This window comes from Leucopleurus acutus (assembly GCF_964270905.1).
Source record: "Leucopleurus acutus genome assembly, chromosome: 12".
NCBI classification, from domain to species: Eukaryota; Metazoa; Chordata; class Mammalia; order Artiodactyla; family Delphinidae; genus Leucopleurus; species Leucopleurus acutus.
The window spans coordinates 73,067,660-73,211,838 of record NC_139154.1 but is presented as its reverse complement, the minus strand read 5'-3'; the positions used below and the strand labels follow the sequence as shown (position 1 = coordinate 73,211,838).

Here is a 144,179-nt window from a genome sequence, read left to right as displayed (position 1 = left end):
ATGAAAAAGAGGAAAAGAAATAATGACAACTTACAATACCTACTATAGCATCAATCTCAGTTGAGATTATATTACAAAAAGAATCAAAGTCCTCAATAATCCATTAGCTTGCATCCACCTCTAATCCTTACATCCACCTCTAATCAGAACCATAAACATGCAAGCTAAGATTTCCTTTCCTAATCTGAGCTTGGATGGGTACTGACAGTTTTGCCTGTCTGTTTTTTTTAAATCTAGAGATTGAAGGCTAATCAATCCTTTATTGACTGATATCTTTAGATATATTAAAATATCTTCAATTAGGTTATTGACGTTTTATTGAGAGCTGGCCCAAGTGTGTCTCTTTCAGGTAATTATATGTTTTTCTGCCATGATGCTACAGTTTATTCTCAGAGGGCAGTTTTATTTCCTCTTTTACAAGTCCTTAGAAGATACTTCTCCATGTCCCCAAAGGATGATAGAAAATTATAAAGGGGAAACATCTGGCATTGGGTTAAAGCCTGGTGCCAACAGACAAGTTTCACTCTCTCATGGCTGCTAATCATGGTCAGCCATTCCAATCTTAGAATTGTCTGAAATTTGTTCCAATATGGAACAAAAATGTGACCATGTAGATAGTTAAGTCCAATACAACTGCTTGAAAGATAACTATGCAGTTTGCCTCTGAAATTCTTTTTAGCTAGAGTCAGGGCTGGTCTAATAAGTAGGTGAAGTGAATACTGATGCTCATGGAATTACAACATGGCAGGCATAATTAATATCCCCATTTTGCTAACGAAGAAACTGAGGCCTAGAGAAGTTAAGCAATTTGCCCAAGGCTAAGGTTATTCAATGTCACAGTGAGGACTCAGACTTCTTAACCAGAGTCTGACTCCAAATTATTACACTATTGATATGATTCAAGAAATTTGAGGAATATCTCTGCTGCAAAGTATTTCCCCATTTTTTTTTTTTTTTTTTTTTGGCGGTACGCGGGCCTCTCACTGTTGTGGCCTCTCCCGTTGCGGAGCACAGGCTCCGGACGCGCAGACTCAGCGGCCATGGCTCACGGGCTCAGCCGCTCCGTGGCATGTGGGATCTTCCCGGACCGGGGCACGAACCCGTGTCCCCTGCATCGGCAGGTGGACTGTCAACCACTGCGCCACCAGGGAAGCCCCCATTATTTTTTAAAATACCTGAAATTTCAAATATTCTTTTGGTCTTGAAAGCAAATATAATGGCAAAAGTAAAGCTAACCCTTTAGGGAATCCAGGCGAAAACATCATCATGTTCTTTCTATCTCCATGACCAATACCTTATTTCAGGCCACCATCGTCTCTCACCTGGATACCACAATAGCCATCCCACTGGCCTACACTCTCCCAAAATGGCCCTTTCCAATCTGTTCTCCACATTATAGCCAGAATGATCTTACCCAAATGTACATCTGATCATGTCATTCCCCTACTTAAACCCTTTCAGGGACTCTTCATTGTCTTCAGCATGGTCTATACCAGTGGCTCTCAACCTATTAGGAAAAATTTTATATAACACATAATTTTCATCAAATTTACTATCCCTCCCCTTACTATCCTGAAAGGAAACTCATAGAGAAAGTAACCTATCTATATACACAATTCTAAAATAATTTTAATCTAACACTCTAACTTTAATATAAAGAGGAAATAAAAATAATTAACATAAGCAACATTAGTTCAATTTTTAAATGCTTGGCCATGATGACTTTAGAAGCAAGAAATCCTATAAATTGCGGGGGAGTGGAGACAGTACTGCCCTCCTCCTATCCCCCACCCGTGCTGGTCTAAGCTCTTTAATGTGATTTGTAAAGTATTTGCATTCTGGACTTTCCTCACTCTCCAGCCAATACTGTCACTGGTCAGTTTGCCTTGGACTTTAATCCTCATAAACTACCTGAATATCCAATACACACAATGGTCTATGTAGCTTACTGGTCTGTAGAAGCCACTTTCTCTAACTGGAACTCTTCCTCATCCTCTCTCCAGCTTTATCTGGCTAATTCCTTCTCATTCAGGTCTCTGCCTAGAAATAATTTCCTCCATAAAGCCTCCGCTTGATACACCAATGAGACATGGCATCCTCCACAGCATCCCGAAATTTCCTCTATTATAGCACATGTCAGTCCCATAGCATTGCAATGATTTCTTTACTTCTCTAGCCACTCCCTGAACAATGAGTTTCTTGGGGGCACAGACTGTGCTGTGGTCGCTGTTACAGCTTGTTAGACTTGTTAGAGGAAAAGGAAGTTGGAGAGCATCGGAGACTAAATTAGCTGAACTGTCATGTTTATACTGAAGGACACTTTTGAGAAAGAAATAATGAGGTTGGGAGTATTATGGTCAGCTATTATTTTGGAAATGTATAAAAATGAAAAATACAAAACACATTCTGAGAAAAAAAATGTAAGAAACCTGACAAACGTCACCTCAGCCAGGTTGTTAAGGTCAACATCAACAGTAATGTCATATTGATAGTATGTATCCTTGTTACATTGTGATAAAAATGGCACTTTACCTCTGCAGTATTCCTACGCAAAACCATAATCCCAGTCTAATCAAAAGAAAAATATAAGACAAATCCCAATGGAGGGGCATTCCACATTCTACAAAATACCTAATGAGTACTCCTCAAAATTATTAAGGTCATCAAAAACAAGGAAAGTCTGAGAAACTGTCATAGCCAAGAAGAACCTAAAGGACATGATGACTAATGTAATCTGATATCCTAGATCGGATTCTGAAACAGAAAAAGGTAAAACCTAAGGAAATATGAATAATGTATGTACATTCATTAATAATAATGTATAAATATTGATTCATTCATTGTAACAAATGTTACCATGCTAATGTAAGATGTTAATAATAGAGGGAACTGGGCACAGAGCATATGGGAACTCTTGGTACAATCTTTGCAATTTTTCTGTAAATCTAAAACTGTTCTAAATTAAAAGTTTATTTCTTTTATTTTTTTTGTTTGTTTGTTTTTTGCGGTACACGGGCCTGTCACTGTCGTGGCCTCTCCCATTGCGGAGCACAGGCTCCGGACGCGCAGGCCCAGCGGCCATGGCTCACGGGGCCAGCCGCTCCGCGGCATGTGGGATCTTCCCGGACTGGGGCACGAACCCGTGTCCCCTGCATCGGCAGGCGGACTCTCAACCACTGCGCCACCAGGGAAGCCCCAAAAGTTTATTTCTTTTAATGGGAAAAATATTTAAATAGACACCATATGCCCCCAAAATGGTGTATAAATGCAATATGAAAAAATTCAACATGTTTAGTCATAAGAAAAATGCAAATTCTCATAATGCAATACCACTACAAACACATTAGAAGAGTTAAAATGCAAAAGACTGGCAAAATCAAGTGTTCTTGTGGATACAGAGCAACTGAAATTCTCCAACATTGTTATGGGAATGCAAAAATGATAGTTAATCTTTAAAAAAGTGTGGTGATTTTTTGTAAAGTTAAATACACTTTTCACTAGATCCAGCAATTCCACTCCTAGATATTTACTCAAGAATAATAAAATACATATTCACACCTACATACATAAGATGTAAAATGATATCATCAACCACAAAAATAACAACACAACAAAAAAGGATAATCACTTGGAAATTCATGAAAACTTTTTTGAAATAACCATAGGTTTATATTCTTAGGTTACGCATGCTAAAATATTTAAGGGTAAAATGTTATGTCTGCATCTTATTCTCAAATGATTCAGCAAAAGAAAAAAGGAAGGGAGGAAGGAAGGAAGGAAAGGAGAGAGAGAAGCAAATTGACAAAATATTAAAAATTGGTGAATCAAGAAAAAGAGTATATGAGTCCTGTTATTCTTGTAACTTTTCTATAGATTTGAAATTTTTCAGAATAAAAAGTTGTGGGGAAAAGCAAACTCAGTAATAGCACTGGTAAGATGATAGGAATTTCTCTAGGGGTCAATTGTTATTTTTTACTTTGCTCACTGGCTAAAGACTAGCCAAAGTATTTATGTAGCCTGAGCACTTAAAATGTGACTGTCTTCACAGAATAGTCTGTGAACCACGAACTGTTTATTAAACTGTGAACTGTTTATTAAAATTTGCTCAGATGGTTCAACTAAATTTAGGGTTATATGCTTAACACCAGTACAACCCAGATGTAAAATAAAAAGTTCCATACTACAACTTTTGTACTCTAGATAATGTGCAACTTATTTGTCCAGTTGTTTTGGAATCATGTAGACATTTTTATTCAGGATTGATTTTTTAAAAAGAAAGCAAAATAGGCAATAAAGATAAGCCAACTAATTTTTAATTTAAAAGGATAATCCCCTTGGGAACCTATTGTTTATTTCAATAATGCTACTGTTGTTCAAACATTCTAGGAATCCCACTTTGGTTCTTCAGAGCCTACTTACAAACCTGCTAATGAAATCAGTGTGGTTATTTTAAATATATCCTCATTATATTTTGGACAAAATGGCATCAGAACATGTGATCACTGAAGTTATTTGCCTTTCTTTAACTCAAATGACTAATGGTATTTTTGAAATATCAAGTCTACCTTAACAAATCAAAAATTGCCATCATAAATGCTATTCAAAAAAACTTTCCATGTCTCTAAAATAAAAAACAAAATAAGGGCTCCAAAACTACATGGTAGGCCAGGAGTTGGTAAACATTTTCTGTAAAGGTTCAGATAGTAAACAACTACTAAAATGAATGAACTTACCTGTATCACAATAAAGTTTATTTACAAAAACAGTTGGTGGAACACATTTGGTCCACAGGCCCTAGTTTGTTGATCTTGGTTTTAGGTAATGACAGAATAACTGAAATAATTATATTGCCTTCTAAATTGATGGCAATTACTGGGATATATAGTTTTTGGCTTAAAATTTTTTTTCACCTACTGTTTTATAGTCACTAGTAAGGTATTTTAAAATCTTGTTTAAAAGCAATATTTTTATTTACCATCACATCAAAAAGAATAAAATACGCAGGAATAAATCTAACAAAGGACATAAAAAGCATGTACTCAGAAAACTATAAGGCACTGATGAAAGAAACTGAAGACAACACAAACAAATGGAAAGATATACTATGCTCATGGATTGTAAGAATTAATATTGTTAAAATGACCATACTATCCAAGGCAATCTACAGATTCAATGCAATTCCTATCAAAATACTAATGGCATTTTTCACAGAACTAGAACAAATAATTCCAAAATTTGTATGGAACCACAAAAGATCCCAAATAGCCAAAACAATCTTGAGAAGGAAGAACAGAGCTGGAGGGATTACACTGTCTGACTTCAGAGTATACTACAAAGCTACAGTCATCAGAACAGTGTGGTATTGGCACAAAAACAGACAGATAAATCAGTGGAACAGAATAGAGAACCCAGAAATAAACCAACACCCTTATGGTCAATTAATCTATGACAAAGGAGGCAAGAATATACAATGGAGAAAAGACAGCCTCTTCAACAACAAATGGTGCTGGTAAAACTGGATAGCTACATGGAAAAGAATCAAACTGGACTACTCTCTCACACCATGCACAAAAATAAATTTAAAATAGATTAAAGAGTTAAATGTAAGACCTTAAACCATAAAATTCCTATAAGAAAACATAGGCAGAACACTCTTTAACATAAATCATAGCAATATTTTTTCAGATCTGTTTCCTAAGGCAAAGGAAACAAAAGCAAAAATAAACAAATGGGACCTAATTAAACTTTAAAGCTTTGGCACAGCAAAGGAAACCATCAACAAAACAAAAAGACAACCTACTGAATGGGAGAAAATATTTGCAAATGATATGACCAATAAGGAGTTAATATCCAAAATATATAAATAGCTCATGCAATTCAATGTAAAAAAAACAACCTTATTTAAAAATGGGCAAAAGATCTGAATACACATTTTTCCAAAGAAGACATACAAATGGCCAACAGGCACATGAAAAGACACTCAACATTGTTAATCATCAGAGAAATGCAAATTAAAAATCATAATGAGATATCATCTCACTCCTGTGAGAAAGGCTATCATCAAAAAGACCACAAATAACAAATATTGGCAAGGATATGGAGAAAAGGGAATCCTTGTACACTGTTGGTGGGAATGTAAATTGGTGCAGTCACTATGGAAAACAGTATGGAGATTCCTCAAAACATTAAAAATAGAACTATCATGCAATCCAGCAATACCACTCCTGGGTATTTATCTGAAGAAAACAAAAATACTAATTAAAAAAGATATATACACCCCTATGTTCATTGAAGCGTTATTTACAATAGCCAAAACATGGAAGCAACGTCAACAGGTGCCCATAAATAGGTGAACTGATAAAGATCTGTGTGTGTGTGTGTGCGTGTGTGTGTGGGGGGTGTGTGTGTATACAATGGAATATTACTCAGCCACAAAAAAGAATTAAATCTTGCCATTTTTGACATCATGGAGGGAGCCAGAGGGTTATTATGCTAAGTGAAATAAGTCAGACAAAGACAAATACCATATGACTTCACTTATGTGTGGAATCTCAAAAAACAAAACAAATGAACAAACATAACAAAATATAAACAGAGTTACAGATACAGAGAACAAACAGGTGTTTGCCAAAGGGGAGGGTCAGGAAAGAAATATGTGAGGGAGATTATCAGGTACAAACTTCCAGTTGCAAAATAAATGAGTAATGGGTATGAAATGTACAGTGTGGGGAATATAGTCAATAATTATGTAATATCTTTGTACAGTAACATATTGTAACTAGACATTGTGGTGATGAGTTTGAAATGTAGAAATATCTAATCATTCTGTTGCATAACAGGAACTAATATAGTGTTGTAGGTCAATCATATTTCAAAAATTAACTAACAAACTCATAAAAAAGGAGATCAGATTTATGGTTAGCAGAGGTGGAGGGTAGGGAAGGCGGAATTGGATGAAGGAAGGAAGGCAGTAAAAAGGTACAAAATTCCAGTTATAAGACAAATAAGTACTAGGGATGTAATGTACAATGATAATTAACACTGCTGCCTCTTACATATGAAAATTGTTAAAAACTAAATCCTGAGTTCTCATCATGAGAAAAAAATTTTTTTCTATTTTTAAAATTTTGTACCAAATGAGACGATGGATGTTCACTAAACTTACTGCGATAATAACTTCATGATGTATTATATGTAAATCAAATCATTATGCTGAATACCTTAAGCTTATACAGTGCTATATGTCAATTATATCTCTATAAAACTGGAAAGAAAAAAAATAAAAGCAATATTTTTAAACTGTATTTGAGGAAAGTATTGTATTGATATTTCCTCTCCCAGAGGGGAAGCAATCACAAAACAAGTACAGTTTTATCATTAATCATCAGGAGCTGTATTTTGATTTTTAAGATGATCATTAAAAATAAAACACAATGCATCATCCCACTGCTCTAAGAGCATTGTTGTAGATTCCATTCTTCAGGAAGTAATCTGAGGGCAACTCACTTAGTATCAATATAATCTTTGTAAAAAGGAAAAAAAACAGTAAAGATAAAACACAGCAAGCACAAAAAATTCAATGGCAGAATGATAACATGACCAATAATTAGTGGGTAAAAAATCAGTTTATCCAAAACATCCGGGAGAACACAAGGGGCTTCCCTGGTGGCGCAGTGGTTGAGAATCTGCCTGCCAATGCAGGGGACACGGGTTCAAGCCCTGGTTTGGGAAGATCCCACATGCCGCGGAGCGGCTAGGCCCGTGAGCCACAATTACTGAGCCTGTGCGTCTGGAGCCTGTGCTCCGCAACAAGAGAGGCCATAATAGTGAAAGGCCCGCGCACCGCGATGAAGAGTGGCCCCCACTTGCCGCAACTAGAGAAAGCCCTCGCACAGTAATGAAGACCCAACACAGCCAAAAATAAATAAATAAATAACACAAGATGAAAGCAATCTGCAGACTACTTATATCATTGTTTACTAATTTCACTGTCATATGAAATCAAAACATATTTCCTTCACATTCACAAATTTTAATAAATAAAACTAAACTCTTTTTTCAGATAGAGATTGATGTTTGCAAATGTTTGATATAAAGAGCAAAAACCATAACTAGCTCTATTTAAACAAACTATGCCTTTTCTCTTTGTTAAATTAAATGCTGTTATTTGAATTAATGTTACAATTTTCACACCTTCAAAAAATAGATATTAAGAGGGACCTGGACTAACAAATCATACTAATTTGGCTTTTTCCCTTTTGGTATTTTTCTCCCCACTACACTAGTGATTCTCAAATGCAGTCTTGCATTTGGAGTCCTGCATTCTCAAATGCAGTCTCAAATGCAGTCCTAGTGATTCCTGATGCAGTAGCATCAGCTAGGAATCATCTAGGATTCTGTTAGAAAGGAAAACCCTTGCTGTTTCCCTGACACCACTGTGGAGGCAGAGGCTCGGGTGCATTCAAGATTGGCAGCACCCATAACCCACCACCATGGTCAAGGAAGGTATTGCTGCTGGAGGTGTAATGGACATTAATACTGCTTTACAAGAGGTGTTGAAGACCATCTACATCCACGATGGCCTAGCACATGGAACTCACAAAGCTGCCAAAGCCTTAGACAAGTGCCAAGTCCATCTCTGTGTGCTTGCATCCAACTGTGTTGAGCCTATGTGTGTCAAGTTGGTGGAGGCCCTTTGTGCTTAACACCAAACCAACTTAATTGAGGTTGATGACAACAAGAAACTAGAGGAATGAGTAGGCCTCTGTAAAACTCACTGAGAGGGAAAACCTAATAAAGTGGTTGGTTGAAGTTGTATGTTGGTTAAGGACTATGGCAAAGAGTCTCAGGCTAAGGATGCCATTGAGGAGTACTCCAAATGCAAGAAATGAACAAATGAAAAACTTAGCTAAGAAAGAAAGGAAGGAAGGAAGGAAGGAAGGAAGGAAGAAAGAAAGGCAAATTTGGGGACCTTATCTCAAGACCTCCTGAATCAGAATCACTTGGGTTAGGGCCCAGTAACAACTTTCCAAGTGGTATTGATGCACACAAAGGTTTGAGAACCATACTCTCGGTTGTTGGATCCGAGTACAGGTCCATCTCAAGTCTCCTCAGCTTTTCCATGTTCTACTAGTTTAGATCTAAAGGAGGGGAGAGTGAAAATGGCTTGCAAATGGAATCCTATAACCACTCATATCTGCTACTCCTCCGGCTCACGACCAACTGCCTAACCCATATGTAGACTTAACGTAGTAGCACGTGAGGCATCTACTTATGTAGTCCTCACTCAGCTAAAGCTCAAGGACTGGTATTGCAGGATGAGGATGGAGAGGGATACTATTTTTCACAAGAAGAATTACAGAGCAATTGACTCCTAAACTATGTGTATGTATAATATCAGTTGCAATAATATCTTGAATATATTTTAAAAAGAGATCCATTAGAACATTCACTTATAGAACATTTGCTTATATATCAATAGAACACGTCTTTGTATAATGATGGGGAATAAAATGTCACGGAAGTAAGTGCACTCTCAGAGTGTGATGAAAATTCACCTACAAATACTGAAGCACATGAGCACACTGCTTTCAGTTTCTTTCTGTTTGGACTTAACCCCTGCTTGGTCAAAGAAATTAGAAAAATTAGAGCTGTATAAAGTAACAAGTCTCTTCCCAATTAAAAACCATTTTAAATAATAAAGATGAAACCAACGAATCAAAACGCTGCTATATGCACTGCACTGTGATAAGCACTGATGAGGAGAGGCTATAAATTAAAAAAGCAAAAACAAAAAACCCCACAACCCTAGAATAGCCACTGTAGATTTAGATATTCAGAGGATGAAACAACAGTGTGAGCTGAGCTGAGATGTAGAAACTGAACTGGTCTTTGAAGGAGGGATGTGTAGGGAGATGGGAATGAAAATTCCAGACAGGCAAATGCCATGAGCAAAGACCTTGAATACACTTGGCACATTTGGAGAATAATTGAATAGACTGATTTAGCTGGAGTGGGACATCCATATAAGAAAGATTGGAGAGATAGATTAGGTCCATTTTACTGTGGCCTTAAGTGTCAGGCCGGGGCACCTGACTTTTCTGAGAGCAATGGGGAACCATTTAAAATTCTAGGGACATGATGAAAGCAGTATTTTAGGAAGACTGATTTGACTAAATGTGTAGAGTAAATTACAGTTGGGCTTCTCAAGCTATCAAATGAATATGAAATCACCGGGATCCTCTGATTCAGTAGGTCTGGGAAGGCTGAGATCCTGCATTTCTAACACACTCCTAGTGATGCCTAGACGGCTGGTCCTCAGACAGTACTTTGAGTAGTGGGGGATCATGATATGGTTTTAAATTCAAGATATCCATTGAGGCATAATATTGAAATAGGGAGAGAAAGCATGCCATAAAGAAAAAAATAATTTTTTACAAGTTTATTATTCTAATCTGTTCAATTTGTTTGCAAGGAGCAGTCATTTCTCACTCAACCAGCTGACGTAAAAAGGGAGACTATAAAAAAAGAACATAGGAGAAATTCATAGAAACAAATGCAGACAGTATGGTAGAATGTCTCCAGGAAATGGAAAGGGAATAGACACTGCTCTCTCCATGTCTCTGGCTATATGCTTTCCTGTCTCCTTCTGCTTCCTTCTCCTGCTTACTCAGCAGTTTGCCCATTAGGACTCTCAGTCCTGACTCTAAATAACTTTAAGTTCAAGCATGCAACACCATCTTACTGCAGGCTGTTAAATCTCAGTATATATTCTCAGGAGAGAACCAGATTGGACCAGTCTTTGGATTGGTCCCAGGGTCAGGAGTCTGTCTCTAGTTCAGTCATCTGTTACCTGGACAGAGAGAGAGAGTCTTTCATGTAATATATCAGGGACTGTGAGTGAAATGAAGAGGGAGAGTTGGGGATGGCAGGCAAATTGATCAACAGATCTAAAATGATTGGTGGGAGAGAATCTCGGGTTCAGCTGAGGCCTCTATTGTTTGCACAAGATGTCAAGTATTTTCCATGTTTTTCTGAACATGTTAAAAACATTGAAAAACCAGTCTTATCAGCCTTAAGTTATGACCCACCTCCAGACTACATGAGTTGGTGAAAAATTCACTGAGGCTGAATAAGCAGGTGGTGAAAAATTCACTGAGGCTGCATAAGCAGAATGTTTTTCTGTTCCCAGCATCTGTGCATTCCTCCCCCAACCCTCCCTACAAGAGACTGGAGAGGGGAGTTCCTACCCCTCAAATGAGGAAGCTTTCCAGAGACTCATTTGGAGAACTTGACTTGTGTCTCCTAGAATTTGGGGGTACATGGGAATTGCAGTTGCACTTTGGAAAGTCTAAAAGTGAAAGACTGTGGCTGTATCATCTAGAGATGGCAGAGCAGAGGAAGGGAGGGAAGGACAGAAGGAGAGAGATGCAGTCCCAGGAGTAAATTACATTCATACTGATGTGGAGCGGGGAGTGGGACTTGAACAAAGTGGGATCCTGCAGGAGGAAACTGCCCTATATTTAAAAGATCCCCACCCCTTTTAAGAGTAATGCTATCCAAATATGAATCTCTAATATGGACTAGACTTTTTACTATCCAAGAATTACCTAAAAGGTATGGGACCCAAGGTATGAAGAAGGGTGAATCTTCAGAGCTGGTTTAAATGGAGGATTGGGGGGAAGGGTCCTGCCTGCACCCTACTAAGTACAACATGTTCTTTGAAACAACTACACTTGCAAAATCATGTCATCCAAATGATGGCTGCAGATTCCAGGCACTGATTAACTGGAGAACAGTCTAGCAGCCTAAAAACAGAACTTGGAGTTAAACATTTGTTCATTTTTCAACTTCTATTCTTTTCTTAAGATAAAACTGTGCTTCATTTGGAGTATAAAACCCAACAAAAAGCTCTTTAGATGCTCCAATGAATTAGATCTTTAGGGAAGGGAATATGAATCAAGAAAAAATGACAGGAGGTGAGGGAGAGATATAAATATTCGCACTTCCGTAAAAGCCACACAAGATTTCTTACTGAAAGTTTATGACAGACTGGATGATGGAGAAGCTAGCTGAATAGTATCACATACTTTGATATAATCATGTAAAATGCAATACCTGCAGCCTCAATTTACCTAAGCTAAACTTAGTAAAGATGAACATGACACCAGCCCCACCCTTATCTTCAACAAAGGAGTCCAAAAGCTGAGGAGGGAAGCCAGCCACAGCCACACAAACCAAAGGTTTGCGTTCCCCAGCGTGTCCCACCTGCCTGGATTCCACTAAGCTTCTTAAAGGTTCCACTGTAAGCACAACCACAGATTCTTATCCAGTGTCCCAGATGTTACTTTGTTTAGTAAACAATTCTCATTTCTCATGTTAACTGCTAAATTAATTCATTCTTTTTTTTTTCTTGTAGAGCCTTCCCTGTGTCTGGCACTGTTCAATCAATAAACTCAAACTCCTCATGAAACTTATATTTGAGCATGTGGCAGTGCAGGTAATAAATAATATATCAGATGATGGTAAATGTTATATTAACAAAACAATTGCAGGGGAAAGGAACAGAGAGTGCTTGGGGGGGATTTAAAATAAGGGGTCAGGGAATTCCCTGGTGGTCCAGTGATTAGGACTCTGTGCTTTCACTGCAGGGGGCATGGGTTCTAAGATCCCGCAAGCTGCACAGTGCGGCCAAAAAAAAAAAAAAAAAAAAGAAATTTAACAAAAGAAATAAAATAGGGGGTCAGAGAAGGCCTCCTAAAAGTGACATTTCGAGCAAAGATGTGAAGGAGTTGAGGGCCCATGCCATGCAGACATATTTGGGGAAAGCTTTCCAAAGACAGCACAAGTCTTGAGGTAGGAGCAAATTGACATAGTCAAGGGACAGTAAGGAGTTAATGTAGCTGGAGCAGAGGGAGAAAGAGAGAGGTGAGGTCTGAGAGGGAAGAAGGACCAGATCACTTCAGGCCTTGTAGGCTACTGTGAGGACTTTGGCTTTTACTCTGAATGAGATGGGAAGCCATTCAAGGCCCAAGGTGTGACATGACCTGACATATTTCAACAGGATCATTCTGGCTGCTGGTTAAGAAAGATGATAAGGGATGGAGTGCCAGAGCAGTCTACTAGCTGGGAGCCTCTTGAAACAGTCCAGGCCAGAGATGATGGAGGCAAATGTTAGAGGAACCATGACTGAAACCGCCTGCCCTGGCCAGGCACCATAGTAACCACTTTCATGAGTTGTCTTAAACAGGAGGTCTTGGTAAGGAATGAGGAACTAACAAGCTACCACCAACCGGAAGAATTCGGGAAAGTTCAAAAGGAGAGAGGAGATGCCAGTCCATATGTCAAATCAAGAATCCTTCTCGCTGGAATCCATCTTGGCTGAGTGATGCTCACACCACCAGGGAAGACCCTGAGTCAGAGTGATTGGCCAGAGACAACCCGGAAATCAACCCATTTACCATAAAACCTGAGAATGCAAGCCACGAGGCAGAGCAGTTCTCCTGGGTTCCATTACCCTGCTGCTCTCCACCGGGGCGCCCCTTGCCAATAAAGTCTCTTGCTTTGTCAGCACATGTGTCTCCTTGGACTTTTCATTTCCAAGTGTTAGACAAGAGCCCACTCTTGGGCCCTGGAGGGGGTCCCCATTCCTGCAACACACGGACTGTGGGTCAGGGTGGCAGCAGAGGAAATGAGTGTAAGCAGATAGGGTAGGGGGTCCCCGGAGAAAGAGAAACGGGCATGGCTTTCTTGACATAACAGAAACCATTTTTGACCTAAGCTAATTTGTGATCTAAGCCTGGCCACAATGCTTGCCCTTGAACAGGTCTCAATAATTAATGATCCTAAGGGAACAAAAGAATACAGAAACAAATGACCGTTATCAGGCAAGAGAACTAACAACAGCAAAGATAAAATACCAAGTTGTAAAGACTCCCAGTTCTGTTTCAATGGTAAAGATTAGCCTGAAGCACTCAACAACCAGATCCATTGGAACCTAGGGATAATGATGTTGATCTTTTCTGACTCTCCAGACTTCAATCAACTAAAGCTTGGACTCTGTCTGACTTCCCAAGCCCCTTCATAAATATGCATGTACCCTTAGCTTAAAACTTCCCCAGTTTTGCAGTTTGGGGATATACTGCTTTAGGAAAGATTCCTGGTGTTCTCCTTACTTGCTGCAAGTAATAAATCCTTCCTTCTCCTGATCTTTGGCTTGGTTATGTCCTTTGGCTCAACCCCACCAAGAGACCAATCCAGTTTTAGGGTAACATGAGAATAGGAGGAGTAACCAGATTCTGAAAACTCTCTGAATACTATAGTAAGAGGTACAGTGTTATGCTTTAATTTGGCATAGGAAAAACAGAAAGGCAAATGCAAAACAAATTTAAATTCAACAAACTAATCTATTAAGGGGAATTGGACTATTTATTTCAGGAGTATTTTAAATCAGTAAAGCCTTTTAGGTACTTTTTAAGTACAAAAACTTTCAGGAGTAGATATTCTGAAAACCAGAAGAGCCTTGAAAGCATTTAAAACTCAGATCAAATTCTCTGAAAGTGTTTACAAATTTGACACAGTATCTTACTCAAAGAGAAAATGCCCCAGAATTTAGAGACTAGATTAAAAAAAAAAAAACACATCAAAGCAGATACACACAGAAAAGAGCTGAAAATACAGCTAGATGTCACAATGTGTCAGATTATCATCTGATGTTTCCAATAAAGATCTAGTACCAAAAGTATAAAAGCTCATAAGCTAGCTCATTGTTAAATGACACAGACCATTTCCAATGAGAAAAGGAGAATCAGCAGAAATAAAGAGGGACACAGAAAAGCAAACTACAGCATTAAACGTTTGTGACTTTAAAAGAGATTAAGAACTTCATAGCAGAGGTCTTCCCATTATTATTATTATTATTACTATGAGAGAGAGAGAGAGAGCATGCCAGAGGGAAACTACAAAAAATGCTATGTATTCATGAAGGATAAGATTATACAAATCTGAGAATGGAAAAGAAGGAGACATTTTTGAAATGTCATCCAACAGTGCCAATGAATATTATTTCTGCCAGGGAACAGCACAAGAATGTTTTATTCAAAAATATCCAAGCAGGGACTTCCCTGGTGGTCCAGTGGGTAAGACTCTGCGCTCCCACTGCAGGGGGCACCGGTTTGGTCCCTGGTGGGGGAACTAAGATCCCACATGGCACGCAGCTTGGCCAAAAAAAAAAAAGAATATCCAAGGAAATAAAAATTACATTTAAATGGCACTTGTGTCAGATACATCCAAAAATTTTAATGAAAAACAGAAAAGCAGCTTGTGGGAATAAAAGTGTTATATTTCTATTCTGGGAATAAAATGTTATACTCTGTATATTCTCATAATAAATGACCACTTAGGTATTTAATAGCTTGATTCTCCATGTTAAAATGAGACAAGCCAAACAACAAAGATTTAACAATTTATCGAGATCTTATATTTGACTTTGTCATCAACTAACCATAATTATTAGCAATGCAACACATCTTTTAGCCTTTGTTTGTTCCTCACTTTTCTCCAAAGTAAAATAAAGGGGGTTTCCTCCCCAATTTGAGAGGGAGAAAGAGAGACTGAGAGAGAGAGAATGAACAATACATTACATACTTTCCTTTGAAATGTTTATGTACCCTCTTCCCTGTCAAATTTGTTTACCAGCCTTGAGGCTATGCCTTATGTTCCTCGATAGCTTTAGAAACTTCCCTCTTTCTCTTCAATGATATTATCCTTGACAACGTCAACACTTCTGTCCCTGACTTTTTCACAGCCTGACCTCACATTTTCTCAGCCTTATTGACTTCTTTCCCCCTACCTTCCTTGGATATGGAATCTGCTCAGCCTCCAAGATTTTAAACTGAAATGCCCATCCCCAGCCATCACCTCTTGCCTTGTTACTTCTCCCATTCTATTGAACTTGGTATTTGTAATCAGAGTAACATATGTTCCATCAACCCTCAACTAGTAGTTGTGGTTATGTCTATAGATTTAATTGTTTGTTTATTATTTTTATTTATATTCAAGGCTACAGATTTTAGAGTCAAACTGCCTACGTTTAAATCCTGACTCTGCCGTTCACTACTTGAGTGATAAGGGATGAGTTACTTAATCCCTCTATGCCCTAAATTTCTCACAGGATTCCTGTGAAGGTTAAATGAGATAATCCACATAAACCTGGCACATATTAAATATGTGATGAACATTAACCAGTAGTATCAGTATTTCATTTGGCTTCACTGTCCTCTGTAGAGCCTGGTCACCATAGTCATCCTGGCTATCTCTCCTCCATTATTCACCTTTTTTCATCTCAGTTCCTTGATTCAAACTTTGATTACTTCTGGGATCTTGTTGGACCATCAGGGATACTCAGGAATTTTTTAAATAATTAATCTCTCCTGAGTCCTTATTCCACTCCTCACAATAGTTATTCTAAACCACCCCTACTTTCCTCAAGTCCCCATATCATCCCCTGCCTGAAATATTTTTATGACATGAGGTTGTCTCCTAATTCACTGAGAAGAAAGAGGCCACCCTTTCAGCAGAAAATGCTTCTCCTATACTTTTGTTTCTTCCCATGCAGAGAGAACCCAAAGAATCTAACTCTTGGCTTCTCTGCCTCTGAACTCACTCTATCTTAGGGAAAGTGCAATGACTTAGCTGATTGGCAAATTTGCGCAAAATAAACCAGCATTCTCTAACCAGCCTTTAGATCACTAGGTAGCCAGCCAGCCCACACAGCCTGAACCAATTGCTCTCTCCCTGGATACAAGGTGCTCAGGAGATCAGCTCTACGCCTGTAGGGCTTGGGCAAATCTGCAGTTTAAAAGGGAGTATAACCCTAAAGTTTGAAGACCTCCAATCAGACAGACGTTGAGGAATACTGAAAAATCAAGACCCAAACTGGGAATAAAGAAGAGCTATATAAAGTTAGTGGTATGAGTGGACTTTAGTGTGTGGGCAGACTGTTTTGACCTTGGCGGTTGTATGAGCTGTTAACAGCTGTAGTCTGGGAAAGAGGCTGTAAGTCTCAGAGCATGTAGTACTCTAACCATAGGAAGGGACTGTAGTTTACGGAGGCTTGGTCCATAGGTGAGTGGGTATTTTTGTATTTAAAATTTTTTATTTATTTTATTTTATTGGGGGGGTGAAGTAGAAAAGAATAGCTTTATTTCTTTGCCAGGCAAAGGGGGAGACAGAGGGCTCCTGCCCTTGAAAACCGTGTGTCCCCAAGTGGGTATTTTTTTTATTAGTTTATTTTATTTTTTATAAATTTATTTATTTTTGACTGCATTGGGTCTTCCTTGCTGCACGTGGACTTTCTCTAGTTGTGGTGAGTAGGGACTTCTCTTGTTGCGGAGCATGGGCTCTAGGCATGCAGGCTTCAATAGTTGTGGTATGCGGGCTCAGTAGTTGTGGCTCACGGGCTCTAGAGCGCAGGGTCAGTGGTTGTGGTACAAGGGCTTAGTTGCTCTGCGGCATGTGGGATCTTCCCAGACCAGGGCTTGAACCCATGTCCCCTGCATTGGCAGGCAGATTCTCAACACTGCGCTGCCAGGGAAGTCCAACCCAGTGGGTACTTTTTTAAAGGCAGGCCTGAGCAAAGGCTCAGGCAGGACACACCTTTAAAAGAATGACATAGCCCAAGGCCATGACATAAAATGATTAGAACCAAATAGGTCCAAGAGTGGACTTCCACTAGACCTTGAGCCTCAGTATATATTCATTGTAACACATCAGCAAGCTAAATGACACACCCACAGGTACCATGACAGTTCCAAGGCCGACCATAAAGGTCAAAAAGTGGGCAGTGGCCCAGTTCCTGGAAATCCCCATCCCTTCCCCAAAATAGCTGTAATATTCCTCCCATTCATTAGCCTATGAAATTATCCACCCCTATAAAAACTGACAACCCCATACCCTGGTGCCACTCTTGCCTTCTGAGATGGCCCACGCTGTGTCTGTGGAGTGTGTTTCTCTCTAAATAAATCCACTTTGTCTCCACTGAATCCTTTCTGTGATGAGACATCAAGAACCCGAGCTTCATTAAGTCCTGAGACCAGGTGTGTGATCTCAGTTAAAAGACCATGGGTTCAAGTCCCAGTTTGGGTTTTGGCTGGGTTTGAGTCCCAGCGTGTGGGTTCAAGTCCCAATCTGGGTTCCACAGTTTCAGAACCTCAAGACCCTTGTCTTGGGCACATGATCTGTAAGTGGTCTCTGCACCCTCTGAAAGGTGAGGCCACACAGGTAAACACTGTGAACTTGCAAATGCTAGATGGTGGCAGGATTAGATCCTTTTAGGCTTTTGTTGTTTTTTAAACTATTGATATAAGCCAAGTTCTGGATGCCCTTCAGAGAACAAAACACGTTCTAACTTTCAGTTGTTAGTGGCATTCAGGGCAAAGGACAAAATTAAAGGGACTAAACTTTATGAACTTGGCTTGTCCACACTCAGGAGTAGAAAATACAAAAGAATTACTGGCAACTTGGTAGGTATAGATGGGCATGCAGGAATTTCTGTGCCTGGTGGGAACACACCTGACAAGTTTATGAAATTCAAAAACAGAAGAAACAGAGTGTCTCACAGAGCACCTGGCAAAGGTATTGACCCTCACTAGAGTCTAGAGTCCTAGGGGTACAGGTTTTAGAAACATGAAGAGCAATTTTGGAGTCTACTATTGCTGATTATTCAACTGAATAAGACAAAAACCTATGCTACTCTCAGCAAACTATGAATAGAGGTGAACTTCCTCAACTTGATAAAGAACATCTACAAAAAACCTACAGGTAACATCATACTTAAAAGTGAGAAACTAGGGACTTCCCTGGTGGTCCAATGGTTAAAAATCCACCTTCCAATGCAGGGACGTGGGTTCAATCCCTGGTCAGGGAACTAAGATCCCACGTGCCGCAGGGCAACAAAGCCTGCGCACCACAGCTAAAGATCCCACATGCTGCAACTAAGACATGATGCAGCCAAAGAATAAATAATAAAATAAAAAATTTAAAAAAATAAAATAAAAGTGAGAAACTAGAAGCTTTCCCACTAAGATTAGGAGCAAGTCAAGGATGTGCCTTCTTACTACTCCTTTTCAACATCATACTGGAAGTCCTAGCTAATGTAATAAAACAAGAAAAGGAAATAAAAAGTATACAGATTGGGAAGGAAGAAATAAAATATTCTTGGTTCACAAATGACATGAGTATCTATGTAGAAAATCCAAAAGAGTCAATAAAATAGGTCCTGGAACTGATAAGCAATTATAGCAAGGTTGTAGGATACAAGGTTAATATATAAAAGTCAATTGCTTTCCGATTTACCAGCAAAGAAAAAGTGAAATTTGAAATTAAAAACACAATATTATTTACATTAACATCCAAAAGATATAAAATACTTATATAAAGCTAACAAAATATGTACAATACCTGTGTAAGTAAAACTACAGAATTCTGATGAAATAAAACAAAGAAATAAATGAGATATACCATGATCATAGGTAGGAAGACTCAATATTGTCAAGACATCAGTTCTTCCCTACTTGATTTATATATTCAACACAGTCCTAATGAAAACCCCAGCAAGTTATTTTGTGGATATTGACAAGCTGATTCTGGAGTTCATATGGAGGCAAAAGACCCAGAATAGCCAATTCAATATTGAAGGAGAAGAACAAAGTCAGAGGACTGATACTACCTGATTTCAAGACTTACTATAAAGCTAGAATAATCAAGACAGTGTGGTTATATGTCAATTAAAAAGAATTTTCTTTGGCTGCCCTGCACAGCATGTGGGATCTTAGTTCCCTGACCAGGGATCGAACCCGCACTCCCTGCATTGGAAGCGCAGTCTTAACCACTGGACCACCAGGGAAGTCCCAGGTTATATGTCAATTATATCTCAACAAAACTAGAAGGAAAAAAAGTGTGGTAATGGCGAAAGAATTTTAAAAACAGATCAATGAAACAGAATAGAGAAAACAGAAATAGACCACATAAATAAAGTCAATTGATCTTTGACAAAAGGGCAAAGACAACACAATAGAGAAAAGATAGCCTTTTCAACAAATGGTGCTGGAACAACTTAATAGCCACATCTAAAACAGTGAATCTAGACACAGATTTTACACCTCTCACAAAAATTAACTCAAAATGGATTATAAACTTAAATGTAAAATATAAAATTATAAAACTCCTAGAAGATAACCTAGGGAAAAACCTAGGTGACCTTGGATATGGTGATGACTTCTTAGATACAGTATCAAAGGCATGATCCATGAATGAAATAATTGATAAGCTGTACCTCATTAAAATTAAAAACTTCTACTCTATGAAAGACACTGTAAGAGAATGAGAAGGCAAGCCCCAGACCAGGAGAAAATACTTGCAAAAGACACCTCTGATAAAAGATCAGTATCCAAAATACACAAAGAACTCTAAAAACTCAAAAATAAGAAAGTAAACAACCTGATTAAAAATGGGTGGGCTTCCCTGGTGGCGCAGTGGTTGAGGGTCCGCCTGTCGATGCAGGGGACACGGGTTCGTGCCCCAGTCCAGGAAGATCCCACATGCCACAGAGCGGCTGGGACCGTGAGCCATGGCCACTGAGCCTGCGCGTCCGGAGCCTGTGCTCCGCAACGGGAGAGGCCACAGTAGTGAGAGGCCCGCGTATCGCAAAAAAAAAAAAAGGGTAAAAGAGTGAATTCCCTGGCGTCCAGTGGTTAGGACTCTGCGCTTTCACTGCTGAGGGCGCGGATTCAATCCCTGGTTGGGGAAATAAGATCCCACAAGCCGCACTATGCAGCCAAAAAAATAGGTAAAGGACCTGAAAGGACACCTCGCAAAGAAAATATACAGATGGCAAAAAAGCTTATGAAAAACCGTTCAACATAATACATCATTAGGGTACTATAAATTAAAACAACAATGACATCCACTACACACCTATTAGAAAGGCCAAAATCTAGGACACTGACAACACAAAATGCTGGCAAGGATGTGGAGAAACAGAAACCTCTTTCATTGCTGTTGGGAATGCAAGATGATCTCTCCATTTTGGAAGACTATTTGGTAGTTTCTTACAAAACTAAGCATACTCTTATTATATGATCCAGCAGTCATACTTGGTATTAGTATTTACCCAAAGGAGTTGAAAGCTTTATGTTCACACAAAAACCTGTACACAGATGTTTAGAGCAGCTTTATTCATAATTACCAAAACTTGAAAGCAAGCAGGATATCCTTCAGTAGGTGAATGGATAAACAAACTATGGTCCGGTCAATGGAATATTATTCAGCACTAAAAATAAATGTTATTAAGCCATGAAAAGACATATAGGTATCTTAAATGCATAATACTAAGTGAAAGAAGCCCATCTAAAAAGGGTACATATTGTATGATATCAACTATGACATTCTGGAAGAGGCAAAACTACAGAGACAACGAAAAGATCAATGGTTGCTGCGAGTTAGGGAGAAGAAAGGAATGAATAGGCAGAGCACGGAGGATTTTTAGAGAAGTGAAGCAATTCTGTATGATACTATAATGGTGGATAAACCTATACAAAGTACAACACTCAAAAGTGAACCCTAAGGTAAACTACGGACTTTGGGTGGGAATGATGTGTCAGCATGAGTTCATGCATTATAACGAATGTATCACTCTGGTGTAGGATGTTGACAGTGGGGCAAGTTGTGCATGTGTGGGGTTAGGGGGTATATGGTAACTCTCTGTACTTTCCACTCAATTTTTCTGTGAACTTAAAACTACTCCAAAAATAAAATCTATTAAAAGCACCTATGCTAGGAAGAAGGTTTCCTTGCCTAACAGAGGGTATTTTTTAAAATTCTTAGGCTTCATTCCAAATCTACTGAACCATTTCTGCAGGAATAGGACATAGGAATCAGTATTTTTAATAACTGTACCCAGTTATTAAATAATTATAAGCAACCAGGTGATTATTTTGGTCAGACAAGTTTGGGAAACATTGGTTTAAACTATTCTATAGTTAGAAGCAGTCACAGCAACTGATGGGCAAGGACTTAACTTTTCAGCTCACAAGGAGTATTAGTAAACAGAGTTCACTCTCAATGTGGCAATGAAGGGGCAAGAACTTGGAGTTCAAAGGCACGATTATCTTTCCATGTTCCAATATGCTTTGGCCAATGGTATGTGAATGGAAGACTGAGTCAGAAAGATGTGTGCTACTTCTGGGCAGGAATTTTAAGAGCCAGGGGACAACGATTTGTCACATTTCCTTGTCCCTGTTGTGGAGATCATGGAAAAACTTGTGGCGATTGTGTCATCCTAGTCCCTTAAGTGAATACAATATGAACAGAACTCCCTGCCAATTCATGATGGACACATAGTATGAGTGAAAAATAAACTGTTGTCTCAAGCCACTAAAATTTTGAGCTTCTTTGTCATTGCAGCATAATCCAGCCTATCATGACTAATACAGTCTTCAAGCTACACAAATTCCTAAGCTTCACAAGAAGACAACAGTATCAATCTCAAATATTACTCTCTGAAAGAAGAGTTAATACGGATAGCAAATTATCCCCCTAGAAATGGAAAATTCCAAGTGCCAAATTTAACATCTCCAAATTCAGTTTATGTTCACAGGACATGGATTCCAGAAACTTATATCAGATCAACCATCTTGGTAAAGCTAAAAGTCAGAATTTCTCTTCCTCTCATCCTTGACCCCTCTGACCTGGTATTTGACAACACTGATTAATGGGCTTTGGGAATACAAATTTGCCTGGAATAACTACACCAGAGACTGAGGAATAGCTCTTTTTAAATTTGATGGGTGTTGGGCCTGTGCTGTAATAATTTTGTCTCACTGACTTTTTTGACTCTCTGGAAACTCAGTGTAAGACAATGTTAAACTAATACAATTTCTGTACAAGCTACAACTGCTTACAAAAAATTCCAAACCTATTTAAGCCTTAAGTACTCTTCTAATTAAGATTGAGTAAAATATGAAGTGAAAAGAATGAATTCTGGACATTAATTTCTTTGAAGTTTAAATCTCAAAGGCAAGAGAATTTGACTTCCGGCATTAATTTCTTCGGGCTTTAATGTGTAAGGAATTTTCATCTTCAGACTTTAATTTTTCCTGGACATTTGATAATGGGAGAGAATTTATGATCAAATTTGGAGGGTCGCTGTGATGACTGCATTTTATTATTGAAGTATCTTAATGGTACCATGTATCTCATTGCAAGCCCTCTTATATGTAAGACTGGATAATATTACTGAATATAATTGGTATGGAAATAGATGAAGGGATGAATTTTCAGATTTGGAGTTTCTATAATTAATACTATTTGCGGTAGTTATAAAATGTGGCCTGTTTTATGTCCTGTCCTAGCAGCTTCTCTCTCATGCGGTCTTGGTCCTGGAAGGAAGCTCAGTTTGGTTTTGAGTGTGTATAGCCTAGACCATTCTCGTACCATCCCATAGGGCCTAGACCATTCTAGCACCATCTGATCTTCTCATGGTTCCCTTTGTCACCTGAGAAATGGAGTCCACAAAGCTTCTGATCAGTTTTGACTTCTACCCTCAAATGAACTCTCTAAGCTTTATACACCAAGTGGGACTCCTTCTTTCAGGGCATCTTTTGGTAATTTGATGTTTTGTTTTGTTTTGGCTCCTGCTTCCTCCCTCATGTGAATCTTGTTGCTATCATGATGTGTATATGCGGGAGCTTATAGCTTTTTGCTACATAAACTTGTTATTGATGTTTGTGGGGTTTAGGTTTTGCTACCCAGCTTGGCCTGTTTTTGTAGGAAGATATGGGGATATTAAAAAACTATGCCATTTCCAACTTCCCAGAATTCCATTTGCTTTTTTCTTGATCCCTTCATGTAGCAAAGATAATTATATGCCCACCAAATCCCTTTTCATATTTCTTCTACATTCCCGCCCGCCCCCCCCCCCCCCCCCCCCCGCCGGCCCCCAGCATTACGTGTGACCATGCAACTAGTTCCGGCTAGTGAAACATGAGTAGAAGTAACAGGTGTCACTTCGCAGTAGTGGTAGCGAGATCCCTCTGTATCACTCTCTTGCCTTTCTCTTCTCCTCTGGTCATGGGCATGCAGCCCAAAGATTGAAGCAACCTGGATCAGTGGGTCTCGGCATAGAGGACAGCAACCTACAGTAGAGTTTGCATTAGCAAGAAATAAACTTTTATGTTTTGAGTAACTATTCTTTTGGGACTACTGTCCAGCATAAACCCAGACTACCAAGACACTTCCTCACCTACTTGCTCTAATATTTATTCCCTTTTCACCTCTTCCTCTGTAGATATGCTCAAGTATCTCCTATCCCCTTCAAAAACACCTTCCCCTGATCCTCCTGTCCCTCAAATTATCATAGATCTCCCTTCTCATTCGCTGATATATTTCTGTAAGGAAAAGTTATGTATGCTACCTCCACTTGCTCACCACCCACTCACTCAATTCCAGGGAATCTGGCTTTTGCCTTCTTCACTCTTTAGAAACTTTTTTTTTAAGATTACCAATGATCTACTTGCCAAATCACACTCAATCCTGTTTGACCTCTCTCCTACCATGGCCCCAAACCCTAGTCAAGTGGTTTTAAATCTTTTCATGACCCCTTTGAAAATCAAATCAGATAAAAGCTGTGGATCCTACTCCCAGAAAAGTTACATACACATGTATACAAATTTTTATAAATTTCAGAGTTTTTGATCAGCAAACTCCCCCAAAGCCCTTCCACAATAGCCTAAAGATCTCTGTATCTTGGGTAAAGAATTCTGCCCTGGTTTATACCTAAGAAAGAGGGTCATCCATTCCCACAAAACAGTCACACAGAGTATTCTTTCACTTGCCAGTGTATTTTTCTATATCACTCTAAAGTTCTGTCTCACTTCTATTGTTCGCATTTCTGTAGTGGCTTCTTACCATTTATCTATATTCCCTCATTCGTCTCTCTCTTCATTCAATCACGAACTACTTGCAGAGTAAAAAACAACATTATGCTCCTCTTATCCCAAAGGAAATGACAGTATAGGTGGAAAGAGACATACTAACATTAAAACATAAGTAATAAAATAAGGAAGAATATGAATAAGTGGGAGACATATTGAACTGTTTCCAAGGAAGGGTCAGACACTGCTTTCTGTTGGACAGGGGGTGTAAACTGGGCCTTGAAAGATGAGCTGGGTTTTGATAGGCAGATAGAAGGGAGAATGGTATGTCAAATGGAATAGAAAGTATTATGTGAGCAACAAGAAATATGTAAATATAAGTGAAATTCTGGGGAGATCACAAGTAGGCTCCACATGGAATGACTAGAGAGGACACAAAGTTAGATAAAAACAGAATGGTAGGTTGGGGCCAATCCTGTGTTAGCCTTGAGTACCAGGCTAAAGAGTCTGGGCTTAGTTTTGTTAAAAGTAGAGAGACACTGAATATTTCTGAGCAAAAGACTGATAGGATAAAAATGGTCTCTTAGGAAGATTAATCTGCTAAGAGTGCTTAATTGAGAGATGAGGGACTGGCCAAAAGGAGGAGGGTGGGAGACTGTGCAACAACCCATGATCTGAGCTTTTGAACTACAGAACTGAACTGTTTGAGGAGAGCAACATTAGCAAAAGGGGTGCAGCTGGTGTAGTGGGCATGAAGATGCATTGCTTGGATCTCCCTTCAGCTGAAAGAAAGCAGTTAGCTAATAGCTTTCAGCTGCAGCACCTTTGGGACCTACCACAGCAACATTCAAGCTGAGGTCATCATCTTCTCAGTGCAGCAACCCACCAATGACTGAGCATAGCAGTGTTACTAGACCTCGCCATTTCTACCAAGTGCAGAACTTCTCTATCAGGCGATCTTTGCTCTGGAGCTCCCCATTGGGTTGACTGAGACTTTGCTAGATCTGCATCAAAGTCTGTTGCTCTCCCTGTCCAACGCTGTTTCCTCCCCCACTTTTCTTTCAAAAGTGTCAGATCAGCATCCAGCTCTGATGGCTTTCCCTACTCAATTCTCCTTCCCCCTTTATCTCTCAAAGTGTTACACCCCACTCCCCAATTAATATAAAAATACTTTGGAAATAAATGCAGAGTTACACATTATAAAATTCATACAAGTAAAAATTATAGCCCTGAATTAATTGTGTCTAGGAAAGGCAGATTCTGAGTTTAATTATTTTATGAGCTATAAAAATGAGAAACGTGATAATAATGATTTATGTATTGAGAAAAACACCAAGGTCACTGCAGGCTTAAATGAGTTTTTTACATACTGAAATATTTTTTCTGATTTAACCTGAGATTAAATGAGTGACTAAAGTAGCTATTTGGACATTTCTTTATTTAGAGAAGCCAATTTATTTTAAAGAGAAAATTTTCATCTCACAACTGTAAGTAACAATAGGATAAATGGGAGGAGCAGAGTAGTTCTCTGAGACAAGTGCAGCAGCTGGGGTTCAGCAAATATGAGTCAGTATATGCACTATAACATGTCCTTAAAGGACATATTATAGCAAAGATTCTTGAAACTTCTTTTTTTTAATTTTTATTGGAGTATAGTTGATTTATAATGTTGTGTTAGTTTCTGCTCTACAGCAAAGTAAATCAGTTATACATACACATATATCCACTCTCTTTTAGATTCTATTCCCATATAGGTCATTACAGAGTACTGAGTAGAGTTCCCTGTGCTATACAGTAGATTCTTATTAGTTATCTATTTTATATATAGTAGTGTGTATATGTCAATCCTCTTGAAGCTTCTTATGAATATACTTTATGTCTTGTGTTCATGACACACTTCTATGAAAGTGAAAAGACACTCCTGTAATGGCAGTGTTGAAAAATACATATATATATATATATATATATATATAAATAACTTCCACGTAATTCACCAACTTGATATTCAGAATGTAATGGAAACTCTACATGACAGACCATCTAACACTATCAGCTAAACATAACCATTCTTCCTGTTTTGTTTGATGGGGGAAGTCATAGAGCATTATGTTAGAGGTATACTTTGTGTGAGCCTGGGGGAGATTAGTTAGTTATTGAGTTTTAGTTCACTGGTAATTTAGGAATGAAACTTACACTAAAGTAGTTTTAGCCTAATAAATAAGAACTATTTGGTTGAAGGCCTGATCATTTCATTCTTATTTTTAACTGCCACCTAATACAATAGTTTCCTTTTGAAGTAGATCTTGGTAGAGATTGAAACATTTCAATGATATAAATTCAATTTATTGCTTTTCATTAATAAAACATTTAAAATATAATTCTAGAGTCCTCCTTAACCCCTAGCATGACCTCTCTCCTGCCAGCTTCCCAACTTCTACATTCTTTCCCAAATTGTTTCCTCCTTCCTCTACAAATCCCCAACTTTCTACTTTAACCTCACACCTTTCATATCTTTTCCACAAGCCTGTACTTTCAAATGAGGACATTGCCTCATACTTCTCTGAGAAAATAGAAGCCATCAGAAGCTGCTCATCTTCTGATTCTCAATCTATTATTCTACCTGCACCTGTATGAAATTTTCTCCTCCTTCCCTCCCGTTTCACTGAAGGATCTCCTCCCATCATTTCACTCCTGCTCTGGACCTAATCCCTCTCTCTCCATATCATCATCTCTCCCTTTCTAATGAATTATTTTGATCCCAAACAAACATGTACGAGTACCTTTCATCTGTGAAAAAACTTTTTTGACTTGTGTCTTCTTTTTTTTTTTTTTTTGCGGTACTTGGGCCTCTCATTGTTGTGGCCTCTCCCGTTGCTGAGCACAGGCTCCGGACGCGCAGGCTCAGCGGCCATGGCTCATGGGCCTAACTGCTCCGTGGCATGTGGGATTTTCCCGGACCGGGGCATGCCCGCATCCCCTGCATCGGCAGGCAGACTCTCAACCACTGCGCCACCAGGGAAGCCCAACTTGTGTCTTCTTTAAGCTTTCTTTCTTTTGCTTCCCCTCACGGAAAACTTTTTGAAATATCTTGTCTCTACATGCTGTTTCCACTCCTTCACTAAAAAGTCACTCTTGAATCCTCCCCCCTCCAGCTTCCCTGTCCTAGCATGCCTCCGAAATTGTGTGTGTCAAGGTCAAAAATGACCTCTATATTGCCAGCTCCACTGGCCACTTTGGTCCTTATCTTACTGGAGCCTTTAGCAGCGTCTCTCCCTAGAAACATTCTCCTCTCTTAGCTTCTGTTATGCCGTTCTGTACAGAAAAAAGTTAACATAGCAGCCCTGAGACTGCTAGCTTTTGAACAGGCTTGCAAGGTTGGCCCTTTGCTAGCAATTGGGAGCTTCATTTTGAGGAGTGTTCCCATTGTTCTCTAAGTGAAAAATGATGGCTCACTGTGCCTACACTGTATAAACAACGTGGTTTATGCTGAACACCTGCTTTCCTTCTGGGACTGTGGAGTAGAGGGTGCCTATATGACCAGACCCCAATAAAAATCTTGGATACTGACTCTCTAATGGGCTTTCCTGGGCAGAAATATCACACATGGGTTTTTCCTTTCCTCAGGCTCAACTGGTTTCTCTTGCTTTGTCCCACTTGGAGCCACAAGGTTTTACTCTCTTTTCTATCTATACTATTTTCTAGGTGATCTTATTTGGTCTCTTAACATTAAGTATAATATCATGTATATGCTAACTACTTCCAAATTTATATCTCCAGCCTAGTTCCTGCCACTAACTCTAGAAACTGATATCCAAAAGCCTCCTTGAATCTTCATATAGGATCTTGGAGGCAAACTTAAATGGCCAGCATGGAACTCATGATTGATTTTTCTCAAACCTGGTCCTATCCTCTGTTTTTCCCATCTTAATGAATGACCCTACCATACATGCTATTACCAAAGGCAGAAATTTTGGAGTCATCTGTGACTCTTTCCTTTCTCTCACACCACATTCTATCACCAAATCTCATTAGCTCTACCTCCAAGATATTGATATTTCTCAAATCTGACCATTTCTCATTTTCTCTCCCTGATACAAGCCATCATCATCTCTCACTGGACTGCTGAAATAGGCTCCTAATTCATCTCCTTATTCCCATTCTTATCTGTGAATAATCTGACTCTATTCAGAGTCAGAGACATCCTTGGAAAGTTTAAATCAAATGATGTTATTTTCCTGATTAAAAACTTGTCTATTGATTTCTACTGCACTTAGAGTAAATCTAAATTCTTGGCCCACTTATTAGATTAGAAGAAAGAGTAGGTGCTCTTGCATTGTGAAAAAGCTTGGCTTGATCAAGGAACTGAGAGAAGGACAGAGAACCTGGAGCAGAATGAGGGGGGAAGAGGGGATCAAGATATGAGATAAAATATTAAGAGAGGAAGGGGTCTTTTCTTTCAGGGCCTTGTTTTTGAGTATCTGTTACACAAATCTGTGCTGGTATATGGAAGCAAAAGTCATATAACACTAAAATGTTCTCTAATGAACTTGATCATTTATAAAATGAGCCCTTATTTAAATATTTTCCCATACAAAACACTAGTGCTTATTTTCCCCACTCTGTCTCATTCAGTGGCCCTTCAGTTGACATCCTCATTGGTTTGAACTTTGAGATTATGGTAAACATCCAAAAATATCTACCAAACAAATCCAAATCATATGAATCAAAAAGAATTTAACCACAGATTTTGCAACAGGTCCAAGATTTCATGAAGTTTATGAAAGTGATATTAGAGAATTCTTCAAACCACATACAATGCTGTTGGCAACTGAGGCTCTGTAATCATACCAGTTAACAGTAGAAGGAGAGAAAATAGAAAAGGAATGTGTTTCCAGAAGGAATCATTTGAATATCAAACAGTTAAGGGAGGTCATTAGGAAAATTGATGAGGCTGCTGATAATTTTTGCAAAAATGACTCTCTGCCTATGAAGAGAATGAAGGATAAAAAGGGCCACAGACTGGGAGAAAAGATTTGCAAATCACATATATGGTACAGGATTTATCCGCAGAATATATAGAGAACTCTCAAAACTCAATAATGAGAAAACAAGGCCCCCAAAAGGGGACAAAATATTTTAATAGATGCTTCACCAAAAAAGATATATGGATGCTAAATTAGCACTCAGAAAGATGCTCATCATTATTAGTCATTAGGAAAATGCAAATTGGAAGCACAATGAGACATTATTACATACCTACTAGAAAGGCTAAAGTTAAAAAGACTGATCATACACTGTTGGCAAAAATGTAAAATGGCATAACTACATTGGAAAAAAGCTTGCAGTTTCTTAAAAAGGTATACATATACCTTCCATATGATCTAGCCATTCAACTCCCAGGTATTTACCCCAAAGGAAAGGAAATATATGTCCATACAAAGACTTGTACATTAACATTCACAGCAGCTTTATTTGTAATAGCCAGAAACTGGAAATAACTTAAATGTCCATCATCAGATGAATGGATAGGAACATTGCAGTATATTCAAACAATGAAACACTAATCAGCAGGTGTTTGAGAGAAAAATAAAATCACACCAAACTTGATGAAGATTGTGTAGTCATTTGACCATCAGCATCATCTGGGAATTTGTTAGAGTGCAAATTCTCAGGCCCCACTTTACACCTACTGAATCAGAAATTCTGGGGGTGGGAGACCACTGCCTTAGTCTCATTTGCTAAAAGTATCAGTGAGGGTTCTTTATTGTCAGTGACCATCTCTGGCTAACTTAAATTGAAGGTAAATTTATTGGAAAGTATCAGGTAACTCACAGACTTGATGAGAAATGATAAGAAACATTATCAGACAAGAGGTTAGAATCAAGGGAGTCAGGGTAGCGAAACAGTCTGATTAAGATGCTGCTGCCACCACCAATGTATGCCGTATCTTCTATTTGACACAGTAGTCACTGTAGGAAAACACTGCTCCTGATAACACAGCCACGAATGCCAGACTGCCTATGCCATAGCTACCACAGATCCAATATCATCCATCATCCCCTCATCTTGGCACTACTTGCTCAAGATTCAAAGTACCTAGTGACCAAACCTGGATCACAAGATTGTCAGGGAAGTGATTAGAGGGTGACTCCTTAGGCTTCTGAAGTTAGAGGTAGGAGCTTACTTCTTACCCAGACCTACACAATGGGGGATTTCCCAAATCTAGCAACTGGGTTCAGATGCTGAGCAGTCAAAGACAATTACAGATGCCCACTACTTGAAGTGCTCTGAATAAAGTAAATTCGGTGTATTTTTAGCAGGACCATATGCTAGCAGAATTAGTCAAACGTATTCTTTGTACTACTAATTATGGACTTAAGAACTGTCCATACTTCCCTGGTGGCACAGTGGTTAAGAATCTGCCTGCCAATACAGGTGACACAGGTTCGAGCCCTGGTCCGGGAAGATCCCACGTGCTGCGGAGCAACTAAGCCCGCGAGGCACAACTACTGAGTCTGCGTGCCACAACTACTGAGCCTGTGCTCTAGAGCCCATGAGTGACAACTACTGAGCCCAAGTGCCACAACTACTGAAGCCCGCATGCCTAGAGCCTGTGCTCCACAAGAAGAGAAGCCACTGCAATGAGAAGCCTGTGCACTGCAACGAAGAGTAGCCCCCACTCGCCGCAACTAGAGAAAGCCCGTGCGCAGCAACAAAGACCCAACGCAAACAAAAATAAATTAAAAAGAACTGTCCATAAAATTTTCTTTTTTTTCTTGAGAGATATGTCTTTTCATACAAGTATTGGCTCACAGTGGATCACAAGAGTGGATGGTGCCAGTATGTGCCTTTCCACAGCATGTTTGAGTAAAGACTATGAAATGAAATGACTGGGTTCTTGGTGGCCTTCAAGTGGTGTTATTTAAAACTGAATTAATTGGACATTCATAGGCAAAAATATTAACTTTGACCTAAATGTCACACCTCACACAAAAGTTAATTCAAAATGGATCATGGACTTAAATACAAAACATAAAACTATAAAACTTTTAGAAAAAATATCTTTGACTCTACGACTAGGCAGAGTTCTTAGATTTGACACCAGAAGTTTGACCCATGAAAGGAAAAATTGACAAATTGGACCTCATCAAAATTAAAAACTTTTACTCTGCAAAAGACCCTATTAAGAGGATGAAAAGACAAGCTACAAACAAGGAGAAAATATTTGCAAGCCACATATCTGACGAAGGAGTAGCAACTGGAATTCATAAAGAATGCTCAAAACTCAACAGTAAAAAACCAAGCAATCCAATTAGAAAGCAGGCAAAAAACATGAGCAGAGATTTCACTAAAGAAGGCATGCAGGTAGCTCATAAGCACATGAGCACATGAAAACATGATTAACAACATTAGCCATAAGGAAAATGCAAACTAAATCCACAATGAGATATCATTCACACTAATCAGAATGGTTAAAATAAACAGTAACAACACCAAATGTTGGAAAGGATGCAGAGAAACTGGTTTACTCATATATTGCTGGTGAGAATGTAATATGGTACAGCCATTCTGGAAAACAGTTGGGTAGTTTTTTAGTTTTAAAACTAAACACGCAACACAGCATGACCTAGCAATTGCACTCCTGGGCATTTATCCCAGAGAAATTTAAACTTACGTTCACACAAAAACATGTAGATGAAAGTTCATAGCAGCTTTATTTGGAATAAGCAAAAACAACCCAGATGTCCTTCAACGGTGAATGGCTAAACAAACTATGGTACATCTATACCATGGAATGCTATTCAGCAATAAAAGGGAACAAACTATTGGTACACGCAACAACTTGGATGAATCTTTATGGAATTATGGTGAGAGAAAAAAGCCAATCCCACAAAGTTACATCCTGTATGACTCCATTTATATAACCGTCTTGAAATGATAAAATTATATAAAGAACAGATTAGTAATTTTCCAGGTATTAGGGACATGGGAGGGGTCAGGAAAGTGAATGTGACCATAAAGGGCAACAGGAGGCACACTTGTGGTGATGGAAATGTTCGTATCTTGCTTGACTGTATCAATGTAAATGTCCTGATTGTGATATTGGACTACAAATAATACCAATTTTGGGAAACTGGGTGAAGAGTATAAGGGATCTCTCTGTATTATTTCTACAACTACATGTGAATCTACAATTATCTCAAAATAAAAAGATTAATTTACGGGAATTCCAGGGCAGACCAGTGGTTAGGACTCAGCGTTCTCACTGCCAGGGGCCAGAGTTCCATCCTTGGTCGGGGAACTAAGATCCTGCAAGCCGCACTGTGCACCAAAAAAAAAAAAAAAAAAAAAGATTAATTTACAAAACAAAGCAACAACTGAAAAAATGAACTAGGTTCTGAGTCCAGAAAGGCAGCCCACTCTCTATGGGTAGGTACGAGCTAACACTACTACCATCAATACCACCATACATAGATACATGACTATTTGTTACCTATTCTCTGTCTTGCCTCTTCTCTTGCCATTATCCACACTTTCTGTGCTCCTACCTCATTGTACTGAATGCTCCCTGGCCTAACTGGGCCCACTGAAAACTCCACAGCTTTCCACATACTGATGTTTCTGCCTGGGGTATACCTATCCAGTTGACGTCAAGACCCTAATAGCACCCCTTCAGCTCCCCCAAGTATTTGGTTACTGCCTGCAGCACTGTATTTGTATATCTGAAATAGCTTTTAGGATAAACTCCAGAATTCTTAACCCAGCTTACAAGGCACTACATGATCTAACTCTGCTTGCCTTCTCAGCCACATCTGCCACTCTTACTTTCTCTCCCTGAGCACACTGGTCTTTTCTGAGCTTCACAAGCCAAGTTCTTCCCCCACCTCAAGCCTCCATTCATACTGTTTTCCTAGCCCGATCATTTCTATTATCCTTCTCCCCAACTCTTCGTTCATCTAATACTACTTCCTCAAAGTAATCTTTCTAGGCCTCCCAGTCTAGGCTAGGTCCCTCTGTTTTATACAATCAGAGCATCCTTTATTCTACTAAAGCATCTAAGAAAAGTATAATTAAATACCTACAGAATGAGTTGTTTAATGTCTGACTGCCCCATTAGATAGTGAGCTCGATAATGTCATGGACCACACAGAAATAGATCTTCTAGGGAAATATTTTATGTTAAATTTTAAGTTGTTTGTATTTGTAGCATATAAATCCCTTGGTCTCCTGGAACCTATTTCCATTTTATTGACACAAACAACACACACACACACACACACACACACACACACACACACACAAAGCCTTGTGTGAATGGTTTATTTTATGGAAATGGTGGAAAGTAAGGAAAAAAGCCAGGTTCCATGTTTGGGTTAAAGTGGTACTGGAACAGGGACAACAGAAGCCTTGTAAACAGAACTAGTTTAGCAGAAGGAAAGTTTAGAGCTGGAAGTGACCATAAAAACATAAGCCCCCATCCTCCAAAATTGACAGAACTACTGGATGAGGCATTGGACTTCTCACAGTCTATGGAAAGAAGTTTAAATTACTTTTTTCTAGAGATCTTAAGATGTAGAAAGACCACAGATGACATTTGGTTACAATTTTATCTGTTTACTTGTCTGTCACCCTACTAGACAGTGAACCCCTTAAGGACAAGTACTGCGTCATCCATCTTATGATCTCACACTTGGCACTCAGGAGGCACTCAATAAATATTTGTTGAATTAATGAATATATAATTCACTATGGAGAATTAGGGATCTGATATATTATCCCTCTTATGAGTGTATAAATTTCAAAAGTGATTCTCCTTAGTACAAAGTAAAAGACTGAAAAGGGTAGCATTTCAAGTACCTGATAACATGTGAGTGTCTTGCTGGTATTCATATTATTCATGCAGACAATTCCATTCTCTGCCTATGAACAAGGCCTGTTCTATTTATACATATAAAAACTGAGGGTAGGTGGAAACAGTGTACATCCCCTTTGTTCATCAGTTATTATCTCTCCAATGACTCTATTGTTAATTTCTTCAACTACTGTTAAAAAATACATCTCTTTACTATATTTGATTATGAGGGAAGCTGTGACCTCCTACATTATTCACAGCTTGTCAAAAAGAGTGAGCTTCAGTTGTGTTGAAAAACCCCTTCTGCTTTTAAATATCAAATAGGTGTTTTACAAATAATAAAAAGTAAATTATTTTTTAATCATCATCAATCATTTTTACAGCTTGATGAATAGACATCATCAATGGCCACTTATGTGATATGAGGATTCTAAAAAAGCTCTTAATTACCCATAATCACTCCCTTTTGCTCCCATGATGTCTAATATTTTAGAGTTAGAAGTTTATTCCTTAAAGGTCTCCAGTTCCAGTAGCATGGCAGACTGAGTTAATGCAGAAACCCTTTTACACAGGAATACTACATTAAACATGAAAGCAAGAGATAACCATAGATGAGCTCACACACAGAAAAGGAATATCTCCTAGAAACAAAGAGGAAAGGAAAGCCAGAGTGATAAGCGTGTTAGTTAATTCTGCATCAGCTTTGTGGTAGTGTTATTTGATCTGGAAACAGCAAGTAAATTGGGCTTTAATATCTACTCCAGGATAGAAGTTGAAACCCTGGACCTAAGGGAGTTGGAAGTATTGATAAAATATTGCATAAAAACACAACTCTCCATAGGTTGAATTCCCAGGCCTGTAACTTGCATAGGATAGAAATCCAAGTTTACACTAGCTGAAAAATGAACATAAATATTGGTTAGTACTATACCTATGATCTTTCTGTGGATCTGGTGCAAGCAAACAAAGACATTGCTCTGGGTCACATGGGATGCCCACAGGGAAAAAAAAGCCATGTGAAGATGATATCACAATATAAAAAGTTATAAAACACAATGATCCATCATGAACAAAAGTCAACAAACACACAGCACATTATTTGAAATAATAGAATATGATCGTCTAAAATAATTAAATAAGTATGTCTAAAATGATTAAATAAGTCATTGGGACCGTAAAGAAAAAAACTCAATGAAAAATAGAATAGAGATATTTGAAAAAAACTTAGTAGAACTTCCAAACTTAAAAACATAATCATTGGAATTAGAAGCTCAATGGACAAGTTAAACAGCAGATCAATACAAATGAACTAAGAATTCTAAGAATTAGAAATAGATATGGTAAAGTTATCTGGAATGAGGTAGAGAGACAAACACTTGCAAAATATCAAGAAATATCTAGACTAGAATGAGAAAGTACAACATATGTCTAATGGGAATTCTACAAGGAGAGAAGAGGAATAAAAAAAATTGTGAAAATAGTTGAAAATTTTGCATGACTGATGAATGATATGAATCTTCGATTTAAGAAACACAAATCCACTGCAAGATAAATAAAAACAAGCCTACACCTGGCTGCATTGTACTGAAATGGCAAAATGCCCAAGAAAGGGAAAAAGTGTAAAATAATCACAGAAAAATTCATTCCATTAGCTGTGATTTCCTTCTTATTAAAAATTGAGCTCTAATTATACTCCAGTTTAACTGGTGAAATGGATACTATGGCTGGATGAGAAGGGTTTTTGGCTGAAAAATTCAAAACTTAAAAATCATATAGGGGGGCTTCCCTGGTGGCGCAGTGGTTAAGAATCTGCCTGACAGTGCAGGGGACATGGGTTTGAGCGCTGGTCCGGGAAGGTCCCACATGCCGCGGAGCAACTAAGCCCGTGCGCCACAACTACTGAGCCTGCGCTCTAGAGCCTGCGAGCCGCAACTACTGAAGCCTGTATGCCTAAAGCCCATGCTCCGCAACAAGAGAAGCCACCGCAATGAGAAGCCCACATACCGCAACGAAGAATAGGCCCCTGCCTCGCTCATGGCAACTAGAGAAAGCCCGCGCACAGCAATGAAGACCGAACGCGAACAGAAATAAATAAACAAATTTATTTTTTAAAAAATCATATAGGAACTAGGGGAAAAAAATCCTCATTTCTCAGATCCAATATTCTTGTGATTTCAATAACTGCAGCACAACGGGAGTTTAGATATTTGATTATATTAGAGTCATTCTAATATAATTCAAATACTTCCAAATATTATGCTCTGACAACAGAGATTCATCTACTTGTCAATATACCTCCCTGCTCCCCCACCCCACCCTGCCCCCATCCCAAATACATCATATACAGAAAAAACTAAGGCAGAGGAAGGCATGAAACTAACAACCTGTCATTTTTGTTCACTGCTAGTAAGTGGTTTATCAAGTAGTGGGCCAATAAGTATATCAATGACATAAATATTTGATTGATAATTATCTCTGACAATGCCTCCAGCTTGACGAGAAACCTCTCTCTTCAGAACATTTTCCATGAAGGGCTACTGCACTTTCTGGGGCTTCCAAGAAAAGTGATTATAGGCTGTTTCCTAGAGGAGTCTGATAAGAAGTCAATGTCTCCCTCAGGGTCTGACCGAAAGCATACTGGGTTGTTATTCTTTGGCAGAGTATCCTGAGCGCTAAGAGATTAAAAAAATGCTTGGGAGTTGGTCTGAGAAAATTAACCCCAGACTTTGGGTACTGTCTCTAATGATAAGTAGCCTAGGTCTTCCAGAGAAATTTAAGGTCTCCCACCTTTCTCCCCTGAAGAGGTATGAATAGTGTTTGCTATTAAACTTCATATAGAATAACAGAAAGAGACTTCATCCCTTTTGCTCCAACAATTCTTTCGATTTTTCCAGTTCAGACATCCATTCGCAGGGAAACTGAGATCACCTGGAACTGCTTTGAAATCTTAAATCTAAACATTCCTGTTGTTCCATATCCTTGCTTAGGCTAATCCTTTCATGTTGTTCTTGTACCTCATCAGGATCTGAGTCCCCTGACCTCTCTACTCTCTATCAGCCCTCTTCTCTCTTCTTAGACTTCAACCAATTTAGATGTTAACCATTCTCTTTCAAATACTCTCAACTCCATGATCTCTACTTGTTCAATGAGATAGTGTAGATAAAGCACAGGCCGAGAGAAGTGCTCAAGAAATGGCAGCTAAAACCACTACCATCACTACCACTAACATACATAACATTCTCTTGCTTATTTGTCAGTCTATCATATCAGCCTGTACATCATACAGTCCTGGGCTGGTAAACATTACTGGAGAAAGTCACTAAATTGTACAGACAGATGGTGGTAAATTCATGCTTCTGGCCTTAACTGCCAACCAATTCTGTTTCTCTAATCAGTTTTCTGAATTTTGAGACTATTCTAAACCTTCTCCAATCTCCTCAAATCTCCTATCCACCATGTCCTCGCACCATTCTCATTTTCTTGCTTCACAGGAAAAAAAGAAACCAGCAGAAAGAACTCCAACTTCCAGGCACTTAATCTGCAAACCTTTGTGCTTTTGCATCTCTTCTCCCCTGCTTTCCTCCTCTGACAACGGAAGGAGAGTACGGTTTACTGCTAAGGGCCAATGACTCCATATTCTCTCCTACTCTGTCATCTTCATCCACGTATCTTCAACCTGTCTCTCCACTGGTGCCTTCTCATCAATATTTAAACATATCCCAGGTTCACACAACTACTGAAGCCCGTGCGCCTAGAGCCCGTGCTCCACAACAAGAGAAGCCACCACAATGAGAAGCCCGTGCACCACATGAAGAGGAGCCCCCACTCACCGCAACTACAGAAAGCCCGTGCGCAGCAAAGACCCAAAACAGCCATAAATAAATAAATAACATAACCCACCTTCCAAAATTCCTCGTTTCATTTCAGCTAACATTTTTCTCTTGTTCTTCCCACTCAAACTATCAAAAAATGTTGTCCACCTTCGCTGTCTCTATTTATTTCCCACTCATCCTTTGTCACTGTAATCTGGTTTCCATCCCTACACTCCACTGAAACTGTTCTTATCTGCTTTATCAATAACTCCAATAAACCATTCTTAGGTCTTATCTCATTTGACCACTCAGTCACCTTTGGTATAGTTAATCAATTCCTCCATCTGAAAACTCTTTTTTAAAAAGCCCACTTTTCTAGAACGCCTACCTCTCAGACTGCTTCTTGTGAGTATTCTTTGTGGTCTCTTTCTTTCTTTATCCATCCCTAAATATGGAGTTCTTTTAGAGTTTGGTTCAGGGCCCTATTCTTTTCATACAGTTAAACTAATTAAACAAGGAGGCCATTAGACTAAGGTGGCTCTAATGCTTTGGTGGCCTACTTAAGCAAACCAAAGTCTAAGTGTGTAAATGCCTCAAGATTATGAAATCTAAACACTAAGGACAACCAATCACAAACAGCTAACTAGGCTTTAAGCTGTAGCCAATTAAATAATTTCCTTTCTTTGCTTCTGCACCTTCTTTAAGTCTTTCCCCTGCCTCCTGTTGGTGCTCCTAACCACTTCTGGTTTGGTGCTGCCCAATTCCAATCAATTTTTGCTCAGATAAACTCTTAAAATTTTTAATATGCCTCCATTTATCTTTTAATGATACTCTATATCTCATTCCCTCCAATCCATCTATATGCTAATCCGTATCCATTTTTAGATGGCCCTCCTGATCCATACAAGAAAATATTTTCCCATCCCTTAGGCATTCTGCCTCCATAGCTGTTTCTGCTGTGTTCTCTATCTCAGTTTCCCAAGCCAGAAATCTGACATCCTGACTTCTCTGTTTCACACTTCACATCCAATCAACTACCAAGCTCAGGCCATTCTTGCTGAAACAGCTCTCGAATCATTTCAACTGACATGCAGCCTACCATTATGTCACATCTCCTTAAGGGGTCTGCCAGTTTCCAATTCTGTCTGTTCTAATCCATTCTAATCCGTTCTCCACACAAAGCCAGAGTGATTCTTCAGAAATGTAAATTATATCATGCCACTGCTATGCTTAATTTTTCCGCTTCCTGTTGCCTTTAAGATAAAGCTCTAAAAACTTCCTAGCATGTCCTTCTCAGTCTCAATTCTTCACTCCCCTCTCTGCAAGCAATCTTCAGTCATTATAAACTTTGAATTCCTAGAGTGCATGCTTGCAGCCTGAGCTCTCCCCCAGCTGAAATATACCTTCCCCTCTCTTGTTTTCCTAACAAAATTTGCACTCAATCCTTAAGCTCAACTTTATGCATCATTTCTAGGAAACTACCTGACACCCCTCCAGTTTGAAGTCCTCTTTAGGTGTTCCCAAAGCATCCTGTACTTATCTAGCAATTAAGAGCAGTATTGTCTTGTAATTGCTTATTCCCTAGTCAATAGCTCCATGTGGCTGTTAAGTCCAAGGAGGTCAGAAACCAGGTGCTCTTAAATTTTCCATCTCAAGGGCCTAAAAGGAGTGTCTGACAGACAGTAGTTCAATTAATATTTGTTGAATGAATTTGTTGAATCCCTTTCTTTGGAACGAGGGCGGCCAGGAGAATGCCAGAAAGACGGGGGCTTAAAGGGCGAACAGTAAAAAACCTATCAGCAACAAGTGGGATGGACAGAGTACCTAGGTTTTTCCATGAACGTGGCATGGGGGACTACGTGGAGCGCCTGGTCCGAGGCCACGGCGACCACACGCTCCCGAGGGCAGACGCAGGGAGCGCGCGACCCCCACGCGAGGAAGGACAATAGCTTGGAATTCGGCCTCGAGTTTCCGGTGGGACAGCCTCGAGCTCGACCCGTGGGACCTGGGGATGGGGGCTCCGACCCGGCCCACAGCAGGAAGGCGCTGCACCTACGGTCGCTGTCGCCGTCGCCGTCTCCTCCGACGTCGTCGCCCCGCCCCGCCCCGCCCCGGAAGTGACTTGAGGCTCGTCCGGAACCTCCGGGCCCGGCGGCTGCAGCGTCACCAGCCGAGCTGGTGCGGGGCGGGCGGAGCGGCCGCTGCAGCCGCCAACGAACCGGGAACCGCGCGGGGCAAGCAGCGCGCCGGCCAGGGGAGGGGGCCCAGGGATAGGGCCGAGGGCGACGACGACGCGGAGGAGGCGGAGCCCGGAGAGGGGTGGGGGCCGGGGAGGGTTAGGGTGGGAGGGGGTTGGGGGGGGTGTCCTGGTCTCATGGAGCCGGCCGAAAGGGCGGGCGGCGGGGACCCCTTGGAGCCGGGCGGGCGCCCCGGTCCAGACCCGCGAGGCTTCGTCCCGCAGAAGGAGATCGTCTACAACAAGCTGCTGCCCTACGCCGAGCGGCTGGACGCCGAGTCCGACTTGCAGCTGGCCCAGATCAAAAGCAACCTGGGCCGGGCAGTGCAGCTCCAAGAGCTGTGGCCCGGGGGCCTCTTCTGGACCAGGAAACTCTCCACGTAAGTGTGCCGGGGCCTGCAGGATGGGCCGGAGGCAAAGGCTTGGGTGTGAAGGCGTCCGCGGGGGGTGGGGGGGAGGCTCTTTGTCCGCACCGGACCGCTGGACCCTCAACTCTGCCCCGGTTCGGGCGGATCGTTTCTGTGCAGTCATCCCAGGGTCGCGACCGAAGCCTGGGGAGCACTCAAGCTTCCTCCCTGCCACTTTCTTACGGGATCTCCCTGGTTCTCACCAGCCCTCTATGTCCTTCGCAGCTGCTTCTCCCCAAGGTTTCGGGTTGTTGTCTTCCGACATTCGGGGCCCGGGGGAGCGTGAGGGCACTGGACCCGCAGGGAAAGAGAGGAGCGGTCCCCCAGGGGTCCTCCTTGGACCTTTGCCGGTGGCGGGAGGGAGCAGAGACGATTCGTCTTTGGGCGAACAACTCGACTTTTCCTGGTGTTGACTCCAGTTTTTTCTTACCTTACGGTCCCTGCCTCTTCCTATCCCTCAGTTCGCGTCTAGTAACTTTCTGAATGGGAAGGAGGCCGTAGGGAACTTCTAGGTTCTGCTTTTTTTGGGGCCTTCTCAGTCTTTGTGGGTTTGATTGAAAAGACTGTTTTAAAATCAGCCCTCAGCGCATTCTTGGGCTGTGTACTAGACGTTAATGTTGAGAATGTTGAGTCTTACAACCTCGGGAAAGTGTATGTTGCTCCTTTTATGACATTTCCTTTGGAAATGTGCCATACTAAGGAAAATAGAGAAGGAAGCTGTCAAGTTGTCCTGGGCGTTATTAGTATCGGGCTGGTGTTAATTTTTGAGCTGCTCAGATGAATATAGATTACCTAAATCAATCTCAGTTGTTCTATTCTTCTTTTGTTACCTTTTTTTTTTTTTTTTGGTGTAAACTGGCTGCAAACTACAGTGCCACTGAAATTAGGGGAAACTGAGTACAGTTGGGGGAAAGGTTAGAGACATATTTGCTAGATGGGTATCTTCACTGTGTCAGAAGAACTTTTTTAAAAGAGAATTTTGCTGTATCTTGTTTGGTTGGCTATACATAAAATCTGGTAACATTGTATGTTCATGCATGTCGGTATGGGTGGCTGAACACACAAGACATAAATCACTTATCTAATGTTTACCCAAATCTGCTGAGTGAACTGGGTGATGACTCAGGGTTTTGTAATGCAGTCGTCTTTTCTACATTTCCTCACAGGATGATTCTTATCTGCCAATTATTAGGGAGCCTCTAACAAATTTCTCATCTCCAGTTGTCGCTGGTGGTAGCACTAATTACCTTTTTAATTAAAGAGCAAAACTCAAATGCTTAATTTGCCCTTTTCAAAGAGTGACCATATTTATGTCAAGGTTAACAGCTCCCCTCTCGATTAGAGCTTGAAGAAGTTTGTGGTGTTAGGATCCATAGGAGACTTGGGAAAAAAGAAGTGCAACAGGGAGAAGAACCACTTTTGGTTAAAACAGAAGAATGTTTTATAAATTATTAAAATTCACAGTTTTTTCAGGTGAGCCTCCTAGGTTTTTGTGTTACTTGGGCACAGTAAAAATAAAGTTACTTTGTCAGTTCCAGTAATTCCTCATTTTAATCACCGAGATCAGATTTTTCAGAAAATAACCTTTTTGCGGGACACAAACAGCTCCTTTTAGATGCACAGTATATAAATAAACCAGTGTGTGAATGCATATGTGGTTTGGATTTATTAATGGAGAATCTACACAGGCATAGTTAAGCACTGTTTTCTGACATTTTTATTGTAACTAAGCTTGGCAAATTAACACCTGGAAGTTTATTTATTATTTTTGGCTTTTAGGTATAAGTATCTGTACCTAGAAAGGGCTAAAAATACAGTGGAGACAGTCCTTGGTGTTTAGGGTAATATTGCAGTTACACAGCTTTATAACCTACGAACGTCAAACCATTTATATCTAAGTAACCAGCAAGAAATGCTATCAGATAGAATTTTATTTTGGAACGGTGGTTAAATGCTGCAAGCTGATTCTTGGGATTACGCTATGAGACATTTCGAACTTGGTGGGACATGTTGTGATCTTGGGTGTATTTTTTCTCCTAAGTAATGCTAAGGTGACCTGTTTATAGTTGTGCTTGTTGTTTTTAAGCCTTGTGTGTGTTGCACAAGTTTACATCTAAATGATGCCAAAACATGTGATGATAGCTCTCAGTTACCTTAGTAGTGATAATACTTAGTGCTTTGTAGAAGAATGGAAAGTAGTAATGAAAATAAAATCTAATTTCTCCCACTAGCTCTGTGACTGTGGGCAAGTTACTTTAATCATGTGCTTCAGTATACTTGTGAGAGAAATGAGGGAGTTGGAGTAAATAATTCCTGAGAAACACTCCTGCTCTGGTATTTTATGATTTTATATTTTATCCTGTAGAGCCTCAAATAAGCCAGTGTGTATCTTTCTCCAAGGACTGTTTGATAAGTTTGTAAACTACTGGAAATAGTTGCACAGATCCAGTGCATTCCTAAAGAAGACCAGAGTGTAAATGCTGTTCAGAGACACTGGGACTGGATCCCCGACCAGAAGTATACATCCCTAATCTGGGTGTCACAGGACTGGGTAGAGTTCTGGTTTAGGAGATACTCAAGAAACCACCCCCCCCTTTTTTTTTTAACTTTTTATCTCATTTTGATGGTTATACTTATCTTTTAATCTATCTCAAGACTTGCAGGTCTGTTTAGCAGATCTCTGTGAAGAAGGGTTATTTCTGTGTACTTTAAAAATTGACCCTGTGATATAATACAAGCTCTCTTGTACAGAGAGCTTAAAGTATTAGTACTGCCTGTTGAAGTGAGATTGTGTGACATCATATGTCACGAAACTAGTTTTTAAGAAGCAAGGAAACAAATTAGAGAAGAGAGGCACAAACTAAATGGTCTTTGAAAAACAGCAGTTAAGACAGCTCTTGGACCCTGAGTGAGAGGCATCTGTAAGTAACTGGTATGGCCCCTGTAGAGAATGAAAGGAGTTGAAGAAAGGTAATCTTGAAGCTCACTTTTTCTCCCTTGTCCTTCTGGGCCTTTCATGAGAGGCAGTGAGGTCTAGTCAGAAGAAGTTTATCTGTAGCTGGTGTTGCCACTCTTATCATCTTGGTCTTGCTTAACCTCTCTTAGCTTTAGAGTCCTCTTTTGGAGAGTGGGAGTGTAGACTACGCATGGTTTTTCAAACCTAAAACTTAGCAGCGAATTGTTTCATAAAAGCAAAATCTTAAACACAAAATTAGATCATTTCTTTCTTTTGTGTTTTTTTTTTTTAAAGCAGAATTTTGATTTTAGTGAAGTGTGTGAGTTTGGATTATTATGAAGCAAATTTAGATGCTTTGTTTCAGTGAAAATGTTATATTTTCTGCTGTGAATGAAATGATTGTATTATAATGTATAATGAAATGATTGTGTTATACTGAGGAATCATTTGCTAATGATTAATTTGCTAATTAAACTGTAGCTCCCTTGTTTAATTATTATTAAGAATATTACGTGGCCTTACTTGATAGGAATTGGATTAAACCACATAATGTATTTAATTAGATTATACAACCACTGGAAACTTGTTTAGTCAAAATATACATTATCAAATACACTAACCTCCTTTGTGGAGAGCAATATGTGACCACAGGAGCACCCAAATCCATATTATTTCTATGTTAGAGAAGAAAGAAGAAAATGCTAACCACTAAATCTCAGTGTTAATATTGTCTATTAACATGATGTACTTAATAGAGTAATATTTGAGTATTGAAATTGTGAAGTACACAATAAAGATAAGCTTTTTATTTGTAAAAGAATCTCAAAATCTTGACAAATTGCCACATTCATCAGTGAGAGCCAGTTGGAGAAAGTAGTAGAAAAGGTTTGTCTCTGTTATTTAAGTGGCCACACTCAAAACAGGACCCAAAATTTTGTAGGGAGAAAGTTGATTTTCCATAGGAAAAAACAAAATGCATGAATTGATTGATTTTGGAGAGACAAATTTTCTGATAAAGTTGTATAACAGCACAGTAAGTTATCTTTCACTCTTTTTTCTGTTTTTTTTTTTTTTTTTAACTAACATACTATTTTTTAGAGTAGGTTTAGGTTCAGAGCAAAATTGAGCAAAAAGTACAAAGAGTTCTCATATACCCCCTGCCCCTACACATACACACGTTTGATTTTTCATAGCAATGTCAAACATATATTTCTTTAAATATTTGAGGCTCTTCCCATTTTCCAGGGATGTCTCTTTCTCTTTCTTTTAAAACACCTTGTCAGTTTTCTCTTTACTAGTTAACTGGCTATTTCTGCCTGAGTCTCATTTGTCATTGACTATATGTGTGATTCTGATGTGAATAGTTTTCTAACTTTTTTTCTTTGCTTTAAATATTTTTTTATTATGGAAAATGTCAAACATATACAGGAGAGGAAAGAATAATATAATGAACCTGGGTGTACCCATCACCCATGTTCAACAGTTACCAACTCATGGCCAATTAGGTGTCTCCTACCACCACCCCCTTCAACCATTTTTTTTTTGAAGCATATTCTTCATTCATAAATATTTCCAGTATATATCTTTAAGGGAAAAGGAATTAAACAAAAGGTCAATACCAATATCATTATCAAACCTAAAAGAGTAACACTATTACTTTGATCAACCTCATGAAGTTGGCTTCTTTGCAGAATTTGTAATTTTACTCCTGAGTTTCCATTTCATTTGCATTGTTTTGTCTAAGGTTCACTATAAACAGACATCATGGACAGAGATAAAAGAAATAGCTCATTAATGAATATTTTCATATTATGACATCTTTTTCTTCCCCTCTTAACTTTGGAAACATAGAATCAATCCTGGGATAACGAGGACTCCCTTGAATTATCTCTATTTTAAAAAGGAAGACACTGAGGTTCATAGGTTAATACATAGCTTGATGCAAAGTAGTAGAGACAGGAGTCTTCTTTGAACAAATTATTTTGTGAGTGCCTTGTATGGGATGGGCACTATTTGTGTCACTTGGGATATGTCAGTGAAAGAATTCCACCCTCCAGGGAAGTTCCAGCGTGTTCTTTTTCTCTTAGTGCACATTTTTGTTCATTTAGGACAGAGCAAGCAAGACGTAACTCCATCAAGAAATTTGGGGGAAGGAAATATGAATGCTAAGCGCATTACTTAAAAAAAATTCTCAATCTGACTGGTGTGTTTTAATGCCATAGATTGAGGCACCGAGAAAGGCAGTTAGAAAACAGTAAAACAGTACCATGTGTTTTTCTTTTGAGATCTGAATGTATTACTTAAAAACAATTTCTTGATGAAGTGTTTATAAAATCAAATTGTCTTTGAAGTGCGTGTTCTTAATTGAAGTGAAACAGAGGCAAATCACTAATGTTTTTTAAGGGACCTTTATTAGTAAATAAGTACACAACTTCTAAACCAGTTGCTCTCATTGTAGAACCTGGGAGTTATCTTTATTTATCTATTAAGTGAGACTCATTTCTAGTGAATCTCCCTACCCATCTCCCACATTTTTTAATATAAAATTCAAATATGTGTTTCCTCTAACGTTTGTAGAGAATTTAGACCAACATCTCATTTGTACTGTGTGAAAAGCAAGCTGAGACATTGTAATAAAAGCAACAGCAAGCAAAAAAACAACAAAAATCCTCTGTATTCATTGATACTGGCCACTGGAATGTTAAAAGCAGCACATACTATAAATATTCCCCTTTGGAATCCTGAAGTTGCCTACTTCCATATTGGGCCCTTGCTTAGCATTTCTTCCCTTTTAGTGCACTTTCTTGATCCCTTATTCATGCTTTTGTATTCTTTGTGTACCTATCTTTTCTCTACTGTGAGCTTTCTTGGGGTCAGAGTCTTCCATATTTACTTCTCCTTCCCTGCACCCACAGCATTTAGTGCAGCAGTATATACATTCATAGGTACTCAGTAATATTAGAATTAACTTTTTTGTTCCTTGTAAACTAAAGCATTATGCAGTTTCTGATGAATTGTTACTTTTACAGTCAAAATGGAGAAAACGAATTTGGGGTGAGATCTGTTTTAATACTGGGTTCAAAAGAAAGTGTATATTTAACCAAAGAAGAGGGAAGGAGCAACTTGGTTGAGGAAGAGAATGGTGTGTTTCATAACCCAAAGAGAGAGGGTATGGGGAGTGGGGTTTAACAAAGTTAATTAGAGATAAGAGCAGATTATTTGGGTTGCATCAGGGAGTTTGAAATTTTCATTTAAAAATAAATCTGTCATTGTTATTGTTAAATATTTAGTGTTTAAAAATGTAGAGTATCATTACTACAATTTTCTGATAGACGAACCATAAAATTTTGGTAGTGGTCATTACCTTTTTATGCTAATTTGGCTTTATTCATAGCACCCAGACCCTAAATTTTAGAGTTAAAAAATATAATAAAGGCTTTTCCCCTTTCTAAGAAAAAACTTAACACCATTGCAGCTGTGAAATGAGTTTGAGAGTAGTATTTTAGTTCAAGTAAGTTGGAGGTTGCTTAAAATATTATTAAAAATGCTTTATAATCTTTTTTTCCAACACATAGACTTTTTTAATTTATTTTTTTATACAGCAGGTTGTTATTAGTTATCCATTTTATACACAACAGTGTATACATGTCAATCCCAATCGCCCACTTCATCACACCCCCACCCCCACCCCCACCCCGGCCACTTCCCCCCCCTTGGTGTCCATATGTTTATTCTCTACGTCTGTGTCTCTACTTCTGCCCTGCAAACCAGTACATCTGTACCATTTTTCTAGGTTCCACATATATGCGTTAATATACGCTATTTGTTTTTCCCTTTCTGACTTACTTCACTCCGTATGACAGTCTCTAAATCCATCCACATCTCTACAAATGACCCAATTTCGTTCCTTTTTATGGCTGAGTAATATTCCATTGTATATATGTACCACATCTTCTTTATCCATTCGTCTATCGATGGGCATTTAGGTTGCTTCCATGACTTGGCTATTGTAAATAGTGCTGCAAAGAACATTGGGGTGCATGTGTGTTTTTGAATTATGGTTTTCTCTGGGTATATGCCCAGTAGTGGGATTGCTGGGTCATATGGTAATTCTATTTTTACTTTTTTAAGGAACCTCCATACTGTACTCCATAGTGGCTGTATCAATTTACATTCCTACCAACAGTGCAAGAGGGTTCCCTTTTCTCCACACCCTCTCCAGCATTTGTTGTTTGTAGATTTTCTGACAATGCCCATCCTAACTGGTGTGAGGTGATACCTCATTGTAGTTTTGATTTGTATTTCTGTAATAATTAGTGACGTTGACCAGCTTTTCATGTGCTTCTTGGCCATCTGTATGTCTGCTTTGGAGAAATGTCTATTTAGGTCTTGTGCCCATTTTTTGATTGGGTTGTTTGTTTTTTTAATATTGAGCTGCATGAGCTGTTTATATATTTTAGAGATTAATCCTTTTTCCATTGCTTCGTTTGCAAATATTTTCTCCCATTCTAAGGGTTGTCTTTTCATCTTGTTTGTAGTTTCCTTTGCTTTGCAAAAGCTTTTAAGTTTCATTATGTCCCATTTGTTTATTATTGTTTTTATTTCCATTACTCTAGGAGGTGGGTCAAAAAAGATCTTGCTGTGATTTATGTCAAAAAGTGTTCTTCCTGTGTTTTCCTCTAAGAGTTTTATAGTGTCCAGTCTTACATTTAGGTCTCTAATCCATTTTGGGTTTATTTTTGTGTATGGGGCTAGGGAGTGTTCTAATTTCATTCTTTTACATGTAGCTGTCCAGTTTTCCCAGCACTGCTTATTGAAGAGACTTTCTTTCCTCCATTGTATATCCTTGCCTCCTTTGTCATAGATTAGTTGACCTTAGGTGCGTGGGTTTATCTCTGGGCTTTCTGTCCTGTTCCATTGATTTATATTTCTGTTTTTGTGCCACTACCATAGTGTCTTGATTACTGTAGCTTTGTAGTATAGTCTGAAGTCAGGGAGCCTGATTCCTCCAGCTCTGTTTTTCTTTCTCAAGATTGCTTTGGCTATTCGGAGTCTTTTGTGTTTCCATACGAATTGTCAAATTTTTTGTTCTAGTTCTGTGAAAAATGCCATTGGTAGTTTGATAGGGATTGCACTGAATCTGTAGATTGCTTTGGGTAGTATAGTCATTTTCACAATATTGATTCTTCCAATCCAAGAAAGTGGTATATCTTTCCATCTGTTTGTGTCCCCTTTGATTTCCTTCATCAGTGTCTTATAGTTTTCTGCATACAGGTCTTTTGTCTCCCTTGGTAGGTTTCTTTCAGATTTTTCATCATTAGTGTATAGGAATGCAAGAGATTTCTGTGCATTAATTTTGTATCCTGCAACTTTACCAGATGCATTGATTAGCTCTAGTAGTTTTCTGGTGGCATCTTTAGGATTCTCTATGTATAGTATTATGTCATCTGCAAACAGTGACAGTTTTACTTCTTCTTTTCCAATTTGTATTCCTTTTATTTCTTTTTCTTCTCTGATTGCCGTGGCTAGGACTTCCAAAACTATGTTGAATGATAGTGGCGAGAGTGGACATCCTTGTCTTGCTCCTGATCTTAGAGGAAATGCTTCCAGTTTTTCACCATTGAGAATGATGTTTGCTGTGGGTTTGTCGTATATGGCCTTTATTATGTTGAGGTAGTTTCCCTCTATGCCCACTTTCTGGAGAGTTTTTATCATAAATGGGTGTTGAATTTTGTCAAAAGGTTTTTTGCATCTATTGAGATGATCACATGGCTTTTATTCTTCGATTTGTTAATATGGTGTATCGCATTGATTGATTTGCATATATTGAAGAATCCTTGCATCCCTGGGATAAATCCCACTTGATCATGGTGTATGATCCTTTTCATGTGTTGTTGGATTCTGTTTGCTAGTATTTCGTTGAGGATTTTTGCATCTATATTCATCAGTGATATTGGTCTGTAATTTTCTTTTTTTGTAGTATCTTTGTCTGGTTTTTGGTATCAGGGTGATGGTGGCCTCATAGAATGAATTTGGGAGTGTTCCTTCCTCTGCAATTTTTGGAAGAGTTTGAGAAGGATGGGTGTTAGCTCTTCTCTAAATGTTTGATAGAATTCACCTGTGAAGCAATCTGGTCCTGGATTTTTGTGTGTTGGAAGATTTTTAATCACAGTTTCAATTTCATTACTTGTGATTGGTCTGTTCATATTTTCTATTTCTTCCTGGTTCAGTCTTGGAAGGTTTTACCTTTCTAAGAATTTGTCCATTTCTTCTAGGTTGTCCATTTTATTGGCATAGAGTTGCTTGTAGTAGTCTCTTAGGATGCTTTGTATTTCTGTGGTGTTTGTTGTAACTTCTCCTTTTTCATTTCTAATTTTATTTATTTATGTCCCCTCCCTCTTGATGAGTCTGGCTGATGGTTTATCAATTTTTTTATCTTCTCAAAGAACCAGCTTTTAGTTACATTGATCTTTGCTGTTGTTTTCTTTGTTTCTATTTCAAAATATTCTTTATAATCTTCTAATGGTAGGCAGTCTAAATAGAATGTGTTAGTAATCTTTGGACTGTTAAGTGTGGGTGTTTCATTTCATTTTCTGACGATTTTTTTTAATTTAATTTATTTTTTATACAGCAGGTCTTTATTAGTTATCCATTTTATACATATTAATGTATATATGTCAATCCCAATCTCCCAATTCAACCCAACCCCCCCACCCCCCCCCCGCCACTTTCCGCCCTTGGTGTCCATACGTTTGTTCTCTACATCTGTGTCTCTTATTTCTGCCCTCCAAAGCGGTTCATCTGTACCATTTTTCTAGGTTCCACGTATATGCATTAATATACGATATTTGTTTTTCTTTCTGACTTCACACTGTATGAAAGTCTGTGGATCCATCCACGTCTCTACAAATGACCCAATTTCGTTCCTTTTTATGGCTGAGTAATATTCCATTGTATATATGTACCACATCTTCTTTATCCATTCATCTGTCAATGCTGACAATTTTCTTTTTTCCTTTTTCATTTTTTTTTAAATTGAAGAATAGTTGATGTATGATATATGTTCAGGTGTACAAGATAATGATTCACAATTTTTAAAGGTTGTGCTCCATTTATAGTTATTATAAAATGTTGGCTATATTCCCTGTGTTGTTCAATATGTCCTTGTAGCCTACTTTATAAATAATAGTTTGTGCCTCTTAATCTCCTCCTACCTGTATGTTGCCCTTCCCCCTTCCCTTTCCCCACTGGTAACCACTACTTTGTTCTCTATATGACAGTTTTCTTTTTTAAGCCAAGGATGAAGTAGAAGCTTTTAGAGCAAGAAATTTTATGAATGCATGTGAGTGCTTATATTTTGGACAGATTCCTGAAGAGCTTAGTTGGCATAGCTTGTGTTCTAAGGGAAGGTAGGTTACTTCCAGAGATCCTAGTTAATAAAATGTTGTCAAATTTCTGTCAACATATAACAAACAGAGGTCCCTAATTTGTGAATGGCAGGAGAAAAGTTGGTATTTAACAGTTTGGTAATGCTTTAGAAGTGTGATTTAGGGACTTTGCTGGCAATCCAGTGGTTAAGACTTCACCTCCAATGCACGGGGTACAGGTTTGCTCCTTGGAGGGGGAGCTAAGATCCTATATGCCTTGCAGCCAAAAAACCAAAATATAATAAAACAAGCAATATTGTAACAAATTCAATAAAGACTTTAAAAAAAAGTGTGATTTAAAAAAAAAAAGCACTCAAAATTTAACCGACAAATATCCAAGACCTTTTCACTTTGTGTTTTGTTTGTTTTTGTTTGTCTGGAGTGTCTCATAATATTTTATCTGTATGTTCATTTATAAGTGTTTATAGAGAATTTTCCAAGTTTTCAGTTATGACCAAAGTGTTGTGAAATCAGTTTAGTAGGTCTTGACCAGTTTGGGTGTGGTTTTGTTTGGTTTGATTTGTTGAATGAGACTAACATTATTAGAGTGAATTTGGAAGTAATAAGGGTGAACGATCATGACCTTTGTTTCAGTTATACATATGTGTTTGTGTATAGTGTATTATGTATTTATTACTGTGGGTTGTGGCCAAAAAAATTTGAAAGCTACTGATTTTACAGGTTTCTTTCAGTACTACAGATATATAATCCACATCTACTTATTGAGCTATAAAGATACAAGAGATGGAAACAAAAAGTTGCAACAGTTTAAAAATATCAGTAACCAGAGGGATTTTACAAGAGAGCATTCATAGATTGTTAAATGAGTGGTATAGATACTACCTACCATTTGTTGAGGGCTCAGAATGTGCCAGCACTATGCGAAGGGCTTTATATTCATTATTTCATTTGATTTTCACAAACATTTAACTGTAGGTACGTTTATTATCCCAATTTTACCATTGAAGAAATGAGTCTTAGTGAGGTTATGTAACAGCCTATTTCCCTGCTGAACACAGGGGCTGTTGCTCTTAACCATGTGTCCAAAATGAGGAAAGCTCCTTGGGCTGTGTTGCCTGGGAAGACTACCAGTGAAGGAGAAACGGCAGCTGAGCTTTGAGATAGGATTTGGTTAGGTACGGAGGAATTTGGAGAAAGCCATTTAATGTGTGGGAACAGAGATGGAACAAATTGAGCACAAGTGTTAAAAGTCTCTACTCAGACTTTAACTTATTGAAATAATCAGTTGTCTGTCTCCATTTCTAGGCTGCATGCTCTAGGGCCATTTGTTACTTATTTTATGTTTCCATTGCCTGTTGCCATGTCTGGCCCTTAATTGATACTCAGTAAAGCATTTCAAGAAATGAATGCCCCTTATCCATGCCTCAGCAGAGAAGCAAGTGGGAAAAGAACAGAGGCATCATTAGGTGTTAATATTGAATGACTTTATTACTCTAGAAATTGTCCTGTCAATTTTAGTAAGTCATAAAGGATATAACTGACATAGAATATGCTGGAACTCTTGTGTTGTTCAGCCTGTGGTGGATGGGGGTAAAGAGAAGCATAGACCTCAGATCTCTGTGTTTAGTGCCTTCCATCAGAAGTAACTACACTTGGTAAAGATGATACATCTGGTTTTCAGTGTTTTGGAAACCTCTCAATGTTTTAAAGTCAATTTGTTTAATTTGGTCAAATATTTATTGTTAGTTTGGAGAGTTTTGTTTTGTTTTGTTTTTTAAATAGAACTAGTCCTGATGAGCTGTTTGTAATTACTTACATCACTGTATTTCTCAAGGTATACTTATACATTCAGTCAGTTGAGAAAATGTTTCTCAGTGTTCACCTTGTTTCATCTCTGGTTAGAGCCAAAGGTTAAATAGGTACAGAGGCATGGTCCCTGCCACCATGTAGATTTCAGTCACCTAAAGAAATAGAATAATGTATTACATACATAACTATAGTATGAGATAGAATGTGAAAAATACTCAAGTTTGGTATGAGCTATAAGGGGCAGAGAGGACAAAGATAGCACTTTTGATTGGGACATCAAGAGTATTTTCCTCTCAGGCAGGCAAAAATACCATTCCAATTCCATTTTATACTCAGTGCTTCAGGATGAGATTAATTTCTGTAATGAATTTTAACATAAGTCTTATTTTCTGTTTTTTATATTCCCCACCAATATGTCAAACAATTTGAGCTAGGAATTCATTGTTCAGTATGCTTGTACACTTGTGTAAACATGTAAATACAAAGATACCTACTAAATATTATTTGTAATTTTAAAAAATAACAGGAATAACATAAATGCCTAAAAAGAGAAGATTGAGGAAATCATTATTTTTATAATGGAATATTAGATAGCTATTAAAAAGAATATGGCCAATCCATATTTATAGGCATTGAACAGTGTCTTGACTTTTCTATTAAGTGAAAAAACTAAGTGGTAAATAATATCTATAGTATCGTTGAATTTATGGGTTTTTTTCTTTTTTTTTTTAAAGAAGATGTTGGGGGTAGGAGTTAATTAATTAATTTATTTTTGCTGTGTTGAGTTTTCGTTTCTGTGCGAGGGCTTTCTCTAGTTGTGCCAAGTGGGGGCCACTCTTCATCGCGGTGCATGGGCCTCTCACTGTCGCGGCCTCTCTTGTTGCGGAGCACAGGCTCCAGATGCGCAGGCTCAGTAGTTGTGGCTCACGGGCCTAGTTGCTCCGCGGCACGTGGGATCCTCCCAGACCAGGGCTCGAACCCGTGTCCCCTGCATTAGCAGGCAGATTCTCAACCACTGCGCCACCAGGGAAGCCCTGCATTTATGTTTTTATAAAGTATATACATATGTACATTTGTATATAAATAAAGTCTAGAAGGATACTATACAGGCTGTTAACAGTTGTAGACAACAGTTTCAAATTTGTATGCTTGGTGTACTGTTTGAACCATTTAAATAAGTATATATTGCTTTCCTGATAAAATAATAATAATCTCCCCCTCCAATAATATTTTCCTCTCAAGTCTCAAGGATGCAACTTATAGTTGGTTTAAAAAAAATAAAAAAGAAAATGTATAGGTTTATGGGACCATCCACAGATTTCCAGCATGGCTAGATACAGATACTGAAGGAACATTGTCTTATTATCCATCACTTAACTCATTGTTTATCCTCTGGGTTGACCATTCTTTTAAATATTTTTTTAAAGGCAAATATCTTAAGGTGTATTTAGCCTCATATGTAATTAAAGAACATAAATTGAAACAGACTGTATTAGTATTATATTTTTAATGATTTTAACAGTGTTTAAAAAGCATATATTGTGCTCTAGTCAGTCTGCTAAGGTGCAGTGGTTCTCAAACATAGTGAGACATCTGGGAAAGTTATAAAAAACAACTGGTACATGGAAGCCCATTCTAGAACAATTAAATCAGAATGTCTTTCATGCACATTCATCAATTATCCATCACCATAGCCTTGTGAGAAAACCCAGGTTTTACAAATGCCTGGGAGGTTAAATGACTTGCCCAAGGGACTGACATAGAGCAGTTTGAATTCTCAGCAAACTTGTAGAACCATGCTGTTCCTGCTTGCTTGGCTACTGTGTTGAAATCCATAAATATTCTGTCTATCCAGAGTTGATTATAATGTTGGGAATTGCAAAACAAGTTAGCATGGAAACATAAGACATCCTCCACTTTATGTAACACCTTTGTTCCCATCGTTCCAACCAGCAGCCATATTTGTTTGTTTGTTGTTGTTTTGGCCCCACTGTGCGGCAAGTGGGATCTTAGTTCCCTGACCAGGGATCCAACCCCCGCATATTGGAAGGGCGGAGTCTTAACCACTGGACCACCAGGGAAATCCCATTGTGATGGTCTATCCCCTTTTTTCATCCTCAGTTTGACTTTTTAGAGGGGAAATAGAACAAGCAGTGTTCTTTTGGCTGTGTCTTCTTGTCACAGAAGTTTGCTGTTCTCTCTGTGTTCCTCTACCTAGAGCTGTTTTTTGTGCCTCTTGCCGCCTCTTTCCCCAAATGCTCAGATTATCTTAACCTTGAGTTTCCTATTCAGAGTCATGATACCTCTCTATTCTTTCAAGATTCGGTTCAATAATCACTTAGGTATGATGAAACTTTGGTTAAAAAAAAAATCACAAAACTCTGATAAAACTGCATTTATTCCCCTCCTTCAGTATATTACCTAGTTTTCTGAGTACATGTCTCCTCACATCTGATTGTGAGTTCTCAGCCTAAAGGAACTATTTGGATCATACTCTTGTGCTGTACATGTCATTTGCTCTAGAAATGCTTTTTGAATCAATAGGTAATTGAGTGAAAAGAGGAGAGGTGGGCTTATGAGAAAACCCTGCATTTAATCTGTTCACTTACTGTTTCTAGCAGTGAGAAGCTGTATTGGCATTTTTTTTTTTTAATTAAAAAAACTTTTTTTGGCTGCGTTGGGTCTTTGTTGCTGCGTGCGGGCTTTCTCTAGTTGCGGCGAGCGGGGGCTACTCTTCGTTGTGGTGCTTGGGCTTCTCATTGCGGTGGCTTCTCTTGTGGAGCACTAGGCGTGTGGGCTTCAGTAGTTGTGGCACTCAGGCTCAGTAGTTGTGGCTTGCAGGCTCTAGAGCTTAGGCTCTGTAGTTGTGATGCACAGGCTTTGTTACTCTGCGGCATGTGGGATCCTCGTGGACCAGGGCTGGAACCCGTGTCCCCTGAATTGGCAGGCGGATTCTTAACCACTGCGCCACCAGGGAAATCCCCATATGCATGCTTTTAAATGATTTGGTTTCTTTTTATTATACTTGTTTAATATTTTCTAATTTACATTTTATTATAATCAGACTACTTGGCTAGTATAATATTCACATGTTAGAATTAAGTAAGGTTTTCTTTGTGGCCTATTTTACAACCAGTTTTTATAGGTGTCCCACAAAAAATTCAAAAGAGGGCATAGTTTCTGTAAGCTCACAATTTTTATTTGTATCTTCTAAAGTCAGCTTTATTAATTACATAATTCTAATTACCTTTAGTGGAAGTCAGATTGAAGTGGTAAAGACACAGTAATTGATTTTGTTGCTGCTATACAGGACATAAAGTTTCATTTTCTTTTTCAAGACTATATAATAGTATTGTATAATTTTATCAGGAGATGCGTAATCCCTGATTTTCTCTTTTTGTGATGTTAGTAACTGTCCTACATCTGTTAGATATTGCAAAATGGTGATACCTTTTATTCTTCATGAACTTAGTGAATTTAAACATACATTGTAGTTAATTATCGTGATTCATGGTTTCATTTTTGGCTGGTGAGACCTATACAACTTGACTCCTATGCTCTTTATTTTTTATTTTTTTGGCCGCTGCACAGCTTGTGGAATCTTAGTTCCCCCACCAGGAATTGAACGTGGGTCACAGCAGTGAAAGCATCAGAGTCCTAGCCACTGCACTGCCAGGGGATCCCTTCTGTGCTCTTTTAAGTAGGAGTTTAGTAGGTTTTTTAAATTAAGATAATAGTAGAAATGCAGAAATATTGATTACCTGATTTTAAACATACAACAGAGGTTGATATGAAATGTTTTTACATGTTAATTTTAATTATAATAAATTATGCCTGTTTACTTTAGAAGAGTTTGAATGAACAGAGGTATATAGAAGAACATGAAGTAGTTTGACCATCAAGAGGTAACACTTTAGCACCGTGCATCCTGGGTCGGCGTAGCCATGGCGGCTCGTGTCCTTTGCGCCTGTGTCCTTCGACTGCCTGCGGCCTTCGCGCCGCTGCCCAGGCTCCCCACGCTGGCCGCGGCCCTGCCGCTCAGCACCACCCTGTTCCCCTCGGGGGGCCCGGACGAGGCCTGGGGCTCCGCAGCCGGCCTTTGTTCTTGCACAGGTTCCAGGCGAAGTTACACAGCTGTGCCACCAGTATAGGGACGCACCCCCTTTGACATTAGAGGGAATCAAGGACCATGTTCTTTAGGTCTTGAAACTCTATGACAAGACTGACCCAGAAAAGCTCTTAGTAAATTCCCATTTTATGAAGGACCTCGGCTTAGACAGTTTGGACCAAGTGGAGATTATCATGACCATGGAAGACGAATTTGGGTTTGAAATTCCTGATCTAGATGTGGGGAAGTTAATGTGCTTACAAGAAATTGTAGATTACATTGCAGATAAGGAGGAGGTATATGAATAAAATATCAGACCCTTTTTCTTCACTGAGAGAAGACTCAGAAGATGCTGGCGAGTGTCTGAAAGTGAGAATGCATTTCTGCATCATTGCTGACTGACAGAGTAACTCTGTTTAGACTTGTACTTAAATTATCTTGTGTTTTTTGCCCTTTGAAAATAAATCTGTAAAACCAAAAACAAAGAAAAAAGGTAACACTTTATAGTGTTTATTTTTATTTATTTTTTGCGGTACGCGGGCCTCTCACTGTTGTGGCCTCTCCTGTTGCGGAGCACAGGCTCCGGACGCACAGGCTCAGCGGCCATGGCTTACAGGCCCAGCCGCTCTACGGCATGTGGATCTTCCTGGACCTGGGCACGAACCCGTGTCCCCTGCATCGGCAGGCGGACTCTCAACCACTGCGCCACCAGGGAAGCCCCTATTTTTTAATTTTAATGCATGATTGTTTCTTTTTTATTTAGTTACATATTGTGAATGTTTTGTATCCTGATTTTTTATATATTACATTTCACATCCATAAAAATTCTTTGAAAACAATTTTAAATGACTACATTGTAGTCTAAAGGCATAAACCACAATTTAACAAACCATTCTCTTATATCAGACTTCTAGGGTTTTTTCAGGAAATTTTTATTAATTGCAAATGTGCACTTGAAAAGCTTTTTGGTATTTTGATTTTGATATTCTGAATTTTTATTTAAGACATATGGCTAGATGTGACATTGAAGGAAAAAATCATCCATAAATACTTTTAAGTACTTTCAATGACAATATTTAAATTCTGGTTTTTAAAATTTCAAGCTAAAGTTTCATTTTTTTGCCTTGTCAGTAGGACTACTCAAAATAAAACACTGAAGGTTAAATTTCATTGCAAATGTTGTATATGTTTTATAATAACAAATAGTCTTAATGTTGCTCTGAAATGATGTTAATTTTACTTTACTGATGGATATAGAACCTTAGAAACCCAGTGACTGCCTTGAAGAAAACTAACTGATGAATGACAGAACTTGTATTGAAAACCAATATTTTTAGCCTCTAGCCAAGATCCAATTCTTAGTTCATTTCAATAGTGCTGTATAATTTTATACTTTACTTAATTTTCCTTCAATATATAATAAACTTGTCTTCAGGATATATAGTAGAAAGAACCTTGACAGCATTGTACATTTCGTTAACTAATTGCTGTACTTGGCATGCCACTGTCTTTCTTTACTTGCAATTAAAAGTTAAAGCATTTGGGACTTCCCTGGTGGCGTAGTGGTTAAGAATCCGCCTGCCAATGCAGGGGACACGGGTTCGAGCCCCGGGAAGATCCCACATGCTGCGGAGCAACTAAGTCTGTGCGCCACAACTACTGAGCCCACGTGCCACAACTACTGAAGCCCTCACACCTAGAGCCCGTGCTTCACAACAAGAGAAGCCCGTGCACCGCAACGAAGAGTAGCCCCCGCTCACCACAACTAGAGAAAAGCCCGCGCGCAGCAATGAAGACCTGATGCAGCCAAAAATAAATAAATAAAACTTTTTTAAAAAATTAAAGCATTTGGGGCTTTCCTGGTGGCGCAGTGGTTGAGAGTCCGCCTGCCGATGCAGGGGACACGGGTTCGTGCCCCGGTCCGGGAAGATCCCACATGGCGCGGAGCGGCTGGGCCCGTGAGCCGTGGCCGCTGAGCCTGCGCGTCCGGAGCCTATGCTCCGCAACGGGAGAGGCCACAACAGTGAGAGGCCCGCGTACCGCAAAAAAAAAAAAAAAATTAAAGCATTTGATTAATACACTTGATTAATTCACTGTAGGGTTGTGAGGAGGAAGCAGTTGAAAAATGCTTTTGTATTATCTTTTACTGTTTTTTTTTACCCCTACGGGAGGATGGAACATAATGACTTGTCATCTATATATTCTGGATAGTTTAAGAAAATATCCTATTCAGAAGTTCAATCCTGACTGTTACCGAGGTTTTCAAGTATTTTAATAGAAATTTTTAGTCGTAAAATGTAATGTGCAAATTAATTGGAAAAAGAGAATGGACTGTCTCTAAATATGGTCTAAAGTAGAATTCTTGAGCATAAATATATAGAAAAAACTGGAGTCGTTTTTGTAAAATGGAGACTCAGCCTCCATTCTCAATATTTTTTAAAATTTCCTTTTTTTTTAAAGAAACAACTTTGCTGCATTTAACACTCCCAGTATTTTCAATGGACTAGATTTAAGATGGAGCCTAGGAATGTGCATTTTAAACAGTCTAATGTCTAATAGACATTTACTAGGTAATGTCAAGCAGTTTTTCCAGAGTGGTTATACCACTTTATACACACATCAGTAGCCTATGAAAGGTCTGGTTCCTCCATGTTCTCACCAAAACTGGGTATTGTTGGGCTTTTTAATTTTAGCCAGTCTGGTGGTATGAAGTGGTACCCTATTGTGGTTAGTTTTTTCTTTTTTTTTTCTTTTAAATTTTTAAATTTAATTCAATTTTTTTTTATATACAGCAGGTTCTTATTACTCATCAATTTTATACACATCAGTATATACAAGTCAATCCTAATCGCCCAATTCATCACACCACCATCCCCACCCCCGCATGGCTTTCCCCGCTTGGTGTCCGTACATTTGTTCTCTACATCTGTGTCTCAACTTCTGCCCTGCATACTGGTTCATCTGTACCATTGTTCTAGTTTCCACATACATGCCTTAATATACGATATTTGTTTTTTTCTTTCTGACTTACTTAACTCTGTATGACAGTCTCTAGATCCATCCACGTCTCAACAAATGACCCCATTTCGTTCCTTTTTATGGCTGAGTAATATTCCATTGTATATATGTACCACATCTTCTTTATCCATTCGTCTGTCAGTGGGCATTTAGGTTGCTTCCATGACCTGGCTATTGAAAATAGTGCTGTAATGAACATTGGGGTGCATGTGTCTTTTTGAATTATGGTTTTCTCTGGGTATATGCCCAGTAGTGGGATTGCTGGATCATATGGTAATTCTATTTTTAGTTTTTTTTTTAATCTTTAAAACACATACGTTTATTTTTCATTCACCTGATGTTGGCGCTGGGTCTGGGAGACTCTTCCAAGGGTTGGCTCAATGGTAAAGGCTGCTTCGACCTATTTTTAGTTTTTTAAGGAACCCCCATACTGTTCTCCATACTGGCTGTATCAATTTACATTCCCACCAACAGTGCAAGAGGGTTCCCTTTTCTCCACACCCTCTCCAGCATTTGTTGTTTGTACATTTTCTGACGATGCCCATCCTAACTGGTGTGAGGTGATACCTCATTGTAGTTTCGATTTGCATTTCTCTAATAATTAGTGATGTTGAGCAGCTTTTGATGTGCTTCTTGGCCATCTGTATGTCTGCTTTGGAGAAATGTCTATTTAGGTCTTGTGCCCATTTTTGGATTGGGTTGTTTTTTTAAAATCGAGCTGCATGAGCTGTTTATATATTTTGGAGATTAATCCTTTGTCCATTGATTCGTTTGCAAATATATTCTCTCATTCTGAGGGTTGTCTTTTCATCTTGCTCATGGTTTCCTTTGCTGTGCAAAAGCTTTTAAGTTTCATTAGGTCCCATTTGTTTATTTTTGTTTTTATTTCCATTACTCTAGGAGGTGGATCAAAAAAGATCTTGCTGTGATTTATGTCAAAGAGTGTTCTTCCTATGTTTTCCTCTAAGACTTTTATAGCGTCTGGTCTTACATTTAGGTCTCTAATCCATTTTGAATTTATTTTTGTGTATGGTGTTAGGGAGTGTTCTAATTTCATTCTATTAAATGTAGCTGTCCAGTTTAACCAGCACCACTTATTGAAGAGACTGTCTTTTCTCCATTGTATATCCTTGCCTCCTTTGTCCTAGATTAGTTAACGATAGGTACATGGGTTTATCTCTGGGCTTTCTATCTTGTTCCATTGATCTATGTTACTGTTTTTGTGCCAGTACCATATTGTCTTGATTACTGTAGCTTTGTAGTATAGTCTGAAGTCAGGGAGTCTGATTCCTTCAGCTCCTTTTTTTCCCTCAAGACTGCTTTGGCTATTCGGGTTCTTTGTGTCTCCATACGAATTTTAAGATTTTTTGTTCTAGTTCTGTAAAAAATGCCATTGGTGATTTGATAGGATTGCATTGAATCTGTAGATTGCTTTGGGTAGTATAGTGATTTTCACAATATTGATTCTTCCAATCCAAGAACATGGAATATCTCTCCATCTGTTGGTATCATCTTTAATTTTTTCATCACTTATAGTTTTCTGCATACAGGTCTTTTGTCTCCCTTGGTAGGTTTATTCCTAGGTATTTTATTCTTTTTGTTGCAATGGCAAATGGGAGTGTTTCCTTAATTTCTCTTTCACATTTTTCATCATTAGTTTATAGGAATGCAAGAGATTTCTGTGCATTAATTTTGTATCCTGCAAGTTTACCACATTCAAAGATTAGCTCTACTAGTTTCCTGGTGGCATCTTTAGGATTCTCTATGTATAGTATTATGTCATCTGTAAACAGTGACAGTTTTACTTCTTCTTTTCCAATTTGTATTCCTTTTATTTCTTTTTCTTCTCTGATTGCCGTGGCTAGGACTTCCAAAACTATATTGAATAATAGTGGTGAGAGTGGACATCCTTGTCCGTTCCTGATCTTAGAGGAAATGCTTTCAGTTTTTCACCATTGAGAATGATGTTTGCTGTGGGTTTGTCGTATACTACCTTTATTACTTTGAGGTAGTTTTCCTCTATGCCCACTTTCTGGAGAGTTTTTTATCATAATTGGGTGTTGAATTTTGTCAAAAGCTTTTTCTCCATCTGTTGAGATGATCATATGGTTTTTATTCTTCAGTTTGTTACATGGTGTATCCCATTGATTGATTTGCGTATATTGAAGAATCCTTGCATCCCTGGGAAAAATCCCACTTGATCATGGTGTATGATCCTTTTCATGTGTTGTTGGATTCTGTTGCTAATATATTGTTGAGGATTTTTGCATCTATATTCATCAGTGATATTGGTCTGTAATTTTCTTTTTTTGTAGGATCTTTGTCTGGTTTTGGTATCAGGGTGATGGTGGCCTCATAGAATGAGTTTGGGAGTGTTCCTTCCTCTGCAGTTTTTTGGAAGAGTTTGAGAAGGATGGTGTTAGCGCTTCTCTAAAAGTTTGATAGAATTCACCTGTGAAGCAATCTGGTCCTGGACTTTTGTTCGTTGGAAGATTTTTAATCACAGTTTCAATTTCATTACTTGTGATTGGTCTGTTCATATTTTCTATTACTTTCTGGTTCAGTCTTGGAAGGTTATACCTTTCTAAGAGTTTGTCCATTTCTTCTAGGTTGTCCATTTTATTGGCATAGAGTTGCTTGTAGTAGTCTCTTAGGATGCTTTGTATTTCTGCAGTGTCTGTTGTAACTTCTCCTTTTTCATTTCTAATTTTATGGATTTGAGTCCTTTCCCTATTTTCTTGATGAGTATGGGTAATGGTTTATCAATTTTGTTTATCTTCTCAAGGAACCAGCTTTTAGTTTTATTGATATTTGCTATTGTTTTCTTTGTTTCTATTTCATTTATTTCTGCTCTGATCTTTATGATTTCTTTCCTTCTGCTTACTTTGGGTTTTGTTTGTTCTTCTTTCTCTAGTTCCTTTAGGTGTAAGGTTAGATGGTTTATTTGAGATTTTTCTTTTTTCTTGAGGTAGGCTTGTATAGCTATAAACTTCCCTCTTAGAACTGCTTTTGCTGCATCCAATAGGTTTTGGATCATCATGTATTCATTGTCATTTTTCTCTAGGTATTTTTTGATTTCTTCAGTGATCTCTTGGTTATTTAGTAATGTATTGTTTAGCCTCCATGTGTTTGTTGCTTTTTACGTTTTTTCCCCTGTAATTGATTTCTAATCTCATAGCATTGTGGACAGAAAAGATGCTTGACATGGTTTCAGTTTTCTTAACTTTACTGAGGCTTGGTTTGTGACCCACGATGTGATCTATCCTGGAGAATGTTCCATGCGCACTTGAGAAGAAAGTGTAATCTGCTGGTTTTGGGTGGAATGTCCTATAAATATCAATTAAATCTATCTGGTCTATTGTGTCATTTAAAGCTTCTGTTTCTTTCTTTATTTTCATTTTGGATGATCTGTCCATTAGTGTAAGTGAGGTGTTAAAATCCCCCACTATTATTGTGTTACTGTCGATTTCCTCTTTTATAGCTGTTAGCAGTTGTCTTATGTATTGAGGTGCTCCTGTGTTGGGTGTATATATATTTATAATTGTTATATCTTCTTTTTGGATTGATCCCTTGATCATTATGTAGTGTCCTTCCTTGTCTGTTGTAACATTCTTTATTTTAAAGTCTACTTTATCTGATATGAGTATTGCTACTCTTTTGATTTCCATTTGCATGAAATATCTTTTTCCATCCCCTCACTTTCAGTCTGTATGTGTCCCTAGGTCTGAAGTGGGTCTCTTGTAGACAGCATATATATGGTCTTGCTTTTGTATCCATTCAGCGAGCCTGTGTCTTTTGGTTGGAGCATTTAATCCATTCACGTTTAAGGTAATTATCTGTATGTATGTTCCTATTACCATTTTCTTAATCGTTTTGGGTTTGTTTTTGTAAGTCCTTTTCTTCTCTTGTGTTTCTCACTTAGAGAACTTCCTTTAGCATTTGTTGTAGAGCTGGTTTGGTGGCGCTGAATTCTCTTACCTTTTGCTTCTCTGTAGCACTCTTGATTTCTCCATCGAATCTGAATGAGGTCCTTGCCAGGTAGAGTAATCTTGGTTGTAGGTTCTTCCCTTTCATCACTTTAAGTATATCAATCCACTCCCTCCTGGCTTGTAGTGTGTCTGCTTAGAAATCATCTGTTAACCTTATGGGAGTTCCCTTGTGTGTTATTTGTCATTTTTCCATTGCTGCTTTCAGTAATTTTTCTTTGTCTTTAATTTTTGCCAATTTGATCACTATGTGTCTTGGCGTGTTTCTCCTTGGGTTTATCCTGTATGGGAATCTCTGCGCTTCCTGGACTTTGGTGGCTGTTTCCTTTCCCATGCTAGTAAAGTTTTCGACTATAATCTCTTCAAATATTTTCTCTGGTCCTTTTGCTCTCTCTTTTCCTTCTGGGACCCCTATAATGCCAATGTTCTTGCATTTAATGTTGTCCCAGAGGTCTCTTAGGCTGTCTTCATTTCTTTTCATTCTTTATTTTTTATTCTGTTCCACAGCAGTGAATCCCACCATTCTGTCTTCCAGGTCACTTATCTGTTCTTCTGCCTCAGTTATTCTGCTATTGATTCCACCTAGTGTAGTTTTCATTTCAGTTATTGTATTGTTCATCTCTGTTTGTTTCTTCTTTAATTCTTCTAGGTCTTTGTTAAATGTTTCTTGCATCTTCTCCATCTTTGCCTCCACTCTTTTTCCGAGGTCCTGGATCGTCTTCACTATCATTATTCTAAATTGTTTTTCTGGAAGGTTGTGTATCTCCACTTCATTTAGTTGTTTTTCTGGGGTTTTATCTTGTTCCTTCATCTGGTACATAGCCCTCTGCCTTTTCATCTTGTCTATCTTTCTGTGAATGTGGTTTCTGTTCCACAGGCTGCAGGACTGTAGTTCTTCTTGCTTCTGCTGTCTGCCCTCTGGTGGATCTGTGTGGATCTGTGTGGAGATCCACAGATCTGTGGATCTGTGTGGAGGCTATCTATGTGGCTTGTGTAAGTTTCCTGATGGGAGGGACTGGTGGTGGGTAGAGCTGACTGTTGCTCTGGTGGGCAGAGCTCAGTAAAACTTTAATCCGCTAGACTGCTGATGGGTAGGGCTGGGTTCCCTCCCTGTTGGTTGTTTGGCCTGAGGGAACCCAACACTGGAGCCTTCCTGGGCTCTTTGGTGGGGCTAATGACAGACTCTGGGAGGGCTCGTGCCAAGGAGTACTTCCCAGAACTTCTGCTACCAGTGTCCTTGTCCCCATGGTGAGCCACAGCCACTCCCTGCTTCTGCAGGTGACCCTCTAACACTATCGGGTAGGTCTGCTTCAGTCTCCCCTGGGGTCACTTTTCCTTCTCCTGGGTCCTTATGCGCACACTACTTTGTGTGTGTCCTCCAAGAGTGGAGTCTCTGTTTCCCCCAGTCCTGTCGAAGTCCTGCAATCAAATCCCACTAGCCTTCAAAGTCTGATTCTCTAGGAATTCCTTCTCCCATTGCTGGACCCCCAGGTTGCGAAGCCTGACGTGGGGCTCAGAACCTTCACTCCAGTGGGTGGACTTCTGTGGTATAAGTGTTCTCCAGCCTGTGAGTCACCCACCCAGCAGTTATGGGACTTGATTTTACTGTGATTGCGCCCCTCCTACCATCTCATTGTGGCTGCTCCCTTGTCTTTGGATATGGGGTATCTTTTTTGGTGAGTTTTGGTGTCGATGATTGTCCAGCAGCTAGTTGTGATTCTGGTGTTCTCACAAGAGGGAGTGAGAGCACGTCCTTCTACTCCGCCATCTTGGTTCCCGTCCCCTATTGTGGTTTTAATTTGATTTTAGTGATGAACAGTGATGTTGAGTATCTTTTCATATGCTTATCAGTCATGTGGATGTTGTCTTTTGAGAAGTGCCTTCCTGAGTCTTTTGCCCATTGTTTATTTGGTTGTGTTTATTATTGATTTGAAACAGTTCTTAAGTAGTTTGGGGGAGTACTTTGTCAGATGGTGATATGTATTCCAAATATCTGACTGGGCTTTTTTATTTTCATTGGTGTTTTATTGTGAATAGAAGTTCCTGATTTTAATGAAGACCAGTTATTAGTTTTCTTCTTTTAGTACTTTTTGTGTTCTTCAGAAGAAGTCTTGGCCTTTTTTTTTTTGCGGTACGCGGGCCTCTCACTGTTGTGGCCTCTCCTGTTGCAGAGCACAGGCTCCGGACGCGCAGGCTCAGCGGCCATGGCTCACAGGCCTAGCTGCTCCGCAGCATGTGGGATCTTCCCGGACCGGGGCACGAACCCATGTCCCCTGCATCGGCAGGCGAACTCTCAACCACTGCGCCACCAGGGAAGCCCTTGGTCTGTGTTTTGAGAAATGCTGAGGCAGGAATCACTTTCTGCTTGGCAAGAACTATTTGCTGTTGACAGGGCAAATAGGTTTCTGAGTAATCCCCCTAAAATCTCTAGTTTTGTCAGCAGTTCTGGCTCCTCTAAGAATCCCTGAGTTTGTCTCTTCTTTTCATAGTATTAAATTTTGGACTCTATGAATTTTATGTCCCTAATGTTTACACAATTTATACTACAGTAAAAAGGCTTGTAGGTAAATTATTTCAGTTGCTTAGAGCAGTGTTTCTTCAATTTTTCCACAGAAGTCTTTTAGCCACAAGGGAGAGTAAGTGCATAACCGCAGGGGCACTTGGAGCCCTGTCAAGGCCTGAGGTAGCCACTGGGAACAAGAAATGTTTCATTGGACTCTTCTGTTTTATCTTTAAAATATGTGCTGTTTCTTAGGGGATATGGTTTGTTTTCACTTGAAAGTAGCGTTTAAATGATTCTAGCTTTTACTCCTAAATTTAGAGTGAAATTGAGGGAGGCTTCAGGAGTCTGTACCATGTTCATTCAGCAGCCTGAAGTATCTCTGGCAGCCCTGGGCTTAGGGTCTCTATGTATTGTCTTCATTAGCCCATTTCCTTTACCAGGCCTAGGTGGTTAAGAAACTTTCACGGTAGTTACTGACAGAGGCAAAACAATATCTCAGGTCTCATTGCTGTCTCCCCTCACCGCCCCCACCCCCACCCCAATACTGTTTGATCGCCTAGTACTAAGGTGAAATCATGGAATTATACCTTGAAAGTTCAGACAGACAAGAGCTGAATAAATATGCAGCAGCCTGAGAAAATTAAAAAAAGAGTGCTCTTATTGGACCAAGAATATTGAGGATTTTTTGGAAAAAGAAAAACAGGTATTCTAATTTTAGAAGTTAAATGCAAGTTTAATTTGATCTTAGCTGTTGGGGAAGTGCTAAAGATCATATAAGGAATGTTAATGCTGTGTCTTCTGTTGAATTATGTATTTGTCTATAAAATGGTCTTCCTCAAAGGAGTTTATGATTTTAAGTATCCAGTAATTTGTTCTAAGTAAGTTTTTGTTACTTAAGTTTTAGTTACTTCTGAATCCTTAACTATGCCATGCTTAGTCATTCTTGCTTTTTGGGACACCTTTTCCTTAAATTGCTTATAGTTGACGCTTTTGTTTACATTGAGTCCCTAAAGTTAAAAAATTGAAAACATATAATTCTGAGATAAAATACTGTGCTTTTTTGGTAGCAACATAATTTTATTATAGTTATGAGTTAATGCCTAGAAACAAATAGTACAAGTTAGGTAACGCTGTATTGTTTCAAGATTCTCAGTAAGCGTTCATCAAAGATTCTTGTGGTTAAAACAGTAAACTTCTATGTCTGTACTCTTTTGTTCTGTTTTATAATGTTGTGATATGATGTTTTTAAGTAGTTTCAGCAAGTCATTAGGTAGATTGTTATTCTGAATGAGCACTTGCTTAATAAAGGAAAGGGTGCAGAGGGATTCTTTTCAGGTTACTGTGTCCAAGGGCCAGTTAAAACCATGCAAAAAGAAAAGAGCAGTGTTGTAATTGGTCATTAAATGTTGATGTGAATTCAGTTATTATAACTGAATTATAAGTTTTTTGTCAATAAAGTACTTATTTGGTAATCTCTTAATTAAAATATAGAGTAAGTCTTTCCTGCACAGTGATGAGTGTGCAGTGTGATAAAATGTTTTACATCAAAGACTTTTGAAATTAAAGTGTAACAATACATTTTTTTTTTTATTGTGGCAAACTCTTAAATTTACCCTCTTAACAATTTTTAAGTGTACAGTATGGTATTGTTAACTGTGTGTACATTGTTATACAACAGATCTCTAGAATTTTTCATCTTGTATGACTGAAACCCTATGCCCATTGTACAATAGCTTCCTGTCTGCCTTCCCAGCCCCTGGCAACCACCATTGTACTTTCTGTTTCTATGAGTTTGATTACTTTAGATACTGCATATAAGTGGAATCATGCAGGATTTGACTTTTTTTTTATTTTTTATTTTTTTTTGACTTTTTTTGATTGTCTTATTTCACTTAGCATAATGTCCTCAAGGTCCATCTGTGTTTTAGCATATGACAGCTTTCTTCTTAAAGGCTGAATAATATTCCATTGTGTATATATGTGTGTGTGTGTGTGTGTGTGTATGTGTGTGTGTGTGTATGTATATATATATATATATATATATAACATTTTCTTTATCCATTTGTCTGTTGGTGGACATTTATGTTACTTCCACACTTTGGCTATGTGAATAATGCTGCAATGAACATGAATGTATCACGATATCTATTTTTAAAGGCTGTATCGATTTTTCTCTTGCAGATATATTCGACTTTATGGGAGAAAATTTAGCAAAGAAGATCATGTTCTTTTTATCAAATTATTATATGAGCTGGTATCAATTCCAAAACTGGAAATCAGCATGATGCAGGGATTTGCACGTCTCTTAATCAACTTGTTAAAGTAAGTCAATGTCCTGTGATTTCTGCTAAGATTTTTTTTTTTTTTTTCTTCAAGGTTTTAGGGAATGAGGAGAGCTAAGTGTTCTTTGGTAAGAAGACCAAGTCCCAAATTACCATTTTGGAAAAAGATTGCAGAAAACTTTATCATAAGTTTAAACCCCATGTGTTAATTAACCTTTTAATTAGGATTCCTTTTTCTCCATGAAGTCTTCTCTTCTCTAGCATATACTGAACTATATGTTGTCTATTTGTTTCATTTATACTAATTACCTTCCCTTATGTAGACTGTAAGATCCTTGTGAAGACAGGGATCATTTATTCTTTTGCTTATCCCAGGCACCCAGCACAATTCGGGAAACATAGATAGTGTGGGAAAGTATGAAACTCATCTACAATAATGGTGGCACAAATTTTAATGCCTCTTTTTACCTGGTGCCCCTTGAGGTTTGGACAGCAGCAAAAGTCCTGGTGCACTGTTCTTCCTCCTACCATGTTTTGCCAGTGAGTGGCTGAGGATGGGGAAAAGCAAAACCCACTGTGATGACAGCAGCATTTAACAACTGTTCTCCCATTGTAGTATGTGTAGTATACACACCCTGAGCAAGCATACACACATGTATTTACTCTTTCTTTAATTAGGAAAAAGGAACTTCTTTCAAGAGATGACTTGGAGTTACCTTGGAGACCACTTTATGACATGGTGGAAAGAATATTATATTCCAAGACAGAGCACCTGGGATTAAATTGGTTTCCTAAGTAAGTATTTCCATTTAAAGTACTTTTGGGGAGCACTTTTGGGGACTCTTAGGGGTTTGATCATAATAGAGAAATGTTGGGTTACTTGAGATAAGCAAGCAAATATACATTTTAATGTGCTCATTTTTATGTATCTTGACTCCTAAAACAATTTATTGCCCTCTTTAAGCTATATCTGAAGCTGCACTTAAGAATTTCCCACCACCATATCTCTAACAGCTAACATCACCATACTGGCCAAAGAAAACAAGAGATTTTTGTTTGAAATCTAATATTTTGTCATGCACATTTGGCATTCTTCATAGTATATCCACATATGTTTTAATTCTTCAAGTAAAATGAATGCTTCAAAAGGAGGAGCTTTGCGTATTCCAGGGGGCACCCACATCCCAGAGCACACACACTCCCAGTTAAAGGAGCATCAGTTTCAGTGATTGACTGTGTTATAGTACAAATTATTCAAATGCACGGTCTTTGGTTTATGTTATTTTCTAGTAATGTTTAGACATAATAAGACTATAAATCTCTGGCTGTTTATGGCTTCTTGTACACACATCCTGACTCTTCCAGATCTCTAATTTTGGTACATTTTGTATTTAATTCTGAACCTTTACAGAGTACGGTATAATCATCTGTCCTTTTTGATTAATAGTGATTTCAGGCTTGACTGCAAAGTGTCATTTTTCCCTGTTAACAAGGGTTTGTCCAGTTGTGATCTAGCTCTTAATTTTCTCAGTCTTAGCGTGTTTGGCTTAAAATACTCTTAAATTTGTGATTGAGGTTTATTTTTAGGAAATCTTTTTTTAAACTTTTAATAGCTGTTTCCTCTTATTATCTAGAGTTGTTTCTCATATACATATGCACTCATTTTCTGAAGAACACCATTTTATATGCCTGTATTATTTTCCTTTTTCTCTTTTATAAATGAAGTCTTTGAACATTTATTTCTGTGGTTTTTCTCTCAATCCTAGACATGTTTACATATCTACCCAGTTCAGTTCATTTAATCCATGATTAATCCTCAGGCCTCACTTAAGTCAGCAGTCGTAAGTGAATTTTTTTGAAAATGACTGCTGATGGCAGACTTTAAAGACTTTTAGGTCATAGGTAAAGAGTGAAATGATGTAAATGGAAAGAGTAAAAAAAAAAACAAACTATAGGTAATTGTGAACTTAGACCCTAATTGTTTTTCGGACAGTAGTCACAAATACTCTCAGAAGGTATTTCAGTCAGTCACATGGTCAGAAGGTATTTATTTCTTGAAGATTTCATGTGTTAAAACAAGGAAACCCATTTCAACCATAAAAGTGGCAGAATTCATCATGAAACTAAAGGGTGCAATGTTCAAGTGTGTTTTTACTAATATTTATTATGAAAACCCCAAATTTAACATGAAAGATTACTTTTGAGTTTTATTTCTGTCGGAGGGAGCATGGAACAGACTGGATTGACTAGACCTCAAGATCTGAGCCTGTTGAACTTTTTTTTTTACAGCTGTTTATTTTATTTTATTATTATTTTTTTTGGCTGTGTTGGGTCTTTGTTGCTGTGCGCGGGCTTTCTCTAGTTGCGGTGAGCGGGGGCTACTCTTTGTTGAGGTGCGCGGGCTTCTCATTGCGGTGGCTTCTCTTGTTTTGGAGCACAGGCTCTAGGTGCACAGGCTTCAGTAGTTGCAGCATGCAAGCTTAGTAGTTGTGGCTCGCGGGCTCTAGAGCGCAAGCTCAGTAGTTGTGGTGCACAGACTTAGTTGCTCCACGGCATGTGGGATCTTCCTGGACCAGGGATTGAACCCGTGTCCCCTGCATGGGCAGACGGATTCTCAACCACTGGGCCACCAGGGAAGTCGTGAGCCCATTGAACTTTTGACTAGAATCACCATTTCATAGATTTCAGGGACCTTTAAATGGAGTTCAAAATCAGTTATCTTTCTAAAATTTTCCTGGCTCATTTTTTGACTGCCTTTGAAAGTCTTTGGTAAATCATGGGGGAGGGAAAGCTATTCCTTCAGTAATTTCTCCCTCTTCAGCATTTCTTTTACTTCTCTATAACCAAGTGTCACACTTGCTGCCCTGACAGGTGTAACTTTGCAAAAGCAGCCACTTTTTTTTTTAAGTACTATGTCGTTATTAATAAATATCTATGGCTTTCCTCTTCAGCGATGCCATTGTTTTCCAGGAAATTTTGTTAACGCTTATTACTGTTAGTGTCAATCATTGTTTATAGTTCCTTCCCTGCATCTTGATACTAATTACCATGTCATTTCCTGAAGCTTCACATCATCCTTGCTGTTATGGAAACCTTCCTTAAAAGTTTCACCTTGGCTGTTCTTGGTCTTTTGAAGAGACATCAAGTCTTTAATGAAATCTTTACTTGGTTTACAGTGTGACTCTTAACTCTAATAGACTTTTGTATTCTGTAGATAACTATTCCAAAATGAAATTCATAAATAGCATGACCTTTCTACACTCAAAAATAAATATAAATAATGTTTTAACCGTAAAAGAAATAATGGGAAAGTAGTTTATTATAAAGCAATATATATTTCAAACATGCATGCACTATTATACTAAAAAACGCAGTATAGGAGACTTCTCTGGTGGTCCAGTGGTTAAGAATCCACCTTTCAGTGCAGGGGATGTGGGTTTGATTCCTGGTCGGGGAGCTAAGATCCCACATGCCATGGGGCAACTAAGCCCGCACGCCATAACTACTGAACCCACGTGCCACAACTAGAGAGAAGCCTGTGCACCACAAGGAAAGATTCCGCTTGCCACAAGACCTGACGCAGCCAAAAATAAATAAATAAATATTTAAAAAACAAAACAGTATGGTATTCAGATTTTGCATCTACTTTTAATGAGTAAGTTTAGATTTAAAAGTAAAAAGATCAAAACACATTCTGTATCAGAAGTACAAGAAAATGTAAGATAAACAGCATAGCAGCATTGTTAGTGGACATTGAAATAAAAACTAGTGCTAGGATACAGAATAACAGGCCACACTTACTTAAATATGATGAGAGAGAGAGAGAAATAACTTTAATTTCAGACTACTGACTGGGAAAAAAAAGAAGTAAGATACTGTTGCAGGTGAGCTGGCCTTATTTATAACATAGTGTCACAATGATTCTTTATGTAATTATGTGGGATGGTGTAGTTACTTAGTATTACAAAACATTATTTTTAAACATTATCACATGTGAAAGAAATAGGCAAAGGATGAATTAGGAAAAGAAACATTAATATATGAAGCCATAGAGAATTTGTGCAGCAGACTTTTGCCAAAATAAACAATGTCAGTGTGTAATTTTCACAACATAAATTGTCTTTTGTGTCCTACCAAAATAAGGATGACATTCCAGAAAAACATGAAACATTTTAACAACAAAATTATTAATGAAATTCTCTGACATCCTCATTCTTTGTGTATCTGATAATTGCAAGTGTAGTGACACTTAGTTCTAAGACTGTTAAAGCAATCTTCAATCTTAGTTACATATTTGTATGAAAACTACACATGCACAGGGATTTAGTTTTGGCAAATCAAGTGGGGCAACTGGAATTGCCATTATGCTGTAATTTTTTTTTTCTTTCAGGAATCATGAATAACCGTAGGTAAAATTTTCAGCCAAAGTACAGCCTTCCTTCAATTTACATGTTAGTTGTATTCCTAGAGATTCGATGTCTATTAAAACTGTGTGAAAAATAGTTAATGTTTAAAGCAGTTAACTTTTAGTTAAAGAATTTTTAACCTGTATAACCGTGCATTGGGACATTTGAAAGTCTTGAAGTAATAATTTTTTGTTGAGTCTGGCTAGTCCATGAATTGCATCATATCTAATACACCTGGCTTTTAATCACTAAAGGTCCAGTGAGTCCTCCCCACAATTGTGGTAGTTAAAAATGTCCCTTACATTTCCAGAATGCGCCCTGCATGTGGTTAGAGGCTTATGGATTTGCTGTCCTCTTAGCCTGCATCCATGCAAGTTAAAGTTTGCTGCCTCATTAATCAGTCTCTCCTGTTTTCTTACCATTGGTCCAGCACTTTTTGCTTTCTTTTTTTCTGTTTTTAATTCTGTAAGATCCAGGTCTTTTAGTTTCCAAACCAGTATTCTTTTTCCTGTTCCAGTGCTTCTCAGATTGTCCATTTAATACCTCCTTCCCCTTCCCCAAAGATGTTTCTTAAGAGGTGTGGTGTGAGAAATTTCTTGGAATTTTTACATTTTATCTTAAACATTCATATCTTTATTAGGTATATTAAGTAATGCTTTCATAAGTAAAAATTTCTTCCATATGTATCTCTTGACTAAAGTTGATGCTCCAAGAAGATGAACTCTATTGGCCTAGTGGCTTGGAGCACTTACACACAGGGCTGTGTGTGTCCACTAAAAGGAGCACACATTGTGAAGTGCAGCTCTGTTGATGCATCCTGTTTTTAAAAATGATGATGTGTTGTTCCAGTTTGAAGTGATCAGAAAGAATACTGGGCATCTGGAACTACTTTTGAGGGGGCACTTTCTTAGTGAGAGGCAGCACTGTAGGACAAAATTTGAAACTTAATGTCTCTTCTGTTAAAAAAAAAAAAGCAGTTTTTCAGAATTATAATTAATTATTTATTCATTTTTTCTAATTTGCTTTAATCTTTTTACTGTTATTATCATATTTTACCTCTCCTTTTTTTTTTTTTTTTGCGGTATGCGGGCCTCTCACTGTAGTGGCCTCTCCCGTTGCGGAGCACAGGCTTCGGACGTGCAGGCCCAGCGGCCACGGCTCACGGGCCCAGCCGCTCCACGGCATGTGGGATCTTCCCGGACTGGGGCACGAACCCGTGTCCCCTGCATCGGCAGGTGGACTCTCAACCACTGCGCCACCACGGAAGCCCTACCTCTCCTTTTGAAAGGAGTACCTGTACCATATTTCCATTCAGGTCACACTGTATATAGTTACAACAATTAACTTTGAAAGATTTTCAGATTCTTTGGTTCTTGGACTGTTTCATCACACTTGCCTTGATTTTAATATTGGAGGAATCTGATGTGTTAGAGACACTAGTTGGAGAGCCATACAACAGTACTTTCACTTTTTGTTCCTCACAGCTAGTCTCTGTCCAGTGAATTTCTAAGATGGGATCATTTAAAACATTTTAAAATTTACTTTTCTACTTAAGATACTATTGGGGCTTCCCTGGTGGCACGGTGGTTGGGAGTCCGCCTGCCGATGCAGGGGACACGGGTTCGTGCCCCGGTCCGGGAAGATCCCACATGCTGCAGAGCGGCTAGGCCCGTGAACCATGGCCGCTGAGCCTGCGCGTCTGGAGCCTGTGCTCTGCAACGGGAGAGGCCACAGCAGTGAGAGGCCCGCGTACCGCAAAAAAAAAAAAAAAGATACTATTTAGTACACTAGTATAGCAAGTGTTTATAGCCCAGGGATAGAAGTGTGACTTTTTACAAACATTTTATTTCAGAAAATTCCTTAAGGAGCCCTTTAATATGGCATGCTTTGGGAGTTAGTATTTTGTTTTGAGTGTTTTCATCTTAAATGTATTCTGAGACATTTTGAAACAGTTTTGTCAGCTGACTGCATGTATTCATAACTATTTTTAGAATACCATTTTTATAATCAAAAGTGAAAGCTTTTTTCATTTGTTAACTGTTTGTCTTTCAAGTCTTAAACTCATGTGCCTAATGTGTTTGTCTTTATTGAAACCACTGCTTAGAATGCCATGCATTTCAACATGATTTTAAAAGCTGATTCCATTGTTTGAAGCAAGGATTATTAAACTTCCTTCTCCTTTCCCCTATTTTCTTCTCTGTCCCCTCCTCCTTCGTTTTTGCTTCCTCTCCTCCTTCCCTCCTCCTTCTGTCTTTTTGCCTCAGTGGCAAAAGACCCTTTTTACTTTCATCTGTTTTTACTTTCTACTGGAGAAACAATTTGTAGGGTTTTTTTATTCAAAAGAAAAATTAAAATTGGAAAAAACCTAGGTAGTTGTGAACTCGATACTAGCAACTTAAGAGCTGCTTATTGTTTACTTTGTAAAAGAAGCATCTGAATCTTTTGGGCATGATTTTATGTCATAAAACAGTGTCCCACACACTTAATTGGAATAACATATTACAGGTTACAAATGTAGGCAGCACGGTAAAGAAAGGTATTGCTACTAACAAAATGTGGGGTAATTATGCATAGATCAGTTTTTACAAATGAACATAGATAATTCATGTTTGAATTACTATGTGTATATATAGAGATTTATTTAGTCTTATTACTATCAGTTCAGTTTTTGTGGGTGGTTTGGTGTTTTAAAGGTTTACATATTTGCATCATGAGTAGCTTGGGCCTAGATAACTCATTTACATTTTAAAAAATATTTAAATATCTATTTTTCTTTTATATATATTCTAAGGTGGATCATACAGTATTAGACTATTTCATTTTTCATATTAATGTGCCTCTGGAGAAATTTGATATTTCCCTTTTCTGGTACTTGTTCTTGATTTCTTCTTTCTCTGTTAAATCTAAAAGGACCATTTGAATTGGTACTCTTATCCTTAAGATACAGTTAAATCCTTTGTTCCCCCATCAACACATGAAAATGACATTTCTTAACCTCTGTTGGGGTTTCTTGATATGTGTAGCCACATTTCTAAGCTTAAGTTACTACCAGCAACTCAAGAATGATCTTTAGCTACAGAATTTAACATGATAATGAAATATGAAAGTAATTTGTCTGAGAACCTGTTGAAATTTAAAATAGTTTACAGTTATTTTGTTAATAAACAATGATTATTAATATGGCATTTGCAGTGATTTTTTTAACATGGTATTTGAGGAACATTCTATTTGCTTTTTAAAAAATTCTATTTTTATTTGGAAATTAGAGAATAATTGGTTGATTTTATTAATTTTTATTAATGACTTTGATAGTGCTTCTTTCAAAAGTTGTGCTACAATGATCTTTCTCTAGAAACTGCTCTTTTTAAAGCAATTTAAAAAATACTCAGTTCACATTGATCAGGCTTGTCATCACTTGTAGCAATTATACACACTCTTTTACATGAGTGGTCAGAATTATTACAATTTCTTAACATTTACTTGCCATAGAGGCATACTTTTTTCTTGAAGTAATTGTATTGAAAAACCCATGTTAATTCCACATCAGTGATGAAGATGTTATAATTTATTTAGACTGTCCTCAGGTAAAATTATCTTGAACCTAATTTTGTGTGAAGTGGCTGTGAAAAATGACTGCTGATTTAACTAAGCAGTATTAGATTTTGTAAGATTAGATATGCGGTGGATAGTGTTTGACTAACTGATGGTGGATTTGTTTGGATTTAGGAAAAGCAGGAAAAAACTGATATATTAAGTTACAAGGAGGTTGAGGCAGAGGTATGTAGAATATACCAGGGTTATAGTTTCCCAGTTCATTTATAAAAAAGCAAATATGATTACTCTGAAGTTAAATTTTAGTTCAAGAATTGTGAAGTGAAGCTGAACGTAGTTCTGGCCGTGGGCAGTCCACACTACTCTCATCTTGAATTTGTTATTTGCTGTACATTTCTCTGGTTTAGAAGTGAATATTGTCCTGACAGTTAGGTAAGGCTAAGGAGGTAGGAATCATAAACCTCGAGGTTTATATAAGTCCACTGTCTCAGTAACTGGAGGCTAAGGCTTTTGGCTTTCCTCACGCTTCTCTGCTACATATTTGGCATTTATTAACTTAAGGCATACTTAAGTACTTAAGTATTTATTTGGCATACTTTATTAACATAAGCAATCATAAAGTACGTCATCATAAGGAAATTGCATCCCAGAGAGGAGAATTCACACAGAGTCATTTGTTGAAACTGGGACAAGAGCTCAAGAACTGGGACAAGAACTTACTTTCTGCCCTGATAAATAGGGTGGCAGTTGGGGAAGGACTTTCCTATTTTGATGCAATTTCCTAAATGTAAATTAATAGCTTCTCAGAGGCAGTAGAATAAATGTAAAAGCAAAATGAGTACAAATTTTCATTCTTAAGGAGGTTGAAAATATAATTTATTTTGGCCAGATATGAAATAATAATTGTAGGTAACATTTATTGTGCTTAATTCTGGGCTAGATAACTGCATTCTTTATATTATCTTATTTAATTTTTGTAACAGCTCTTATATAGATATGAGGCTATAATACTGCGCTACTAGTAAGTAGCAGGACAGGTATTCAAATTCACATCTGTCTGACTCTAAGCCCAGGCTGTGAACCATTTATTACATGATATACTGTGGCTTTCTTTTCAAGCTAACATGCGTTTACTAAGAGGAAATAGGGTACGAGAAAACCCACCCAAAACTTTGTCCCTCTGTAGATCCCTTTTGATTAAAAAAAAAAAAAAAAGTGTTTTGAATTGTTGTCACTTTAGTATTAGAATTCCAACAATTGGAAAAGTTTTTAGTGATTATTCACTCCCTCTAAAAATTAGTGAAATATAATCTAGTAGCATCTAGCCATAACCTTTTATTTTATTTTTGAACAGAAACATTGTTCCCTTCATCTTGAGAGATTACAAGAATCACAAAAGGTCACTATACAGATATCACAGGTTAGAGAGATTGTACCCTTTTCTGGCTAAAGAGTATAAATCCAATGGCACAGGCCTTATTAAGGAGGGGTTAAAACAGACTTTATTTAGATGAACTAAATCACATTCCCACACACCCTATTCCTCTAATGAGTGAAGTGACAGCTATCAAGTCTTACAATTAACCTTCTATTCTGAAGAGTGAAGGGAACTGGAGAAAACATGTAGCTATGCAGCCTTTTATGACTTGCTTTCTAGAATCATTTTTGACATTATAGGAAGTTTGTTGGTAGAATAGAAAAATTACCAGTGAAAATAGCAGGTTTTCTGTGTTGTACTCTCAAACCAGCTGCCACAGAAACAGTTAAAAGTAAATGTAAAGTTAACATGAACACAAACATTAGGAACTGGTAGAATTATAGATCTTCTGCTTATTTCCTTGGACCATAAGTTTACCATTTTAGAATTATCTTTTTTAAAATCTGCATTTAAGTTAATCTCTTATTTCATTTGGAACTAGATGAACCTTCAGATCTTACCTATGAATTCTAAAATTTGTTTCTAAGTTGGTTCTTTGGTCCAAACTAAAAGAAGATCCAGAGATCGATGTTCTTTGTTGTCCTGATAGAAAATGTTTATAGAGCGTTGTAAATAAATAAATATATTTATAATATATGTATATATGTAAATGAACACAACCTTGTTATAAGCACTTTGGAAATGCCCAGAAGTAAAAAATCATAGTCGTGGTCTTCAGGGAGTTGTAAATGTAGTTGGAGAGAAGTTTGCTCCCCTCCCCCTCCTTTTTTTTTTTTAACTAGGCAAACTTAGATGTTCCCTCAATTAAACTCTGTTTCTGAATTGATGAATTTTTTTTGTGAGAGAAGGTAACATCTCTCTTTGATAATCAGAGAAAATGCTCCATGATGGCTCTCTGGCCATATGGTCATCTTTTTTATTTTAGAATTATCTCATGAGTTGTAGCCCGGTTTCCTCTTCAGTTAATTTTTTTCTGAGTACTTTTGAAATTAAAGAGGATTCTTACTGGGGCTTCCCTGGTGGCGCAGTGGTTGAGAGTCGGCCTGCCGATGCAGGGGACACGGCTTCGTGCCCCAGCTCGGGAAGATCCCACATGCCGCGGAGCAGCTGGGCCCGTGAGCTATGGCCGCTGAGCCTGCGCGTCCGGAGCCTGTGCTCCGCAATGGGAGAGGCCACAACAGTGAGAGGCCCGCGTACCGCAAAAAAAAAAAAAAAGAGGATTCTTACTGCTTCAAGTAATGAAATTATAGTTTTCTCTCTTGGTTATATACATTGATTACTTGTGTTGAGTTTGGTTTGTGTTATTCCTTGGAATTTCTTTGCAAATTAGTTCTTAAGCTTTCAGAGAAGTTGGATAGACTTCTGGACTTAAGAATTTCAAGCAGCTTAATGAGAAAGTGTCAGGTGGAAGCACTGCCTGAATGTTACCCCTTTCCCCCATAATTTTTTCTCTTGAGATTTGGGGACTTGTTTTATTTTTACTTTTATACATCGTATTGTAAGTAGTCACACATTTATTTTAAAATTCCAGTTCAAAATTACCCTTTGTTTTGTTAATTTGCATTTGACCTCTTTTGACTGTGGTCTACTTGGAATTTTAAACATCCATTCTGGTGATGTGTGTTTAAACCAGTACACACTAGCCTTTTCATTAAAGTAGAAGTGTTTATTATAAGTTCATATACAAATATTTATGTTGTTTTCCTAAATTCACTTGAACCACCTACAAGTTGGAAAATAAGTTACAGCTTTTAATGTTCCTCAGCTAACTTTTTAAGTAGCTGGTCAGAAAGGTGGCAGTTGCTTATTATTTTGATGATCGTTGCTGGCAATAAAGTGCCTTGGAGGGTTATAAAACTCTCATCAGTAGGTTACAGAAAACTGGTTTCTGGTAGTTGCTGACAGAGGCACACCGGACTTTGCTGTTTGTTTTTTGATGTAAAAGCACTTTAATAAAAATTTAAAATTAGTATTTGAAGCCACTGAACATACTTCTTGATATATTGATAGGTATATGGTCATTGCTGCCCACTTTGTAAAGATCGAAGATGATTTGCCCTTTTTCTAGTTTTCTTCCCTTTTTTTCACTGCATAGAATGAGCAAAATGAAGGCAAAGGGAAGAGTAGATTACAGAGTTTAGGTAGTTAATTGTTAGAGTTTTGTCTGTATGAAAGAGAAGGATTAGTCATTCCATATACACAGATAATATCTAAATGTATGAGTGTATCTTAGAGATATTTATTAAAAATGTGTTCTTAAAATACACCAACCTAATTTATCAAATGGCTTTTTCCCCCCAGTTCTGTAGAAAATGTTCTCAAAACACTCGTGAAAAGCTGCCGACCGTAAGTAGCTTCTCAATTTATAAAGCCTCTTATTGTTTCTGTGGGCTTTTCCCCATATTTAGTATGCTTTGAAGAGGAATTTAGAGGTATAACTAGTCTCTGATATTGTGATGTTAGTCACTGAGCACAACATATCATCTCCAGCTCTTCAACTGAACTTTTCAGATTTCATTTAGAAATTTAGAAATTTTTAACTGGTGTGGGTGTCAGTCACCCATTATAAAGTAAGAATGCAATGATGTACGTATAACTGGCTTCATCTGAAAGATTTTCCTAGAGTATTGTTACTCAGATCAAAAATATTTTCCAAAATGAGCCTTGTAGGTCTTATATTAAAATGAATAATAATAAGATGGCGCATAAGTTTTTTTCTACTGTGGTCTGTTTCAGTAGAATATTTGACTTTGAACATCCCATATTCTTATGTTTAAAGATGAATATGGATAGAATTTAGTTTAATTAAAGTCCAGTTGTGTGGACTTGAACTATTTTTTCATTCTTGTTTATCAGGCTGTTCTAAGACATACTTCTGCTATGAATGCAGTGAATTCTTTTGAATGGAAATTCGTATATTTATCATATGCTTGTAATATGAGTTAAAGTTATTTTATAGATCAGATATTTGTTGCTGACCTCCTATACTACTCAGTCTCGGGCAAATGTATTTTCAATATATAAAATGTCTCCTTTTAAGAGGCTTAAGATCTAACCTGAGTCATTCAATAAGCCACCAAGGAGCAGTGTCATTTTGTGAAACTTGATCATCACTGAGGTACTTACTGGTTTTTAGGTTCTTAGATAATTCATAGAATGCCCAAACTTCTGTTTTGGATTACTAGGCTAACAGTTGATTCTGAAAAATTAGGAAGGGGAATCAATGTATGAGATCTTTGAAGGTAGAATATATGAATATATTCTGCCTTTAAAAATTTTTTAAATTCTAACCTGTTGCACAACGATCTGGTACATAAATGCTTGATGAACTCAACAGAAGAATAACTAGAAATGTAATTGTATTTTTCACATAAAGGAATGAAGTGTGATTCTAATAACACAGATGTATAAGTATATAATAAGATTAATAATATGATGTATAGGCCAAACCTCCAAGTGTATTTGAAAAGGTTTACTAACTTTTTGGGCCATACCCAAATCATAAATTTTCATATGCTTTTCATTATTTTAAACCTCAGTTGCCTACCCATTTGGGTATCCATTCCATACCCAAATGGATAGTGGGTCCTCCTTATCCATTTACCTTCATTTTGTGTGTGTCTGCACACTTCAGATTTTATTTTTCTAAATCTTTTCTACCCCAGGGATGCTCCTGCCCATTTCATAGAATTTTACAATGTTAGAGCCTATAGGACTCGATCATCTAGCCCAGTCCTCTCTTGTATATAGGAAGAAATGTATAATCAGCAAAGTGAGAAAGAGAACATCAACCTAGGAACCTCTGGTCCAGTGAGGGTAAATGGTTTGTTCCTAAGGTGCCTAGAGGTTCCTGGGCTGATGTTCTCTTTCTCACTTTGCTGACTATACATTTCTTATATAGACTGGATTCCCTATGACAAGATTTTTTTTTTCTATTGCTATTGCACAGCACATAGGATGAAAAAATACAACAATCATGTTTAAGTTTGTAGGTGATTTGAATGACTTTTTATTTTATCTGAGGTTTATCAACTTTATGTTGGGTTGGCCAGAAAGTTTGTTCAGCCATCTTACAGAAAAACCCAAACGAACTCTTTGACCAACTCAGTAACATTTTCCCAAGTCCACAGATGAGAAAATTTATCTTATCTAAGTGTGATAGGCTATTTATTTTAGAGTTGTAAAAATGTGTGTTTCTTGTAGGTAATATCACACACATTGATAGTGTGTGATATTATCTCATTAGTATCTTCACCTCCTCCTCCTTTTTTGTCAGTCATATAATGATGTAGAGCATTTAGCCAATGATCAGATACATGAAAACCTTCTTTATTAGTTATTTTCCAGCAGATGCCACAGCTGAGATGCTAGAAGAATGGCGGCCATTAATGTGCCCTTTTGATGTAACGATGCAAAAGGCCATCACTTATTTTGAAATATTTCTTCCTACCTCCCTTTCTCCAGAACTTCATCATAAAGGTTTTAAGTAAGTATATATGTATATCTTGACAAATTCTAGAATATAGTAGGGAATACATACATATATATATACACATATATATGTATGTATGTATATACATTACAAACTATTAAAGCAATAATAAGTAAAAAATTTACCAACTCAGCCATTACGTTTCTTATACTTGAAGTGTGTATGTGAAGGCTAAAACAGTTAAATATAGGATTGCAAATAAAGAGAAAATAACACTTGTATGTCAAGCCAAGTAAGATGTGGGCTTTAATTTAAGATATTGGGAGAGAAAGAATAATAAGTACAAAAAGGGGTTGAAAATTTCAATAAATAGGCAGTGGTGGAAATGTTAAATTGCATAGAGTTTAGGGAAGGGAAAAGTGTTTTTCTAAACCTTGGTTTTAACTCTCATCATGTGTAGCATAGTTTTTCTTTGGTCTTTTTTTTTTTTTTAACTTGTTCTAGTCTTTTCACTGTTTTTAAGAACTGTTTTTTTCTTGGATGACTACAGGTATATCATAAACCCAAGAATGAAAATATTTAGGTTGTACTTTTATGAAAAAAGTAAAAGGTATGAGGAAAAGACTGGAAGGATCATAGTAATTATCAGTATATTATGGGTTCATGCTTAGCCCTCCCACTCCCCCAGCATGTTTTCTGTAGCTAGATGTCAAATCTTTTATTTCAGTCAAATCAGAAATTTTGTATCTAGCTGTATGTTTGTGAAATTTTAATTTTAATTAAAAACTTGTAATTTCTTTGACATTTGTAAAGATTGGTTAATAATATTCAGATGTTTTCTTGCCCCTATAATCGCTTCTGTTGGGTTGGCCAAAAAGTTCATTCGGGTTTTTCTGTAAGATGTTACTTTTTGGCCAATCCAATGTTTCTTTAATTTGAGAGTTTCCACCACTATAATTTAATTACTCCTAACACTTTGTGGCTCATTTCTTTTATGGAGCATTTACCATAGTGCTAGTTAATGGTGTAATTACTAGTTGGCATGTTAAAAGAGAGTAAGGGAGAGTTGCAGGAACAGGTAGTAACAGGAAAGCATTAAAGCAAAAAGGTAGGGAGAGGAAGGAGAAACTTGTGAACAGTGTTAGATAGGGGTAGACAATTATTTAACAATGAAGTAGAAATTTGATGAGATTATTCTTTTTAGCATAAATAAATTGAAAGGGGAATATTCAGACAAAAGTAGTTCTTTTTCCATTAAGTTTGTAACTTTCAGTGTTTTTTTCCTAGGTTGTGTAGTTATCAGTAAGAATAATAGATTAAAAAAATACAAAGGATACCTGGCTTTGAACCACTTGCTATAAATCACTTGCTATTCCTAACAACATTTTTCTTCTTCAGACTTTGGTTTGATGAATTAATTGGCCTTTGGGTTTCAGTGCAAAATCTCCCACAGTGGGAGGGGGTGAGTATCCCATTTTTTCTTAATATACTTTTTAGTTTGGAAGTAACTATATCGGATCATTTGATAAGTAACTTCAGTTCCTTAGAATTGGCTATTAGCAGTGTTGTAGTCAGTTTTTTAGAATTTTATTTGCTGTATTCTAAGAGAACTAGGATATTCATTTTGGTTATATTCTTTATTTTCAAAATATTCTTTATTTTGGTTTTATCAATATCTGAAAGTATATACATGTACTGTGAAATGCATGAAGAGTAAAACCCTGTTGTTTATTTCCTTTTGTACCCTTACTTGCATGGCGCTGGACACCTGGTGGATGTTTTCTACATGTGTGTTTGATTAAAACTTATTTTTCTCTTTGCATTGTGGATGATGCTTTGTCATTTCCCTTTTTTAATAAGCATTTCAAGTGCAATTGATTTTTAAATGGGTGACGAGAATCAGAACTTAAATTTGGAGATTTGAAAAAACTGAGTCATAAATCAAATATTAAATTCAGTTGTGCCCATAGTGATTGTTCTGAAAAGAATAAATGGATAAGGGGTGTGACTGTGACCCTTAGAAACAACAAATGTATTAACCGTCTTTTTTTTTGTTTACTTTCAGCAACTAGTAAATCTCTTTGCTCGATTGGCTACAGATAATATAGGGTACATAGATTGGGATCCTTATGTACCAAAGGTAATTAAGAACATTTGAACATATACAATAGTACTGACATCATCTTTATGTCTTTAAGAAGTGTGTTTTGTATTCTTATTTCTAGCACCACATAAAATATTTTTTGACTGTTAGTAAAAACATAAGTAATTTAAAGGATAGATCGTTTATTTTCAAAAAGTAATTGGATCATATCAAGTTATCATAAATGTTTGATTATTTTGTCTTACCTATGCAGGACATGAACTGTAAGTTTCAGAGTAAGTAATTTAGAAAGTACTAAAACTATTATTCAGGGTGTCATACATTCATCCCTTCCAACGAATTTTGTGTATTGTATTTGATTGTTCTTCTAGAGTGTTCCCCACTTTTAAAATCACATTGTATACTTTCCTAGAGTAAGTAAAGCTAGAAAATGTCTCTAGGTGCATTATTGCATATTTGGTATTGTTTCACCTGCTGTAGAATCATCGAGCTTCAAGAAGGCTGTTACGGGGCATCCGGGTGGTTCTGATGTGCACACTGACAGTAGAGCAGAGCTGGGGAGCAGCAGAAGGCATATGCTCTGATTGCCTTTGCTTGTGCTGTCTTTCTCTGTTGCTGGCCAATAGAAACTAAGAAGGAAAAGTAAATTTCCCCAGTCTTTAGCCCTGCCATATCTGACATATTTAACGACAGATTTAAAAAATAAATCTAATTGTATTAAAATACAGTTATTAAATGACAGATTAAAATGCAGATTCTTAGGGGATAAAGTCAATGGTAAAATTTTGAGAGGGAGAGTAATCGGCCAGAAGATATTTGTGTTTTGTGCATCCTTGGCTTGGAATGAGAGCATGGGAAAAATAATTTTATGTGCATTTAGGGAGGCAGAAAGTAGTCAAAATATTTCACATTGAACTACAGTTATCTACATTTTGCCTTTTTATGTTTAACTAAGTCTCATTTGCCAATTTTGGAGTACATGGATATGGGTGCTTCATTGTCACATGCCTGTGACCTCAGAGTGTCATTAAAGAAAGTGTACAGATACTTATATGAAATTCCTAAGGAATAAAGCAAATTACTAAACAGTATGTCATTTTGCTTAAAAACCAATCAAATGAGAATATATATTCAATATAGTAACACTAATGTGTAACACTTAGGTTAATGAGTTATTTGATATCTATAAATATTTATTAATTCTTCTTTTTTTCTTTTAAAAGATATTTACAAGAATTCTGAGAAGCCTGAACCTCCCAGTGGGAAGCAGTCAAGTGTTAGTCCCAAGATTTTTAACAAATGCTTATGATATAGGACATGCTGTAATATGGATCACCGCCATGATGGTTTGTAATACATTATCTTTGGTTTATATAGTTTATGTAAATTTTGTGTTAACCACATAAAAATTCTACATAATCACATAATTCTAGATTAGTGGCTTATTTGGTCACTTGATTCTTGGATATTTCTGATGGAGTAAGCTTATGTTTCTCAGACTCAGAATATAGTCATAATGTACCATTTATAAATCTCCTTAAGTAATGGACCTTGAAAGTAAGGGTCAAAAGTTCAGAGTTTTGATTATTGTGATCATTTTGTAATATATAGAAATATGGAACCACTATGTAATACACTGGAACTAACAGTACTATAGGTCAATTATAGTTTAATTTGGGGGGGTGGGGAAGCAGTTAGAGTTTTAAGAGATTCAGAATGTTTGTAATAGTTTTACAGACCAAGAACCAGAGTCATGGGTAAAAGAACTTTCCCAAGTCAAATTGATAATGATAAAGGTAGATTTGAACTCAGTGTTCTGCATATGCTCAATATTAATGCATTTATTGTCAGTGTTTCACATAAAACATCATATTGAACACAAAGCTTATTGACCAAGTAATCTTAGTGAAGGGAGAAGTATGAAGGATTATTTTACTGACTGTCATCTTCCAAATATATACTGTAATTTTCTGAATTGTCATTCATATTGCTTCTACAGTTATCTCCTTTTTGAATTATTCTGCATTTGATATTTGATATTGTTCTGTGTTTGCTATTTTCTCCCAGGTTATACAGCTCGGTTGGCTGTTTCTGTCAAAAAGACAGAATGGTTGTGAGAAGTTTAGCTCTTAAATTTCATTGTAAGATTAAAAGAAAAGAAAATCTCAACCTCCTCTTTTTTTTTTTTTGTTATTTTATTAAACAGAGGGAAAATCCCATTTTCTTTCTGATATTCAACAACAGCAAAAACATACAGATATTTAGTATTTTACGTAAGCAATGAGTTAGAACTTGTTTTTTAGGAGCCACAGAATTAGATCGTGATTGGTATCAGCCTTATTTTAATGTTGCTGTTTCTCACACAGTTGTTCTCATTGGCAGTTTCATTTTGTGTTAAATATGAATATTTAATATAATTTAAAAATCAACAGTGCTAATTATTATGTTAGAATTTTGAAAATTTTATTGGTATTTTGCTATGGAATTATGGTCTCAGTAGTTGCCCTGTACTAAATTGGGAAACGTGAATGTGGATTTTATTTCAGCAGAAAGACATGTTCCTTATGTAACTCGATATTCTGCCTTAGGTTTGTGCTGATTCTTTTTTTACTTGAAATATAATTGACATATAATACTATGTTAGTTTTGGGTATATGACACAGTGATTTGACATTTGCATGCATTATAAATCTGTGCTGTTTCTTGAAAGAAGATCATCTTGAGACAGATAGGAGGTTTCAAGGCCAAGTTGTAGTCCTTTATTCCCAGGGTGGTTCAACTTGATAAGATGATTGCCAGCCTTTTCCTCATTGCCGCCGCCCCCCTCCCCTGGCCCCCCCTCCCCCGCCACCCCCTCCCCCACCCCCATCCTGCAGCCCAGGTTCTGTGGTTGTTTGGTTGGCTGTTTTGGTAACAGATTAAGGGAAAATTTTTTTTTTCTTTTTTGAATCACAATATAGTCACATATAACAGGTCTAATCACTTGAAACATTTAGAAGTAATAATAAAATATTTGAATGCACTTATGTAACTCTCACCTCCTTATTTCCTGCTGTGAGAACTTCTTCACTTCTTGAATCTTTTAAGGAATGCTTTTTATGCTTACTGTTGCCACAGTTGGTTATTTTAAGATGGTAATCTTAGTGAGAAAAATTATTTAACTGCAAAGAGTAAAAGATATTGTTATTCTAAATTGAAAGGTACCTTTTCCATTTTCTGATTTGGTTTCAGTAAGTTGCCCTTATTTTTTATTTTAATTTAATTAATTAATTAATTAATTTGCCCTTATTTTTAGTAGACTGTCTTGGATTGATTTGTATGAAGTTCATCCGGGAATTGTTTTTGACTTTTATTTAGAGGTAGAATTGATTTTTGCCAGCAGGATGAATATAAGCCACGTTAAGAGATCTGTATATAGGCCTGGGCCTGTTAACCCCTTCAGTTTTACAGATAACGTGGGTACTGATATTTTTGCTCTTTTATCTGAACAGGGTGGACCAAGTAAGCTAGTGCAAAAACATTTGGCTGGTTTGTTTAACAGCATCACATCTTTTTACCATCCTTCAAATAATGGCCGCTGGCTGGTGAGTAATGTTCATTTTTTTACTCTTAGGGTTTGGAATTTTTTAAGATATGGTCACATGTAACTATTGCCTATTGTTTAACCTATGATACATTTTCTGTCCTTTGTCTAAGATTTGGCTATATGTCAATGATCAAGTTTACATTAAGTTACTGTGTTCACAGAACATATAGAAATAAAGATAATACTAGTGTGGTAACTGGTATGTTACCACAAACCCATGGAATCATCTCTTCAGTTTTATCATGTTAGTGTTTTTTGTTTGTTTATTTGTTTGTTTTTAAGTTGCCTGGTTAAAATGGCTTTTCACGTAATGGAAGATTCATGTGGTGCTAGAAATTAAAACTGAAATTTGAACACATCTTTATTAATTATTATCAATGATTAATTGATAAGAGTATTTTATTCTATCTAGTTAGGCCATACAGGTCTTTGTAATAAGATTATACAAGCTGTTAAACAGCAAGGTCCTACTGTATAGCACAGGGAACTATATTCAATGTCCTGTGAAAACCACAATGTATGTGAAAAGAATGTGAAAAAGAATATATATATGTATAACTGAGTCACTTTGCTGTACAGCAGAAATTAACACACCACACTGTGTTGTAAATCAACACAGTATAGTTGTAAATCAACTATACTTCAATAAAATTTTAAAAATAAAAAGGTTGTAGTCAAAAAAAGAATGATTATACAAGCTGTTATTTTAAAAATCTTTACTTGGGAGGGTAGAGAGGAACTATGAATATCTATAGGGGAACTAGAACCTACCTAGGACCTTTTGCTTCTGTGTCCCCAGAACAAGTTAATGAAACTACTTCAGCGGTTGCCAAACAGTGTTGTTAGAAGATTACATCGTGAAAGATACAAGAAGCCTTCTTGGTTAACTCCTGTGCCTGATAGCCATAAGCTTACTGATCAAGATGTTACAGACTTTGTACAATGCATTATTCAACCTGTCCTCTTGGCTATGTTTAGCAAAACTGGTAGTTTAGAAGCAGCCCAGGCTCTGCAGAATCTTGCACTCATGAGACCGGAGTTAGTAATACCCCCTGTACTTGAAAGGTAAGTATAGCTTTACTTGTTTCGTTGAAGCCTCAGCTGTGGCTACTGTTATTCTCTATACTTTTGTGCTTGGCTTTCTTTTCTTTTCTGTGGCTTCTGTTTTGCTATCTTTGTGCTTATTCCTGTTCCTAGAGGAGACAAGACATTTTAACCTAATGATTGGTAACTTGATAAAGGTTTATTGGAGAGAAAAGAAAATTGATATGAAACGGATAAAATAAAATATTTTGAATTATTTGCACATTTTAGCTACTCAAGTTTTTGCTCATAAATAAAGCTCTGGCTGTTTTTTCACAAAATGTGAGTGTCACTAAATATTGAGAACATGGCAGTGAATGTGATTTTGCATTTCTATTTCTCAGGCTCAATGATAGACAAGAAAATTTGGTTGCCTGTATTATTTTCATATATTGTATAACCTTGTGTGTATTTCCACAGTGTTGATTTTACTGCATTCGTTGTTTTGTATGTTGAAATAGTAACAAAAGTAGTTCTCCATTTGCCTCATCACTGTCACAGTGTAGACCTGGTGTGCTTCGTAGGAGAGAGCCACTCTCAGTTGTCTTGAGTGTTCAGGAGCAGATTGCTTAAGCTGTCTGTTATTCATTCCTTTGCTCCCTGAACTTCAGCTTTATGATTCCTCTCTAAATGGCTTTGTCAAAAGTAGAAGAAGAATGTTAGATTTTGGAGCCCAGAAGGATCTAACAGTTTGAGTTTCTTAAAACTCAGATTTGCCCAAGGTCCTTACTGGCAGAATACAGATGACAGCTTATTTTCTAACTGTTGAGACAAGAAAATTGGTGACATTTACTTGGCAAAGGGTATCCTGTTAAAGATCTTCACCAAAATGGGGCTCCATTATTTGTAATTTGAGTTGCTTGTACTATCTTGCCCTGTCTCTTTGCCATAACTATTTAAGTTGTACTTCACTTTCCCAGCCTCCCCTGTTTTTTTATGTATACATCTTGGGGCCTTGAAACTTCCAGCATGTACAACTTAATTAGGAAATGGAATGGGGAAGTTAGGCAGTTTCTACTCTGTCTTCAGCCTTCAATGTTCTTTGCTACTTGACCTCCACATGGTAGCAGAAGCTATCAGTCAGTGGCAAGTCCCTTGATGCTCTTTGGAGAGGAGAGACTTGCCTCTAAGGGGGGACTTCAGTTGTTTGCATAGTCAAAATTTTGAACTCTGAGGTGTTGGTGTTTCTTTACTTTCCCTTTGTTTTGCCTTATTTTAATGTTTTCCAGCTGATGAATTATGACTGGTGAGATAAGTATTTAGTAGAACGAAGAAAGCTTATAAATACAAATACAATTATCCATCACATTTTTCTTTAGTTCTCAAATTTTGGACAAATTTAATACCAGCATATTCTGTTTGTATGCTTGGCCAAGATAAATATTTAACAAAATTGTCAATACAATGACATTTTTGAGACTCATTTGTAATTTTGTCCTGTTTAGAAGTGGCATTGCTACCTTTTTTTTGACGGGTTTTTGTTTTTTGTTTTCTTTTTCTTCTCTTTTTTTTTTTTTTTTGGCCGCAGTACACGGCTTGCAGGATCTTAGTTCCCCGATCGGGGATTGAACCTGGGTCATGGCAGTGAAAGTGCCGAGTCCTAACCATTGGACTGCCAGAGAATTTCCAAGCAAAAGTCTTTTTTAAAAAATATATATTTATTTGGCCACGTGGGGTCTTTTTAGTTGCAGCACACGGTATCTTCGTTGCGGCATGTGGGCTCTTAGTTGAGACATGCAGGATCTAGTTCTCTGACCAGGGATCAAAGCCGGGCCCTCTGCATTGGGAGCGCAGAGTCTTAATTGCTGGACCACCAGGGAAGTCCCCAAGCAAAAGTCTCTTAAAAGTAAAAATGTAGAAAAAAAATTTGGGGCACTTAGTTTTGCATCTCCTGAAGACAGCCTCTGCTGGAGTTTTTGGTTTGTTTCATTCATCTTTTAAAATAAGCATAGGTTTGATTTTTTTTTTTTAATCCTAGTTAGAAATCCTTCTTTTTTCCTACTTATTTATAATTAAATTTCCTTATTACTTATCTTTTCTGTATAAGAGGAATTTAAACTGACTGTATTTTGGATTTTTTTTCCCCCTATAGGATAGATTCTCAAAAGTGAAATCACTGAGCCATAGAGTGAGTGTTCTTGGCTCGTGATCAAAGATTGCGTTTGTCTTATTCCCCCTGTTTTATTCACTCTAGTCTCAGGCATATTCTCTTATGTTTCTGATAGCTGATTTCCAACTTTAAAATACAGTCTTTTTAAAAGTATAAAATAGACCCTTCAGCATTTTAGTAAGATTATTTTTTCCCGTAAAAGGGAAGAGTGGAGTAGTTGTAACTTGTTATTCCTGAATTCTAATAATCACTGACTGTTAGATTAGATGCAGTCCTATTGGAATGTGGAAATGGATTAAGATGCTGAAAGAATGCAAAAATCTACCAGCTAATATTACTTTTCAGTGTGGAATTGGCATGGAGGAAGGTGGTAAGGTGGCAGGGAGTTGGGGAAACATGTACCTTTCCTTTATTTGTGTGATTCTGTTCACTTTGAGAGCAAATATTCACTCAAAATACTGTGCCAGCTATAAACCTTTAATCCAAAATGCAGTTTATGAATTTAGTATGTTTAATGTGTATGTATGTTTATCTGTGATGGAAAATTTTTTAAATTCTGTTTTCAAACTATAGAACATATCCTGCACTAGAGACTTTAACAGAACCTCACCAGCTCACAGCTACATTAAGTTGTGTAATTGGAGTAGCCCGCAGTTTGGTATCAGGGGGCAAGTGGTTTCCTGAAGGTCCAACACACATGCTACCTCTGTTGATGAGAGCATTGCCTGGGGTGGATCCAAATGACTTTAGTAAATGCATGGTGAGCATGTTTATGATTCTGTTTTGTATCTAAGTTATAATTATGTAAATGGATATCTTATTACTTTTTCTTCAAATATTCTTTAGAACATAGTAAAGTGTAAAATTTGTTAATGGTAGCAGAGTTATATCTGTAGATGCTCAAGTTTAGGTCTGTGGACAGTTAGTTGACCTATGTAAGGTCTTCCTTAGTAATTTCCCATAACGTGTGCATTTATGATCATATGGTGTTTTAAAGCTCATTACGTATCTCCTGTCTTCCTTAAGCAGATACATTAAAAATGATAGCATATGATCACTTGTGCTTCCGTTTGTCTGCACTTGTCACAAGGAACATAATAAAAATTACTGGGTGTGAAATGCCAGATTCCCCTTATACACACACCTTCTGACTTACAATATCGTTCACTTTCCCTCTTCCCTGGTCTCTAGCTTCTGCATTAGCATTTTCTATTTACTCTTAGCTAATGTTATATTTTTGGTGGGAGGCACAGTAACTTCTCAATGACAAAAGATTGCAGAACTTTGTGCTTAAACCAAATAAACTTTCAGAAAAATTGTTGTGGAATTTCCCTCAGAATAATTTATTTGGTACTTTATTGTAGTTTATGGTATACATGTATTTTGGAACTAGAGTTATGTAATTAATATTAGATCTTTTGTATCTTCCCATAGATCACATTCCAATTTATAGCAACATTTTCCACCCTGGTGCCTTTAGTAGATTGTTCATCTGTACTACAAGAAAGAAATGACCTCACAGAAGTAAGGATGCTTTCTGGTTGTAAAAGGATTGGTTAGCTGAGTTCTGATTCTTACTGTATAGGCATAGTAATATTTGATAGTTTAAAAGCAACTTTGCAGAGGTGCTCATAAGTTAAAATTACTGTTTTGTGACCACTGTTTTGTGACCAGAACGATATAAATGGAGGTCATCATTGATAAAATAATCTGCAGAGCACCCACCAAAGGGGGTGGTCAAAAATAGGCTATTTTAGTAAACAAGTGACGTGTAAAGGTGTATTTCAGTGTTTTGTCACTTTTTAATGTTTTGTTAAGCAAAGGTGGTGGCATTTTGTTTTTCCATCTTATGTTAGGAATAAATCTGTTAAGGGGATTGGCATCTAATGAAGAGAAATTTTCTTCATTACTGTCTGGGTTTTTTTCAGAACAATTTTCTTTATTACAGGTATTTTACTACCTGACTTTTGGCATTTAGACGTTTAAGTAGTGAGAGATAATCCTTTACACATACACCAGCAGTTTGAAAACTGTTATTGATTTTTTAAAAAATGGCTGCCTGACTTCTGTTTTGGGCCCTTACAAAATATGTTAATTACTTCTTATTTTGGTTCCTGGAAAGTAGATGAGTTATTCTAAATTGATACGGGATTATGGTGCTGTTTCTCAGTGCTCAATGTAATAATGAAGTGTTAGAAACATTTTGTAGACTACAATTGAGTTTTGTTCAGAGAAAAAAATCAAAGACTATTTTAAAATTTTCTCCACATTGACATGTTACAGGTGGAGCGAGAACTTTGTTCTGCCACAGCTGAATTTGAGGATTTCGTCTTACAGTTTATGGACAGGTGAGCAAGTACCCCAGATATCTCCTTTATCTGACATTCAAAAATAGTGATGTCCTGTCCCAGCAACTTTAGCCTCGTTTTGCATTGCAACCTGTATTTAATTATTGGGTTGGCCAAAAGGTTCGTTTGTTTATTTCCATAAGATGGCTCTAGTAATACTTAGTTGTCTTTAACTTCATTCGAAACAATTTTGTTAGATTGTATGTGACAGCTGTCATATTGGGGTGCATTTAGAAAAAGACTTATAAAAAATTGGTGAATTTTTGTGTAGCCATTTTAATATTGAAGGTGGAAGAAAAAAGCAACATTTTTGGCATATTATGCTGTATTATTTCAAGAAAGGTAAAAACGCAACTGAAATGCAAAAAAAAGATTTGTGCAGTGTATGGAGAAGGTGCTGTGACTGATCGAACATGTCAAAAGTAGTTTGCAAAGACAAAAAGACAGCCCTCAGAATGGGAGAAAATCTTTGCAAACGAAGGAACAGACAAAGGATTAATCTCCAAAATATATAAACAGCTCATAGAGCTCAATATCAAAAAAACAATTACAACCCAATCAGAAAATGGGTGGAAGACCTAAATAGACACCTTTCCAAGGAGGACATACAGATGGCCAAGGGGCACATGAAAGGAAGCTCAACATCTCCAATTATTAGAGAAATGCAAATCAAAACTATAATGAGGTATCACCTCACACCAGTCAGAATGGCCATCATCAAACAATAAATGCTGGAGAGGGTGTGGAGAAAGTGGAACCCTCTTGCACTGTTGGTGGGAATGTAAATAGTTACAGCCACTGTGGAGAACTGTATGGCGGTTTCTTAAAAAACTAAAAATAGAACTACCTTATGACCCAGCAATCCCACTACTGGGCATGTACCCTGAGAAAACTATAATTCAAAGGGACACATGTTCCCCAATGTTCATTGCAGCACTATTTGCAATAGCTAGGACATGGAAACAACCTAAATGTCCAATGACAGATGAATGGATAAAGAAGATGTGGCACATATATACAGTGGAATATTACTCAGCCGTAAAAAGGAATGAAATTGGGTCATTTGTAGAGATGTGGATGGACCTAGAGTCTAGAGTGAAGTAAGCCAGAAAGAGAAAAACAAATATTGTATACTAACGCATATATGTGAAATCTAGAAAAATGGTACAGATGAACTTATTTGCAGGGCAGGAATGGAGACGCAGATGTAGAGAACGAACAGGTGGACACAGGGCAGGAAGGGGAGGGTGGGACGAATTGGGAGATTAGGACTGACATATATACATTACCACAGGAAAATAGATAGCTAGTGGGAACATGCTGAGCTCAGCTTGGTGCTCTGTGACGACCTAGATGGGTGGGATGTGGGCTGGGGGGAGGCCCAAGAGGGAGGGGATATGAGGATATAATAGCTGATTCACTTCATTGTACAGCAGAAACTAACACAACATTATAAAGCAATTATACTCCAATTTAAAAAATTTTTTGAAAAAAAGTGGTTTGCGAAGTTGCTGGAGATTTCTCTCTGGACAGTGCTCCATGGTTGGGTAGACCAGTTGAAGTTGATAGCAGTCAAATCAAAACATTAATTGAGAACAGTCAATGTTATACCATGCGGGGGACAGCCGACATACTCAAAATATCCAGATCAAGTGTTGAAAATCATTTGCATTAGCTCGGTTGTGTTCATCACTTTGATGTTTGGGTTCCACATAAGTTAAGCGAAAAAAACCTTCTTGACCATATTTCCACATGCAATTCTCTACTTAAATGTAATGAAAACGTTCCACTTCTATTTTTTTTATTTATTTTTTTTTCACGGGCCTCTCACTGTTGTGGCCTCTCCCGTTGTGGAGCACAGGCTCCTGACGCGCAGGCTCAGCGGCCATGGCTCACGGGCCCAGCCGCTCCGCGGCATGTGGGATCTTCCCGGACTGGGGCACGAACCCGCGTCCCCTGCCTTGGCAGGCGGACTCTCAACCACTGTGCCACCAGGGAAGCCCAAAACGTTCCACTTTTAAAACAAATTGTGATGGACGATGAAAGGATACTGTACAATAATGTGGAACAAAAGAGATTGTGGGGCAAGTGAAATGAACCACCACCAACCACACCAAAGGCTGGTCTTCATCCAGAGAAGGTGATGTTGTGTATATGGTGGGATTGGAAGAGAGTCCTCTATTATGAGCTCCTTCCAGAAAACGAAATGATTAATTCCAACAAGTACTGCTCCCAATTAGACCAACTGAAAGCAGCACTCGACAAAAAGTATCCAGAAATAGTCAAAAGAAAATGCATAATCTTCCAACAGGATAACACAAGACTTCATGTTTCTTTGATGGCCAGGCAAAAACTGTTACAGGGACTTCCCTGGTGGCGCAGTGATTAAGAATCCGCCTGCCAATGCAGGGGACACGGGTTTGAGCCCTGGTCCAGGAGGATCCCACATGCCACAGAGCAGCTAAGCCCGTGCACCACAACTGCTGAGCCTGAGCTCTAGAGCCCGCGGGTCACAACTACTGAAGCCCGTGCACCTGGAGCCCGTGCTCTGCAACAAGAGAAGCCACCACGATGAGAAGCCCGCGCACCGCAACGAAGAGTAGCCCCCGCTTGCCACAACTAGAGAAAACCCGCACGCAGCAATGAAGACCCAATGCAGCCAAAAATTAAAAAAATAAACCAACAAACAAAAAAAACTGTTACAGCTTGGCTGGGAAGTTCTTTTTTAAAAAAATATTTATTTATTTGTCTGCACTGGGTCTTAGTTGTGGTGTGCGGGATCTTTAGTTGTGGCATGTGAACTCTTAGTTGCTGCATGCAAACTCTTAGTTGTGGCATGTGGGATCTAGTTCCCTGACCAGGGATTGAACCTGAGCTCCCTGCATTGGGAGCGCAGAGTCTTAGCCACTGGACCACCAGGGAAGTCCCTGGCTGGGAAGTCCTGATTCATCCGCTGTATTCACCAGACATAGTACCTTTGGATTTCCATTTATTTCGGTCTTTACAAAATTCTCTTCGTGGAAAAAAATTTCAATTCCCTGGAAGACTGTAAAAGGCATCTGGAACAGTTCTTTGCTCAAAAAGATAAAAAGTTTTGGGAGGATGGAATTATGAATTTGCCTGAAAAATGGCAGCAGGTAGTGGAACAAAAGGGTGAATACGTTGTTCAGTAAAGTTCTTGGTGAAAATGAAAAATGTGTCTTTTATTTTTACTTAAAAACCGAAGGCACTTTTTGGCCAACCCAGTACTGTGCAAGGCTGGTGCTTCTTCTCAAGTTACAAAAGGACAGTTGGTTTGTGATCCATGTACAAATTAAGTAGCTATCACTTGCATAGTCATGACAATGGATTTATCTAATCAGCAACAAAAAATGTTAAGCCAGTTTTTAGTTGCTAAAATTTTACTTTCTTTGGGTTATTTAGATGCTTTGGACTTATAGAAAGTAGCACATTGGAGCAAACAAGAGAAGAGACAGAAACTGAGAAAATGACTCACTTGGAGAGTTTGGTCGAATTAGGTCTGTCTTCTACGTTTAGTACAATCCTCACACAATGTTCCAAAGAAATATTTATGGTAAGAGTGCATTGCTGCAAAGAATTAAATTCCAACTTGTAGTTTTATTTGATGTTTTAAAAATTGAACTTCAAGTTACTTTGTATGCATATCATGCCAGCTTATCCTTTCTTTCCATACTAAAATTTGAAAGAGATGGGGAATTCTTTTGCAGTCCAGTAATTAGTACTCCGCGCTTCCACTGCAGGAGGAACGAGTTCAATCCCTGGTGGGGAGCTAAGATCCTGCGTGCCTCATGGCGTGGCGAGGCCAAAAAAAATGATAATAAAATTTGGAAAAGATACACAGTTGATCCTCATTATTTGCAGATTCTGTATTTGCAAATTCAACATAGTGTACTTGCTAAAATTTATTTGTAACCCCAAAATTGGTACTCGCAGTGCTTTTGTGCAAACTTTTGAAAGTGGCAAAAATTTTTGAGTTGTGTGTGTTTACAGCTGAAATCGAATAAGGTGACACTCTGCCATCTTGTTTTAGCTCTTATACTGTAATGTAAACAGGTGTCCTTTTTTCATCTATTTAAGGACAGATCGTTCACATTTTTGTGCTTTTTGGTGATTTTGCATTTTAAAATGGCCCCCAAGAGTAATGCTGATGCACTCACTGTCTAGTGTTCTAAGCAAAAGATAGTTGTGATGGACCTAACGTAGAAAATATTAACATGTTTTAGGTAAGCTTCGTTCAGAAATGAGTTACAGTGCTTTTGGCTATGAGTTCAAGGTTAATGAATCAATAATGTATTAAAGTGTCAACAATGCAATTGTTGCAAAAATGCAAAAATCAACAGTGTATTAAAGACATTAAAGTGTCTTCAAAGAGAACCACACATAAACAAAATTATATATCCATATATCCATCAGTTGATGAAAATGTAACCAGAGGTTTATGGGAACTTAATCCTGTATTTCCCCTAAGAACTGTGGTTCAGTATTTGCTAATTCAGTGCCCACAGTGATTTTACAGAGCATAACTACTGCAAATAACAAGAATTGACTGTATGTTTAAAATTTACAGTAAAATACTACTTGCGAGAAAAGTTTTGAAAATTGTTTATGCCATCACATAATAGAAATTAAATCCCAAATATAAAGATCTGGCAAACTATGATGAATGAGAAATAGTTTGTCCTCATAAGGCATTCTGTGAACATTCACTTATTCAGTATTAGTCGATACCTATTATATACAATATGGTATTTATTTCATATTTTCTATTCCACTACTCTCTTTCCATTTCTGTTTCTTCTTTCGCTATCTGAGATTATCACTGTTCAGTGTTTATCCTGGTTAAAAGCTAAACTGCCTTACACCTGCATGAAATATTTACTAAGATTATGTTAGTATAAAGAAATTAACATAAATAATCTCTTATTTAACCAAAATCTTTTGAAAGGAGTTGTTTATAATTTGCAGCATTGTCAATCCATGTCTAGAGCTAATTCTTTAATTCAGAAATGAAATTAAAATTCTGTGACTTGATTGTAAAATTAAATAGAATGCTTCAAGTCTTTTAGAGGAGAGAAAAATATAGTTTGTAGTTGTCAGAATGACAAACTGTAAATATTAGATATTACCCCAAATTCCCTCTGTTATATTGGATTGGCCAGCAAGATAATTAAATTGCATTTGCTTCCAGCAGCTCTGGTTTTGTGCTTAGCATTTCTGTAGCAAATAAAATCTTGTGCCTCAAATGTTTTGTTCACATTAGGGTTTTGTGCAAAGGTTATTCATAAACCTGAATGTAGCATTATTAAGCAAATCTTTATGTATTCAGATGGTTAAATTTTTCCTACTTGGTTATATTTAGTATAGTCTGAGTATCATTTTCTTTGGTGTTTCAAAAGATGTTTAATTTTCTTAAACGTGCTGGTTAGACATTGTCATTTGTTACATTATCTTTTAATAGGTGGCCCTTCAGAAGGTTTTTAATTTTTCGATTTCACATATATTTGAAACAAGAGTTGCAGGCCGCATGGTGGCAGACATGTGCCGTGCTGCAGTGAAGGTGAGTTGGGGTTTTCTGGACTGATGAATTAATGAATCAATAGCCATGAGTTTTATGTGGTTAATTATTTTAGACATGCTTGTCATTCTTAAAATACACATTTCTTTCAGTAGCTGCTTATAGCCCTTATTTGCCACTGAAAATAGAGCTAGTGTATACTTTGTGACTGTTCAATACTTGTGCCTTTCAAAAAAACTTATTTATACAAATATGTTTTCAGTGCTGCCCGGAGGAATCTTTGAAGCTATTTGTTCCCCACTGCTGCAGTGTTATAACTCAGCTTACAATGAGTAAGTCTTAAGGTTATTATTCTGTATTTGTAACTTTAGCAAATTTTTTTCTTGGTTTCTACAACTCTGTTGATGGAAACAGATTCTCTAAGCCATGCAGTATTTTAATTTTACAGTTTGGGTAAAATTGCTCAAAACAAGGTATCATCCAGGGTTGACAGGTAGCTTAGAAATTTTAACTCTATTACATTAATGTTTTCATACATACAAGAAGCATTCAGCTGTTGCTATAATATCTGTTATTTTGTGAGATGTGTAGGGGCAGGCATCCTGGTTGGTGTGTTTATTTTCTTGAAAATTGAGCTTCTACCTCCTCTGGAGCAAGTCCAGCTTAACGAAGAAAGAAAGAAAAAGTCCTAAAAGAGACTTTTCTCAGCTATTAGAAATATTAAATATAAATACTTTTAAATGATGCATTTAGTTGGATATTTGTTTTTTTGTTCTGATACTATTTTGGTATTTTTAGATGATGATGTATTAAATGAAGAAGAGCTAGATAAGGAGTTACTATGGAATCTTCAACTTTTGTCTGAGGTATTGTAAATCTTTGGAATAAGAAAATATTTCTGTGAAAATGTTGACTTGCTCTGAAGATTTATCCTGTTTTGAAAAGTTAACTTTAAAACATGTAAAGTCGGGCTTCCCTGGTGGCGCAGTGGTTGAGAGTCCGCCTGCCGATGCAGGGGACAAGGGTTCGTGTCCCGGTCCGGGAAGATCCCACATGCCGCGGAGTGGCTGGGCCTGTGAGCCATGGCCACTGAGCCTACCTGTCCGGAGCCTGTGCTCCGCAACGGGAGAGGCCACAACAGTGAGAGACCCACGTACCGCAAAAAAAAAACATGTAAAGTCGTAAGTTTGAAAAATGTCTTTATGGGACAACAAAAAGTCAGATAATCTCATTTTCTTATTATAAAAGGAGTATGGTAACTGTTGACTACTTCGCGGTCAATGCTCTACCTGACTTTTTACTGATTAATTCTACTGTGGGTAACTCTGACTGAAAAGTGTATCAGATTTGTCATCTTCCCCCCCCCCCACCTCATGCCAAATTTGGCCATCAGTCAAACTTCATTTCCTATAGGGGTTAGTTCAGAAACCAAAGAACAGAGAAATCCATTTAAATAAGTTTTGTCTCTTTAAGGAGATAGCCTCTTGAAAAGGATGTTACTATGGCACTTCAGAGCCTAAACTCAGAAAATGTGTTTTGATCTTAAGGAAGAATTCATTGTTAGAATATAATTAAAATGATAATCCTAAAATGAATTAAAGTCATTTTAAGAAACACTATTACGGGCTTCTCTGGTGGCGCAGTAGTTGAGAGTCCGCCTGCCGATGCAGGGGACACGGGTTCGTGCCCCGGTCCGGGAAGATCCCACATGCTGCGGAGTGGCTGGGCCTGTGAGCCACGGCCGCTGGGCTGCGCATCTGGAGCCTGTGCTCCGCAACGGGAGAGGCCACAACAGTGAGAGGCCTGCGTACCGCAAAAAAAAAAAAAAAAAAAAAAGAAACACTGTTACTATTTTAGACTACTTTAATGGCCAAACATAGTTAACTTTAATTGTTGATTCTTGATCTTTTAACCAAGATATCTTTAACTGTTTTCTTTTTAGATTACTCGAGTGGATGGGAAGAAGTTGCTTCTTTATAGGGAGCACCTTGTAAAGATTCTCCAAAGAACCCTACATTTAACCTGTAAGCAGGGTTACACTCTGTCTTGTAACCTTTTGCATCACCTTCTTCGTTCTACTACACTTATCTACCCTACAGAATACTGCAGTGTGCCAGGCGGCTTTGACAAGCCTCCTTCTGAATACTTTCCTATCAAGGCAAGCATTTTCAATAATTTAGGATTCCAGGATATATTGGGTTATTTTTCTAAGGGATTCAAAGTGCGGGTTTTTTCTTTGTTGTGTATTAAGGTGTCACTTCTTTATTTTTAACATAGATTACTAAAACTATTATTGGAATGTTTTAAAGTTGGGAAGTATGATGTAGCTCTCATCTAGCTCTAGTTTTCTTCTTTTCTGTTTGTATGTGAAATGACTTTTTAATGCCATATTTAATCTCCATAGTTCCATATAGCTTGGGGGTGGAATGCAATAGCCTTACATAAACTTACTGTTACTCTTATAGTAAACTCATATTTGAGTGGCTCTTCAGGGAGACCCTTTTCAGGAGTGATAATGAAAGACTCCTATGATGTCTTCATACCTTTATTTTGTGCACTTGCTGCCTTAGGTTTGGATTACCTATACAGTTTCTTTTAAGCCTTTTAAAATATGTTTGTATGTTTGTTTTTTTTCCCTAACTTCTCAACTTGCTAATTAAATGCTATTTTCTAGGACTGGGGTAAACCAGGGGACTTGTGGAATTTGGGGATCCAGTGGCATGTTCCTTCTTCTGAAGAAGTGGCTTTTGCCTTCTATCTGTTGGACTCTTTTCTTCAGCCTGAGCTCATCAAACTCCAGCATTGTGGGGATGGAGAACTTGAAATGTCTAGGTTAGTTTTCTTTTATAATCAGTTAGTGTTATATGGTTGTAGACTAAAAAATTCTTTTTGTGCCTCTCCCTCTCTCGATGGCATATCTGATGTACTCATTTTCTTTTTTAAAAAGATTAATTTATTTTTGGCTGTGTTGGGTCTTCGTTGCTGAACGTGGGCTTTCTCTAGTTGCAGTGCACGGACTTCTCACTGTGGTGGCTTCTCTTGTTGTGGAGCACGGGCTGTAGGCACACGGGCTTCTGTAGTGGCTCGCGGGCTCTGGAGTGCAGGCTCAGTAGTTGTGGTGCATGAGCTTAGTTGCTCCCCGACATGTGGGATCTTCCTGGACGAGGGCTCGAACCCGTCTTCCCTGCACTGGCAGGTGGATTCTTAACCACTGCGCCACCAGGGAGGTCCCTGATGTATTCATTTTCAATGTGTGTTTTGAATGTCTGCCATAAATGTGATCAGAAAACCATTTAATACATTTAAGTGGTTTTCTAATCACATTACTATAATATAAAACTATATAATATAAAACCATTTCATAGTTTAATAACAGAAATTTTGTCATAATATTTAAACATCTTAAATAGAAAAGCTCAGTTTTTTTCTAGTTTTTCTAGTTTGCTTTTAGTGACAGTGTCACTTGTGCATCTTTTGGGAAGTGTGTGTAAATATGCCCCCTTTGTAAGGAAGTGCCTGTTTTTCTAGATTCTCCTTAGATTTTATTGGCTTGTTTCTTTTCAGTAATTCATACTATTGATATTAATATTACTTAGAGAAATATCTCTAAGATATTGTTTCTCCCCCAAAGAGCTTTAGCACGAAACAATTATTTGAGACCACTAGACTTTTATAGTTTGAATCTTTGAAAGTTCCTAAAATCATAGTAAGAAAATTACTATGTGTCAAATAACAGGAAATTCTGATAAACAAATCCAGTAGGAATGGGCTTGGAGGAAGAAGTATGATTGACTTACGTTGGCTGTGTGGTACTCTGAACTGCTTTTTTTTTAGCTAGTCTTTTTTTTTTTTTGGCCACACTGCATGGCTTGTGGGATCTTAGTTCCCCAACCAGGGATTGAACCTGGGCCCTTGGCAGTGAAAGCGCTGCATCCTAACCACTGGACCGCCAGGGAAGTCCCTAGCTAGCGCATTTTAAAAGACAGACTGTAGTGGAGAATCTTCTGTAATACTGTTTTCCCTTTTTGTTAGTGGTTGTGATCTTTGGGTAAATAGGGAATTAAATTCAGAATTGCTTCACAAAGGGCAATCAGTTGTTGTTACTTGTGATTATTTAGAGCCTGTTTAAATGTAAGCAGGTCTAATATTATCAGTAAATATCTGTTTAATTACCTTGTACTATTAAGAGGGTAAACTGAAAACATTCATCATTTCTATGCCTTAATTTTGTATATTCTCACTTGATAAAGTTTTTTACTTCACCTTAAACTCTACAAGTCTTTTTCTTAAATAGGGATTTGGAGTCTTCTCAAATATGAAAATGCTTTTTATTTTTTCTAGAGATGATGTTCTACAGAGTCTGACTATAGTACACAACTGTTTAATTGGCTCAGGAAACCTCCTACCTCCCTTGAAAGGAGAGCCAGTTACTAACTTGTAAGTAAAAATAACTACTTTACATATTTTGCTGTTTTGCCATTTGGCATATATTTTAAGACTTAGTCACATAATGAGTCACTGGTTTTGTTATTGGTGTTGTTTCTGTATCACTTTAACCTTTTTGTCATTGTTAGGCCAAAAACACCTGAGGCACAGTTTAGATCTATAAATTTTAGGGCTTTATTCAGATTTTTCATATGGTACCAGGATAGAATAACTTTCAATGCTAATGAGTTTAAAAATATCAACTTAGAGATATTGAGTTCATCTGTTAGTTTACTGAGTTAATTAAGATAAATTCTTTAAAAAAAGAAAGGAAAACACCTTTTTTTTTGGTCTGCAATCAATGGTAAGGATTTTCTAGCAAAAAACCTGGGGTGTTTTTTAATAAAAATTTGTTCTATGTTATTCATTATGATTTTGAACTTTTGAGATCCACCAAGTTGCTTTTACAAATTTAAGTGCTTTTCAGAGTATTATTATTTCGAATGAATGTCTTGATTTAGTCCATTGTCAGTGTTACCATTTAAGTTGAAAACAATTGAGTTTAAATGAAATCAGCTGTATATAACTTTAGCTCACTTATCAAGTACATAGATGCTAGTTTCAGTATACCATGTTAGATTATTTTCTCTGAACACCAACATCTCATTGCTGAATAAGTTAATGAAAATCACACAAAAATGAGTAAGGAAACCTTGCCCCTCAGAAAAGCAGAAGGGGAGAATTATTTGTTGATTTTGCAACAAAAATCTTAAAATGTTTCAAGGAATGGTTTTAAAATGTGGCTTGCTTGTCTTTCCGTATTCTGCATAATCAGTTGTTTGGGGTCATACATTTTCATAATTCCCACTTATTTCACTTATCTAAAAACTGTTTCTAGGCATTGAACTTTTTAGATTACTCATTAGATTTAAGAGGGAGAAGTAGGGTCGTTTCAGGTAAGGAAATCTGTTTTAAGTTTGCCTAGGAATTTACTGAATTCTTTTAAAGAACTTTTGTTTTTCATCAGTTTTATAGTTTGATATAAGAGCAATTTTACCAAAATTCATTTTTGTCAAGAGAGATGTTAAACAATATTTTTAAATGAGAGACCTACAGAAATGGTTTTGATTTCCCTAATGATCTTTAACAGTATGTAATTAGTAAGAACTTAACTCTTACGGCATGCCAAAAAGCTATTTCATACGTAACAAATTGATTATATCAGTAAACTTAGTTCTGCTTGAATGTGTTGAAGTGTGGTCCTTTAATCCAATAATTTATCTAAGAGCAAAAGCATTTATCTTCTGTGTATATAATTAGATTATTTTAGTATTGAGTGATGATTACAATACACTCAGGAGGCTTAGAGGTTTCCGTTGCAGTTCATTTCAGCATGGAGCCATTGAAGCAAAGTCTTTATCCTTTGAAATAAATGTGCATTAGGACAAATGTTCCATTTGGTTATTATAAAGCCAGTTAGATATGTATATAATGAAATGCATTTTCAGTAAGGAAAACAATACCATATTATTAAAACCTTATTAATGCCACAAAAGATAATTAAGCAGATTGTTAGCCCATTTTACTATACATTATAAGCTATAAAATTGAAACGAATATCCCATTATAGGTTTTTTTTCAGAAAAGTTGAAAAGGAAAGATGATTTAGATTTAAAAGTGTTGTGTTTAGAATTTTCACTTAATGAAAATTTGACATAATAAAACCTAACGAAGTAATACAAAATTATGTTTAATATAAATGTGTTTATATATTTTAATTATAAAATATATTTTCTTGTATATATAATAGTACATAATGAAATAAAATATACAACGAGGAAAACTTCAATCATTTTAATCACTGAACAGTACACATTTTTAGGATTTTTTTATAGTTATGTACATCTACTCAGTGTAATGATTATACAAAGTACAGTTAGAGATGAATGGGCATCACTTTGCCTTTGAATTGTCAAAAGAGAGAGTTTGTAAAGTCTTCCCTGGGCTTTTAATTAGTTCTTAACAGAATCCTTTTTTAAAAAACCAATTTCTAACTGGTATCACCTTCACCTGAAATTTTAATTTATTTTGGCAATATGTGACTTTTTACATTGACTTTATATAACATTATGATTTTTTTTGCAGATAGCAAGTTAGTTTTCACTAAAGTAAAATAAAATAAAGTTAGCCTTTTAAATTTCTAAAATGCTTATTCTAATATAGGTCAATAATTATTAAAATCTTCTAAGTGTAAATTGATTTGAAAGAACTAATCAAATAATTTCAATTGATGGTGCCATTGTTCTGTAATAGTGAATCATACTGCCTAGTTTGAAGAAAGAAGATCTGTAGCATAATTCTTGGAGATTATCAGTAGCAGGTCAATTTGAAACTAGAAGATGAAAAGAACTCTTTTATTTTGGACATGAGTTATTCCAAAGGAGATAGAGTAAAATGTGCCAAGTTGGGGAGAAAAGGAAACGCATAATGGTGACCAATGCTTTAGTGTAATGCCTAAGATATCCGGTGGTGTTTGGCTGTGGTATTGTGGGACATTTTGCATTTTCTGAAATACCAGACCAGTTTTTGGAAGCACCTAGCAGCTCAATTCTTTTTTTAAATTTAAACTTACATTTTTCTTATATAAATCTCAATTAGGGAAAATATTCTAGCTGCTTTAATTATTTTTTGTCGAATCACTTATTATTAAGTTTGCCTTGTGCATGTATTAGTAGTATTAGTCTTCTGGCAAATTGCAGCAGTAAAAAACCAGAAGCTTATTTCAGTTCTGAATTTTCCTGTAAGAAAATCTTAATTGCTAATAGAGTATATGGGATCCCATTGTTCAGGGAAATGGCTACCACATGTGAAAAACAATTTTCTATGCTATGTGATTAGAGACTGACAAAAAATAAAAAGCTTAGATGAGATGAGTTGATTGTCCTAAGTATAAAGTAAATTATATATCTAATGATATCTACATTGTACTTTTTGGCCTTTAGCAACGTAGGGTTACTAAGTATCTTGTACATATTTTAAATTTTACTGTTTCAAAGGATGGATGAAATAAGGTCCCTTGAGGGTTTAATTTACCCTTAATTGGGTAAATTTTTTTAGTTTAGTTCAGTTTGAAATTTAACAGTTTTGTCAGATACCAAGGTTACTGAATTAATCTTAAACCTCTCTATTTTGCTCTTGGAACCTTTAGTTAATGATTTCATAGAAACATTTGTGCTATAATTTATACTCATAGTTCTACCTTTATAGATGTGGAAGTTGGATTATGTCTTTCCAGGGTCATGTAGGAATTTTGGACACTTGCCTTTAATCCTCAAATTGTCATTAATTTCTCCTTTTGCAGTCCATTTCTTTAGAATCTTTTAGGTCTAACCAGCTATCACAGGATGCAAAAAACTAACATCTATAAAAACAGGGTTACTCAAGGTAGAGGAGTCATCATTTTTCATCTCAAATATTTCTTCTTTACTTTGTGCCCCCTTTCCTCCAATAGATCTGTTAAGTCATTCTTAGTTAAATCATTCTTAGGAGCTCAGCTTTTACTAACTTTTCACTCAAAAAAAAAAAAAATTCATACTTAAGGTCTAAGAGTTGAGACCATTTCATGAATATGTGAAAGGATGTGTTGTTATGCGATGAGGGGCAGGGCTAGCTAACCTCTCTTGGCACCTCCAGGAAACTACCCAGCTCTGCTGGGGGAGCTGCACACAGAAAAGGAAACAGTTACTACTCCACGGTGAGTAACCCTGTTTTCTCCTTATTTCACCTTCTGACTGTTTTCATTGATTTTTAAAAAAACTTGTGTGTCAGACATGGAAATAGTTCTTATGCTCCGAGTTAATTTTAAACCTAGCGGTATGTAAGATTCTCTTTACTTGGCAACCTTTTGTTCACATGGTAGAGTCAGAGCCAGCCTTTAATTTGTGTTTATAGCTATTGTTTATGCCCAGGATTCAACTGGATAACAGAACACAGAAATAGGCCAGTTGTCTGTTGTGAAACACTTGTTACCTTGAGGGAAAACAAAATCTGTTAGTGGCTTGGTTTTTCTACCTTTTATGTTTGTGTTCATTTGGGAGGGGAGGGATTTGGAGCAGGGTAGGTTGTTCTTCCACTTACAGAAAGGGAGAATTATTGTTTGCAGTTGTTCCATGACAGTTCACCTAGCCTTCATTTGCATATTTGATTTGTATTGTATATTTTGTTTTTATGTTACTGGTCATTTCTTCCTTTTTCACCATCCTTTCTTTCCCACCAGTGATTATTTTCATCGTTCTACTCTAATCAAATCTAAAGAAGATTGCCATCTAGTGGTACAAATAGCATAGATGTAGAAAACGTACAAGTTTTTTGTTTTGTTTTGTTTTTAAAGTGGTACAGATATTAAACACATTTTGTTATAAATTAGGTGGCTTGGTGGTCCTATGTAGTTGCTATGAACCTGATTTAACTTGATTATTATTGTATACATGGTATTATTTGTAATATGTTGTGCTGAAATTATTTGTCATACTTTTATTTTTATATTACTGTTTGTAAAATGAACCAGTGATGAGTAGAATGAATTTCACTCGGGGTGGGGGAGTGATGATATTTTGTTTAAATTGTATATATTGCTACTATAGTGTTTAATCAGAATGCAGATCTATAATTGTTGATAACACTTTAAGTCTACTCAGCTAAGATTATGTACATAACTAAAAGTTACAAGAGCAGATTTAAGTATCAGAGAGTACAGCCCAGCACACGTAGACTTAAAATGTGACCACAAAGAGATACAATCATAAAGTCTTACTTGGGTAATGGATAGACATTTCTTTTAGAAAATTATTCTTCTAAAGATCAGAAGAAATATTTAGTTATAAATATGTATTTATACTCAATGAGAAGCATTTGGTGTAAAAGGTGTCAATACAATCAGAGTTTAATTAATTTGTTAGATAAGAAGAGATCAATTAAAGCTGAATCTTAGATAAATAAGCATAAAAGAAACTTGAGATGGATAAGAACAAATAAAGTAAAGCTGAACTATATGTCTAAACAGATGCCTTCTATACTCTTGAGATGTGTAAGATGTGTTTTAGTTCAGGTTTTAAAAGTAAAAGCCTAAGCCATTTTAATTTAAATCTATTACTTAATATTTTAAAAGCCCACACAGGTTGATATGTTTCTAAATAATTGAATAAGTGATAGTACTTCATCAACTTTTCTGATAGGGAAACAATTCAGAGTGACACATGGATTTTTAGAATTAGCATCATGGTTCTTAGATGAGACTTGTTATTAAATGTAGTTATAGTGTGATTGGTGTTATTAGAGTCAGAAAGGCATATAAGAAAAACATTTCAAATTCCCAACTGATAGCCTTTTGTTTGCTTGTTGGTTTGTTTGATATAGTAAAAAAATTTTCGGGATAGCTTACTATAGTGATTGCTTTTTAAAATGTCATTTGTTAAGAGTAATTTTGTGACAATAATTAAAATGCATGCTTGGTTCAGTACTGTGTGGTACTAGGTATGGACGGGGTGAGGTACAGTTGTATTCCTACTTTAGGAAACAACTTATGTTTATAGCAGCAGTGAGGGGACATGTACTCTCATGTGATAGCTTGTGGCCAAGTACTTCCCATGCTTTACCAGGGAAGGTGGAGGGGGGTGGGTAACAGTCTTTCGCCTAACGCTTGTTACTATGTGAGCACAGCCTTTTCTCTTTCTTGGTCAAATCTAATTTCAGTAAAGTTATTGGACTTCCCTTGAAATTCAGTGTGAAAGAATCTGATTTTATTTTTTAATGACTGGACTCTGGATACATATATATTTTTCAATCATACATAATTTTACAGAATGTTCAAGTTTGCAAGCTGTTGCCGAAAGTTGAAACTTTATGGAATGAAAACCAGATTTTAAGAAGAATTTGAATTTGAAATTCTTGAAATTCTCTGAAAAGCAAATTAGCATTTTATATTATGAAATATTACCATTCTTTGTTTATATTCTGTAGGCTTGGTTTTGAAACTTGGGACAGTACTGTTGCCATCCACATTATGGCAAGGAACATAGTTAAATAATTGGCATTTTAGTCATCTTAATGTTATTACCCATTTAGATAAATTCCAGAATTCATAACAACCAAATATTAGGGTAGAGATAACTTAATTAATTCAACTTAAAAAAATACAGTACGGGGGAGGGGTATGTTGATTTCAAAATAGTGTTTTCTTCATTACAAGTGTTGTGTAGGTCATGAATTATGAGCAATAATTATAAATTTTCTATTTATTACTAATTAGCCTTGTATAGGATACGCTTACCCCATGTTTCCTTGGCATTTGTGCCTGTCTTCCTTTTCTTAGAAAGTATTATCGCTTTGTTTGTAAAAAGTTATTGAATTGAATCTCATATTTTGAAATAAAGTCTATTTATTTTTCATTAAAGAAAATTTAGATTTCAGATATAAAGGTTCATATTCCCCCGCAGAATCTGTCCATACATACCTAAAAAATGACTTTTAATGTAGTATTTTTACATCTGAACATCTTCAAAAGTAGTGGCATTTTACTGCAGATGTCAGGAGAGATCAGTTTAGCTGGTTTTAAGAGGAGGGGGTAATGATTATCTAAAGAAGCGTGTCTGCTGTATATTCTACAGTAAAATTTGATGGTGATTTTTTTTGGTGTCTAGTTTTAACCTTTATTATAACATTGTAAAGCTGACTTTTCCTTGTATAAATGTTTAACATCAGATTTAAGCTTTTACATTTGAGTATTGAATATCAGTGTTATGTTCATTTGGGCAGTAAATTTCCCCCCCCAAAGTCATTACATTTAATTAACATTTTTTTAAAGATGAATAACACTGTCCTTACTGAAACAGATAGAGCATTAATCTTCAGAAAGCTAGAGTAAAGAATTGAAGTACTGAAGATGAGAGATCTGTGTTTGTTAAAGATAATCATTTAAACATTCTAGCAATGACACTTTTCCCTTTAAGCCTCCTTATTGGTATTATTAATAAATACAAGCATTCTTGTTTTTATACAGGGTACCAAGTATGGTGTCCTTGGAAGAGACAAAGTTGTATACTGGACTTGAATATGGTATGTGAATCCTAATCTGAGTAAATCTGTATGGACTGTTTTCATCAGTTACTGTACAAGGGTTAAAATGGGATAATTTTGTAGTTACAGTTTTTCTAGTCTCTTTTTTATATGTAGAATGAATATTAATTACTTAATATTATCTTTGATTTTTCTGGAGAAAGTGTGTAATTATTATATAAAGAATAGCCAGTAAAAGATAGATGCTTTCTATGTGCAAAGGCAGACTTTTCATATATTGTAATGCTCATTTATGGTTAGAATTGTTATAGAACTGTTGTATTATACTTGATGTAAACCCTTACATATTCTAACTATCTTTATAGTATCTTTCTATCATAGTGAGTTAAATTTTATATAAATACTTATGTAAAACATTTTGTGTTAATTTAATGTTCTGAATCTAACATTAATAGAAATTTAGCACACTTCTTTATTGCTGGATTAACATCGGAGTTCATTGCATACATTAATTAGGTGTAGTTTGTTTGTTTGTTTGATTTGGGACACCACAACTAATTAGAGAATCCTATGCATTTATGGCCTCTAATTAGAGGATAGAGCCTTTGAAATATTGGCAGAGATAGTTTTATCTCCCTCCTCCTTGCCTAATAAAGTTTTGTAAGCAGGTTCTTATAAATGTGAAGGTTTTAAAAGTTATTCTGTATCATGCCAAGCTACTAACCAACTATGATAAAGACAGACCCATTTGGTTTTTCTTTGTTTTTTTTTTGTTTGTTTATTTATTTTGTTTTAATTTTTATTGGGGGTATAGTTGATTTACAATGTTGTGTTAGTTTCAGGTGTACAGCAAAGTGAATCTGTTATACATATAAATATATCTCCACTCTTTTTTAGGTTCTTTTCCCATATACAGACCCATTTGTTTTTTTCCTGGATACGTTATCTCTTCTTGATATAACTGTTTTGATATAAACTTCAAAGCTCTGGTCAGCATTCAGTGTGTAAAATGCTTTCTCTCATTTTTTTAAAAATAGATCTATCCAGAGAGAACCACCGAGAAACAATTGCTAGGGTCATAAGGAAACTTCTTAGTAAGTACAAATATGTATTTAATTTATGTTTATTAATAAATATTTAGAAATTTTATTTTATAGCATGTGTGCTTTTACTTAACCATTTTAAAATTCTAAATGGTGAGAATATCAGGCAGTGGTTTTTTTTGGTTCGTTTGTTTTTTGCTCTTCTTCCTTAACTAGTATATCAGGAGTCCTATAGTAATTTAAAATATTTTAACCAAAATTCTTTTCCTCCTATTATAGACCACATACTTAATAATTCAGAAGATGATACCAAGTCCTTGTTTCTTATCATAAAGGTACAGTTGTCATTTAACAGTTGCATAATTGTTAATATGACCGGGTTTGACTTGACGACTCATAAATATAAAATTTGCAATTCTTTGATGCAGATTACTGGAGACCTTTTGCAATTCCAAGGATCTCACAAGCATGAATTTGACTCTCGTTGGAAAAGCTTTAACCTAGTAAAGAAATCAATGGAAAATCGGGTCAGTATTTTCACCTAAAGCTGAATTTTTTTTAAAGGTGTATAATATTGATATAACCACCTGATTTAGCAATTATTTGCCATACAGAGGAAGTTCCCTATAAGTAAAAATAGTAGATTTTCAAATATTATATGATGGTATAATCAAAAGGATCCTAGAAAAAATGTACTTCCCTGAGACAAACTTTTTTATCGATTTCCATGGTAGTCTCTGGACTCTCAATGGCAATTTCAAGTCTGATAACTTGGCAACAGCTTTCTTACCATGTAAGAAACTGAAGGAGTAAAAATAGGAATTGTCCACAGGCATGACTTTAAAGCATTGCATTTTATGTAATCTTATGTTATATTTGGTCTCCAAGAGAAGTCAATACAAGCTTCCCTGGGAGCCTGGAAGAAAGTATACTTAAGTCAGCCATTTGATGTTCATAGCAGTGTTCTTCTATAGGAGACTTTTGTTGAAATTGAGTCTGAAAAGGTTATATGAGTTCATTGTTTAGGCACAGGGTGCTACATATTTTAGACAAAGGGAATGGCATGTGACAGGGCAGGGAGATGTACAAACATGGCATGCTTTAGCAAACAGTGTTTGTAGGGAAGAGTGGCAGGAGGTAAACTAGGTCATTTCTAGTTTTGCCCAAGAAAATGCTTCAGTTTTACATTCAGCAACGGGGGAGTCATTAGAAGTTCTTAAGTAGATCTGATGTAAATGTTGGAAAGATCATTATTCAATTCAGTGAATTTTGAAAAGCTCTGCCATCGCTGTGAACAATAAGCAGTAGGCGATTGAGACTGGAAGCCGGGAGGCTTTAGTTAAACTATTATAATAGTTCAGATGGGAAAGCACAGCCTGAATCCAGTCACTGGCATTGGGGTGGAGATAAGGTGTTTTTAAAAGAAGATGGAATTGTGGGGACTTGATGACTAATGAGATACAGGTGTGAAAGAGGAACAGTCTGAGTTCCAGACATCTGCCTTTAGTGACTGGGTAGAACATTTGGGGTGGGGGAGAGCTTAAAAGATAATTTTTACAAAAATAAAAAATGTTATATTCTGTAGTAAACATACACAACTACCCAGAAAGGCTGTTTATAAATTTAATAGAGTAAAGCAGTTTTCTTAGTGGGCTGTTTTTGTATTTTTAGTATTTGACTGAATAAAAGTCTGATGATTTTAGAATAAATGAAATACCTTCAGTACCCATCAGCCCATTCTGTACCTTCTTTGAACTAATTTTTTGTTAAAGGGTTCAGGGGAACCATTGTTGAAGTCATTTAGGGAAAATGTTGAAGTGTTTGCTACTGTTTTTCAGCTCCATGGGAAAAAGCAACACATCAGAGCGCTATTGATTGACAGAGTAATGTTGCAGCATGAGGTAAATAGCTTTTTAAAATCATGATGCCTTTTTTTTTGTCTTGCCGTGCTGCACAGCTTGCGGGATCTCAGTTCCCCAACCAGGGATTAAACCCAGGCCACCACAGTGAAAGCCCGGAATCCTAACCACTAGCCACCAGGAAACTCCCCACAGTGACTTTTTTAAATGACAGTTTTTCAAATAAATATTTAATTATTGGTGTTACTTCATAATTAAATGAACTTTTAGTAAAAAACTTTGAGATTTGATTTACACTGTTTTTTTTTTTTTTTTGTAGCTACGAACACTAACTGTTGAGGGTTGTGAATACAAAAAGGTACATCAGGATATGATTAGAGATCTTCTTCGTTTATCTACAAGTTCATACAGTCAGGTAAGGCTAGTCCAAACAGTCTGGGCATGCCCCCTCTCACCCATTTTGTAACACGCAATCTAAAGTATCCCCATTTTAACAAGGGAATTTAAATAATTTATTGGCAAAGAAAATTTACATTTTAAATGACATATATTCAAACTAATCTTGCTTCTCTTTTTAAAATAATGTTTATTTTTGCTGTTTGTAATTGCTTCTCAAATTTTTTTTTAAAAATATATAACTAACGTTGGTAGATAGTGCTAGTGTAATGTTGATGCCACTTAAATTAAATCACATTATGAAGGCCTGTCTGTGAAGGCCATATAATTCTTCCTAGACATTCTGCTTGAGTTCAGGAAGCTGATACCATGTGAATTGTGGGGTCCCTCCTTTCAGGTAGCATAAGACCAAAAATTTATCTCTAAACACAGAGAACTGGGAAAAGTAAAGAGATTCATGTACAGCCAATGATTCTGTCTTTATAAAAGAGTGTAAATTAGGAAACTAATCTAACCCAGAGACTTTGCCTAAAGTATTATTTTAAAAAGTTTGAAATATGTACAGTGTATTGCTTTTATTCATTACTATTTAACTAGTTCATGGATTATAAATTTATACTGAATCTTTTGCTTGGGTTAAAAATATGTGGCCTAGGGCTTCCCTGGTGGCGCAGTGGTTGAGAGTCCGCCTGCCGATGCAGGGGACACAGGTTCGTGCCCTGGTCCGGGAAGATCCCACATGCCGCGGAGCGGCTGGGCCCGTGAGCCATGGCCGCTGAACCTGCACGTCCGGAGCCTGTACTCCGCAACAGGAGAGGCCACAACAGTGAGAGGCCCTCGTACTGCAAAAAAAAAATATGTGGCCTATACTTGAGGCTTGCATTGAAAAGGTTAAGTTGTTCTGTGTTTTGGAAAGTCTTTGATTTTCCTTGTGTAGACACAAGAGAAAATCTGACCCTTCTCATTAAGAGTAACTCAGAATAAAAAGTTTAAGTCTGCTGATTATGTTACTGAACAAATGCATATCAGTTCCATTCAGTCTCTCCTTTATCAAAAGGATATTTGAACCAGTGTAACTTTTTTTTTTTTTTTTGGCTTTGTTGTTGCTTGCGGGCTTTCTCTAGTTGCAGCGAGTGGGGGCTACTCTTTGTTGGGGTGTGCGGGCTTCTCGTTGCAGTGGCTCTTGTTGCAGTGGCTCTTGTTGCAGAGCATGGGCTCTAGATGTGCAGGCCTCAGTAGTTGTGGCACGCGGGTTCAGTAGTTGTGGCACATGGGCTTAGTTGCTCCACGGCATGTGGCATCTTTCCAGACCAGGGATCGAACCCGTGTCCCCTGCATTGGCAGGAGGATTCTTAACCACTGTGCCACTAGGGAAGTCCCTGAACCAGTGTAACTTAAACCATGGATGTGGTTGGTGGTAATTTGCTTTCCTTCTGATAAAAAGATTATCATTTACTCATTTTTGTTAAGTTATGTGCTTTGTTATATTTTTCTGTTATTACGAAAACATTTAAATTACCACTGCTTTGTTTTAATGATTCATTTAGAAATTTTTTTGTAGTTTGTCTACCATTTAATAAAAGTCATCTGTTCATAACTGTTTCTTTAGGTCAGAAATAAGGCCCAGCAAACATTTTTTGCTGCCTTGGGAGCATATAACTTCTGTTGCAGAGATATCATTCCCCTGGTTTTGGAGTTCTTACGGCCTGATAGGCAAGATGTCACGCAACAGCAGTTCAAGGTATAGGGTTTTTTGTTTTGTTTTACTACGAAATTTTTCAAACGTAGAGAAAAGTTGAAAGAATTTCGCAGTAATGGAATTGCTGACCCCCAAGGCAGATGTGTAATTCAAGAATGTTGTAGAGGATCTAACTCATTGGGTGATATGTTGTCGACCTTGTGGAGAGCAGTTTAAATGGACAAAATCAGACAAGTCAAGTAAGCTTAAAATTGGAAACTGTCTATTAGGTCAGTAAAATTGAAGTTACAGTGATCTTATAAGAACTGTAAAGAGGATTAGAGCCCAGGGTGGTTAGGAAGTCAGATTGGAATTGCTCAGGTGAATGTTCTAATAGTTCTTTTCATTAAAATGGGGTACCTTAGAAAGAGGTACCTACTGTCATCAGAATCATTCTGATTAATTGAGCTCCTATGAGTAAAAAGTACACAGTATAATTAAGTAACCTAGTTTTTATATACTTAGAGAAATACTTGGCAACCAGATTTAACCACAATTTTTAAAATTATTTTGTATGTTTTACCCTAAAATGCTAAGAGTGACACATTTCACAGCCTTTATAAATGTAGTAGAGGAGAATTAGAATGGAAGCTATGTCCGTAAAAGCAATATCTTCACATTTCTATATTACCTCATTAATAGCCATTCTTTGAGCTAACCCTCTGTTAAATGACTTAGAGAAAATATTACTGGATTGCACTTAAGTGTCAAATTCAGGTTTCTAAAAGTAACATGTTGAATGTGGGGACCTATTTTATAACCAGTACCAGACATTTAAATAATCAGTGTTTAGTAAATTTGAAAACAACATGTAAGTGAGTTGGCTACAACTAAACAGTGCCTCTTGTTTCCCATATTGATCATTTTTTCCTGCAGGGTGCCTTGTATTGTCTCCTTGGAAATCACAGCGGTGTATGCTTGGCAAACCTTCATGATTGGGACTGTATTGTACAGACTTGGCCAGCAATTGTTTCTTCTGGGCTTAGCAAAGCAATGTCCCTGGAAAAGCCATCAATAGTGAGGCTGTTTGATGATCTTGCAGAAAAGATTCATCGGCAATATGAAACTATTGGTTTGGACTTCACAGTAAGCAAAATCATTTTTTTAATTCAAATTTTAGTGCAAACACTGCCTTGTCAAAATGCTATTATTTTCTTATGTTTTTTTAGTAATCATATTCTTGGCATTTGATTCTAATTTTTTTTAAAGCATTTGTATTCTGTTTCCTTTTACTGCTTTAGTGATCATTACTATAGATGGCAGGGTAGAGTAGGAAGCTGGAGCATGGCCAGGAGAGAACTAGGTGGTTTTCTACCAAGAGGCCACAAAGTGTTATTACATTGTTGCATTTACCATTATCCCCTGTATGTCTGCAGCCTCATTTTTCAAAGAGTTGGTTATATTTTAGGAGGTCAGTTCTACTAGTCAAAGTCACAGAAGATTGACCACAGGGTTCCATAATTTATAGTGAAGATTAAAATTGGATGATTTGACAAATGAAAAGGTAAATATCAGGTTCAGTGGAGCTCAAATGGGTAGAGATAGCAGATCATCATCCAAGAATTTTCAAACTCCTATTTACACACCCATCAGAATTGGGGATGGGTAGAAGAGGTGTGAGTGTGGTTGAATCCCCCTCTTTTCTGCAGTATTATTTTTGACGTCCATACTCAGTTGTTTTTTTTGTTGTTGTTTTTTGTTTTTTTGTGTTACGCGGGCCTCTCACCACCGTGGCCCCTCCCGTTGTGGAGCACAGGCTCCGGACTCGCAGGCCCAGCAGCCATGGCCCACGGGCCCAGCCGCTCCGAGGCATGTGGGATCCTGCTGGACCAGGGCATGAACCTGTGTCCCCTGCATTGGCAGGCGGACTCTCAACCACTGCGCCACCAGGGAAGCCCCATACTCAGTTTTAAAAACCATTGCTCTAAATGTATTCCTTTTCTGCAAAACATACTCTTGCTATTTGTAACTGTTGTTAGATTATGCTTTCTTCTTTAAAATTTTTTAAAAATTGACATGTAATTCACATACCAAAAAATTCACCTTTTTAACACAACAGTTGTGTGCTGTTATATACTATTGTGAATATATATATATATTCACAATAGTATATTCTCAGGGTTGTACAACCATCACTACTCTAATTCTAGAACACTGTAATTACTCAGAAAAAGAAACCCTGTACCCAATAATTTTTTTAAATTAGTTCCTATTGGAGTATAGTTGCTTTACCTGTATCCAATAATAATTGCTTCCCATTCATTCCCCCATACCCCTAGCCCCTGGAAACCACTAATCTACCTTTTTTCTCTGTGAATTTGCCTATTATGGACATTTCATCTAAATGGAATTATACAGTTTGTGGCCTTTGGTATCTGGCTTCTGTCACTCAGTATATTGTTGTGAAGATTCATCCGTGGTATTTCAGTACTTCATTTTCCTCCCTGGCTTTTCTTTTTAATAAGATTCCAAAGTCATGTGTCGGAATAGCAGAATTACTTCAGCAATCAAAAAACCCGTCTATCAAACAGATAATGCTTAGCTCAGAAGAAATTAAAGAAGGACTTAAACGCCAACAAGAAAGGAATGCTGATGCCCTAAGGTAATTATGAATGCCTACTTATCGTGACATATAACTTTATAGATAGTAGGTTTTAAATATCTCTAAAATATAGATTCACTGTAACTACCTAATGAAATTTACACATTGATTCTGAAGAGATACCAAAATGTTAAGAGGTAATTATTGTGAAGATCTCTGATTGTCACTTTCAGCTATGGAGGTAGAAAACACCATCTCACAATAAAGTTATCTTTTTTATTTATTTATTTAATTTGGTTGCACTGGGTCTTAGTTGTGGCAGGTGGGCTCCTTTGTTGCAGCTCAAGGGCCCCTTAGTTGCAGCACACGGGCTCCTTAGTTGTGGCAGGCAGACTCCTTAGTTGTGGCATGCGAACTCTTAGTCGCAGTATGCATGTGGGATCTAGTTCCCTGACCAGGGATCAAACCTGGGCCCCCTGCATTGGGAGCGCGGAGTCTTATCCACTGCACCACCAGAGAAGTCCCTAAAGTTATCTTAATATCATATGTTTTTTCAACATGAATTGATTTTTCTTGTAGTACACATATCCCACTCATTAAATCTTAAATTCAAGTTCAACACGTTTGTCTCTTCATATCTCTTATAATAACTTTTTGATCGATAACATTTATACAAATTTGTTACTAGGATATTAGTAAACTGCTTTTAGATTTTTGGGACCAAAACACTTCAATGGTAACACTGAAGCAGGAGCCTTCCTAACTTTATTTTTTTCTTTGCCTTATGAATATGCTTATTAATTTTTTTCTAACAGTTCTATATAAATAATAAACTTTATAGCCTACCTCATGTATACCTGGGTTGTTATATACGTAGACCACTCCTAACCAGTTGATTACTACTCACAAATTTACTTTTGAATGTCCACTCAGGAATGGTTGAGTTGCTCAGTGTACTTAGCACTTTTTTTTTTTTTCCCTCTGCCTTTCATTTTCTTTTCCCAGGGTTACGCATCTGCTTTCACTCTGGCTTTCTTCTCATCAGACCCTTTATAGTCTGGTGATGAGAAGAGGAGGGTGAATTTGGCCGGAATTTGAATTTATATTACATTATTTGATGTTCATCTTAGTTTTTTTTTGTTTTGTTTTGTTTTTGTGGTGCGCGGGCCTCTCACTGTTGGGGCTTCTCCCGTTGCGGAGCACAGGCTCCGGACGCGCAGGCTCAGCGGCTATGGTTCATGGGCCTAGCCGCTCCGCGGCATGTGGGATCTTCCCAGACCGGGGCACGAATCCGTGTCCCCTGCATCGACAGGCGGACTCTCAACCACTGTGCCACCAGGGGAGCCCCATCTTAGTATTGTATTAAAACAATACCTTACCTGAATTTTTTTTTTTTTTTAAGGAACTATGAAAATTTGATAAACACTTTGCTAGATGGTGTGGAGCAGAGAAATTTGTAAGTGCAAAAATATATTTTTTTAATTCTCAAACTTTTATCTTCAGTATTATAGGAGGTTTCTACCCTGAAGGCCATGAATGACTGTCAGAAAAAGTTGTAGTCTGATTCATGAGTTTAGAAAGTATGGGGCTGATGATAGGAGCAGTATTTTTCAATATACCTATTTTGATTCTTGGGAAACTTAAAATTATAATGTCTCAAATACAGGGTTGTTTTTTTAAAGTGATTTTATGAATGATGTGTTTTGTGATTTCCCCCCTCCGCCCCTTTCCAGGCCCTGGAAATTTGAACATATAGGCATTGGGCTTTTGTCTCTACTTTTGAGAGATGACCGAGTGTTACCGCTTCGTGCCATACGTTTTTTTGTTGAGAATCTCAACCACGATGCAATTGTAGTTCGAAAGGTAGATACTTTATTTTAGCTATAATCTTGGGTTTGAAAATTCTTGCCTCACCTGATATCTTGAAGTGTATTGATTTGAAATCTACCTCTATTGGTTCCGAGATGATAGTAATTCATCCAACAAATATATGAGGAGGTGTTCAGGTACTGTGCATTTCAACACTGGAGATGTAGCGGGGAACATGTTTATAGGTTAATTGGAAAGATTGACTTTAAAAAATTAATTACAGTTATAACATGTTACAGGAAGGGAAAGGTATCTGAATGATACAACTAGTTGGTTTTAACTTGAAAACTGTTAGAGGTAGGGTACAAGATGGGGCTGACCTGACCTGGCACATTGAGAAAAGACCCTTAGGAAGAAATGTTTAGGCTGAGATAGGAAGAATGAGCAGGAATTGGTTTAACAAAGAAATGATAAAAGTGTTTTAGGTAGAGACTAGCATGGATGAAGGTTTAAGAGTAAGAACTGCAACTGACTCAGTCCAAGTCAGAGTTAGCCCTCATGTGGCTGTGCTGCCAGATGTCAGTGGGTGAGGTATTTCTCTGCTTTGGAAAGAAACAGAACCCAGCTTCTGCTTTTGATCAAGGGAGCAACCATTTGAGACGTTTAAAATTTTGATATATGTACCTTACCTGCTTCTTTTTTAGATGGCAATCTCAGCTGTTGCTGGTATTCTTAAGCAGCTAAAAAGAACCCACAAAAAGCTGATCATCAATCCGTATGAAATCAGTAAGTGCTATCAAACGTAATGAGCGGTGCTTCTCAGTCAAACTTGGAAAGTTTCTTTGAAATGTATAAATTACAGTTCTTGATGTCAAGTATTTTTCTATACAAAGTATAGAAGTATAGGAAGATTTTAATACAAAGTGTGAAATAATATTATAAAGGGAAAACAGTTGACTTAGTAAAAACTAGTAATAGCAAGTATTTATAAAAATAGATGGCTGTTTATGTCTTTATAATACATAAAATGTGTAGCTTTATGTCTTTATAATACATAAAATGTGTAGTTTTTACACACTCTGGGTACACATGTCATCTACTTACTTATCTCATCAGCTAAGCAGTTATACTAGTTATTTATCAAACTGTATTTCAAAGGCTTAAAATACCATTACCATTTAATTCATCAATATATTAAGTGTTTCTTCCTCAGTAGTAGGATTAGGGGCAAGATTAATTTGATTTTGGAGGGAGAAAAACATCATTTTTATTACTTTGGCTATTATTTTTTTTTATCTCTGATAACTCCTGAGATATTCAAACAGCTGTCTTCAGTTTACCCCAGCCCCATTTTGGGAGGGAGTGTAGCTGTGCACCAACTACCACCTTTATTTTGGAACACTATAAAATGGTGTTAACTAAATGTGGGAAAGACTTTCATTTCATTATACTCTCTACTACTAATCTTGTTTTACCCTCACTTGAAACACATGTTTGTAGGTCTCATATTAAATGAATATTTAAGGGTCCCAAAAAACAAGTGTGTGTAGGTACATGTGTACGTGTGTGTGAGTGTGTGTGTGTGTGTAAAGAGAGAGAATGTCAAAGTGTACACATGGTGAAATGTTAAAATTGGGGGCATCTGGTTGAAGAGAGTATATGGGAATTTGTTGAGTTCTGTAATTAATTAATTCAAACCTAAAAAGTTTGAACAAAATTAATCCTTTTAATTTTGGTAAAAGGGATGAAGTATGGATCAAACTTGACTTTCTCCCCTCAAATAACTATCCCAACACCATTTAGTGGATAATCCCATCTTTCCTTCTCTGATGTGAAATGCCTCATATGTATGTGCTTTTGCCTTGAGCGAATTTTAACAGAGTCTTGTTATGGAGATAAACTCACACTAGCACTATTTGAGAATAATTATTGCACAGTTATTTTGAAATTCATGAAATGTAATTGTCTTTTCCTTAGGTGGATATCCTAAACCCACCCAAATTGTTGCTGGTGATAGACCCGATAATCATTGGTTGCATTATGATAGCAAAAGTATACCAAGAACTAAAAAAGAATGGGAGTCAAGTTGCTTTGTGGAAAAAACTCACTGGGGATACTACACCTGGCCACAGTAAGTTGCAACTTGCCATGCACCTTATTATTAAACAACTTATCTTTGATATAATTTGTTTTATCATCTGGATTTCTAGGGAGGTTCTGAGGCAGTTGAAGCAGTTAGAGGTACTTTGTCACCAGAGATACACAATCTCTAGCTTTTTCCGTATTCCCTCTTCCTCTTTTTCTTTGTTCTTGCCAGTGCTATGCCTCATCCTGCCTCTTTCCTTGTCTTTCCACTGAAACCCTTAGACTTCCTTAGTCCACCATTATACATCTAAGGAGTTTGTTAATAGTTGCTCTAAGTTATATTCCTACCTATTAATACTACACATGTCTAAACCAGCCCCAAGAAATACTTATTTGTCTCTTATTGACACCAATAATGTATGTCATTAGGATGCAATGACCTAAGATTTTTAAGGTGGAAGACTGAATGATATGCTCGTAACCCACAACTTAGCATCTCATTAGAGTTCATTAGAAGTGCCTTCTAATGCTTTCTATCCAAGAAGCTCTAATGTTGTTTCCTATGTGTATTACAAATATAAACTCTTACTGTGTAGGAATATGGTTGTTTATGCTGGTGTCGAAGAGCAGCCTAAGCTGGGCAGAAGCAGGGAGGATTTGACAGAGGTAAGCATTTAATTTCACCACGTGTAAACACTTACCTGGTTCAGATGCATCTTACTTTTGGCCCCTGATTTATATTTCAAACTAAGTTCATGGTTTTTTTTCCCCCAATTTGTGTATTGCAGCATAATAAGTATTGGTAAATGTGCGCTCCCTTATTCTCCCCAACCGTCCCCCCTTCTGTTAGGACCAGTTAGCACGAGTCTTCTATATCTAAGGTCACTCCCAAGTTACTACCTACTTAGCACTCGGGTACTGGCTTTAATTTTTTTATTGCGTGTAAATGATGGATACTCAGTAAATAGATGTTTGTAAATTTAAGTTGGAACTTCTTAGTCTTTGTAGAACTTCTTTATCATTTTGAAAGTTGATGAAGGGCTTTTAGGTTTATGTCTTCCTTAATTAAGTTAATGTTGTAGCTTTTATTTTCTAATTCTGAGCAAAGTTTACCTTTTAACTGCTGATATTTTATAAATATGGAAATAATTTGCTGGGGTTTGGTTTGCAGTTTGGAGGATTTTCCTAATTTGCACAGAAATTGGCACAATAGCATTAAGTCTTCATTTCTCAAGCAGAACATTTTTGGTTTTATTTCTCAGTTGAGAAGTGGAATCCAAACTTGAAGAGCTGAAGGAAAACTTTTAGCTATTCTTAGGATTTAGCATTTTTAGGAGGCAATATTATTTTGGTTCCAGAAAGGCTCTATGAGAACTAAAAATTCTTTAGAATAGAACAAAAATAAAAACTTACTGTTGAGTTTCAAATCTTTATGGTTGAATTTTAATGTTTTCAGAATCATGTTTTAAAATAGATTTTAATCCCTGAATGTTGTTCTTTTTTTTTAACTTTACAGGCAGAACAAATTATATTTGATCATTTTTCTGATCCTAAATTTGTGGAACAGTTAATTACTTTTCTATCTTTAGAAGACAGAAAAGGAAAAGATAAATTTAATCCTCGACGTTTTTGCCTCTTTAAGGTAACTATGTTATTTACATACCCTTTTCATAAAGCTTAGTGACTGTCAATTTGTAGGTTCATAAGTTTTAAAGTATTTGTTCAAAGTTTGAGTTTAGTCATCTGTTATCTTTATCTAAAATGACTCTGGAAGTAATGCCTATCATATTCATCTTGGCTTAAGGTCTAGGACTCAAAAAAAACAAGCTTTTTAGTATTTATCTCTAATATTTGTAATTAGCAGTAGAAGCAAAAGACCAAAACCCACAAGACTATGTGCATTTCATGTTTATTTGATTTTTTTTGAGGTGTGTGTGATATTTTTAAGGTTAGAAATTAATTTTTCTTTCACTGATCATATTTTAATGTAATGTGGCAAATGACAGTGTTTTTACCATTTTAACTTACAGATATTGTTAAAACAGTTAAGTTCTATAGGGGAGAATATGGAGTTCTTTAAGCACAGTAGTAATAACAGCAAACAAATATAAGCATGTGATACTGGAGATGCTATTCGTTTGAGTACTAAAGAACTTTCTTATTTTTATTTGCATAGGGTATATTCAGAAATTTTGATGATGCCTTCCTGCCAGTTCTGAAGCCCCATTTAGAACGTTTGGTTTCAGATTCACATGAGAGCACGCAACGATGTGTTGCAGAAATTATAGCTGGTTTAATCAGAGGCTCTAAACATTGGACATTTGAAAAGGTGATGTAATTTGTATAGTGCATTCCCTCTTAAAGCTGCATTATCCATTTATGCAAGAATTCCCAACGCGTTAGGTATTAACACCTAGCTCAGTCCCTCAGCCTCCGCCACCACTGTCCCTCTACCAGCATTCCGGTGCCACCTCGGGCTGGCGGTCCTCAGGAGGGAGCAAGGCGACAGGTGGCCGGGCGGGCGGCTGATGGGGGCAGCGGCGGGGCAGACAGTGGTCCTATCTGCTGTCTCGTCTCCATGGGGTTAGCCCGTGGTGCTGTGAGCTCTAAGGTGGACAGCAGGTTGTGTGTTTATCAGAACATATTCACGGCTGCGTCGAGGGCACACACATCTTTTAAAAAAAGAAAAAGATGTTAACACCTAAAATATGAAATGTTTAACTTTATATTGCTTTTGAGTATAGGTCACAAAGTCGTGGTCTGTAGGTGGCATTGAATGTCTTTTAAAATCTGAATTATTTTCTATCCTGTAAAAAGGATTTTAGTTTCTCTTGAGAAATGGGAAGATTGTGGAATACTGGCCCCGCATTGCTGCACTGTATCAGTTGGCTGGGGCTGTGCGTGGGTTTCTCCCTTCCTGAGGCACTCTCTAGCCTCTCATTAAATCTTTTCTCTTAGCCTCTGTGCCAATTTACATTACTCATTTGGTCTCGTAGATGGTTTGAGTTTGACAGCCTTGTTTTGAGTATCCGTCTTTTTAATTGTAAGGTTAAGTTTTACATATCCACCCTAAGATTAGTTTCTTAGCAAGATGCACTAGACTGAAAATAACCTGGTAAAATGTTCAGAATGCCTGAGTAAAAAGGTAGGCTGCCATTTTTCAAAGAAAAGATGCAAATATTGTTTCTGGTAAACTTAATTACACATACTTTTTAGGAGGATTATCAACACTTTTTAATATATTAATTTAGTTATACATATTCGAATCATGTATTAAAGTATTCGTTAGTTTGTAATATTGCCATTTTCCTGCTCACATATGAAATAATTTTATTTAAACGTGTCCATACATATCCTTGTCATCCTGTCTCTGTCATTTTTGAGTTACCTCATTTCTAGAACACGTCTCCTTTCCGTATAAGTTATTTAAGATATAGCTTGTTTTTTTCTTTGTATTCAGTGTCTAGTGCTACCACTGGAAATTTTATCCCAAGCCCTCTCTCCCCATTTGTCCTACATAGGTCCTTTTGACTAAAGTATAGTCCATGGACTTGCAGCTTGGGCATCACTTGGGAGCTTATTAGAAAAGTAGGATCCCAGGTCCCACCCTGATCTAATGAATCAGAATCTGCGTTTTATCAGGATCTCAAGGTGATTTGTGTTCTCACTAAACTGTGAGAAGCAGTTTAGTGTTTAGACACATATATATATATTCACAGTCTCTGTATAACTGAATACTTTTAAAATGCTATTTATAGTCATCCAAACTTGGAATTTAAAGGTTATACTTCAGGCTAATACTAAATTGTATTGAAAAGTCATTGCTTCCTATATTAGGATTCAATCAAGTGACCTCCATAAGCATGCAAAATACAGAGATGATTGAGGTTTTGTTTCAGCCCAGTGTACTATGTCAGTCCAACATTTAAAGAGAGAACTTTTTAACAGTATGAGAGATTTTGTAAGAAACCATATAAAGTGTCTCCTCTTTTCTGATTTTTGTTTTATATTTTTGGAAAAAGATGGCCTTATTACCTGGATATGTATCATGGTAACATGGTGAAGTTACTTTCTTGGATTATTTGGGTCTTCTAAGAAATAAAGGAAGTATCAGGTTGTGTATTTGTATGTGTGTGTTTGCAGAAAAGGATACGTGAAGAAAAATGTTCTGAGTATCATTAACTTTTTCCTGTGTATTCTGTTTTGAGTAGGTGGAGAAGCTTTCGGAGCTTTTGTGTCCTCTGCTTCGAACAGCATTGTCCAACATTACAGTAGAAACTTACAATGACTGGGGAACTTGTATAGCAACGTCCTGTGTAAGTTCATTTTTGTGTCTCACTGATCTATTCAAACTGTTTCATACCATGTCTCAAAATGTGTAAAATCTCATTATACCTCTTGAATCCTGAAATTTTATCATCTTACATGACTGGAGATGGTTCTGTTTAGCTTTTTACATAAGCCTTGAGTGATAACTCTTAAGTGATTGTTATACCTTCTCTGCCATGGTAATTGCATTTTTAGATTAAATGACAAGTCAAATCCTATATCTAGAAGTGTAACTTACATACAGTAAAAGCCAGATGATACAAGGTTATAGGTATTATTTTTGACACCTTTTATGTCCAGGGCAGTTATACTTTGATTTAAGAGAGTCCATTTAGCTAACAATTTTCTCACTGTTAGTCTTTCTAACATGAGCTATAAGAATACATTTGGATTTGACTTGCCTATGAGTTTTAGTTTGATTTTCTTCCTCTATACTTATATTTATTTATATTTCTAAAATAATGATGTCTGATTTATTTGAAAAATTGTATGACCTCTGTTTTAATTGCTGCTGCTTTATCTTTTCAACACAGGAAAGCAGAGATCCCCGGAAACTTCACTGGCTTTTTGAGCTACTGTTGGAATCACCACTGAGTGGTGAAGGAGGATCCTTTGTAGATGCATGGTAAATAAGAAGGAAGCTTATGCGGTTAACAAAAGATTTTACAACAAAAGATAACATCTTTGTTCTTTATGTATAAGTAGAAGTGAAATGTCTGTACTCCTAAAGGCTACATAATGTAACACTGTCTTCTGGGAGATGACCATAGTTCAATTCAATACAACATATGATTCTAAATACAGTTATTTCTCAATTGAGAACAAGTAGGAGAATTGGAGGCAGCCTGAGCAATTCAAACATAAAGTAGGTCCAGCCTACTCTGCTGTCACATCTTCTATATCAGGACTGCTTTTTTGTACCATGACAGTATTACTAACTTCTTTATCACATGTTCTAATTTTTCACTGTTTCCTATTAGGAAAGAAGATAGTAATCCTTTTAAGGAAAAATATACTTGGGCATAAGGAGCTACAAAAATTACTGAACAAGAGAACAAAATCTAGATAATCCTGTAACAAGAAGAATCATTTTTTTATTATTATTATTAATTAGTGAGGAAACTTCTGATGCTTAGAAATTAACTCAATGAGTATTCTAAAGTCAGTGTTTCCTTTGATTTTATAGCAGTGGATATGAAATGAGATACAGAGAAAATGATGTAGAAAAATTAATAAAATCTTCCTAAATGTTCTATTCTAGATTGTTAGTTTGGAAATGAAACAATTTTAAGTAGAATACAAACATCATTAATCTATACTGTCAACATGTAAAAGCAGGACTTCCCTGGTGGTCAAGTGGTTAAGACTGCACTTCCACTGCAGGGGACACGGGTTTGATCCCTTGTCAGGGAACTAAGATCCCACATTGCCACAGAAAAAAAAAAAAACATGTAAAGGGAGAGAGGGGCACTAACACAACTCTACTGTGCTTTACTTTTAGTCGACTCTATGTCTTACAAGGTGGCCTTGCCCAGCAGGAGTGGAGAGTACCTGAGCTATTGCATAGACTACTGAAGTACTTGGAACCCAAACTCACCCAGGTTTACAAAAATGTCAGGGAAAGAATAGGGAGGTAGGTATTATTTTCTCTGTGGTGTGGTATACCTCTTGAGTTCTTTTTATCAAATTTTAATGTCTAGTAATACATACTGGTTATGTTACTGTTGAGTTTCATGATAACCTCTTCTTCAGATTTTGTTTTATATTGTATTGTGGGACATTAGACAAGAGTCTCTGAATGTAAAATAGAATGGTAGTGTGCTCACAAGCCAGTGGGGAGTAGTCGCCACACTGTAGTTTTTAATACCTCAGAATTGTGTGCACAGGCACAAGACCCTCTCTAGGGATTGTCTTGGGAAAATTTACTTTGGTTGGGTCATACTTTTGAACCTTAGTTTTATTGATAATGTGGGATCTCTTCTTATTATATGTATTTTATTTTACAGTGTGCTGACCTATATATTCATGATAGATGTTTCTTTGCCAAACACTGCACCAACAGCATCCCCTCGTGTCCCTGAGTTTACTGCTCGAATTCTAGATAAATTGAAACCCCTCATGGATGTAGATGAAGAAATTCAGAACCATGTTATGGAGGAAAATGGAATTGGTGAAGAAGATGAACGAACCCAGGGCATTAAACTCTTAAAAACTAGTGAGTGGCTAAACTTAGTAGAAACTCCCTCTAAAACCAGATATTTTAGATTATCCTATTGACTTCTCCCCCCTCCCCTTTTTATTATGGTAAAATGTACATAATATAAAATTTATAGCTGAGTGGCATCAAATATATTTACATTGTTATACAGCCATCACTTTCATCCATCTTTATACTCTTTTCATCTTGCAAAATGGAAATTCTGTACCTTAAACAATAACTCCTCATTCTCCCCTCCCTCAGCCCCTGGCAACCACCATTCTACTTTGTCTCTGTAATTTGTCTATTCTAGGTATCTCATATAAGGAGAATCATACAATATTTGTCCTTTTATGTCTGGCTTTTTTCACTTTGTGTAATGCTTTCAGTGTTTATCCATTCATCTGTTCATGGACATTCAGGTTGTTTATACCTTTTGACTATTGTGAATAATATTTCTATGAGTATTAATGTAGAAGTATGTTTGAGTCTCTGCTTTCAATTCTTTTGGGTATTGAAAGCAGAATTGCTAGACCATGTGGTAATTCTATGTTTAATTTTTTGAGGAGCCACCAAGCTATTTTCCACAGTGGCCGCACCATTTTACATTCCAACCAGCAGTGCAGAGGGGTTCCAACTTTTCCACATTTTTGCCAACACCTTTTATGACTATAGCTCTCCTTATAGGTGTGAATAAGGTATCTTGCGGTTTTAATTTGCATTTCCCTTATGACTAGTGGTTGAATATCTTTTCATTGGCTTATTTTCCATTTTTGTTTCTTCTCTGGAGAAAGGTCAAGTTCTTTGCCCATTTTTGAATTAGGTTGTTTTGTTGTCGTTGAGTTGTAGTTCTTTCTATATTCTGGATATCAGTCCCTTATCTGAAAATGATTTGCAAATATTTTCTCCCATTTTGACTCTCTTGATAGTGTCCTTTGATGCACAAAAGTTTTAATTTTAATGAAGTCTGATTTACCTCTTCTTTCTTTTGTTGCCTTTGCTTTTGGTGTCGTGTCTAAGAAATTGTTGACAAATCCAGTGTCATGAAGTTTGTCTCTTAAGTTTTCTTCTAAGAGTTTTATAGTTTTAGCACTTACATTTCAGTCTTCAGTCTACTTTGAGGTAATTTTTGCCTATGATATAAGATAAGGATCCAGCTTCTTTCTTTTGCTTGTGATACCCAGTTTCCCAGCATCGTTGGTTAAAAAGACTGTCGTTTTTTTCATTGAATAGTCTTGGCACTCTTGTTGAAAATTGACTGGCCATATGTGTGAGCATTTATTTCTGTGCTCTCTGGCCTATTCAGTTGATCTCTATGTCTGTTCTTATGTCAGTACCATACTGTTTTGATTACTATAGCTTTGTATTAAGTTTTGAAATCTGGAATTGTGAGTCCTTCAACTTTTCTTTTTCAAAATTGTCTTGATTATTGGGGGTTCCCTGTTGTTTGTATATCTAAAACTTTTTCAAGGATTCTAAGTATAAACAACTAACTTAGTCATCAGTTTTGCTTTGTTAGGATTTTTGAAGGCTAGTTTTAATTTTTACTTTGTGTGAGTGTTTGTAGACCATTAATAATTTGATTCATTCTTTGAGGGTGGCTTCAGTCCCCTAGATTAGTTGATACCATTTGTTATGGATCCTGTCACACTGCTGATCTAATTTGTGAAGTAACACAGACCTCTTTCTTTACATTGAAGAGCTATCAGAGTGGCTGACACTAGCATAGAATCACTCTACTTTGTAGTCTCTAACTGGATAGCAAAGACTGACTCTTTGTGTTTGTTTCCATAAAGTATTGAAATGGCTGATGGCAAGTGCGGGAAGATCCTTCTCTACAGCAGTCACTGAACAACTTCAGCTTCTACCTTTGTTTTTTAAGGTAAGTTTATGTCTGAAATTAAAAATGCATCCCCTTTTGACCTTCAAAAGGAATTTATAATTATCATCAGATGGTTGATAGCTTTTCAGACTGTGTATGATTTGTTTTCATCTCTGAAAGGTAGAATAGTCACAGGAAAATCATTAGGTGTTAGTGGTTAAATATTTGTTGAAATAATCTTTCTAATATTAGGTAAGAGTAGGTTCTTGACAGTTACATGAAAAGTCTAAAGACAGAACATTGTTTCAGTGAGAGCCAGTTTTCAAGTAATAGTTTAGGAAAATATTGATAGCTTTAAAAATAAAAAGCCACAATGACATTTTTGAATATAGCTATTTCTGACTTTTTAATTCAATGTATAATAAATTTGAAAATCAAAATGTTCAGTATATTGTATTTATTTTACATTGCTAAATGGCACTATATATAGTTGGTTCTAACAAATATTTGCAGGAAATAACTTGTGTCTGGTAATCATATTGAAGTATTATTTGATGCAAGATATAACCTGAGGTGGTTTTAATTATTCATCTCTCCAGCCAGTGGATAAAGCTAGTACACTAAGATTATATAGTAGTTTCCAAAATTATAGTTGGTAGTGATGGCTGTGGTTGGTTGTGGTTAGGAAAACATTCTGGTCTTATTGCAAATTGGGAAGGCTTGGCACAAACATCACCACTACTTGACAATTATTGGTCAATACAGTTATTATTTAAGATGGAGGGCCCTTGTTACTGTTTATTTGCAAATGGCATGCTAAACTTTTCATCTGCCATGGTGTATTTTGTCTTTAGGAAATTTCAAAAAGATAACACTTATGGAAATTTTCAAAGGATTCACTACTAAAATACTTTTTAAAGTGCTCTGTAGGGCCTGATACCCATGGATACCTTTTGGGATATAAAAGGGGACAGTAGCCATTAGTGTATAGATAGGTCTTTGTTACTTGTAGGTCCTTGGTGTAGATATGGTTTGTCTTTAGGGCAGTGGTGCTTAAACTTTTTTCCACTACCACATACACAGTGGTATGGAACATGGTCTCATATGTTCATAAATGGGTAATGTGCAATGAATGTTGGGATAGCTGGAGTTCCACCCTTTTTCTTCACTCAGAAAAAAGTCAGAAAGCAAATAGTATATGAGAATGAGGTTGATAGGATGATTTATTTGAATCCACTTGAAATTTGCAGAAAAATGTGTATCATTAGGTTGCTGTACTGCATAATTTGCTAGTGATGGGCCTAACAGTTAACCTGAATATACAAATATTGAGGTTGAGAATCTCCTTTAGGCCTTCATGGTAAGTGGGATCTGGTATATGCAGGCATCAAATAGTTGGGGAAATGTGAGCACTACTGAATATATTTTAACTGTAATGAATTTTTATGTATGATGTCATTACAGGTTTTTAAAATAAGAGACTTTATCTTTCAGAGATAAAAATAACTTTTTTGGGGGTGGGGCATGCTGTGTGGCTTGTGGGATCTTAGTTCCCTGACCAGGGGCTGAACCTGTGACCCCTACACTGGAAGCACAGAGCCTTAACAACTGGACTGCCAGGGAATTCCCGAAAATAAAATATTTATGGATGAAATATGTCTGGGATTTGCTTCAAATAATTTAATTGGGGGATGGGGAACTACAGGGGAGCAAAAAAATGAAAGGATTAGCCATGAATTTGTCATTGTTGAAGAAGTGATTGATTCATGGGGATTCATTATACTATTCTCTAGTTTTATGTATGTTTGGATTTTTCTGTAGAAGTTGTTAAAATTAAAAATGTAATTCCTTTTATGTAAGGATGACTTTGTACTTATTGGCTGTTTTTCACTTTATGTCTTTGGTTTTTTTTTGTTGTTCTCTAGATTGCCCCAGTGGAAAATGACAATAGCTATGATGAACTGAAAAGAGATGCAAAGTTATGTTTATCACTAATGTCTCAGGGGTTGCTTTACCCTCATCAAGTGCCTTTGGTACTTCGGGTGCTAAAACAAGTAAGAGTGTATATCAAACACTTATATCTTTGGTTTACAATTCTAAGAATTTCACAAAGTCAGCTGAGGTACACACAATACCTGCATTCATTTTGAATCTTCTTTTAGTTTGAGAGGAGACATATGTTGACCAAAGAAACAGATTTAGAATCTGTACCTGGCTCTGCCACCGACTTCTTTGACACTGGGCAGGTCACTCAACCCTAAATTTTCTATATACGTAAAGAGCTAATTATTGAAGCACCTTGGATACAAAGTGCTTATGAGGGAGGGGGTGGGCATTCTCTTTTACCATTTCCCCTTTATTTTATTCACTTGTATTTTCTGATCTGTGGTTGAAAGACCTAAGTGAGTATATATTTTCTGGCTGCATTTTTATTTATTTATTTAATTTATTTTTGGCCGTGCCACAAAGCATATGGGATCTGTGGGATCTTAGTTCCTCGACCAGGGATTGAATCTGTGCCCCCTGCAGTGGAAGCATGGAGTCTTAACCACTGGACCACCAGGGAATTCCTGTGGCTGCATTTTTAGTGTACTATGTGCTCAGCTTTATGTAGGTTACACATGTGTTATATAATATAAAAAATGGACATGTTCCCATGGTTTCCCCTGAAAGATATTTTTTAACAGCCTCAAATGGTATTTTTTTGCAGTAGAATTTAGTAGTTCTCAATTTTGTTTGCTTTCATTACCCTACCAGCTACTATCAAAAGTAAAATAAAATAATGTGCAAGCGTTGGAGGATTTAAGAGTAATTAATTATAAATAATTCTTCTAAAATTGACTTTTATCTGTGTTCCTTTCCCTTTACTCTCAACCATTCATTCATACATTCAGAATAACTAACTTTTACCTGAAATAGCTTGTGCAACCTTTTGTTTAGAAGGAAGTATAAAATGAGCTTGCTCTAGCTATACCTGTAAAAGTAGAGTTATATTGGAAGTCTATATTATTTGTCATTTCACTGTCATCTCATGTTCTTGTCAGCACTGTTTTCATTATTTCTACTAATTTCTCATCCACAGACAGCAAGAAGCAGTTCTTGGCATGCTAGATATACAGTACTGACCTACCTCCAGACCATGGTATTTTATAACCTCTTTATTTTCCTAAACAATGAAGATGCAGTTAAAGACATCAGGTGGCTGGTTATAAGTCTTTTGGAGGATGAACAGCTAGAGGTAAAATTTAGGCTATAGCAAACCGAAATTTAATAAATTTAAAGAAAGCATTATGGCACCTCTTTTAAGAAGTATTTACACACTGATATGTAAAGTAAAAGTAACTTTAATTTTAACATAGCCCTATGTGATTAGTTTTGATACCCCAATCATTTCCTGTAGTACAGATGGAAACAAACATTGGACACGTTCTTGTTCTGGCTTCTCTTTGCAATTGGGCAGATAACATTTATGAACCAAAATTTTCTTAATCTATGAAATTGCAGGTGATAATACTCTACTTACCTTACTGATTTTTAAAGGGCTAATAGGAATGTGTATGAGAGCAGTTTCAAGAGAATGAAAATCTACACATAGGTGCTATTATTCAGTAGATTTAAGATAAGATTGTTGTCCCTTTTTATTTTCCTTGGTAGAGAAATTAAAGTCAGCTTTTTTGCTGAAGTAGCATTAAATAAGATATAACTGTCTAAATTGGCCTTAGGTAAAGAAAATGTAATTGAAAATTTTGTGAAATGTTTGCTTATTTTATTTTATGGACTTTATGGGTTTTCCATATAGTGGAGCACTCCCAGTAATTATCTGTATTTTATTTGAGAGCACTGAAAATAGATTTGTATCCCTAGGAAACTGAGAATGGAAATTTCTCCACCTCCCTTATGAATCTATGCATTCTGCATTCCAGCTTTCTTGTGTTCTGGGAGCAGATATGTCCAGTTCCTAGGGTACTCACCCAGTGGTTATAACTCTGACAGCCTTTGATTAAAATATTTGCAGCTATCTGTAAATTTTTTTAGACTATTCTTATTTTTTCTTCATTAAACTTAAAGGAATGGAAATGGAAAGGTGGAAATCTCAAAAGTCAGTGTTACCTACCTTTAAATATTATAGCTAAACGGACTGTTTTCTGGACCTTGTTTTAGAACATTTTTATAGATTATTCTTGTATTTTATTCCATGTAGTAGGCTTAAACTTAGCTGTTACTATAAACATAAGCATGACATTTATTAAAACTATCCGTTTTAAAACATGTGGTACTGAATATCAGTAATAATTAGCCAGAAGTATTCATGATAATATTGGGGAAAAAAAACTTTGTGGTAATCTAAATGAGAAATGTTTAAAGAAAACTTTATTAGATTTAAAGGAAAATTTTTAGAAATATTGGGAAATTTTTTATAGATAAAAAGCTAAATACCTTTTCTGCTTACCTTGTAAAGTTAATTATTATAGACATGTACAGACTGACCCTTGGAACAAAATATCACAAAAGTAGATGCCACTACTGGGAAAGAGAACAATTCAGTTAGAGGTGTTTGGGTAATTTGATAGCAGTTTGGAGAAAAAAAAATAGATTAGAACATCTCACACTGAAGTGTATTCCAGATATAGTATAGATACACCCCCACCCCCACCCCAGCACATACTTTTTACTTAGAGAAAGTAGGAGAAATGAATTTGGATATTTATGTGAACTGTGAGCCGAGAATGACATTCTGAGTATTTAAGTCAATAGATTTCACAGATCCAGAGATGGACAGATCTGACCACAAGAATATTAGAAACTCATCAGTTTAATTGGTCAAGCATCAAACTAGAGAAAAACATAAGACCATTAAGACCTTGAGGAGTAGATGGTGGTGGTGGTATCATACATGTATGGGTGAAAACAATATAAGCAGTAAACAAAAGTCAAACCTCTCTTAATGACCAGAGAAATACAAACTTAAAACAATGAGACTCTTAGTTTCATGTCCTCTACCCACCAAAGACAAAAATGTGTAATAATAATAACCAGTGTTGGTAAGTTAAAACCTAGTATTCCCATTAGTTTTGTATCATAGTATATGTTAGCACTGGCTTTTTGAAAAGCAACCAGTAGCCACAAAATTAATAGTACTAAATTGGAGATACATTGAAATTTAGTAATCCCAATTCTTAGAATTAGCCATGTCCTAAGAAAATACATTGCAATATGGAAAAATTATATAAATTAAGTGTTTTGTAGCATAGTAGTGAGAAGTTGAAAGCATTCTAGTCAATAGTTGAGTATAAAAATAAATCATGGTATGAAAGGAAATAATGCAACCAAGTATGAAGTAATAAAACATTCTATAATGTATTTCATATAATAATGTAATAAAAGTAGCAAAGAATATGTTAAGAACCCCCAAACTGTCACATTGAAAAATTTAAGAAAAAGTCTTTTGAATGAATAAGTAGCAAAGCATTTGAGTGTTTTTTTTCGAATTATTATTGCCTTTCCTTACGACTATTTAGCAGAAATTTTTGTGATATATTTGAGATAACTTTTTACAGCTTTTTTGTCTTCCCAAAACTTGAGTTCCCATTTCAATTTGAAATGGACTGTTAATCACTCTTCATTTAGTACTTCTATAAACTGTATTTATAGTCTGACAACAGCCTGTGAAATTCATGAGTTAAAATGGATATAAATCTCTACTATGTATGCCAATTATAGAAATTATCCTGTATCTTTATTACCAGTGAAAACAACAACAGCAGTTGTTTTAAGAGATGTAGAGTCTAGGAAAATTGTATTTTAATGTTAGGCTCTGGCACTGCTTTTACAGTTACACCCAGATAAGAACTATCAGTCAGTGAGGAAATAATTAATGTATGGAGAAATTTAATTTTGTATAGCATGGTTAACCATTAAACTTTCTGTGAACCTGGTGTAGTGACTCATCCATCTTGAGGCCACAGGCCCTTTGAGAATCTGATGAAATCTCTATTAAGAAACTGCAAAAGAGCATTTACACAATTTGTATACAAATATCAGGGAAAATCCCCACCCCAGTTCCCTTACCACTCTCTTCACCTCCCCAGGCTTAGGATCTTGGCTCTAATGGAAGTGATTGTCTTCTATAGGTTCGAGAAATGGCTGCTACCACCTTAAGTGGTCTGTTACAGTGTAACTTCCTTACCATGGACAGTCCTATGCAGATTCATTTTGAGCAACTTTGCAAAACAAAACTACCGAAGAAAAGGAAACGAGACCCTGGTTTTGTAGGAGATCCGAATACGATTCCTTCTGCAGGTAACAAGACTGATGGAAAACACCTTTTGGGAATTAACCAGGCTTAACTCAACAAATATTTATCGAATGCTTGTATGTGCCTAGGTCTATGCTAGGTACCGGGAATAGCTGACCCTGCTTTTGAGAAGCTTTGCATATAGAAGGCAAGACCTGGGGTGTAAAAGCTGAAATTGAGAGAGGTACAAAGGAATGTGTACATGGCTGCATACAACTATTGTAGTAAATCAAGCCTGTACCCACCCACCTGAAATCTCTTTATAAAGAGAGGTATCCAGAATTATTTTGGAGGATCTAAAATATTTGTTTTTAGAATTTATAACTTATGTGTAAATGTACTAAGAGAAAAAAAATAAGTAAACAAAACAAGCCTTGCTTTCATTTGGAGAGAGGAAAATCATTACTTCCCTAGGCGTTTGATAGAGGGTGAGAGCACTCATTATTCTACAGGAGCTTCCACTCTAATTGAGCATGAAGGTAAACAAGAGAATGAGATCTGATGACTGTGTCATGTTTAAAGAGAAATTTAAATGTGATTGCAAAGAAGCATCCGATCTTGCCACTGTTATCTACAAATAGTCACAAGAATAGAAAACATAGACTATTAGTAAGTGGGAAGCTGACTGAATTTGCAGAAAATGCTTGGAATATGAAGCTCTTAAGTACTGATTATAGCAAGGTTTTAATTTTGTTTTTAATTTCATTGAAGTATAGTTGATTTACAGTGTTGTGTTAATTTCTGTACGGCATAGTGACTGTTATACATGTATACATTCTTTTTCATGTTCTTTCCCATTCTGGTTTGTCACAGGGTACAGAGTATAGTTCCCTGTGCTCTACGGTAGGACCTTGCTGTTTATCCATCTTGTATTTAATAGTTTGCCTCTGCTGACCCCACACTCCCAGTCCTTCCCGCCTACCCCTCCGCCCCGCAACCACAAGTCTGTTCTCTGTGTCTACCAGGGTTTTGATTTTTGCTATTACCTAATAGCAATTTCCAATAAAATACCAGTATATATTCTAGTTTTTTTGCTTGAAAACTGTGTTTTCAATAATGAAGTACCAAAGTAGTTTTAGGTTTTTGTTATAACCAAATGGCATTGTTTATAACTACTCCAAATTCCCTTTTTTCTTAATTTCAACTCCCTATCCACGGCGTTTCATGTATACACATATAATAGACTTACAAACACATACATGCACACATCTTTATTAAAAAACAATGAGAATTTGAAAGCACTTTAATGTAACTTCTGTCACTAAAAAGGAAGAATAGAGGCCCTGTAGAATACAGACACATAGCAGTTCTGTTTTGCGGAATACAGACATTCCACATTCACGGTGTGTTTACCTAATGAATTGATGCAGTCTGTAGGAGGTGGTCACATCCAGAAAAGTGGGATCTAATTTTGACTGGCGATTTTTTTAGGATCAGGGATTGCACTTTCACATATGATATGAATTGCTCAGAAAAAGCCATTACTATGTTAGTTTTACCAAATACATGACACATTTCTGGACCTAAATATAATTATGCTGTCATTGAGGGATGGCTATAGGATGTTTTTAGTTTAGCCTTAAAATCATGTTTTTGATATGTGTGCATACAGAGTCATTTTTAAATGCAGAAATTCAAACATTGGAAACAACTAGTATGATCGAAAACTAATTTATTTCACTGTAGCAAGTGCAATAGAGTCCTGTAAATATTTGCACATATATTGCTGTTTTCTTTGCAGAGTTGGTCAAACGCCATGCCGGGGTGCTGGGACTTGGTGCATGTGTTCTTTCTAGTCCTTACGATGTTCCCACCTGGATGCCCCAGCTCCTTATGAATCTCAGTGCACACCTGAATGATCCTCAGCCTATTGAGGTAAAATTCTCCCTTGTTAGTTTCTTTGCACATATATTATCAGTGATATTTTGTAAGAAACCATTTATACTAATCTCTATACTCTGGATCTTCTGCTTTGATAAAGCTACTACTCCTACCTCTGCCAGATCCAAGTTACTCATCAATAATTATTAAAATCTTGCAGAGACCCTGCTGCCTGTATATTTGAGATATTTTGGTAACAAGGAAATTACCATAGCTTCTGTCCCTCCAAGTCCAGTGGAAGTAAGATGTTGTCAGTGTTGTCAGAATAAATTTTATGCTTCTATTTCACTAGCATTTTATATCTAGGAAGTATATAACTGGGAGCTCATATTAAACAGGAAAATGTGATGGTATTATTTAGTGAACACCTGTGTTCCTACATTAAACAACTTGGAAGACCAATGACCTTGTTCTTTTCACTTTGATAAATAGATGTAAGTATATATTGAAACTGGTTTAATAATGTGGTACGAGTTCTGGTCGCTTGTCCTGAATTGCAGCTAGTACTAATTCTAAAGAAGTAAGCTTGGTGGCTCTTTGACGTAAGATTGGTTTATTGGTTTTGTAGCTCTTGGTGAAGTGTAAGATCTGAAGTCTAGAAGGATTGTTATTTAGCTAAAGGTATCCTAAATATAACCCTGGCGAGGTTAAAATAAAATGTATGTGGGTTGCCTACTCTACAGATGACTGTAAAAAAGACCTTATCCAATTTCCGAAGGACGCACCATGACAACTGGCAAGAACACAAACAGCAATTCACTGATGACCAGCTGCTTGTTCTCACCGATCTCCTCGTGTCACCCTGCTATTATGCATAGAAAGGTGAGGCAGCAAAGTTTAAAGAAGTCTGACATCCTCAAATGTCATTGGTTTGATAACTGAGAAGCGGGTATTCCTAAGTTTTTTCTTTCATGACTTTTACTATGGCCAGTGGAAGTTAAGTTCCCAGAGCATTTTATCCTTTCTTCTCTGCTTTAGGTATTAAGCAGAGAATTGATGTGACTGCTTTTGGGCCTATATACATGAGTGGGCTTATGGTTAGATAAAAGAAAAGAGATTTTACTCTTAATTGCCTCCTGAGTGGGGCCTGGCCATTTTGGGTTGTCGTAGGGATTCTAGGTTCTACAGTTGTGAAAACATTTCATCTGGATTCTTAAGTATTTATCATCCATTCTGTATTAAAGAGGGAGGACCCAGAAACCTTTCTACTGAGATAGGATGAATGAAGATTTCATTTACTGGGCTCTTAGAGTTGGATGTTCTGTTGTCTAACTGAAATTTTTTTCCTCCTTGATACAGATGAGTAGTCCTCACTTCGAGCTCTTTTCATCAAAAATTCCAGATCCTCAGGTACCATCTGTGGTGGCTTTCTGCAGGTTTTAAAACCCTGCCTCTGTTGAGCTCTCATCATTTTGGTGGTTTCTGTGTTTGGTCTCATTAGTCTGCGTTCCACAGGTTCTCAGCTGCCATTTGATTTCCTAACTTGTCCAGAAGTATTTCCGGAATATTAATCACTTTTTCTTTGAGGCATCAGACAAAGCCATAATGTCTCAGACTAGAGATAATTACCCAGTATGATCATGGCATCCAAGACCAGACAGAATCTAGGAACTCATTACGTAACAGTTTACTTGGAATGGAGAAGGCCCATCTGTAATAACAGATCCTGTCATTTCATTCATCTCAAATTATTTTGAATTCTTTCCAAATGGCCGTGGGTTTAGATGGTAGTAGGCCTGTGGGCCATAAATCTGAAGCCTTGAGAGGCTTGGGTCTGGAGAGCCATGAAGAGGGAAGGAAAAGAGGGCAAGTCTTGAACCCAGCCAAGGACTTGATGGATTGCTCGACCAAGACACAGAAGTGAAGTCTGTGTCCACGTGTTTCCCACAGACTGGAGTTTTTGGTGCTGAATAGAAGAGCAGTTGCTGAAAAACTAGGGGTTTGGTGAATAAATTTTTGATTGATATATATGTATACAATGTGTGATTTTGCAAATAAACAGCAACAACAATAAAAACCCTGACTGGTTGATTTTTACCTGTATTCTTTGCAAATATTGTTTGACCCTCTTTGAAAACTGTTACACTTGACTAATGGAAGTCTGCTGTGTTTGTGGAAATTCTGTAATTTTTTTTCTCTTTTTAATTTTTTTCCTTTTCCTTTTTTTTCTTTTTTTTTGCCTGCAGAATCATTGAGACTAATAAGTCTTAATATTTATTTGACTTGTTTAATAAGTGTTACATAGATGTAAAAGACTGTATAAACTGTAGAGATAGCATTGGCAAGACTTTGTACAGATGCAACCTCTTACACAACACCATTGTGTAATTAATTTGTAAAGATACACATATAGCTCTTTATTATAGTGATTTTTTTGGCTTTTGTACCAATTGAATGCCATTTTTTTTGTGTTTTAAAATTATTTTCTTTATCTTTTCATGTTACAAAAGCTGAGGTGTGGGTTTTTTGAGTTTATTTATCGTTAGAATGTCTGAACTTTTATGTAACTTTTTGTGCGCATCTCTAAATGCGAACACCACATGTTTGCCTATGACCAGTTTATAGAACTCAAGGTATCTTCTAGGTTCAAGTAATTCACAAGTTGGTGAATGTCATCTTGCAGCCCGCCCTGTACAGTCTTCCTTAAAGGAACACTACGGTATATTTTTTAGTATCTACTTGCTGAATGACTCGATACAGACCTAAGCACAGCAGAGGTCCTGGTACAGTATTTAAGTGTCAGCATACACAGGCGTAATCCCTGTATAGTGTAGTGCCGAACTGATTATTCCAATTGTGTAACTAGTTTAAAACCCAATAAATGGATTGTTTTTAACACCTGGCTTTTGTCTTCATTACAAGGAGAAGACAGTTCTGTAGCCAGTGACCCTCATGGATTCCTTTTGCATTCATAGATCTGGATCCGTAAATTCATGCCCTCCGACCAGAGTGAATTATCTAGATCAGACCTGTCCAGCACAATAGGTCATAGCCATGTGTGACTATTTACATTTAAATTAAATAAAAAATTCCTCAGTCTCAATAGCCACATTTCAAGTTCTCATTAGCTACTTTTGGCTAGTGGTTACCCTGTTAAATAGGCAGGTGAATGTTTTCATCATCACAGAAAGTTCTGTTGGACAACACTGGTCTAAATGATTGATTCTCAAATTGATGGGCCTAGAATGTGAATTTTAATTCATGCCCCCGGCTCATGATATTGATGCCTGGTCCTGAAACCACAGTTTGAGCAGTGAGGTTTTATGTTGTATTGACCACTTCAATTTTTCATAGCCAAGCTGTATGAACATACACTGCCATAGGCAAGGTTCCTAAAGTGGGGAATTTAAAAAATATAAGATACTGGGCACCCACTGTGTTCCTCAGTCAGAATTTCTGTGGTTGGGACTCAGGCATCAACGTCTTTTAAAAGCTTTAAAAGTCTTTTAAAAGCTCCGTAAATGCTTCAGTTGTGCAGCCAGGATTGAGAACCACTGGTGACGACTCCTAAGGCCCACTCTAGGCCTAAAAGCGGGGCACCTTAATCACATGCCCAATGTGATTCTGATACCAGGCTTAGAAGTTGCTTATTACTTTGATACCCTAACTGGTTATATTGTGAATTATTTAATTCCTAAATTTTCTATCGGGGGCCTCAAGAATGAAAAGGAGGAGGGAGAGAAAAGGGATGAATGGCCACTATTGGCTAAATTCTTAAATGGATTTTGCACTCAAAAGAATGGAGAACGCTAGCAGGAACAGTGTTAAGGGAACGCAAGTGTTATGGGTTTGGGGGGTGGTGTGTGTAGGCAGACCAGTGTTTAGAAGTCACTGCTGATTGGGCCTGGAAGACTGAGCTAAGGCAGGTTTCAGGTGGGGATGGGTGGTGGTGGGGGAGGAGAAAGCCTGTATCTTTAATGTTGTATGAGCCAATAAATAATCTTTAGTTTCTGAATGAATCCTTTAAAAAAGAATTTGCAAATTGTGTTTCAAAATTTGGGAGGAAATTTTACCTACCTATTTTCTTAATGTTAATGATTAGTAATGGGGCCAGAGAAAACCAGTGAGGAATTTTGTCTTACTGGAAAAAAACTTTCTACAGACTTTGTAGTTATTTTTGCGGCCAAGGGCCATTTGCCTTGTTACTGTCACTGTTTTGGGTATTCCCTCATTGTTGAACATCAAGGTTTTCAGTTTTCTCTACTATAGATCACACTGCAGTGAACATTTTCATCCCTTCACACTTAAAACTTGTTTCTTTTATTCAGGTATTTCCTTAGGATAAATTCCGAGGAGTGAGATTTTTAGGTCGTGAATCTAAGCATTTTAATGGCTCTCATGTTCTTTCCTCAAAGTGCATGTGTCAATTTGCATTGTCAATGATAGTGTGTATTAGAATGTTGGTTTCCCTGCCAATTGACAGCCTAATCATATCTTAACATACTTCGAGTCAGCCCTGCTTGTTTATTTGTAGATTTCCATTTTGTGACTACTAAACCAGTGTTCTTTCCAATTTGACACACTGCTGGTACGTTTTGTAGACATGATCATAGTAGCTTTCATCTTGTTGATCGTGCTTACTAGTTCTGGAACTTGGATGGTTCCAGATTTCCTCTTCTAGCTCTCTAGAATCCTTTACAACTTGTGAAATTTTTTTTTTGAAGTTATTTCTGAATTCTGATAGCATAGTCAACACCTGGACTGGGTATCTACCTCATAAATTATCCAGCCCTCTTGATTTTCTCTTGATGAAAGCAGAGTGGTGGGGGTGGCTGGGAAAAATATATGCGTAAATCCAATTA

The 144,179-nt window shown here is 37.0% G+C and overlaps 1 protein-coding gene and 2 pseudogenes across 3 annotated transcripts; all 3 read left to right on the top strand.

Annotated features, from left to right (window-relative positions):
- Positions 1-8,492: 8,492 nt before the first annotated feature.
- On the top strand, positions 8,493-8,891 carry LOC309970077 (small ribosomal subunit protein eS12-like; annotated as a pseudogene). The gene has a single exon. The product of its transcript is annotated as a small ribosomal subunit protein eS12-like (transcript).
- Positions 8,892-40,968: 32,077 nt separating this feature from the next.
- PSME4 (proteasome activator subunit 4) lies at positions 40,969-142,185 on the top strand (the record flags this gene model as incomplete). The annotated part of the gene is made up of 47 exons (XM_082852302.1): positions 40,969-41,210; positions 69,187-69,327; positions 69,966-70,082; positions 80,985-81,029; positions 83,020-83,169; positions 84,514-84,577; positions 85,181-85,255; positions 86,443-86,565; positions 88,711-88,803; positions 89,605-89,870; positions 92,572-92,758; positions 93,433-93,522; positions 94,282-94,346; positions 97,770-97,920; positions 99,826-99,924; positions 100,145-100,214; positions 100,681-100,748; positions 101,825-102,040; positions 102,557-102,714; positions 104,224-104,319; positions 111,365-111,420; positions 112,419-112,475; positions 112,704-112,759; positions 112,853-112,951; positions 114,263-114,325; positions 114,603-114,698; positions 116,289-116,420; positions 117,294-117,503; positions 118,883-119,019; positions 120,362-120,415; positions 120,693-120,822; positions 121,473-121,554; positions 122,746-122,899; positions 123,450-123,519; positions 124,370-124,495; positions 125,030-125,182; positions 127,065-127,169; positions 127,716-127,807; positions 128,684-128,815; positions 129,189-129,397; positions 131,176-131,261; positions 133,127-133,255; positions 134,284-134,439; positions 137,333-137,501; positions 139,238-139,371; positions 140,061-140,199; positions 140,677-142,185. 46 exons carry the CDS (start codon positions 40,969-40,971, stop codon positions 140,193-140,195), a joined length of 5,538 nt encoding a protein of 1,845 aa, XP_082708428.1. The 3' UTR covers positions 140,196-140,199; positions 140,677-142,185.
- LOC309969687 (acyl carrier protein, mitochondrial-like) lies at positions 57,335-58,458 on the top strand (annotated as a pseudogene). Its single transcript has one exon. The product of its transcript is annotated as an acyl carrier protein, mitochondrial-like (transcript).
- Positions 142,186-144,179: the final 1,994 nt, after the last annotated feature.